Below are 144,179 nucleotides of genomic sequence, written 5' to 3' on the forward strand. Positions count from 1 at the left end.
AAAAGTAATACAGCTCTGCTCCTTGAAGTTCTCCCTTGCTCTTTGTGAAATAGCTGAGTAATGTTTTATTGATGTCACTTCCCAAAGTTTATCAACACAACTTTTAAAACTTTGCTACAATTATTTTATTAAAACAAACATCTATGTGTAAAAATCTTTATTGCACCTGTGATACCTTGGTCTTGCAACACCTAACCACATCTATTGTCTAGAGAGGAAATAAATTGCTCTGAGAGCACCATCAATATCACTTATAAATATATCAAAAAAGGTCCAAAATAGATCAGCCAAATCAACATCAGCAGAATCAGGGTAAGATTTACTGTTGTTCTGTCTTTTTTAATTGAATATTGATTACAAATCTTAAAATCCCCTTCGGTCAGTGATAGGTTTCAACAGCTCTACAAAACTGGAGGAATTCAATGTTTTGTCAGAAACCACATGGTAGATTTGTGGCTAGGTACCTTTTTTACACATGCAAGATATTGAACACCATTTAACATTTTATAATTGTACAGGAGTATAGGTCAAGTAAGAAAGAAAATCAATAATTGGCTTATTTCAGTCCAGTAGTCCCATAATTATTGTTCACTTGGTAATATACCAATTATGTGATAACGTACTACTCCCAGAATTAATAGCTTAAAGTACAGCTTGACAATACCAATGACAAAAACACATGTACTATCAGAATAATCAAGTGTGAAAGCACTTCATTATCATTAGCTTTACTTGATGCCTGAAATTAATTTTCAAATTCAACTTTTGGCCTACAAATGACATTACAGTTATATAAGGGCCTGAGATCATAGAGATTAATATGGTCCAGTACTTTTGCATGTAGGTAATTAGATCTATGAGAGTAACCAATGATAAACATGGTAGAAGCAAGACATGAAAAATTGTCATGCAAAGTCGTACAAAAATATTAAGAAAACAGTCATCAAGATGAAAGAAAGAAGGAATCCCGAGTGTGAAGGGCAGGGGGCATCAAATGAGCAAAAATACAGTGTAAACCATTATACCACAATTAAAAAGACAACTAAAAAGATTTGATCAGTTTAATTATGTGTTAGGAACAAAGAATTGCACATTTCCTTTGTATAAGAAATGAAAAGAATGTGCTTTATATATTTGCAATAATTTGAAATAACGCTAAAGAGGGAGCTAATATATTACAGATATAGAAGCAGTAATAAATGTCATCTATAATCAGATGGTTCTCTAAACAGCCTTTATTGAATCAGCTTCCTCTTTAATTCAAAATAAAGTCATAGAAGTAGACTATTTGTTGATTTATTGTCCATCTCCTTGCTATTCATCATCTTGCTTTCATTTCATGGTAATGTAATATTTATTATCGTAATCTATAGAAGGTGTTATGGAGAGTGTTAATGGTAAAATTGAAAAAAAAAGACCGAAGATAGTGACGAAATTTGGTTGCTGAAATATAGGCTGAATGTGAACATAATAGCACTTTATATTTATGTTGTGCTTTCAGTATTGAAAAACAAATCTAAGTTCTTCAAAGGAGGATTAACAGATAAAATCGGAGCAATACACTCAAGATGCTGGAGGAACTCAGCAGCCCAGCCAGCATCTATGGAAAAGAGATGCTTTTGTCCACTTTCATGCCAAGACCCTTCTGCAGGACTGGAGAGAAAAAAGAGATAAAATGGGAAACTGTACCACAGGGCACCTTGGTCAATGCAGCAGGGTTTACAGAGTTTTGAAGGAACAGAATCAGAGAGTTAGGTAGAAAGTGTAGAATTCAGTGTTTCAGCAGTTGAAGGCACAGTGATGTTGAAGGGATGTTACAATGACAGTTGACACCTGTAACAGACCATAAATTAATTTAATTAATTAAAGGTAATAAAGCAATTAAAGTTGTGAAGAACTCTTGTGGTGGAATTGCTGAGAGGGACTGCAGAGGAAGTTCATTTAATAGCCAAGCTGATAATCAAAATAAGAGATCATACCTTTCAGTGAAGAAAAACGTTTGAGTATTGTTTTAGTATGTTTGTTGTAGCTGTTTGATTATTGATCCATTGAATAGCACAACCTCAGAAGAAATTGGATGAGTAAAATGTGTATTTTTTTGAGAGTATTAAGAACTGCTATTTTTTCAGACCCATGAAGTTCGAAGTCTCAGTGGAGATACGGACAGTTAGAGTGGCAAACCATCTCATGGATATTGTGACATTTACGAACCAAACATGAATCACTGAAGGATGTTCGATAGCTGTGATGGGACATGAACGCTACCACCCCTTACAAAGTGAAACCAAGCAACACAGGTGACACAAGTCTTCACTTTCAGATGAGCTCAATCCCTTCCATGCTCACTTTGACCATCAAAGTAGAAAGGAACCTTCACAAACTACCACAGCCCCCGATGACCCTGTGATTTCAGTCTTCGAGGCTGACCTCATAGCATCCTTCAGGAGGTTGAACCCAAGGAAAGCATTCAGCACAGATGGGGTATGTGGCAGGTTACTAAAGACCTGTGCTGATCAATTGGCTGGAACGTTCACTGATATTTTTAACTTTTCACTTTGGCAGTCTGAGTTACCCATCTGCTTCAAGCATGCTTCAGTTCTACCAGTGTCTAAGAAGAACATGGTGACCTGCTTCAATGACTATCGTCTAGCAGCACTTACGTCCACTGTGATGAAGTGCTTTGAAAGTTTAGTGATGAAACATATTGACTGCAACTTTAGGAATGACTTGGATCTACTGCAATTTGTTACCAGCACTACAAGTCCACAGCGTATTGGTTCTTCACTCAATCCTGGAACATCTGGGCATCAAAGATGCATACATCAGAATTCTCCTTATTAATTACAGCTCAGCATTCAAAACCATCACACACTCAAAACTAATCAATAAGTTTCAGGACCTTGGCCTCAGTAATTCCTTGTGCAATTGGATCCTCAACTTCCTCACTTGCAGACCCCAGTCAGTTTGGGTTGGCAACAACATCTCTTCCACAGTCTCCATCAACACAGGTGCACCACAAAACTGTGTGCTTGTCTTCTGCTCTACTTGCTTTATACTTATGACTGTGGTGTTAACCACAGCTCCAATGCCATATTTAAGTTTTCTAGTGGCCAAATCAAAGGTGATGACTAAACAGCATGTACGAGAGAGATTGAAAATCTAAGCAACACACACAAAATGCTGGTGGAACACAGAAGGCCAGGCAGCATCTATAGGGAGAAGTGCTGTCGAAGTTTCGGGCCGAGACCCTTTGTCAGGACCCCTATAGATGCTGCCTGGCCTGCTGTGTTCCACCAGCATTTTGTGTGTGTTGCTTGAATTTCCAGCATCTGCAGATTTCCTCGTGTTTGCAGATTGAAAATCTGTCTGATTGGTGCCACAATAACGACTTCTCACTCAATGTTAGCAAGACCAAGGAGCTGATAATAGACTTCAGGAGAAGGAAACCAGAGTTCCATGACCCATTCCTCATTGGAGGATCAGAAGTGAAGAGGATTAGTAACTTTAAATTCCAGGGTTTATCATCTCCAAGGATATGTCCTATGAAGAAAACACAGCAGCACCTCTACTTCCCTAGAAGCTTGCAAATATTCGACATGACATATAAAACTTTACTTTATTGTCACCAAACAATTGATACCAGAACGTACAACCATCACAGTGATATTTGTTTTTGCGCTTCACGCTCCCTGAAGTACAAATCAAAGTAAATATAATAAAAAATCAAATTATAAATCATAATTAGAAAATAGAAAAGGGAAAGTAAGGTAGTGCAAGTCAGGTCCAGATATTTGGAAGGTACGGCCCAGATCTGGGTCAGGATCTGTTCAGCAGTCTTATCACATTTGGAAAGAAGCTGTTCCCAAATCTGGCCATATGAATCTTCATGCTCCTGAACCTTCTCCCGGAGGGAAGTGGGACAAAAAGTGTGTTGGCTGGGTGGGTCTTGTCCTTGATTATCCTGGCAGCACTGCTCCGACAGCGTGTGGTGTAAAGTGAGTCCAAGGATGGAAGATTGGTTTGTGTGATGTGCTGGGCTATGTTCACCATCTTCTGCAGCTTCTCCGGTCTTGGACAGGACAACTTCCATACCAGGTTGTGATGCACCCTAGAAGAATGCTTTCTACGGTGCACCTATAAAAATTAGTGAGGGTTTTAGGGGATAGGCCAAATTTCTTCAGTTTTCTCAGGAAGTAAAGGCACTGGTGTGCCTTCTTGGCAGTGGACTCTGCTTGGTTAGACCAAGTCAGGTCATTTGTGATATTCACCCCAAAGAACTTAAAGCTTTTGACCTGTTCCACCTGCGCACCACTGATGTAGATGGGGTCGTGGGGTCCGCTACTCCTTCTGAAGTCAACAACCAATTCCTTCATCTTGCTGACATTGAGGGATAGGTTATTGTCTTCGCACCATGCCACCAGGTTCTTAATTTCCTCTCTGTACTCAGACTCATCATTACCCAAAATACGGCCTACAATTGTGGTGTCATCAGCAAACTTATATATTGAGTTCGATGAAAACTTGGCTACACAATCATGGGTGTACAGTGAGTACAGCAGGGGCTGAGTACAAGCCTTGTGGGGCACCAGTGCTCAGAGTGATTGTAGAGGAGAGCTTGTCCCCTATTTTTACAGCCTGCGTCCTGTCTGTGAGGAAGTTGAAGATCCAGCTGTAGATCTGAGTGCTAAGACGCAGGTTCCGGAGCTTAGGAATCAGATTATTTGGAATGATGGTATTAGAGGCAGAGCTGTAGTCGATGAAAAGGAGCCTTACATATGCGTCTTTATTCTCCAGATGTTCTAAGGAGGAATGTAGTGCCAGAAAGATAGCCTTGACAAAACTCAATAAGTGTGTAGTGGAGAGTATATTAACTGATTATATTATGGCCTGGTATGGAAACACCAATGCCCTTGAATGGAAAACCCTACAAAAAAATAATGTATATGGCCCAGTCCGTCATGGGTAAAGCCCTTCACAACATTGAGCACATTTACATGGAGCACTGTCGCACGAAAGCGCCATCCATTAAGAAGGACTTCAACCACCCAAGCCATGTTCTCCTCTCATTGCCCCCATCAGGAAGGTGGTGCAGGAGCTTCAGGACTCACGCTACCCAGTTCAGGAATATTTATTACCCCTCAACCAGCAAGCTCTTGAATCAGTGGGGATAACTTCACCCAACTTCTCTTGCCCCAACACTGAACTGTTTCCAAAACCTATGGACTCACTTTCAAGGACTCTTCATCTCATGTTCTCAACTTTTATTGCTTCTTTCTTTCTTTCTTATTTTTTGTTTATGCTTGCACAGTTTGATGTTTTTTGCACACTGGTTGTTTGTCCACTCTGTTGGGTGCAGCCTTTCATTGATTCTATTTTGTTACTGAGTATGCCCACAAGAAAATGGTGGTTGTATATGGTTTTAGGGAGTTGTATATGGTTACATAATTAACTTAAATACTAAATTAACTGTGAACTTTGCACTTCTATATTTTGCATTACCTTAAATGCAGTTTGGGAGAATTTTATGTTGAATAAAGCTACTGGGGAATTTCTAAACAGACAACTGGAAATATGCACAGATTTTGCCAATGTTGAACTCTGCAGCATCATTTTGTTTGAAGTAATAAAAATAACAATAATAACTTTATTGATCCCAAGTGGAAAATTATTTTGTTACGGTTACAACATTTAAAACACACTTAGTAGTAATAATAATATAATAATAACTAATAATAAAGTACAAAATACTAATATACTCAATAATAATTTACAAAGGTGCAATAATGTTCAAATCTGTGCAATAATAATGTACAGAATAATAAAACAGACTACTGTACTATGATGTGTGTTCTCCTGTCACACAGAGATGAACTGTTGTATATGCTTATTGCATTTGGTAGGAAAGATTTTCTGTCATGGTCCTTGTGACAGTGGAACTGAGTGAGTCTGTTCGAAAGGGTGCTCCGCTACTTATTGAGTAGGTCATGGAGAGGATGTGCCAGATTGTTCATAACGGATAACAGTTTGTTCAGTGACCTCCTCTCCACCACTAACTTAAAAGAGTTTGTGTTGTAGCCAAGGACAGACCCAGCCTTTTTGATGAGTTTATTTGCTCCTTTTGAATCACCAGCACCGATGCTGCTGCCCCAGCATAAAGCTGCAAAGAAGACGGTACTCACTACAACAGACTGGTAAAAGATCTCTAGCATCCTGCTGCACACATTGAAGTATCTCAGCTTCCTTAGAAAATAGAGTCTGCTCATCCCCTTCTTGTAAACAGCTTTGGTATTGGTTTTCCAGTCAAGTCCTTTGTCATGGTGAACACTCGAGGATTTGTACTCCTCCACCATGGCAACTTCTCCCAAAATATATGTAGGACTCAGCACAGTCACAGTCCTCTTCCTTCTAAAATCAATTACCACTCCTTGGCTTTGGCCACATTTAGGAGCAGTTGATTCCTCCCACACCACTCCACAAACATGTCCACCAGTCCTCTGTCCTCCAATTCCTGCCCATCTCAGATACACACAACCACCGCAGAGACATCAGAGAACTTCTGCATGTGACAAGACTCAGATTTGTACTGAAAGCCTGAGGTTATAGTGTGAACAGAAAAGGAGACGGAACTACCCAGCTGTACAAACTGGAGTCTATCTGTCAGGTAGTTAGTAATCCAGAAGGTAGTGGATTTGTCTAAACCCATCCTTTGAAGCATCTTGCTCAGAAGAAGTGGCTGGATTGTATTAAAGGCACTAGAGAGAACAAAAAATATGTTTCTCACAATGCTGCCAGTATCATTAGACCATAAGATATAGGAGTAGAAGTAGGCCATTCTGCCAATCAAGTCTGCTCTGCCTTTCAATCACGGGCTGATCCAATTCTTCCAGTCATCCCTACTCCCCAGCCTTCTCCCCATACCCTTTCATGCCCTGGCTAATCAAGAGCCTAACTATCTCTGCCTTAAATGCACCCAATGTCTCGGCCTCCACAGCCACTCATGGCAACAAGCTCTACAGATTTACCACCCTCTGACTAAAATAATTTCTCCGCATCTCTATTGAAAATAGACAGCCTTCAATCCTGAAGTGCTGCCCTCTTGTCCTAGATTCCCCTACCATGGGAAATAACTTTGCTATATCTAATCTGTTCAGGCCTTTTAACATTTGGAATGTTTCCATGAGATCACCCTCATACTCCTGAACTCCAGGGAATACAACCCAAGGGCTGCTAGATGTTCCTTATATGGTAACCCTTTCATTCCTGGAATCATTCTTGTGAATCTTCTCTGAACCCTCTCTAATGTCAGTATATCCTTTCTAAAATAAAGAGCCCAGAAACTGCACACAGTACTCCGCGAGGTCTCACAAGTGCCTTATAGAGCCTCAGCATCACAACCCTGCTCTTATATTCTATACCTCCAGAAATGAATGCCAACATTGTATTTGTCTTCTTCACCATTGACTCAAACTGGAGGTTAACCTTTAGGTTATCCTATACAAGGACTCCCAAGACCCTTTGCATCTCAGTATTTTGAATTCTCTCCCCAAATAAATAATAATCTGCCTGTTTATTTCTTCCACCAAAGTGCATGTCCATATACTTTCCAACATTGTATTGCATTTGCCACATCTTTGCCCATTCCCCTGAACTATCTAAGTCTCTCTGTAGGCTCTCTGTTTCCCCAACACTACCCGCTCCTCCACCTATCTTTGTATCATCGGCAAATTTAGCCACACATCTATTAATCCCATAGTCCAAATCATTGACATACATCGTAAAAAGCAGCAGTCCCAACACCGACCCCTGTGGAACTCCACTGGTATCCGGCAGCCAGCCAGAATAGGATCCCACATTCCCACTAGTTCAGTAGTTCTATAGTTTAATTTAATGTCAGAGAAATGTACACCATATACATCCTGAAATTCTTGTCCTTCGCAGACATCCATGAAATCAAAAGATTGCCCAAAGAATGAGTGATGTTAGAACCCTAAAGCACCTCTACTCCCCCTCCCATGAACAAGCAGCAGCAAAGTAATGACTCTCCCCTCCCCAATTACTTCTGCAAAAAAAGCATCAGCACCCTCCACCTACCAAGCAAGCAACTGCAAAGCCCCCAAGAAAGATCATGATCTGCAGTACAACAAAAACTAATCAACAAAAACCACAGGCCCTAGTAAAGGGAAAAGGAGGAGTCCCCTTTCACAGTGAGAGGGGAGACAACAAAACAACATACTTTCTTCTGGTATTAAAAGTTTATTGCACCTCTTTTTTCTGAGTTCTCTGACCTGAGAATCGGCAACAAACTCCCCCCATCACTGAGGGAGAACGTGATTCACCAAGTACAGAGCCTCCGACAGGTGATCCACTGCTCCCAATATTCTGTTTTTCCCCTGAGATGCTTTAGTGGGTGGGACTGGCATTGAATCAGCCTGCCAACTGGGCCACGAGACATCGGAACCCCGAAGGTGCGCTCACCTTTTAGGCTGTGTCCCTGGGTTTTTGAAAAGTAGCCAGTCGTGAGCCCCCGGGAGCAGCTCCCACCACCACAAAGAGACAAAGTCTGAGTATAACTCCAGGTCAGAGTTTTCAACAAAAGCCCCATCCACCCTGAAAATAAAAAAATCAGCTGCTCTCTTCTATTATATCTTTGTGGGGCATTGGGAAAAGCCCCTGTTCCCTTTTTAATTGAACACTATCAATCAGAGGAGGAGGGATTGCAGGAGGAAGGGGAGGAGAAATGATAATGATAAAGAAGATCATGTATAATCCTGACACCTAATGTGAATTCAATGAAAGAACAGAACAAGTTACAGGTCCCAATAAAATATATGCAGATGTAAGAATTCTGATACAGTAAGTCACTATAGAGGAGGTTTTGACTGCACCCCCTGTGATTCTGATTATGATTGAGATCCATTCATGCCAAGTTTGATGCATCTGAACATTGGGATGATGTCTGTGTGTTGCAAAACAACTCAGCTGAAGATGGGAGATGAGAATGAGGCTGTGCTGAGCCTGGACACCATGCTCTGTACTCTGGATGCCATGCACATTTGTTTTTGCAAAAGCTTGGCAACAATCAAATCATGCAGTTCCCAAATGTTCCAGTTAATAGCTGCTATAGATACCCAGATGGAGGGGATACTGGATCCTTCTACATCTCTGCTTGAGGTTTGGACTTTGCCACACAGGACTACCTTGAAGCTCTGAAACAAACAGTGAAGCATTACTAGAGAGAAACATAAAATCCTTACTGAGCAGGGAATTTGCACTGGGAAAATGAATTTGCACAGGGAAAATGGATTGTGGCTCTCACTGACGAGTGAGATGTTATTTATGTGCAGAAGGATGTTGTCTGTTGACAAGAGACTACAACCCATAAACAGCTCACAGATACAGTATCTTCCCAGATTACAAACAGATTCTACTTTCACAAATCCAACAGTCAATTTTGTCCATAAATCAGAAAATAAGCAAAATAACTCGACGTGGTAACCATCCCTTGGTAGTACTTAATGAATGGTGTTAACATGAATATTTATTTATTGACCACCGCTGCCTAGTTACAGAGGTACACAATCAGGATGTCCTACACTCAGTGGCTGATGTTGATGGTCTTGAAGTAGCAGTTGATGTTACATTGTTTAATAGAGTATTGTTTCACAATTATCAATAGAAGTGATTACTTGAGATTCACTTAGGTGGCTAACAGCAGTGAAACTAGCAGCCTATGCTCTTAAGAGACAATGGTGCCTTTTTAGGCAGGGGGGTTGCATGTAAACAAGCTTTGTTTTCCCAAGGCTGGTTTTTGTTTAACTTTCAGGAAAGAACACTTATTAAAAATGGAGAGAGAGAAGAATCTAGCTCTGCTTTTTGTTGGAGTGAACATATACACATTCATCGAACATTTGAATTTACTAATATTTTTGGAAGGTACTTATGGATAACTATAACTCAGGCATTTGTAACTGAGGAGGGCCTGTATCCACAAGCAGAGGGATGCTTCAAATTAATGGCTTGCCATTCTCTACGAATAAAGAGACGCTGCACGTCAGTGGACAGTTCTCCAGTCTGAACAACAGGATTTCACAAGTGAGCACACAGGAACAGAGATATGGTTAATGAAAACTCATCAGTCTACTGTAAGAACACTGACAGCTCATTTTCCATTCACTTGCCTCTTCAGGATATACTGAACCTTGCTCAGGTTATGCAGAGTCACCAGTGAAGTGTGAGGACAATAAAAAAAAACAGACGATTATGATTTAGAGCACGACAGCAGGTAATTTCTGGATCTCAGCATTAAAACAATGGTCTGAATGCCAGCACATCATGACTACTTTGCCTCTAGTCTTGCACATCCTCCTGTTCCTGTAGATTGTCAGGCTGTGATTCATCTTCCTCAGACTCCAGATCTGGCTACTCTTTACTCTGTTTTTCTGGCACTAGCTCCCGACTTCAGTTGGCTGTTCTGTCTCTAATACACTATGATGAGTTCTCCACAACTCTTAGGCATAAACTGCAACCTTGCTCCCCAGGATCCATCCCACTGGTCACTGAAAATGTCGAACAATGCAAATGAAAGAGATTTGTCTGCTTCCTAAGCGCACAGCAATCCCCATGAGGAAGGTCTTGCAATGAGCCGCTACAAGCTGCATATTGAGGGAATGGAAGCCTTATTTGTTTATAACAAGGCCTAGATTATTATGATCTCATGAATGTAGTCAAATTCTGTCTGCGCCCAGTGCAAGTAAGCTGCCCTAGCTAATCCTTGTGCCCAAGATGCAACTGTCTGCAATGAATATAGATGATCTTTTTCCAATACTGAGAGTATTGAGTATTTTCCAGTATTGTAGTGGCCACTTAGAAAAATCTGTTGGTGAAGAACTTTAAGATAAATGACCTCAAATTCCACAGAGACAACAGCTGAGTTATAAAAGAGTGGCCAAAGGCCAATCACACTTCATTCTGCATAGCTCAGTGATGCCAATCATGTTAATCCTGACCTGTCAATAAATTGCTCATTACAGCTGTCTTAGTTGGATGTGGTGTCACACTGAGGACTTTTGGGAGTCAATGCTTCACAAATGGGTACGTCTGTCTCCCGGCCACCTGGGCCCTGACCCAGCTTGAGTGTCCAGCCAAGATGGTAATGGGTTGCTGCCGATGTAATTACCATGGTAATTATCGAGTGCAAATCTCATCAACTATGTATCAGAGAAGCACATTGTGTGAATTTTAGAAGATGTCTGAGCACCCTACAGTCAGCCCTGAAGCTGTTGAGTTCAAACTCCTGGACATCAGCATTTAGATTAGTCCCTTAGAACAACAAACTAGTGCAAGGTACTCCTTGTATACATTCCACAACAGGTATTGTGTGAAGGTTGAGCTCCAATTCATATTGGTATGGATGTAAATAAGCAGGGATGTGAATTATGAGGTTATGTTGAATTGACTGGCATAAATCAGGACAGGAATGTCACTACAATTTCACAATTGTGGCAATTGTACCTGGAAAAAACTTGTTCACCCAATTTGTACTGGGTAAAGTGGGAAATGGATTGCATAACACTGAGGAAAACAGTGCTACTGAATCCAATTTCTGAGCTCATATTTCATAAATCAGCCAACTGCTGACTATAAAACAAAGAAACTATGATGTATTGAGACTATTCACAATTTGTTCAGGCCTCTCAGAATTAATCATTGTTCTGAACATGTTTAATCAGATTAGCTCTAGGTAGGAGCTTCGTCATCTTTGCTGAATTGCAGATCAAACAACTTGAATGCAGCTCAAAACAACTATCATTTATCACCTAGCAAGCAATGTCTGTTTCCACCTTAGCCCTGGGTATTAATAGAATTTATAAATTAGACCTCTTTGCACCAACCAGTACTGTGAGATAAAACCTGAGAGTGATGTTTCCCTGTTCTGAAGACCAACATATTGTTCCTCAAAAACATCTGATCAGAGATTTGCTTAAGAACTTTTTTTTAGAAATGCTTGGCTAATACTTGAAACATCTGCTAAGTTGATTATTTAAGTAAACAAAAGATGCCTAAAGATTGGTTTGGGATGTCTTGGTAAATGTGTACAAGTGCTGAGCTTGTTCATTCAACTTTAGCAGGAGGAAATACTTTAGAGAGAAGGACAAGCCATCTGTGGAGGTGTTTCTGCCATGGACAACTAATAAAATATGGCCAAGAACCAATATACTGTTGATATAATCTGATCAATTTTACAAACTAACTGGTACTGAGAGATTGTGATCTCCATATTTTAACACACTCGAGTACTCTGAGAATACTAGAAACACAGTATGGATGTCAAATAACACATGCGTGAAATGGAAGAGATGCGGCTTCCCTTCCTCCACCATCAACACTGCCCTCAATCGCATCTCTCCCATTTCGCTCACGTCTGCTCTTATCCCATCACCTCTTGCCACCCTACCAGTGATAGGATTCCTCTTGTCCTGACCTACCAGTCCACCAGCCTTCGCGTCCAGCACATAATTCTCCGAAATTTCCACTACCTCCAACTTGATCCCACCACCAAATAGATCTTTCCCTCCCCCACCCCCCAGTTTCTACTTTCTGCAGGGATTGCTCCATATGTGACTCGCTTGTCCATTCGTCCTTCCCCACTGATCTCTTTTCTGGTACTTATTCTTGCAAGCTGAACAAGTGCTACACCTCCTCCCTCACTACCATTCAGAACCCCTAACAGTCCTTCCAGGTGAGGTAACACTTCATCTGTGAGTCTGTTGGGGGTCATATACTGTGTTCGGTGCTCCCAGTGTGGCCTCCTGTGTATCAGTGAGACCTGAAGTAGATTGGTAGACTGCTTTGCTGAGCATCTACGGTCCATCTGCCAGAACAAACCGGATCTTCCAGTGACCACTCATTTAAATTCCACTTTCCTTTCCCATTCCGATACGCCCATCCATGGCCTCCTCCAATGTTGTGATAAGGCCACACTTAGATTGGAGGAACAACACCTTATATTCTGTCTGGGTAGCCTCCAAACAGATGGTATGAACATCGATTTCTCAAACTTTTAGTAATGCCGCCCCCCTTCACGATTTCCCATCCCCTTCTCCCTCTCTCATGTAATCACCTTGCCTGCCCTTCGCCTCCTTCTGGTGTTCCTCCTCCCCCCCCCCCCCAACAACATTTTTCTGTCTTCCATAGCCTTCTGTCTCTTTCACCAATCAACTTCCTAGCTCTTTGCTTCATCCCTCCCCCTCCAAATTGTACCTATCACCTAGTGTTTCTCTCTCCCCTCCCCCCACCTTTCGAATCTACTCGTCAGCTTTTTTTCTCCAGTCCTGCCGAAGGGTTTCGACCCAAAATGTTGACTGTGCTTTTTTCCATAGAAGCTACCTGGGAGTCGAGTTTGTCGAGCATTTTGTGTGTGTTACTTGGATTTCCAGCACCTACAAATTTTCTACTGTTTGTGGGTGCCAAATATTTTATTTTGGCCAGAAAAATCATTGCCACAACTCATTCCTCTTGTCATAATTAAAATTATGAATCAAATAAAAGACATCAATTAAAATTACACTGCCGTTTGGCTTCCATTATAGAGCTCCACTGTAGCTTTCTGAGGACCACAGTCTGGTGCATGTATATGGGCTTACACTAAATTCTATTTTCTGCTTGATGATTCACATTCCCTTTCCAACAATGCTGCAAATTTATAGACTTTGCCTCTAGATATAAATTCCTTGCTATTTCTTAACTCATTAGATTACAACCACCAGTTTATCTGCTTTGCTATATTTCTAGTCTCCCCACTTGTTACTGGCAAACATCGGAAATCCTTTTATAGAACCTTATACTTTCAACAGAGCATTTCATCTTTAAAGTGGAGGAGCGGGTAGTGTTGAGGGAACAGAGAGCCTGCAGAGAGACTTAGACAGTTTAGGAGAATGGGCAAAGAAGTGGCAAATGAAATACAATGTTGGAAAGTGTATGGTCATGGAATTTGGTGGAAGAATTAAACGAGGCAGACTATTAGTTAGATGGGGAGAGAATTCAAAATGCAGAGATGCAAAGGGACTTGGGAGTCCTTGTGCAGGATACCCTCCAGGTTAAGTCAGTGGTGAAGAAGACAAATGCAATGTTGGCATTCATTTCTAGAGGTATAGAATATAGGAGCAGGGATGTGTTGTTGAGGCTTTATAAAGCACTCGTGAGACCGCACTTGGAGCATTGTGTGGAGTTTGGGGCTCCTTATTTTTAGAAAGGATATACTGACATTGGAGAGGGTTCAGAGAAGATTCATGAGAATTATTCCAGGAATGAAAGGGTTACCATATGAGGAACATTTGGCAGCTCTTGGGCTGTATTCCCTGGAGTTCAGAAGAATGAGGGGGATCTCATAGAAGCATTCCGAATGTTAAAAGGCCTGAACAGATTAGATATGGCAAAGTTATTTCCCATGGTAGGGGAGGCTAGGACAAGAGGCACGACTTCAGGATTGAAGGACGTCCATTTAGAACAGAGATGAAGAAAAACTACTTTAGTCAGAGGGTGGTAAATCTGTGGAATTTGTTTGCCATGAGCAGCTGTGGAGACCAAGTCATTGGGTGCATTTAAGGCAGAGATAGATAGGTTCTTGAGTAGCCAGGGCATCAAAGGGTATGAGGAGAAGGCAGGGGAGTGGGGATGACTGGAAGAATTGGATCAGCCCATGATTGAAAGGCAGAGCAGACTCAATGGGCCAAATGGCCTACTTCTTCTCCTATATCTTTTAGTCTTATGGTCTTATGTTGTTCTTTAAAACAATACATTTTACCAAGTCTTTAGTTACCCCTTACCTTTGATGATCCTCAGCACTGTGAGGTGCCCATCAGGGAGTAATGAATTCCTGTTAGCAAGGGGCTTTTAGCAATGTTATGCAGAAGCCGTGTACTTGGAAATCCTTGAAAACCTTCACCATGAGGCAAATATAATTTGGAGGTTTGTCACCTGTCAAAGCTGGAATTTTCTTGGAACTAGATTTAAATATCTGATAAACTATTATGAAGGATGTAAGTTAATCTGCACAATAATAATTATAAATATATATTTGAAATAATAAATTACTTGACAGTTATTAACATACTGAAATAATTAGACAGAAAAATTGCTGACATCTCCAGACTGGATAACATTCTGGTCTGGATGGGTATTCTGATCCTATTCAAGATCTGACTGGTGTTGACCACAGAAGTAGATTTAACACTGAAATGAGATAGAATTCTTAAAGGTTTCAAAGGTACATTTAATATCAGAGAAATGTATACAATATACATCCTGAAATGCTTTTTCTTTGCAACCATCCACGAAAACAGAGTGCCACAAAAGAATGAATGACAGTTAAATGTTAGAACCCCAAAGTCCCCCCTAGCTCCCCTCCCTCCCGCACGTAAGCAGCAGCAAAGCAATGATCCTCACTCCCTCCACCAGCAAAAGCATCGGCACCCACCACCGAGCTCCAAGTGTGCAGCAAAGCCATAGACTTGCAGTACCCCAAAGACTAGTTGTTCACCCGATACTCGACGTACCACAGGCTCTCTCTCCCTAATAAGGGAGAAAGAGGTGTCTCCGTTTCACAGCGGAGACATAACAAACAACTCGCTGGTTTACGATGTTAAAAGTCCGTTGTGGCGCTTTTTCCGAGCTCTGTGCCCGAAGATCGGGGCATACAGCCAGAGATCTTCTGACTCCTATGACACACCGATTTCTTGCCTGGACACCTAACTTCGATCCACCTGTCTCCAGAGCCACAAGATCCTGGGCCTCTGCAGGCAAGCTAAGCTCTTAGGCCATATCGTTGGCATGTCGAATATTGGCCAGTCATGAAACCCTGAGATCCGGTCCCATTCCCACAAAGAATGGGAGTCAGCGTGTAACTCCAGGTCAGGATCTTCAGAAGAACCCTGAAAGGGAAAAATAGATATATTAAATATAGAAATAGAGCTGGTTCCATAGATGCAAGCAAAGGAGTTGCCATTTAGCGCCATCATAGCTAAGCTTCTAGCAATGGCTTCACTATGGGCTTCCTACATTTCATATTTGCAAGAAACACAAAATTAAAATATTTTGTATTTGAACTTTTCCAGCAACTCAGTGTATTTTAGTAAAAGCAGCCTAACTCTTTCAGTAAAATTGTCATCAAATAGAAGCTAGGAAGATATTCATTGTCCAAATAAATGCCACATTGAAACGTTTGTTCTACTACAGATCCATAAATGTAAATAAATAAAATACATGTTCAGAGTGATCTCGACAAGCGATTTTCTCTACAAGTGGGAGATCAAAATTTCAGACATAGAATGTGAAGGGGAAGTCCATCTATCTGTTTGAACAACCAGAAAATATTCAAACAATTGTGAAGTTGACCAACTTGACCTTTCAAATTAAAAGTGGTAATATAAATATATTTTTAAAAAATCAAAAATCTGAAGGAGCTTTATTTTTGTTGCATGCTCTTTACAAGAGCAATTTGTTATTCTCCACTTGCCGCTCACAATTATACTTTCTACATACTGCCTTATATTTGCTTTCGCTTCCACATTTGTCAAAAAGATGGAATATTCTACAACCTAAACTTTTAATGCACTGCTACTATTGTCATTCTGTGATCAGCTTAGAACATAAATAGTTGGTTGCAATGGTATAAAATAATATGGGATGAAATTGGATGATGGAAATGATGGCTTTGTGACTAAGTTTGCGGATGATACAAAGATACGTGGGTTGGCAGGTAGTTTGAGGAAGTAGGGAGTGTGCAGGAGGACTTAAGATGAGAAGAATGGGCAAAGTGGGAGATGGAATACAGTGCAGGGAAATCTATGGTAGAAGGAATAAAGGCACAGACTATTTTCTAAATGGGGAACAAACTTAGACTTGAGAATTCTAGTGCAGGATTGCCTAAAGGTTGACTTGCAGGTTGTGTCAATAGTAGGAAGGAAGGCAAATGTAATGTAAGATTTGCTTCATGAGGACTAGAATATAAAAGCAACAGTGTAATGTTGAAGTTATATAAGGCATTGGTTAGACCACATTTGCAGTTTTGTGACTAGGATAGGTTTATGAGAATGATTCCAGAAATGAAAGGGTTAACATAAAATAAATGCTTGATTGCCCAATCCCCTTACTCACTGGAGTTGAGAAGAATGCGCGGCAGACCTCATTGAAACATACTGAATATTGAAAGGCTTAGATAGAGTGGGCATGGAAAGGATGTTTTCAATAGTGGGTAAGTATAGGATCAGAGGGCACAGCTTCAGAATAGAAGACTTCCCTTCAAGAACAGAGATGATGAGGAGGGTGACAAATCTGTGGAAATCATCATCAAAGGTGCCTGTGGAGGTCATGTCATTGGGTATATTTAAGTGGAGGTTGGCAGGTTCTTGATTAGCCAGAGGCACAGGGAGAAGGCGTGAGAATGGGGTTGAAATGGAATATAAATCAGCCATGATCAAATGGTGAAGCAAACTTAACAGGCTGAATGGCCTAATTCTGCTCCAATGTCTTCGGGGCTTATGGAATTTTATATCTTTAAATTCACAAAGAGGAATTTTTGCCATTATTTTCCTTAATCCAATTATTGCTAAATTAGCTGTGCTGCGAATTAAAGAAACATGTTGAAAATATCTATGATTCGATGTGCATCATTACCAATGGTAGGGATTTGTGAGCATTTCTTGCACCGTCACACTCAAGGAGTGGCTATCATGATGTATGCCCATAGCCCTGTATGTGGTAGAACAAACTTCTCAACCACCCATGCTTACCAGACTTGGTGGAGACTGCGTCTGAGGGTAACTGGGGAAAGAATTGCACGATGGGAGAAAGAGAGGAATATGGAATAGATAATTTTAAAGAACAGATGAGAATGGTGTGGATCAGAAATAATACACACAGAAGGATGGGGGAAGGATTGTGAGGTGATTTCTGAGAAAGAATTGTAGTGACTGAATTTTATGAAGAAGATACTGAGGTCAAGGGGATTGGTTGATTTTGACAGGGGATGGGAGGGCAGAATTGTTGAATTCATGATGATGGAGGAAACCAAGCAGATGATACTATGTAGATTATTTGTGGAGGGGTGCATAACGCTTTGCTGGAGTGAACATTGATAGAATTGGAGTATATAAATCATTAGAGAATAAAAGAAGGCAACTCAATGGACCAACATGTTTGCCTCAGGTAACACACAAAAATACTGAACCAACTCAGTAGCTCAGGCAGCAACTATGGATGGCACTGTACAGCTGACATTTTGGGCTGAGACCTTTCATCAGGAAGGATCATGAGTTCTGATGAAGAGTCTCGGTCTAAAATGCCAACTGTTTATTCTTTTCCATAAATGCTGCCTGACCTGCAGAGTTCCTCCAGCATTTTGTGTGTGTTACTTCAGAATTTCAGCATCTACAGAAATACTTCTACTTATGATTTACCTCAGGCATTCCTGTTGTGGCCTTGTTGGGGCTTTGCCAAGTCTTTCAGATATACTTCAGCACCTTTGCAATACCCAGAGTTGTGCACGATAGATATCAACATGGTATTAAAGTCACTGTGCATGTGTCAGATTACTGATGCAGCATGCACATACAATTGCCATCTCTTGAAAGGGAAGTGGATTGTGGTTGTAAGCAATGTTGCAAGTCAATATAGAGATCTTTGCAACATATCGAAATGCATGGCTGACCATGAGCAGGAGCCCAGGCATCACATTAGAAGTCTCGATAATCAAGATGGAGAGTGATGAGATATTTTCAACTAATGGATAGTCAGGAAGTTCTGTGCATGCCAGGGCAGTAAGGCTAGGCATTTTCTGTGCCAACTCCATTAACAACTTTGCAGATTATACCACTCTGGAGGGCCACATCTCAAATAATGATGAGTCAGAGTACAGGAAGGAGTCAGAGAGTTTAGTGACATGGTGTCATGACAACAATCTTCCCCTGAATGTCCACAAGAAAAGCTGACCATTGACTTTGGAAGGGGCAGTAGTATACAGTACATGCTCCTGTCTACATCAACAGGGTCAAGGTTCAGAGATTGAGAGCTTGAAGTCCCTTGGTATGAATATGATCATTAGTCTGTCATTGTCCAACGATAGTGATGTCTAGGGCAAGAAAGCTTACCAAACCCTTTATTCCCTCAGGAGGCTAAAGAAATTTGACATATCCCTGTTGATTCTTATTGATTATATCAATGTATTTATCAATCAAAACATCCTATCTGAACGGATAACTGCTTGGTATGTTAGCTGCTATGCACATGACAACAAGAAACCTCTGAGAGTTGAGGATATAGCTCACCACATCATAGGAACCAGCCTCCCCTCTATGGATTCTGTCTATACTTCTTGCTGCCTCAGTAAAGCAAAGAATCCACCTGCCCTGGAAATTCTCTCTTTTTTCCCTCTCCCATTGGGCAAAAGATACAAAAGCCTGAAGGCACATACCACTAGGCTCAAGGACAGCTTCTGTCTCAGTATTATTGGATACTTGAATGGACCTCTTGTGTGATAAGATGGACTCTTGGCCTTACAGTCTGCATTGTTATGATCCTGCAATTTATTCTTTATCTACATTGTACTTTTTGGTAGCCTTTACACTGAGCATTGTTATTGTTTTACTTTATTTTCCCAAAATACACCATGTAACGATTTCATGCAAGACAATCATCATGCAAGACAAGCTCTTCACTGTATATTGGTACATGTTGGGGGGGAGGGGGGAGACCTAGCAAAGGAAAGTCACAGCAGTCAGGTCTCTGGCTCTGTGGCTCAAAAGGAAAGGGGGGAGAAGAGATGAGATGAGTGATAGGGCATTTGTTCGTCAGGGGAACAGAAAGGAGGTTCTGTGGTTGAGAATGAGTTTCCTGGATGGTATGTTGCCAATTGGGTGCCAGGGTCTAGGAAATCTCAGATTGAGTCCTTAGCATTCTTAAGTGGAAGGATGAGCAACCAGAGGCCGTGGTCCATGGCATCGCTAGGAAAAGTGACGATTTACTGCAAAGTGAGTTCAGAGAGTTAGGTGTTAAGTTTAAGGACAAGAATACCAGGATTGTGATCTCAGGATTGCTACCCGTGCCATGTGCTAGTGAGGCAAGACATAGGAAGATTATATAGCTAAGAATTGTGTGTGGAAAGAAGGGCGACAGATTTTCGGATCGAGCTCACTTCCAGGGAAGGTGGGAAATGTACAGAAGAGATGGTTTGCATCCGAATTGGAGTGGGACTAATATCCCAGTGGGAAGGTTTGCTAGTGCTGCATGGGGGGTTTTAGACTAGTGTTGCAGGGGGGTGGGATCCGGAGTGCCAGAACAGATTGTGGAAGGATTATGGAGACAGATGTTGTGAAAGCTTCTGACAAAGTTGGGAATCAAAAGGCTGAGCATAGTGTGACTAATGTTCTGCCTCTGTATATTAGAATGCAGGAAGTATTGTAGCAAAAGCAGGTGAACTCAGGGCATGGATCAACACATGGAATTATGATATTGTAGACATTGGTAAGACTTGTTTGTAGGAGGGGCAGGACTGGCAGCTCAATATTCTGAAGTTCCGCTGTTTTAGACACGACAAAGTGAGGAGGGATTAAAAGGGTAGGGTGGCTTTACTAGTCAGGAAAATTATTTGAAAGTGCAGTGCTCAGTTAGGACAGATGGAGAACTCATCCAGTGAGGCTTTATAGGGGAAACTGAGGAATAAGAAAGGTCTGACCATGCTAATGGAGCTATATTATAGACCGCCCTACAATATACGGGATTTAAAGGAACAAATTTGTAGAGAGGTCACACACTGTTGCAAGAAACATAATGTTGTTATAGTAGGTGATTTTAACTTTCCACATATTGATTGGGAGTCCCATACTGCAAAAGGACTAGATGGGAGAGAGGTTGCCAAATATGCTCAGGAAAGTTCTATCAGTACATAGAATTGCCAGAATAAAAAGGTGGGGGGAGGTTTAAGAAACCTTGGTTTTCAAGGGATGTTGAGGTCCTGGTTAAGTTTTTTTTTAAAAAGTGTATAGGTAGATAGGATTACAAGGAACAAAATTGGTCCTCTGGAAGTTCAGAATGGTAACCTATGTGTGGAGCCAGAAGTGATGGGTGATATCATAAATGGACTTTTTGCATTTGTATTTACTCAGAAGATGGACACAGAGTCTACAGAAGTGAGACAAAGCAGCAGTGAGGTCTTAAACCGTATACAAATTACAGAGGAAGAGTTGTTTGCTGTCTTGAGATAAATTAAGGTGGATATCTAGTGCCTGACAAGGTGTTCCCTCAGACCCTGTGGGAGGAAAGTGCAGAAATTGCAGGGGTCCTAGCAGAGATACTTAAATCATCCTTAGTGACAGGTGAGGTATTGGAGGATTGGAGAACAACTAATATTGTCCCACTGTTTAAGAAAGGCTTTATAAATAAATCAGGGAATTGTAGGGCAGTGAGCTTGACATCAGTAATGGGAAATTTATTGAAAGGACTGGATACAGTATATGAGCATTTGAATAGATAGGCACTGATTAAGGACAATCAGCATGGCTTTGTGTGTGGTAGGTTCGTGTTTAGCCAATATAGAGTTTTTCAAGGATGTGAGCAGAAACGTTGATGAAGGCAAGTCTGTGGTTGTTACCTACATGGACCCCAGCAAGGAATTTGACAAGGTCTCACATGGCAGGCTGTATTGCAGATTGTCACTTAGCGTTCAAAATGAGGTTGCAAATAAGATTAGACATTGGATTTGTGGGAGAAGCCAGAGAGTGGTAGTAGATGGTCGCCTTTCTGACTCGAGGCCTGTGACTAGGGCTGCACCGCAGGGATTGGTGCAGATCCCTTTGTTGTTTGTCATCTATACCAATCTGGATGATAATGTGGTTAACTGGATCAGCAAATTTGTGGATGACACCAGGATTGCTGGTGTCGTGGACAGTGAGAAAGACTACCAGAACGTGCAGTAGGATCTGGTCCAATTGGCAAAATGGGCTGAAAAATAGCAGATGGAATTTATTTATTTATTGAGATACAGCAAGGAAAGGCCCTTCAAACTGTGCCAGACAACTTATAATAGTCAATTTGCCTACCAACTGGTACGTCTTTGGACTGTGTAGAGGAAACTGGAGCACTTGGAGGAAACTCACATGGTCACGAGTGATGTACGACCTCCTTACAGGCAGTGTAGGGAATTGATCCTGGGTTGCTTGTACTATAAAGCGTTATGCTAATGATTACACTACTGTGCCACCCCTGATTTAGTACAGTCATAAATCAAAGTATTGGGTGCAGGATGTTATGCTGATGTTGTATAAGAAATTGGTGAGTTCTGATCTGGAGTATTGCCTGCAGTTTTGGTGACCTACCTATAAGAAAGATGTAAATAAGTTTGAAAGAGTACAGAGAAAATTTACAAGGATGTTGCTGGAATTGGAGGACCTGAGTTGTAAGGAAAGATTCAATGTTAGGATTTTATATCTTGAAATGTAGAAGATTGAGAGGAGATTTGATAGAGATATACAAAATTATGAGGGGTATAGACAGGATAAATGCAAGAAAACTTTTCCACTGAGGTTGGGTGAAACTATAACTAAAAGTCATGGGTTAAGGGTGAAAAGTGAAAAGTTTTTTGCCTCTTCCTTGGCCTTCTCCCTGTAACCTTTGATGTCGTGTCAATCAAGAATCTATCAAACTCTGCCTTAAAAACACACAACGACCTAACCTCCACAGCTGCCTGTGGTAAGAATTTCCACAAATTCCACCATCCTCTGACGAAAGAAATTTCTCCACCTCTCTATTTTAATTGGACACCCCTCTGTTCTGAGGCTGTGCCCTCTTGTCCTAGATTCCCCCACCATGGGAAACATCCTTTCCACATCTTCTCTTTCTAGGCCTTTCAACATTCAAAAAGTTTGAATGAGATCCCCCCCTATCCTAAATTCCAGCAAGTACAGGCCCAGAGCCATCAAATGTTCCGTGAATAATAACCCTTTCATTCCCAGAATCACCTTAGTGAATTGCCTCTTGACCCTCTCCAATGGTAGCGTATCTTTTCTTAGAAGAGGAGCCTAAAACTGGTCACAATACTCAAGGTGAGACTTCACCAGTGCCTTATAAAGCCTTAGCGTCACATCCTTTCTCTTGTATTCTAGACCTCCTGAAATGAATGCTACCATTGCATCTGTCTTCCTCACCACTGAGTCTGCCTATGAGTTAACCTTTAGGGTGTTCTGCACAAGGATTCCCAAAGTCTCTTTGCATCTCAGGTTTTTGGATTTTCTTGCCATTTAGAAAATAATCTGCACATTTATTTCTACTACCAAAGCACATGACCATGCATTTTCCAATATTATATTTCATTTGTCACTATTTTGCCCTTTCTCCTAATCTGTCTAAATCCTTCTGTAGCCTACCTGTTTCCTCAACACCACCTGCCCCTCCACCAATCTTCATATCATCTGCCAACCTGGCAACAACGCCCTGTATTCCATCATCTAAATCATTGACCTACAGCATGAAAAGAAGTGGTTCTAACACTGACTCTTGTGGAACACTAGTCACTGGCTGCCAACCAGAAAATTATCCTTTTATTCCCACTTGCAGCCTCCTACCAATCAGCCAATGCTCTAACCATGTTAGTAACTTTCTACCATGGGCTCCTACCTTGGTAAGGAGCCTCGTGTGTGGCACCTTGTCAAAGGCCTTCTGAAAGTCCAAATATGCAACATCCACTGCATCCTCTTTTCTATCCTACTTGTAATCTCCTCAAAGATTTCCAACAGGTTTGTCAGGCAAGATTTTCCCTTCAGGAAACCATGCTGACTTTGTCCTATCTTGTCCTGTGTCATCAAGTACTCTACGACCTCATTCCTTAACAATTGACTCAAACATCTTTCCAGCTACTGAGATCAGGCTAACTAGTCTATAATTTCCTTTCTATTGTCTTCCTCCTTTTTCAACGAGTGAAGTGACATTTGCAATTTTCCAGTCCTCTTGCACCATGCTAAAATCCAATGTATTCTTGAGATATCATTACTAATGCCTCTATAATCCCTACGGCTACCTCTTATAGAACCCTGGGGTGCAGTTCATCTAGTTCAGGTGACTTATGTACCCTTCAGTCTTTCAGCTTTTTGAGCACCTTCTCCCTTGTAATAATAACTGCACTCACTTCTCTCCCCTCAGACTCTTCAACATCTGGCACACTGTTAGTGTCTTCCACAGTGAAGACTGATGCAAAATACTCATTTAGTTCATCTGCTATCTCCTTACCCCCCATTATTATTTCTATGGCCTCTTTTTCTAGCAGTCCAATATTCACTCTTGTCCCTCTTTTATTTTGTACTTACTTTAAAAGAGTTTACTATCCACAGTGATATTGTTTGCTAGTTTGCTTTCATATTTCATCTTTTCACTCCTAATGATTCATTTAGTTGCTCTCTATAGAGTTCTAAAAGCTTCTGAATCCTCTGTCTTCACACTATTTTTTGTTTTGTTGTATGTCCTCTCTTTTGCTATTACATTAGCTTTTGACTTCCCTTGTCAGCCACAGTTAAACTAGTTGAACTATTTTGCCATTTGAACATGTCTTTGTTTTTGGAATACATCTATCCTGCACCTTCCTCATTTTTTTCCAGAAACTCACAACATTGCTGCTCTGCTGTCATCCCTGCCAGCATCTCCTTCCAATTTACTCTGACCAACCCAACTCCTCTCTCATATGACTGTAACTTTCTTTATCCCACTGAAGTACTACTATGACAGACTTTACTTTATCCCTGTCAAATTTCAAGTTGAACTCAATCATTGGGCAAAGGGTGCGCTGAAATTGGAGAAGGTTCAAAGTAGGTTCATGGAAATGATTTCAGGTTTGAATGGCATGTCATATGAAGTGCATTTGATGGCTCCGAACCTGTATTCACTGGAATTCAGAAAAATGAGGGGTGACCTGATTGAAATGTATCGAATGGTGAAAGGTTTTGATAGAATGGATGTGAAGAGGATGTTTCCTGTGGAGGGATGTCCTTTTAGAATGGAGATGTAGTTGAGGAGGAGTTTCTTGAGACAGAGAATGGTGAATCTATGGAATTCTTCTTACACAGGCAGCGGTAGAGATTAAGTCTTTATGTCTATTTAAAGCAGAGGTTGATAGATTCTTGACTGGCCAGGGAGTGGAGGGAGAGAAAGGGGCTGAGGGGAAAATTGGATTAGTCATGATGAAATGAGGGAGCAGACTTGATCGGCCAAATAGCCTAATTCTGTTCCTTTGTGTTATGGTCTTATGGTTTTATGTTAATATAATTGTGAAATATCCTGTAATTAATTGTGTTAATGAACATAATCCATAAATTTTCTGAATAATAAAACTACCACAACCTTTCTGTTACTGCTTTAATGAGGATTACAAAGTTTTGATCCAGTATTGCAAAAAGCAATTAATGAATGTAATGATCCAATCAGCAACTACTGCCTGAAGATTTTGACCAATACAAAATATTGACTAGCATTTACTGTCCTTACCAATGTTCTTGAAAATCTGGCATCTCTTTGTGAATTCCTTCAGAAAAGCTGTTTGAATATAATTGAAGCATTGCAGTATGCAAAAGCAAAAATTAACAAGTTTTTAACAAGTATATTGTTTTAAACAATATACAGTCATAGTATATTGGTGATACAATTTATTGCAGTGTTAAAATGAAAGATCTGCTTGCATTTATAATTCATTCAATGTGTGTGTGATCACTTTGATTATATAATTTCTTTAGATGAGTTAAAAGAATGGCAAACTCATGACCCTGTTGCTATTGCAAACACAACCAATTCTGAATTTGGAAAATACAAACTTTGTAGAATGTTGCAGAAATACTGTGATTTCAAGTTTGTCCTTTCTGAGAAAGTTAAGGTTGGTTCAATTAAAATGTTCACTGATGTTGAACTATGTGTTTTGAAACAAAGTATCTGAAGAAATGTCAATTCCTATTGACATTGTTGGAGCATTTCAAGCTTCTAGTGTTGACTGTGAATATGGATTCAGTCTTATGAATTCAATCAAATGTAAATCCAGAAACAGACTAGAGGTGGAACATTTGGACAATCTAATGAGGATTTAGATGCATCTTTCATCTGGATGGGAAATTAGTCTGGTCAGTATTCAGAGATAATGGATTTGAAACAAAGACAGACAAGAAAAAGTTTATGAAGTGTGCATGATTATCTTTGCTGTACTGTGTTTCAATATACCCTTCAATTGATAAATAAAATCAAAAGTGTGTGATTTATCAAATTTCATTCCAAATACTCATAATATTCACATTACACAAACAAGCATTTAAGGGTCCGCGTAGTTTTCAGGCTGTGTAAAAACTTCCCGCTCAGAGCAATGTTTGGGCTGCGCAGATGTAAAAAACAATTAGAGAGAATGTTTCTTTCACTTGGAGAATATAGAGTCTGTGCAGGCTGTGTGAGAATACTGATAAAGTAAATGATGTTGTGAGAAAATCAAAGAGACTACATCTTTGCCTGTGTTCGTTTTCTCTCTCTCTCTCTCTCTCCCTCCCTCTCCCTCAGTTCAGTCTAGTCATGACCAACCTCTCAAAGCATTTCATAATTTTCAATAATATCTACCAGTTTCTGTTTATCCATAGCATGCTACTCTTCAAAACAAAACCAGTCAGCTGATGGAACATGATTTTCTCAACATAAAAAAACTCATAGATTTGCTTGATTATGTTTTTCTCTTCTCAAAGTCTAGTTAAGAAGTGTTTTATAAAAAATTCTAATATATTCCTTGTTTCATGTTTGAGATTGATCCATCATCAGAACTGGGAGCTGTTAGTAATAAGCAGTCTTTAAGATGCAAAGAAAGCAGAGAGAGATCAGGGTTCTGTTACGGACTTTCTAACCCAGGGGTGTCAAACTCATTTTAGGTCACGGGCCGGATTGAGCAAAATGCAGCTTCATGCGGGCCGGATCAGTCGGACGCGTGCGAACGCAGCTTTCGTTGCCTCCGTTTTTTCAGCCTGCTCTCATGTGTCTCAGTCTCTGCTATAACTACAAAGTGTTTTACTTTACAAATTCCGTTTCTTATGAAGAAGACTGCCGAATAAACACTAAAAACCCTGAAAACCTGGTACCTGAATAAACTCAGCATTAGCCATATCATACGCCATAGGCGCTTCGATTACTGGGGCCAGCTTTAATAGTAATTAGATATTATCTCGCGGGCCAAAGATAATTCCACCGCGGGCTGGATTTGGCCCGTGGGCCTTGAGTTTGACATATATGTTTAACCTATCAAAGCTTTTCTTTTTTTAAAAATGTTCTCATCACTTCCTGCCTTTTGCATCAAAAATTTTAGTTGCCTTGTATTTTTCACCAAAGGTACGACCTGAGCTGTTGAACTTTTCATAGTTCTCAAGTTTATTTGTCTTAAATCATATACATATGATTAAACCTCCATAATAACAGTATGAAACTACCCTTCACGTATTTTGGAATTAATTTGTAACCTCTTACTGAATGTCAGCAAGGCCAAGGAGCTGATTATTGAATTAGAAGGAGGTCCACGAGCCAGTCCTCATCAGAGGATCAGAAGTGGAGAGGGTCAGCAACTTTAAATTCCTTGGTGTGTTATGCCGTTGGCCCCCTCCTTTGTGAAAATCACAAGAACTCTAGTTAAGGGGGGGTCAGCTGACCCAAAAGAGAGACGTGCGGAAGACCACGTTCTCTCAAGAAGCAGACTAACGGTGACTTCGATTATCGTCTCATGGAAACCACGTGAAAAGCCCTCGGGCAAAGTGGGCTGGTTAAGAGAAGGATCGCATTACCTGCACTTGATTGATACCTGCGATCCCGTGAAGAAGTATAAAGGCGGGTCTGAGGGGAGGACCCTCAGATGCACCCAGCAGACACGAGATCGATTCCCGTGGGAGCGGGACGCCATTTTGAAGGAAGCTACGTACGCTAGATTCCGACTTTGAATCTGTGGCTAAAACCAACGAAAGACTGCTTTTAAAATAACAACGGGGAAGTGTGCTCCCCTGATTCCAAGGATTTGCTCTGCCAAGACGACGGGCAAGTGTGCATCTTTTCTAAATTATAAAGGAAAAAGCCTGCAAACTTCTGAGTGACTCTTAAGACTTCCGTTGGACTCAGTATTACCCCCCTAGACAACTGTAGAGCTTATTTCTGATTGATTATGGTTACACCGGTGTTTTAGATTGAGTTTTGACGATTTGAATATTTTGTATTAACCATACGTTTGTGCCCTTGTTGAATAAAACGTTTGAAAATAGTAGCATCCGACTCAGCTGATCCATCTATCTTTGCTGGTAAGTTACCTGGTTACGGGGTTTTCGTAACAAGTGGGGTTCTCGTCCCGGATTTGAAACCAAACGGGAGGGTCAGTGAATCGGGCTGTAAGTCCAAACTTAAATCTGGTTACGCAGGTAGCCAGACGAGAAACCAGCAAAGATGGATGTGCAGGAATTTATGAGAAACCCGACGGTAGGGGCGCCATGGAAAGCTACATAATCAGACTTAGTAAGTTTGGCGCAGGCATTAGACCTCACAGCGGTGAAGCCAGCAATGAAAAAGCAGGAAGTGCGAAGGGTCATACAACAGCATTACGTTGGGAAGAAGGTGTTTACAGCTGAGGATTTGGAAAATATTCCCGAAAGGAGATTAGTGAGTGGGACAAATCAGGCAGAGTTGGAGAAAGCAAGGCTGGAACATGAGTTTAAAATAAAGCAGCTAGAAGTAGAAGCAGCTCAGAAGGCTGCAGAGAAAGAAGCCGAGAGAGCAGAGAGGGCAAAAGAAGCCGAGAGAGCAGAGAGGGCAAGAGAAGCCGAGAGAGCAGAGAGGGCAAGAGAAGCCGAGAGAGCAGAGAGGGCAAGAGAAGCCGAGAGAGAAGCCGAGAGAGCCGAGAGGGCAAGAGAAGCCGAGAGAGCCGAGAGAGAAGCCGAGAGAGCCGAGAGGGCAAGAGAAGCCGAGAGAGCCGAGAGGGAAAGAGAACAGGTGTTCAAACTAAAGCAGCTAGAAGCAGAAGAGAAAGAGAAACAAAGGAACCATGAATTGGAGCTGGACAGGCGAAAGCAAGAGCGAAGAACTCAAGGGGGAGAGAGAGAGGAGGGGTTTGATATTAGTCGGGCGTTGAGGTTGGTCCCCCCGTTTGAGGAGATGGATGTTGATAGTTATTTCTTGCTCTTTGAAAAGGTGGCAGAGAATCAGCAGTGGCCCAGAGAGCAATGGGTGGCGTTGTTACAAAGTGTGTTACGAGGAAAAGCACAGCGGGTATATGCCGCGCTGCCCACAGAAAGGGACGGGAATTATGATCAAGTAAAGGAGGCCATTCTCCGAGGTTACGAGTTAGTACCTGAGGCGTATAGACAAAGGTTCCGAAATTTAAAAAGAGGGTGGAATCAAACGTATACCGAGCTAGCCCATGAGAAGGGTGTGCTCTTGGACCGTTGGTGCACAGCTGAAAAGGTGGCCGAGAACTATGGGCGTCTCAGGGAGCTAGTTTTGATTGAGGAATTTAAAAGTTGCGTTCCGGAAGAGATCCGAATGTATTTAAATGAGAGGACGAATCAGTCCATCTCAGAGATGGCTAGGCTCGCAGATGAATATGCCCTAACCCACAAGACAAAGTTTTCCTCGCCAAAAAGTTACCCGAGAGACCGTCGGAACGGTAGGGACAGTCCGCCGGCTAAGGGAGAAACTCCACCGGGAGCTAGCACAAAAAGTGAGGATAACAGACAGGAAACCTGGAGATCTCCTGGTTTCAACTGTTTTAATTGTGGAAAGGTGGGACATATTGCATCAAAATGCACTGCTCCGAGGAAGGAGTCGGAACGAGGGAAAGCAGCTATTTCCATAGGCTGTGTTGCGTCGATCCGAAAATCGACAAGCAGGCCCCAGACAGATGGAATACAGGAGGGGCGGGAGACATTTAGGTCCGAAGGAACCGTGGCTTTGAAGGAAGGGGATCCCCCAATTCCCGTACGAATTTGGAGAGACACGGGGGCGGAACTATCGTTAATTAGCCGTAATGTGTTAAAATTCGGCCCTCGCACGGGGGAGGTAGCCCTTAGAGGTATCGGGAACCGAACCGAGGTCGTGCCTTTGCATAGGGTCTTTCTAGATTGTGAGTTGGTGTCGGGACCAGTAGATCTGGGGGTCCTGCCGGAATTGCCAGGAGAAGGAGTGGACGTCCTTCTGGGTAACGACCTAGCGGGTGGGAAGATGGGTGCCGCCGTGAAGCTGACCACCCAGCCCGTGAGAGTTGAAGACCCTCCCTCAGAAAAAAAATTCTATCCCGCATGTGCGGTCACTCGCAGCATGTCGAAAAGGGCCGCTGAGACCGAGAGCGGGTGGAATCTGGCCAGTTTTGATTTGGCCGAAACTTTTTTACCGACTCTGTACCAACGAGAGTCCGAGGAAAGGAAAACGGAGAGTAGGGAGGAACGAGTGGGAAATAGGGAGGAGGTAGACCGGTCCTTAGCCAGAAGAGAGTTTGTACGGGAACAGAATGGTGACGAGGAGCTGGTAGCCTTGAGAGAGTCGGTTCTCTCCGAGACTGAACTGGAGGCAGAGCCAGAGGGTTATTATCTCCAGGAGGGGGTGTTGATGAGGAAGTGGAGACCCCCTGCGGTGCAGGCCGATGAGGACTGGGCGGTGCTACATCAGATAGTAGTCCCGAAAGTATATTGGGACGACATTCTTGACTTAGCCCATAAGGGACCTTTAGGCGGGCATTTGGGAATAAAGAAGACCGTGGAGCGGGTTCAGAGGGAATTCTATTGGCCCAATCTGAGGAAAGATGTTACTGAGTATTGTAAAAGATGTCATACCTGCCAGGTGGTGGGTAAGCCGAATCAAGTTATCCCTAAGGCCCCCCTCCGACCTATTCCCGCATGTGAGGAGCCTTTCTCCCGAGTCATTGTGGATTTTGTGGGACCCTTACCTAAAACTGCGAGTGGGCGGCAGTATATCATGACCCTGATGTGTGCCGCTACACGATTTCCCGAGGACGTGCCTCTGGGTAGTATTAGGACCTCTGCGGTGGTGAAGGCCCTTATCAAATTCTTTACCACCGTGAGGCTACCCAAGGAGATACAATCAGACCAGGGAAGTACATTCACGTCGAACGCATTTCGGCAGATGATGACCCAGCTCGGGGTGAGGCAGATTATGGCCTCTGCGTACCACCCGGAGTCACAGGGAGCGTTGGAAAGGTTCCACGCTACCCTAAAGACCATGCTTAAAGCTTATTGCCAGGAGAACATTCGAGACTGGGATGAGGCTTTACCCCTTTTGTTATTTGCCGTAAGGGATACAGTCCAGTGCTCCCTGGGGTTCAGTCCGTTCGAGCTGGTTTTCGGTCACAGGCCCAGGGGACCCCTAACCCTACTGAAAGAAAAATGGTCTAACCCGACCGCCCAAGTCAGTGTGGTCGACTATGTGCTGAAATTCCGGGAAAGACTGCGTCAAGTATGCGCCTTGGCAAACGAAAACCTTAAAGCCTCTCAGGAAAAAATGGGTCAGTGGTATAACAAGAGAGCGAGAGAACGAGAGTTTCACGTGGGCGACCGGGTCCTGGTCCTATTCCCGGTAGCTACTCACCCCCTGGGGGCGAGGTTTCAAGGACCATATACAGTGCGTAAGAAAATAGACTCGCTGAATTACGTGATCGAAACCCCCGACCGACGAAAGCCGACCCAGTTAGTTCACGTGAACATGATAAAAGGGTATCACGAACCGACCCCCCCGGTTGTTGGCGCGGCCATGAAAGCCGATGAAGTTGGGGGGGACGGTAAGGAGGAACCAGAACGGTTTGACAAGATAGGTATAGTCCCTACCAGATTAGAGAACTCTGTCGTATTGGCGAATCTTGCGGGTAAAGTTGGCCACTTAAAGCCTGAACAGCGGGAGCAGGTAATACAGCTCGTTAACCGGCATGCAGACTTATGCCCAGATGTTCCCCGAAGGTGTAATGGGACGCAACATGATGTGATAGCTACCTCAACCCAACCTATTAAACAAGCCCCTTATCAGATGAATCCTGAGAAAAGCCAGCTGGTAGAGAAGGAGATTGAGCATATGCTAGCTGCTGGGATAATCCGCGAATCATCATCCGCGTGGGCTTCTCCTTGCGTGGTTGTCCCAAAGCCGGACGGGACCATACGATTCTGTACCGATTATCGGAAGGTCAACCCGGTTACCCAGACCGATGCTTACCCTCTTCCCCGGGTGGATGATTGCATTGATCAACTGGGGAAGGCAAGGTACATCACAAAAATTGACTTGCTAAAGGGGTACTGGTGCGTTCCTTTAACGGACAGGGCTCGAGAGATTTCAGCCTTTGTCACCCCGTCTGGGTTGTACGAGTACAACGTTATGCCGTTTGGGATGAAAAATGCCCCAGGGACATTTCAGCGGATGATAGACGCTGTGATAAAGGGGTTAACCCACACCAAGGCTTATCTTGACGATGTGGTAGTTTGGAATGACACCTGGGAGGAGCATCTGGGGGCTGTAGAAAGTTTGTTTACCCGAATGTCGGCAGCCCACCTTACTGTAAACCTCGCCAAGAGTGAGTTTGGTCATGCCACGATCACCTATCTGGGGTATGTGGTGGGAGACGGGCAGTTGGCCCCTGTGCAGGCGAAGGTCCGGGCTATTTCCGAGGTCCCGGTACCCTCCAATAAAAGGGCCCTGAGGAGGTTTCTGGGCATGGTGGGATACTATCGGAAATTCTGTAAAAATGTTGCGGACATTGCGCTCCCCCTTACAAAATTACTGCAGAAGGAGGAAAAATTTGAGTGGGGTCATTCTTGTCAGAATGCCTTTGAAAAGTTAAAAGCCGTATTGTGCCATGACCCGGTGTTAAAAGCGCCCGATCTGTTAACCCCCTTCTCCTTGGCCACGGACGCCAGCGATGAGGCGGCAGGAGCAGTCCTATTGCAGCAAGCGGGGGATGGAGTGGAGCACCCGGTAGCATATTTCTCTCGGAAGTTCAATAGACACCAGAGGAATTACTCTACCGTGGAAAAGGAATTGTTAGCGCTTGTGTTAGCGATACAACATTTCGAAGTGTACATTTGTCCGGCGCAAAGACCCCTAGTGGTCTATACCGATCACAACCCGCTGGTATTCTTGAACAATATGAAAAACAAAAACAGAAGGTTATTAAGCTGGAGTCTGATGCTACAAGAATTTGATATTAAGATCCAGCACATAAAGGGGAGTGATAATGTGCTAGCGGATTGTTTATCCAGGTGCTGAATTAAGTATACGATGTATGGCACGGTAGGGTAAGGTATTAAAGAAAAGGGGCACTGTACTTGTTACCTGTTTAGATACTGACTTGAATGTATAACAGTAGTACTCTGTGAAGAGAAAAGCTTGTGTAGTATGTAGATTCAAAAAGAAAGAGAAAAAAAAAAAAATCCGGTGAAAACCTGTTTTTAACCGCTGGTTAAAACACATTATGGGGGGAGGTGTTATGCCGTTGGCCCCCTCCTTTGTGAAAATCACAAGAACTCTAGTTAAGGGGGGGTCAGCTGACCCAAAAGAGAGACATGCGGAAGACCACGTTCTCTCAAGAAGCAGACTAACGGTGACTTCGATTATCGTCTCATGGAAACCACGTGAAAAGCCCTCGGGCAAAGTGGGCTGGTTAAGAGAAGGATCGCATTACCTGCAACTTGATTGATACCTGCGATCCCGTGAAGAAGTATAAAGGCGGGTCTGAGGGGAGGACCCTCAGATGCACCCAGCAGACACGAGATCGATTCCCGTGGGAGCGGGACGCCATTTTGAAGGAAGCCACGTACGCTAGATTCCGACTTTGAATCTGTGGCTAAAACCAACGAAAGACTGCTTTTAAAATAACAACGGGGAAGTGTGCTCCCCTGATTCCAAGGATTTGCTCTGCCAAGACGACGGGCAAGTGTGCATCTTTTCTAAATTATAAAGGAAAAAGCCTGCAAACTTCTGAGTGACTCTTAAGACTTCCGTTGGACTCAGTATTACCCCCCTAGACAACTGTAGAGCTTATTTCTGATTGATTATGGTTACACCGGTGTTTTAGATTGAGTTTTGACGATTTGAATATTTTGTATTAACCATACGTTTGTGCCCTTGTTGAATAAAACGTTTGAAAATAGTAGCATCCGACTCAGCTGATCCATCTATCTTTGCTGGTAAGTTACCTGGTTACGGGGTTTTCGTAACAGGTGTTATCATTATTGGAGGACCTGTCCCTGGCCTTGATGAAGAAAGAATGGCAATGTCTCTTCTTCCTTTGGAATTTGCAAAGATTCCGCATGAAATCTAATACTTTGACAAACATGTATAAGTGGTGGAGAGTACATTCACTGGCTGCATCACAGCCTGATATGGAAGCACCAATACCCTTGAATGGAAAATCCTACAAGAAGCAGTGGATACAGCCCAGTCCACCAGGGGTAAAGCCCTCCCCATCACTGAGCACATCTACACGGAGCATTGTCACAGGAAAGCGGCATCCATCATCAGGGAACACCACCACCCAGGTCATGTTCTCTTCACGCTGCTGCCATTGGGTAGAAGGTATTCTGTCCCTCTCCCAGTGCCCTCCTGCTTCAAAATATCCACCATCGTTCCTGTACCTAAAAAGACCAAGGTAACATGTCAGAATGACTGGTGTCCTGTTGCACTCACCTCAATAATAGGCAAATGCTTTGAGAGGCTGGTTACATCTGCAGAATTCTACCACCCGCACTGGACCCCCTACAATTCACTTACCAACACAACCAATCGACAGATGATGCAATTGCCACAGCTCCACACACCGTCCATGCACACCTGGAGAAGAAGGATGCTTATGTAAGAATGCTGTGCTTGGAATACAGTTCAGCATTCAACATCATAGTTCCCTCCAGGCTTGATAAGAAGCTCAGAGACCTCGGCCTTCACCCTGCCTTGTGCAGCTGGATGATGGACTTCCTGTCAGATTGTCGGCAGGTGGTAAGACTGGGCTCCCTCATATCTGCCCCTCTGACCCTCAACACAGGTGCTTTCCAGGGCTGTGTACTAAGCCCCCTCCTTTACTCCCTGTATACCCGTGTTGCCACCCGCAGCTCCAATCTGCCATTTAAATTTGCTGAGGATACTACATTGATTCACCTTATCTCAGATAATAATGAGGCAGCCTACAGAGAAGAAGTCATCACCCTGACACAGTGGTGTCAAGAAATCAACCTCTCCCTCAATGTCACAAAAACAAAAGAGCTGGTTGTGGACTACAGGAGGAATGGAGACAGGCTCACCCCTATTGACATCAATGGTTCTGGGGTTGAGAGGGTGAACAGCTTTAAGTTCCTCAGCATAAACATCACCAAGGATCTCACATGGTCTGTACATACCGGCTGTGAGGTGAGAAAAACACAACAGTATCTCTTTCACCTCAGACAGTTGAAGAAGCCCAGCACATCTGTAGATGTGACCTTCCCACTATTCAGGACATTTACAGAGACAGGTGCGTAAAAATAGCCCAACGAATCATTGGGGACTTGAGTCACCCAACCACAAACTTTTCCAGCTGCTACCATCCAGGAAACGGTACCACAGTTTAAAAGCCAGGACCGGCAGGCTCCAGGACAGCTTCTTCTTCCACCAGGCCATCAAACTGATTAAGTCATGCTGATACAATTATATTTCTATGCTATATTGTCTGCCCTGTTGAACATACTATTTATTACAAATTATTTTAAATTGCACATTGCACATTCAGAAAGAGACAGAACAAAAAGATGTTTACTCATGTATCTGAAGGATATAAGAAATAAAGTCAATTCAATTCAATTCATTGGGGTTAACTTCACTAAATTTCACTTGCCCCATCACTGAAGTGTTCCCACACCCTATGGACTTGCTTTCAAGGATTCTATATCTCATGTTCTTGTTATTTATTGCTTTTTTATTTATTATTATTTATTTTTGTTTTTTTATATGCATAGTTTGTTGTCATTTGCACAATGGCTGAAAGCCCAAGTTGGTGCAGTCTTTTATTGATTCTATTATGGTTATTATTCTATTATAGATTTATTGAGCATGCCCACAATGAAATGAATCTCAGGATTGTATATGGCGACATATATGTACTTTGATAATAAATTTACTTTGAACTTTTAAATTTACTTTGTACTTTGAATTTATGTAGCCGTTGAAACCCTGCTGAAATAACAGCAGTAAGTCATTCTGTTGTACTTTTAATATAAAATTGGAAAGCAATCCTTTGCAGCAAACACAATAAAGCATCACTATATGATTTGTAACATGCCAAGTGATTATTTCTGGCATTACTCTGTTTCTTATTATATTTTTAAACCAGAAGTCGACCAAAGAGTTTCTAGTGCTTCTGTTTCACTTACACAGTGATATATATTATGAAGACAATTGTCAGAGAAAATTAAGTGACTAGCTCGAGATACCCTGAGAAGAGCACAGTAGCAGTATGTAGAAATTCTAGATTGACATGGGGGAAAATATACTTCTTCTGAAAATATCTTTCAGCTGCTCTACTTTTTCCAAAGCAGTTGGTTAGTATTTATGAAATATCCATGATATACTCAACTGTATTATTTGATCACTCGACTTTTTGACTTGGTTATGTTAATTCTGTCACTTTTCAACCTATCTTGTAAGTGCTTCTTAGTTATTGCTTAAAGAGCTTTAACTCCGTTATCCAGAGTTTACACTTTTTAGATGCTAGTGGTTTTGCATTTCTGATTTTACCTATAATTCTGCGCACGATTTTCTGTGAAAATACTTTTTTCTCAGAATTTCAAAAATGCAACTTTATAGCTTTTATGTTATTTTATAATCTTAAGTTTTTAACACAAAATTTTGCCCTAACCTGTCCCGTTGGTGATTATTTTTTTCTTTTCCCTGTCTGAGAAATGGGTAGCTGATGATGAAAATTTATGATTTGCAAGATTCAGCTATTCATCAGTCACTGCAGGACAAGAAACGAATCTTCATAGTTGATCACTTAATTTATGAATGGAACACTCCTTACAGTTTTTGCCCAAGTTAGTTAATGGAATGGTAGCTATAATTATGAATAATTATTTTACTAAAGCTGTTTACATTTCTTTACTCTTGATTCCATTGCCTACATTAGAGACAACATAAATTTTCCATCCAAGGTTTCCAAAATCCAATAATGATTAAATGATAAACAGAATGCTGTTTAGTAATGACTAGTAAACAAATATTAATCATATTTTGATAATAGAAACATAGAAAACCTACAGCACAATACAGGCCCTTTGGCCCACAAAGTTTTGCCGAACATGTCCCTACCTTAGAAATTACTAGGTTTACCTATAGCCCTCAATTTTTCTAAGTTCCGTATGTTACGAAAACCCCGTAACCAGGTAACTTACCAGCAAAGATAGATGGATCAGCTGAGTCGGATGCTACTATTTTCAACCGTTTTATTCAACAAGGGCACAAACGTATGGTTAATACAAAACATTCAGATCATCAAAACTCAATCTAAAACACCGGTGTAATAATAATCATTCAAAACACAAGCTCGATCGTCGTCTAGGGGTAATGTAGATTTTATATCGTTCACTGGATATCTAAAAGTCTTTTAGATCACGGCAGTTTCACTTAGTTGCCGGCGGAAGTGTCGCGTTGGTGCACTTTTAGTTAGAAAGACAGAGAACATGAAGCATTTACCCGACAGGTTTTCCAACCTGTAGGAGGTAGTCGGAAGTCTCGTTGGGGGAATGGACTCTCATCTGTGGCTTCCCCTGTAGCTAGGCCGTCTTCCGTGGTGAAGTCGCCAATCCCAGGCAAGGGAAGGACGCACACGAACCCCACCACCGGCTGTAGCTATTAAAACGCTGTCGCAGGATTTCTAGCGTTTCTCCTTCGTATGTTTCCTTGGTGCATCTGAGGGTCCTCCCCTCAGACCCGCCTTTATACTTCTTCACGGGATCGCAGGTGTCAATCAAGTTGCAGGTAATGCGATCTCTCTCTCAACCAGCCCACTTTGCCCGAGGGCTTTTCAGGTGGTCTCCATGAGACAATAGTCAAAGTCACTTTTATTCTGCTTCTTGGGAGAACGTGGTCTTTCGCACGTCTCTCTCTCTTGGGTCAGTTGACCCCCCTTAACTAGAGTTCTTGCGATTTTCACAAAGGAGGGGGCCAACGGCATAACACGTATACCTATCCAAAAGTCTCTTATAAGACCCTATTGTATCTGCCTCCACAACCGTTGCCGGCAGCCTGAACTTCAAAATCAATTTTGTTACAATATAGCTTGCAATTATAATAGCTTATGTACTAAGGCACATTTTAACAGGATGCACCATGAGCCTTAGCTAGGGGCAGTATACTTGGCGACATAACCAAGTTTTCAGACAGCTGGCATCAATCTTGGAACAGAGGTAAACCACCGTAAACGCTCTCCCACAAACATCGGCAGGAAATGTCCACTTTACACGATTTGTACCAGCAGGCCAACCTCCAGAGCACCAAGTAACATCAAAGGACATAAGCATTCTGCATGTTGCTCGGGATTGGAAAATGGACGTGGACTTGGAGAAAAAGCTTGTGTTTCCCCCAGACATTGCGGCTACAACACTCCGGCCAGACGTAGTCCTGTGGTCCACAACAGCCAAGCTGGCATATGTTGTGGAATTAACAGTACCATGGGAAGATGGCATTGAAGAAGCTTATGAGAGGAAAAAGTCCAAGGACTCTGAACTGGCACTGAAGCTGCTCAGAAAGGCTGGAAGACCAAGATTTTCCCTGTAGAAGAGGGATGCAGGGGATTCATTACTACATCTACGACCAGTCTATTGAAGAAAGTGGGGGTGAGGGGTGTCTCTCTCCAACAAGCAGTCAAGTCCTTGTCAAATGCAGCAGAGGAAAGCAGCAACTGGATTTAGATTAAAAGGAAAGACAACAACTGGACTGCAAGATGAATACAGGAGGGTACGGAACTGAGGGGGGTGTATCTGGGATGCCAGGTAGCACTGTTGAGCCCTCTGGAGACGTTGTGGGCTTATCAACGAAATGTCAAAGAAGGAGGGTGCCTACCTGATGACCCTGATGATGTAGCTACCCTCCTCATCACCACTCCAAGCCACTGCCAACATCGAGAGTGCCGACTTTACCATAGGGATTGAAACATCAAGTCCTAGTAACTCTGCTAATATTACTCTGGTAAAAATACTTTCTTGCCTTTGTGTTGAATTTGTCATATTGCTTGAAACTAGACAATGAACTTTTTCCATTTTTGTTATCAATATATTATAGCAAAATTCATTGCTAAATATTAGTTGTTGTGCAGATTTTGAATTTAGTTACTTTCTGACTGAATATGACGGATAAATAATTAAAATACTTTCACACTTGTGCATAGAACATGAGTACTTATATGAGGTACTAAGAAAATGAGTAAATATTCAATATGTAAAACCATTGTCTGTATCAATTGTAGATAACATTTCTTAAATGCATTGCTGGTTAATGTTTTCCACCTTGAAATGAAGGACCTTATAAATTGCAATTTCCTATGGTGACAAAAATGCCATGAAATGCATTGAAAAGGAAATCCTTTGGGATTTCAGTGGAAATTTATTCCAGTAGACCATAAAGAAGATGATTTGCAGAAACTCATGTGAATTTTCAATTGATTTGAATTCGAAAAGAGGAGATGCAATTTTCAGATATTATAGGTTAAAATCCTTCATAAATTGGCTCAGACTGGAGCAGCGTAGGAAAGATGTAAAAACCTTAGTGTGCAAAAAAAAGATGTACTTGAATGGGTTCAGGGATGCCTGGCATTAGTAACCTGGATAGACTGGCAAAGGTAATGTTGTTCCCCTTGGAATAGAGAGAACCGATCATGGTATTTATAGTTCTAGAGACTGTGTAGTCAATAAAGATAAACTGCTCCCATTGTTTGGAAGGGTGAAGAGCCAATGTGCAGTATATGGAATGAAGACGTTTGGAAAAAGAATTGAAAGTACATGAGGAAAAATCTGTTTTTATGCCATAGTGAATAGAATCTCAGATATCCTGCCAGAGTGTTAATGGAGGCAAATTCAATCACAACATTCAAACAGAAATTGACAAAAGAAAAACATCTGTAATTTCACACGAAGAGGGCAATTGAGTGTGGCCAATAAGATTGTTCTGGTATAGTGGCTTGCATGAGTTCTATGACCCAAATGGCCTACTTCTATACTCTCATGATTTTGTAATTATGTGAATTTCATTTTAGAAATAGCTGAAGCACCCATAAATGCATTAACTCCATATTATATTCTTGGGTATCAACATAAATTTAAACAAAATTATGAGTGGCATTTCTATGGATGAAAGTGCCTTGTTAATGAGAGAGGTCAGAGGAAACTCGTTCAAGCTGACAGGAAGGCAATAGCATCTCAAGTAATTGTGCGTTACAGCAGTAGTGTGCAGAAGAGCATTTTTGAAAGCATGACACATCCAACCTTGAAGTGGATGGGCTACAATAGCAGAAGACCACAAATCTACACTTAATGACCACTTTTTAGATACAGGAGGCACCTAATAAAATGGCCACTGAGTGTATTTGGCAGATTACTGGAAAAGAGTAATTGCCTCAGCAATGTCCCTTCTTGTAATATTTGATAAATAAACAGCTTGTCCTCTTTCAACAATTTCTTTTCACTCTTTGTTATGTGTCACCATTTGTAGCAAAAGTGTGTGCCACTGAATGATGTTCAATACATCTGGGTTGCAGCTGATGTGTTTGAATGACCATGGATATGTGCATGTTGTAAACTGAATCAGTGTTATATTAATGAGGTTGTGGTAAAGCATATGACTGCAGCCTATTCTTTATTCTTGAAGATTGCCTTTGAATTGTTGAGATGGTTAAACAAGCAGTAGATGTGTCTGATGGTGCAGTCAGGAAATGGCCTGTGAATGAACTCGTCATTCATTTTGGTATCTTGAGTGAGATCATTAAACTCGATAGGGAGAGTGGTGCAGTTAACAGGACTGCTGTCTCCCAGCTCCAGCAACTTTCAGCACCACTGCAGTCCAAAGCAGCTTGAACATCTCTCCTATGGCTACAAGGATTCCCTGCTGATGTTCTGATTTCTTCCTACATCCCAGAGATATGCAGAATAGTATGTTGATTAGCTCCTGTAAATTTCCATTAGAGAAGATGGGTGGTAGAACAATCTGACTCGATGGGAATGATGAGTTGGATAGGTTAAAGGGAGAATTGTTGGGGAAACGAGATTGCAATACCAGCTGGCATAGAGTTGATAAGTTGAATATCATCCTCGTTTATCATAAAGAAATAGGATAAAAATTCTCTTCACTGCATTCATTTCTGATAGCAAGCCCTCAGGCATTTCATACCACTAACTCTTGAACTTTTTTCTTGTGGGCCACTTGCTCCACTATGGATATGGAATACTGTACCCTCTCTCTACCTCTTCCACCAATGCACTCCCTAGAAAATTCAGCTTGTATTCTTGCTGTGTGCTCAAAATTTCACTGCACCAAACTTTCCTACAGATTAACTCACCTTTCATAGAAGAAGGTGGTCTTTAAACAGCACTAAGCCATATCTCCTTGATGTCAGTACTGCCCTGTGGGGGTGTGCCTTATTCTGATTGTTGACAATCGCTTCTGTAGTGATTGGTTAGTTCAGGAGCTGCGGCCTTTGGATAATTGCTGGTGTCCAGATGTAAATATCCTGGGTGTTTAAGATACCTCATGGAAGGGGCTTGCTCTCTGTGTTTAAGGCAAGATCACTGGGAAGGCATGCTTAGTGTGCACTTTTAACTTCATAGGTTTGTTGAATATCCAGATTTGTAGTGCCTGTAACTTCTGGAACATCAATGTTTGTTCAAATGTTTACTGTTTGTAAATAAATGATTAATATACCTATTCGCAGAGAGTGCTTTCTGTATTACTTGCCAGATCCACGAACCTGATTGAACATTCCAAGTATGTGCAGCAAATGAACATTACAAATAATAGGAACTGCATGCAGAAACTTTTAAAGGATTAGGGAGGGCAAATTTACAATGCTGCTTGCTGTACAGTGGATAAGTTCTTCCCCATTAACCTTATTTGTAGGCTGTCTAACAGTGAAATAGCGCAATAAAAGTATAATGTTCAATGCAGTTAGAGCCAATAAAGTAGGAGGTTCAATCAGTCAGAGCATCTTCTAATTTCTGATTTCACTTTTGTTTCTCAGACTTCAGCATGCAGTTAAATCTAGATTAAATTGAAATAAATGGACTCCTCCAGTTCTCTTCTTTCTACATAAGCAACAGTAAGTATGCTTGGTTTTATCTTCATTGTACCATTTCTGCACACTAATGAACTAAGATAATTTCATTTTCAATATATGCCATTTTCTAGCTAGTTCGCTTTAATCTTTCTGTGTTCGCTTACTTCAGTTGACACTGCATGTGGTTTTGTTACTTGGTGACTTCCATGTTCAATTCAGCCTTTATTTTTAATTTGGGTGGCTTTCTTTTCATATTTCTGAGGCAGAAAGTTCCCTTCTTTCATGAATCCCTTCTTTGGAGCATTATTGCTTTTGATTGGTGGTTTTCCATGGGATACTAAAGAAGTGGAATGCAATAGTACTTGTAAAAGAAGACACTGTATGTCTGTCAATTCAGTGACTTCATTAGAGCAATAAGGGAGGAGCTCCCCTCCGCTCCTCCATCTGAAGTGAGGCAGAAGCCCTATTTACAAATGCATTCCCAATTCTGACGTATGATGGCAGAGCAGGTATTTGAGAAATAATTGTATAACAGGTAATTGTATAACTCAATCTAAACTGTAAAATTATGCTTTGAGAGATTGGTTATGACTAGACTGAACTCCTATTTCAGCAAGGACCTGGACCCATTGCAATTTGTCTATCGCCACAATAGGTCAACAGCAGATGCAATCTCAATGGCTCTCCACATGGCCTTAGACCACCTAGACAACACAAACACCCATGTCAGGATGCTGTTCATCAACTATAGCAAAGCGTTTAATACCATCATTCCCACAATCCTGATTGAGAAGTTGCAGAACTTGGGCCTCTGTACCTCCTTCTGCAATTGGACCTTCGACTTCCTAACTGGAAGACCACAGTCTGTGCGGATTGGTGATAACATCTCCTCCTCGCTGACGATCAACACTGGCACACCTCAGAGGTGTGTGCTTAACCCACTGGTCTACTCTCTATATACACATGACTTCGTGGCTAGGCATAGCTCAAATACGAGCTGTAAATTTGCTGATGGTATGATCATTGCTGGTAGAATCTCAGGTGGTGACGAGGGGGTGTACAAGAGTGAGATATGCCAACTAGTGGAGTGGTGCCGCAGCAACAACCTGGCACTCAACATCAGTAAGATAAAAGAGCTGATTGTGGACTTCAGGAAGGGTAAGACACATACCAATCCTCACAGAGGGATCAGAAGTGGAGAGAGTGAGCAGTTTCAGATTCCTGAGTGTCAACATTTCTGAGGATCTAACCTGGTCCTGACATATTCATGTAGTTATAAAGAAGGCAAGACAGTGGCTATACTTCATTAGGAGTTTGAAGAGATTTGGCATGTCAACAAATACACTCAAAAACTTCTATAGTTGTACCGTGGAGAGCATTCAGACAGGTTGCATCACTGTCCAGTATGGAGGGGCTACTGCACAGGACCGAAAGAAGATGCAGGAGGTTGTAAATCTAGTCAGCTCCATTTTGGGTACTAGCCTACAAAGTACCCAGGACATCTTTAGGGAGCAGTGTTTCAGAAAGGTAGCATCAATTATTAAGGACCTCCAGCACCCAGGGCATGCCCTTTTCTCACTGTTACCATCAGGTAAGAGGTACAGAAGCCTGAAGGCACACATTCAGTGATTCATGAACAGCTTCTTCCCCTCTGCCATCTGACTCCTAAATGGACATTGAACCCTTGAACACTACCTCACATTTTTTAATATATAGTATTTCTGTTTTTTGCACTTAAAAAAAATCTATTCAATATATGTAAACTGTAATCTATTTATTTATTTATCTTTTCTCTTCTATACTATACATTGCATTGAACTGCTGATACTAAGTTAACACATTTCATGTCACATGCCGATGATAATAAACCTGATTCTGATTCTAGATGACCTTGAACATCCCACCATAATCCTACAAATAAATTTTCCTATAAAAAAATCCCTGCACAATCTTTACTTGTAGATATATATCCATGGCAGGGATCCTTTATAGGATAATGTATTGTGAAACCCGTGAACTTCAAAATAGTAGTACGAAATTCTTCACTTAACTAGTGAGTGTCCAAAATCTTGTTGAGACTTTCACAGAAATTAAGACATCTAAGTGGAATGTCAATGTGAATGTACTCAGGACCAATTATCTCTGATGGAAGCATAGATCGCAAATTTTGCATAAAACTACTTGCAAATATACTTTTCTGGCAAGATGGTGGTGTGACTGGTCACAGCGGCTTTTACGGAGTCAACAAAAGGTGTGACTGTTATACTTAACTGTACGTCTAATGATCGCAAGATCCTGCTGTACATTAAGAACGCTAAGGACTGCAGGTCTACACCGCCAGCGAATTGCTCGCTGACAGAGATAATGAAGGAGATGTGTAACATGCTGCTGCCTGAGTCAATGGGGGCTCACAGTCAAATTGCAAGAGGCCATCTTGGTTGCTTTTCTTGTTATAGCAGGACCCCTTTGGACATCATTATTCTGGTATGCCACAAGTTCGATTCACTGATTTATTAGATGTGGGCAGGGGTGGGATGGAACTGGCCAGCTGGAGTGAGGAGATGAAGCTGTTATGCTTCACCAGGGGCGGTGTGGCATGGTGTCCAGAACAGAGTCGGAGCTGCCCTCCCAGGATTTTGCTTGGTAGAAGACAAGCTGTATTGTGGCCACCTACAGATTTTTTAGTGGCACTCAATAGATTTGGGCCTCAGGCTGTGGGGTTGTTTGCTTTTCAGCCACCAGAGGGGAGGTATCTGAGCCATCATGCTTTATCAGGGATTGCATAGCACAGTTGTGGTGACAGAAGGTTTAAAATGGACTGAGGGCTCTGGACTATATACACATATATATTTGTCTTGTTGCATTTTTACTAATAATCTATACATGCTTTTATATGCTGTTATGATACCAGCCCCCTCCTTTGTGAGAATCGCAAGAGCCCTAGTGAAGGGGGGGGGGGTCAATGACCCAAGAGAAGAGAGAGACGTGCTGAATACCGCGTTCCACCGGGATGCAGAATAAGGCGACATTGACTATTGTCTCATGAAGACCACGTGTAAAGCCCTCGGGCAAAGTGGGCTGGTTGAGAGAGAGATTGACACCTGCGATCCCGTGAGGAAGTATAAAGGAGGGTCGGGGGGGGGGACCCCTTTAGACGCACCAAGGAGACGCGATAGTGATCCCGTCGTAGCGGGAAGCCATGTTGAAGGAAGCCACGTGCGTTAGATTCCGACTCAGGAGTCTGTGGCTGGAATCACGGAAAACTGCTTTTAACTAACAACAGGGAAGCCTGCTCCCCTGATTCCACGGCTTTGCTTCGTAAGGACCCGGGCAAGTGTTCCTTTTCTCACCAATCTCTCTCTCTCTCTCTCTCTCTCTCCAACACGGGAAACCCAGCGGTTCCCAAAAGGCTGAAGCCTGCAGACTTCTGAATGACTTTTATATTTCCAAATGGACAATATATTATCCCCTAGACAACGATAGAGCTTATTTCTGATTGATTATTACTATACCTGTGCTTTAGATTGAGTATTGACGACGTATGTTATCTAAATGTTTGTATTAACCTTACTTTTGTGCCCCTTTATAAATAAAATCATTTAAAAATGGTACCATCAGACTTCAGCGGACCTCTCTATCTTTGCTGGTAAGTGATCCAGTTACGGGATACGTAACAATGTGGGGCCTTGTCTCAAGATTTGAAACCAAATTGGGAGGGCAGTGAATTGGGTTTGTAAGTCAAAAAATTTGGATCTGGTATGCGGGTAGCCAGACGGGAAACCAGCAAAGATGGACATGGATGAATTTATGAAAAACCCGACTGTGGAGGCGCTAGAGGCGGCCACCAAATCAGACTTGTTAAATTTGGCGAAGGGATTGGACCTCACAGAAGTGAGGTCGTCCATGAAAAAGCGGGAGGTGCGAGGGGCCATAACTCGGTATTACATTGGGAAGAATGTGTTTACAGCTGAGGTATTGGAAAATATCCCTGAAAAAGTACCAGCTAGTGGGATGGATCAGCTAGAGTTGGAGAAATTAAGGTTGGAACATGAATTTAAAATAAAGCAGCTGGAAGGGGCTGAGAGAGAAAGGGAGCAGGCGTTCCACATAAAGGAGTTAGAGGTGAAACGGGACCAGGAGCTCCAACTAAAGGGGTTAGAGGTGAAAAAAGAGCAGGACCAAGCTGAAAAGCAAAGACAGCATGAAATTCAGCTAAAAGAGCTAGAAGTAGCCGAGAAAGATAAGGAACGAGCCGAGAAAGGTAAGGAACGAGCCAAGAACGAGAGGGAACGAGCCGAGAATGAGAGGGAACTAGCTGAAAAGGAAAGAGAGTATGAGGAAAAACGAGAACAGAGGGAACATGACTTGGAGATGGAGAAGTTAAAGAAAGAGCGAAGAGATCTAGGGTTAGATCGAGATGAGAGGTTTAATGTTAGTCGGGAGTTGAGGGTATTACCTCCATTCGAAGAGTCGGATGTTGATAGTTATTTCTTGCTTTTTGAAAAGGTGGCAGTAAATCAAAAGTGGCCCAAAGAGCAGTGGGTGGCGTTGTTGCAAAGTGTGTTAAAGGGGAAGGCACAACGAGCATATGCGGCATTGGCCGTTGAGGAAGGGGACGCGGAGAATTATGCCAAAGTAAAGGAGGCCATTCTCTGGAGTTACGAGCTAGTACCTGAAGCTTATAGACAAAGGTTCAGAAATTTATGGAAAGGGTGGAATCAAACATATACCGAGCTAGCCTATGAAAAGGGTGTGCTCTTGGACCATTGGTGCACCACAGAACAGGTGGACGGGGATTATGGGCGTATCAGGGAGTTATTTCTGATTGAGGAATTAAAAGGGTGTGTTCCGGAGGAGATCCGGATGTATTTGAATGAGAAGGCGAGTAATTCCATCTCAGAAATTGCTAGGTTCACAGATGAATATGCCCTAACCCACAGGATAAAGTTTCCCTTGCCAAAAGGTTACCCGAGAGACTGTCGGAACGGTAGGGAAAGTCCGCTGGCTGAGGCAGAGGTCCCGCCGGGAGCTAGTTGTAAGGTTGAGGGGGAAAGGCCAGGCGGCCCGAGATTTCCGGACTTGACCTGTTTTAATTGTGGGAAGGGAGGACATATTGCCTCTAGGTGCTTTGCTCCGAGAAAGGAGCCAGAAAAAGGGAAAGCAGCGGTCCCTATCAGGTGTGCCGTGGTAATCAGTAAATCGACGAGAGAGCCCCGGGTAGACAGAGTACGAGAAGGGTCAGAGACTTGGCTGTCACCCGGAACCGTGTCCGTGAAGGGGGGAGACCCACCCATTCCTGTCCGAATCTGGTGAGACACCGGGGCGAAACTGTCGTTGATCCGCCGTGAGATACTAGATTTCGGTCGGAGAAGGGGAATGGTCGCCGTGAAGGGGATAGGTACAAGAATAGAAATGGTGCCCCTACATCAGGTAATTATGGATTGTGAGCTGGTATCTGGACCAGTCGAAATAGGGGTGCCATCAGAATTCCCGAGAACTGACGCGGACATCCTCCTCAGAAATGATTTAGCCAGGGGACAGGTTTGGACAAGGGTGACATTGCTCAAACAGCCAGTGAGGATTGCAGCCCCACCCCTCGCATCTCCAGTCTGTACCACAGGCGCGAGCATTCACAGCCTGTTGAGAAAGGCAGCTGAGAAAGCGAGCAGTTTAAATCTGGCCAGTATTGATTTGGCCGAGACAGTCCTACCGACCCTGTACCACGAGGGTTCTGAGGGTGGTAAACCGAAGAGTAGTAAAGTGAAAGGGGTTAAGGAAGAGGAGCTAGATCTGCCCTTAGCGAAGAGAAAGGTCCTAGAGGTAGGAAATAAAGATGAGAAACGGAAAAAGCTGTTAAAAGTTCCAGATTTGGACATGGATGATCTGTCGGGGGTGGCAGCCCTGTTTGAAGAAGTTGAGAGTTATCAAGGTGTTCCCGAGAATGAGATGAAGGCAGTCCTAGATGAAAAGGATGCCATTACCTTGGAGAGGTCTGCTGGGTTGGCAGACAAGGTTATTTCAGCCCGCGGGGTTGAGTTTACTCCGGAAGGGAGTTGCCCAGAGAGGAACTGGGAGTATCAGGGGAATTTAGAATTTGAAAAGGGTACGGGTATTGAAAGCCTGGAAGTGGCAAATGTCCCGTTTGAGTGTGTCCAAGATGTGGATGCACGTGGTACTGAACCTAGTAATGGAGCTCAGAAAAAGTCTGAGGTATTTGATTCAGTTGAAAAGGGATGCAGTCCCTGTGGGTCAGATGGACTGGGCTCAGTGAAGACAGGGTTAACCCTGGTAATTGGGGGAAGGGAGGGTTCCCAGGTGTTTGTACATGAAGGGGTGGTGAACCTTAAAGTGGAACTCGACCATGGGGGGATAAGGATTATTATTGAAGGGAACGGGAAGTCTGTAGTTCCCAAATCGAAGGAAGAAATCTTAAACCTGGCAGATCGCTCACAGAATGAGCCGGGAGATAGCGGGGCCCCCCACACTATTGTTATGCCAGGGTGGGGTGTGAAGAGGCCGCATTCGAAATGCTATGTGAACAAAGAGTTCGAATTAAAAACCAATAGCCTGAAGGGTCCTGACAAAAGGGCTAGCCACCTGGGTAAAATTAAAGAATTGGGTGGAAATGGTCTAAGGGGTGTTGATAAAATGACCCTGATGAACGAGACAGGCGGGAGTTCACCACGCCAAATTACTCAAGTTCCCCACGGGGGGACTCACTGAAAAAGAGGCGACGGTTAATGGGGATGCCATTTTTAAACAGCAAAGCAGGTTGTACGGGTTTGCGCCAAAGCCTGTGAATAATAAAGACAGCCCCTTTGGAGACCTGCCGGTGAAGTGAAATGACCGAAACGATTAGTATTCGCATAAACTTTTGTAGATGCACCTAAGCTAAGATCACACCTCCTTAGTTTTGTTGCTGAAGAAAAAAAATAAATAAATAGGTGGTTATTGAATTGAAGTCTGATGCTACAAGATTTTAGTATGGTACGCGATGTTAAGATATTAAAGAAAGGGACACTGTAATCGTTAACTGTTTAGATACTGATTTGAATGTATAACAGTAGTACTCTGTGAAAAGAAAAGCTTGTGTATTGTGGTAGATTGAAAAATCCTGTAAGACTCCGTACCACTGTTTTTAACCGCTGGTAAAAAACGTTTAAGAGGGGAGGTATTATGATACCAGCCCCCTCCTTTGTGAGAATCGCAAGAGCCCTAGTGAAGTGGGGGGGGGGGGGGGGTCAATGACCCAAGAAAAGAGAGAGACGTGCTGAATAGACACAGGAAATGGGAGAGAGAGAGAGAGAGACGTGCTGAATACCGCGTTCCACCGGGATGCAGAATAAGGTGACATTGACTATTGTCTCATGAAGACCACGTGTAAAGCCCTTGGGCAAAGTGGGCTGGTTGAGAGAGAGATTGACACCTGCGATCCCGTGAGGAAATATAAAGGAGGGTCTGGGGGGGACGACCCCTTTAGACGTACCAAGGAGACACGATAGCGATCCCGTCGTAGCGGGAAGCCATTCTGAAGGAAGCCACGTGCGTTAGATTCCGACTCGGAAGTCTGTGGCTGGAATCACGGAAAACCGCTTTTAACTAACAACAGGGAAGCCTGCTCCCCTGATTCCACGGCTTTGCTTCATAAGGACCTGGGCAAGTGTTCCTTTTCTCACCAATATCTCTCTCTCTCTCTCCAACACGGGAAACCCAGCGGTTCCCAAAAGGCTGAAGCCTGCAGACTTCTGAATGACTTTTATATTTCCAAATGGACAATATATTATCCCCTAGACAACGATAGAGCTTATTTCTGATTGATTATTACTATACCTGTGCTTTAGATTGAGTATTGACGACGTATGTTATCTAAATGTTTGTATTAACCTTACTTTTGTGCCCCTTTATAAATAAAAACGTTTAAAAATGGTACCATCAGACTTCAGCGGACCTCTCTATCTTTGCTGGTAAGTGATCCAGTTACGGGATACGTAACAATGCAAAGACTGGGCCTCAAGCCAGTGATTGGCCTAGTGTGAGTCAGGTGTCATTGCAAGAAATGGGCCTCAAAGCCATAGTGTCACTTAGCGGGTGTTGGGGGCCAGTCAGAAGATGCTATTGGTGGACTAGGGGGTTTTAGACTGTATATGTACATGCATATTCTGCTATGTTGTATTTTTACTGTTCTTCTATATGGGTTTGTATATTGTATGCTTCAAACCGCAGTGTCATGGGGTCAGGGGAAGGGGGGAGGTGGGCCTCCAAACTCTTATTACGTGATTCTGAACTTGTGTATGCTTACTGGGTGTGACTATTTGTAACATGTCTTTGCACCTTGACCCCATGGTAACTCTGTTGCATCTGGCTGTATTCATAAGTATTCTTGTTTGGTTAAATTACAATTAAACTTGAATTGCACTGAATTGATTTGAATTCACAAACAGATTATCAGAGGTTAATATTCACATTGCTTGAATGAACACAAAGTATTAGATGTAGACTTTCAATTATAAACTTTTTCTATTTAAGTCACAATAATTGTACTTCATAAGAACAGAAGAACCAGGAGCAGGAGTAGGTCATTCAGCTCTTTGTGTCTGCTCTTTCTTTCAATCAGATCAAAGAGTTATAAGACCATAAGACAAAGGAGCTGAATTAGGCTATACAGCCTATTCAGTCTTCTCTATCACTCCATCATGGCTGATTCATCATCCCTCTCAACCCCATCTTTCCGCCATCTCCCCGTAACCTTTGACACCCTGATTAATCAAGAACCTATCAACCTCTTACTTAAACGTACCAAGTATCTTGGCCTGCACAGCCATCTGTGGCAACAAATTCCACAGATTCACCACCCTCTGGCTAAAGGTGTTTTTCTAATCTCTATTCTAAGTGGAAATCTGAAGCTCTGCCCTTTGGTCCTAGACTCCCCACTATAGGCAACATCCACTCCACATCCACTCTATTGAGGCCTTCCAATATTCGAAAGGTTTTAATAAGATACACCCCACCCCATCCTTCTAAACTTCAGTGAGTACTGGCCCAGAGCCATCAAACTCTCCTCATATGATAACCCTTTCATTCCCAGAATCATACACATGAACCTCTGCCACTTCTTTACCCATTTCCCCAATCTGTCTAAGACCTTCTGCAGACACCCTGCTTCCTCAACACTGCCTGCCCTTCCACCTATATTTGTATCAACCACAAACTTGGCCACAACGCCATCAATACCTTCATCCAAATCATTGACATACAATGTGAAAAGAAGTGGTTCCAACACTGACGTCTGCAGTGCACCACTAGTCACCGGCAGCCAACCAGTAAAAGCTTCCTTTATTCCCACTCCTTCCTTCCTGTCAGTTAGCCAATTTTCTATCCATGCTAGTATCTTTCCTGTAATATGATGGGCTGTTAATTTGTTAAGCAGCCTCATGTGCAGCACCTTGTCAAAGGCCTTCTGAAAATCCAAATAAAAACATCCATTGACTCTCTTTTGTCTATCGTAAGTTATTTCCACAAAGAATTCCAACAGATTTGTCAGGCATGATTTTCCCTTTAGATTTTCCTATTTTATCATGTGCCTCCAGGTACCCTGAAATCTTATCCTCAATAATAGACTCCAACATCTTTCCAGCCATGAAGTCAGGCTAAGTGGCATATGCTGTAATTTCTTTTTTTTCTGCCACCCTCCCTTCTTAAGGAGTGCAGTTACGTTTGCAATTTTACAATCCACAGGAACCATTCTAGGACCAAGTGATTCTTGAAAGATCATTACTAATGCTTCTACAATCTCTTCAGTTACCTCTTTTATAATCCTGAAATGCAATCCATCTGCTCCAAGTGATTCATCAACCTTCAGGCTTTTCAGCTTCCAAAGCATCTTTTCCTTAATAGTAGCAATGACACTCACTTCTGACCCTGACACTCTCACATTTCTGGCATTCTGCTAGTGTGTTCCACAGTGAAAACTGATGAAAAATACATTCAGTTTGCCCACCATTTCTTTGCCCCCCCCCCCATTACTACCTCTCCAGCATCATTTTCCTTTGGTCCAATATCTACTGTTTCCCCTCTTTATATAAAAACTTCTTGCATCCACTTTTATATTATTGGCTAGCCTACCTTCGTATGTCATCTTTTCTCTTTCACTGGCTTTTTTAATTGCCTTTTGTTGTTTTTTTCAAAGCTTCCCAATCTTCTACCTTCCCAGTAATTTTTGGTAAATTATATGTCCCTCTTTTGCTTTTATGAAGTCCTTGACTTCCCTTTTCAGCCACGGTTGCCTCATCCTTCCTTTAGAATACTTCTTCATCCTTGGGATGTATCATTCCTGTGCCTCCTGAGTTTTCCCCGTCATTCCTTCTAATGTCCCCTTGCACTCATCTATGGCCAGCTCCTCTTTTATGCCTCTGTAATTCCTTTTAATCTGGGTCATTTCGTGACACTCAGCCCAGAACCACCTTTCCTTAAGTGAGTTCAACTACGAGCTGCTCTAGAAAAAACATCTCGTAGACATTCTACAAATTCCCTCTTGGGATCCAGGACCAATTGGATTTTCTTAATCTACCTGTATATTGGAATCCCCCATGATTACTGCAACAGTGCCCTTTTTAAAATGCCTTTTTTATCTCCCACTATAATTCGTTGCCCACGTCCTGTCTGCATTTTGGAAGTCCGTATATATCTCCCATCAGGGTATATTCATTCTTGCAGTTTTTTAACTCTACCCACAAGGATTCTACATCTTTCAATCCTATGTCACCTCTTTCTAAGGATTTGATTTCATTTTTTACCAGTAGAGCTACCCCACCCCCTCTGGGTAACTGCCTGCCTTTTCAATACAATGTATATCTTTGGATGTTAAGCTCCTAACTATGATCTTCTCTCTGCCACAACTCGGAGATGCCCGCAATATAATACTCATCAAACTAACTATGCTAATAGATGATCCAGCTTATTGTTTTTCACAGTCTCACTTCACACTGCATCTACTTGCATACCAAGTACCCCATCCTTATCCCTTTCACTCTGGTCCCATCCCTCTGCCAAATTATTTCAAAGCCTGCCCAATAGCTCAAGCAAACCTGCCGCAAGGATATTGGTTCCAACGTTTCATTTTTTCTAACATCTCATACCTTCTGCAGAAGAAATACCAATGATCCAGAAATCCAAAACCCTGTTCCCTGCACCAGTTCTTCAGCCGCACATTCATCTGCCAAATCATCCTCTCTTTACCCTTACTGGTACGTGGCACAGGCAGCAATCCAGAGATTACTACCCTGGTGGTCCTGCTTTTCAGCTTTCTGCCTAATACCCTATATTTTCTCCTCAGAACATCATCCCTTTTCTTTCCCATATTGTTACCAATGTGCACCAGAAATTCCTGCTGCTCACTCTCCCCCTTCAGAGTGCCACGGAACTGATATGTGACATTACTGACCCTGGCACCTGGAAGGCAATATACCATCATCTGGGTGTCTTCCACATCCACAGAGTTTGCCTTCTGCTCCTCGAATTACGGAATCCCCTATCACTAATGCAATCCTCTTCTTCCCCCCTTCCCATCTGAGCCATAGAGCCAGACTCAGTACCAGAGGCTTGGTCGTGGCTGCTTCTCCCTGGTAGGTCATCCGCCCAAACAGTATCCAAAACAGTACATAGTGGAACTGCCTCAGGGGTACTCTGCACAGGATGCTTATTCCCTTTCCCTCTCCTGACAGTCACTCAGGGACCTGCCTCCTGCAAGTTAGATGTGACTACCTTCCTATCCATCATCTCCTCATTCTCCCAGATGAGCTGCAGGTCATCAAGCTGTGGCTCTGGTTCCTGACACGGGCTCTAAGGAGCTGTAACTCAACGCACTTTGTGCAAGTGACTGGAGCTCTCCCAGATTTTGCACATCTCACACAAGGAACATACCACTACTTCCGGATCCATTTTTAGTGCCTAGCTACATTATGTACTAACTGAAAAAAGAACTTTCTTGATTACCTGTACTTACTTACAATCTTTACTATGGCTTACCCAAGCCTGTTCTTCCCTAAGATTGTTGAGCCAACTCAGAAGTCCTGGGACCTCTTTAAAATTTCCCCACTCCAACGATGGCTGCTTCACTTACACCTCCTTTATTTTTATTGTCCCCATGCTGATTGCCGCCCTCTGAGAGAAAAGCTGAAATGCATCCGAGCTCTTTATAAGCCTCGCATTGCATCACCCATGAGCAACCTCTTGTGCTGATTTCAGCCGCCAACGAGAAAGCTAAAAGCTCCTGAGCTCTTTTTAAACCTTGACTGCATCACCAACAATTGACACTGATTTTAGCCCACTGTGTCATAGAAAATACAGCACTGAAGCAGGCCCATTGAGACTGTGTCAGCCATCAACCAACCATTTACCCTGTTTTATAATTCTATCCACCCCCATGCTCCCATTAACTATTGTCAGATTCTACTCCTCACCTACACATTAGGAGAAGCTTACATTGGCCAATTAACCTAATAACTTGTCCATCTGGGATGTGGGGGAAGGCCAGAACACCCAGGGATGACCCATCCAGTCAGGGTGAGTATGTGCAAATCCCACATAAATCCTGTCAGAGGTTGCGATCAAACCCCTGTTGCTGGAGCTGTAAAGCTCTCCATAAGGCTTCTTTTTTATTTTAGCATCAATTCCCTCAACTAACCCTTATCCTCTGATTTCCTTCACTTCCAGAAATCTATTGCTCTCTGTTTTGAATGTACTTGGTGTTTTAGAGAATTTTTAAAAAACAATCATTTTGGTGGAGGTGAAAATTTCTTTCATCTTAGTCCCAAGTAGCTTAATGCTCTTATTTAAGAATCCACTTATAGAGACATGATAAGACATGATTAGTGGTGAGCAATCCTGATGCCTTCCATAGGCAAGTTTTCTGCTGCTCTGTACTCCCAGGTCCATGAGAAATAATCATAATCAAGGTAATGTTTTCTGTGAAACAATATTCTGTATAATATCTCTTGCAAAAGTGGGACGTCCCCACAAAAATTGGAAAGAGAAAAAATGAAAATGATGGGGATTGAATTGTTGTCTTATTCCTTTCATCTTTCGGCCTGCTTCAAGCTTCCCATGGACTCATTTCTAGATTAATGTCCCCCGGGTGCTAATAGTGCTTACTATGCAAAATATAACAATGCTTAGTCATCGCAATAGACCAGATCTCCCATGAGAAGCAAACGATAGCTATCCAAAATTCTCAAATTGGAAAAAAATATTTATTCTATTATCTTCGTGTGAGAATCATTAGTAACATCTCTGCCAAGAAAGAAATATGTGGACAAGAGCCTCCCATTGATGAAACTAGTAGTAAACTTAATTAAGTTTTCAGTCACATTTGTTACTGCAACCCAGTAAATGAATTATTTGTGTTGAAATCCAGTAAATATGTTTGTGATAAAATATGAAGAGTCACGTTAAAGAATTATTTGGCAACTAAAGAATATATATAAAGTATTTATGAGCATATATCTGAATTATTTTAAGATAAATGAAGTACCACATGACAACACATACATTATTATTTACCTATTATAAGCAAGGAACCAAGTAAACACATAAGGTATAAGCTGAAGTTGGGACACTCTCAATCCTTCAAACTCACAATGTATGGGTATAATAAGAAATTTTAATATATCCATTATTTGTAACCCATGCTGCCATGCCATGATGTTTTTTTATGGGGGGGGGTGCTGTTTCAGAACATATTTAAATTTTGTGTTAGCATTTACCATTAAAGAAGAGAAATTGGATTATTGCCAAGCTTTAATATATTTTCACAGTACCAGCTCTGTGAATTATGCTGCATAGTTGTGCTTCAATGTATAATTCACAATTAACTAGTTCTACTTCACATATGCAGCTTAAATAAATAGAGTACTTAAGTTGTTTTATTTCATAGCTGCATACAACAACAAATGTGTGAAAGGTGAATTTATAACCATGAAACATTTCTTGGTTCTTGAAGTGTGAATCATGCAAATATTCCTGTTCTCTTGCCAACTTCATAAGAGATGTGCAATCTGACAGCCAGAAGCCATACATTGTCAGTATCTGTGAAATTTACTTTTGTTCCTACCTTCAATCATAAACCCATGTTCCAAGACTCCATCTGGTGATATCGCACAAATCAATGATTGTTGTTCAGATGTCTTTCTTGTTGCAGCCACGGTGGCTGAGTGAATTGGTTGCTTTTTTCTCTGGAAGTACTTAAATGTGTGTTGAAGAACAAAAAAAGAAAAGAAGTTTGGATAGCTAGGGAGGAGAATGAAACTGAAAAACAATATAAATATTTGTGGCACTTGTTGAATATAACAGAACAGGTTAACCAGATATATTGTTTTATGTAATAATAATAAAACAATTAATCAAGATCAATGACCTATAGCATAATCAAAATATAAATGTGCTTTGAATCAAGAGCAAACAAGAAAACAAGAACAGTCAGACATCTTAGAATAAATTTCAAGGAAAACAACTAGGCGAGCAATCAGACGACTCTAAGTAAGGTGCATTGGATTTTCTCGTCAGGGAAAAATAAAACAAAAAATAATGTTATATTTCCAGCTGGTCAAACAGTTACTGTATTACAACAGCCAGTCTGATTATAGGATATAGTGCACCTAGTTATGCCACAATTTCAGTTTATAGAATGACCATTTAGCATGTTTTCAAAACAAAAAATAGATAAAGGTTAGTTTCATTTATAATTCACCTCATAAGTCAGATGTTAAGTTGTCTCCGATGCCCATTGTGTCACATGAAGGTTGCATTATATTTAAAATACAAACAACAGAACAGGGAGCAGAAGTTGGCTTTTTGATCCTTTGAAACTGCTTGACTATTTGAAAAAGCCATTGTTGATCTGATTGTAACCTTAATTCTACATTGTCATCTACCCGCAATAGCATTTTAGACCTTTTCAAATCTCTAACAAAATTCAAGATTAATTGTCATTCTTCAATGCACAAGTGAGAGGAGAAATAAATGATTGTTACTCTTTCTCCAATGCAAGCATATATTAAAAAAACAAAACAAGTATAAAGAACACAATAAAAAGCACAATATAAATCTAAAAACAATCTTATAAAACACAATGTATAAGCAAATGTATGAGTGAGTTATGAAGCAATTGTCCAGATGCTTATTTTATAGAAACTGTAAAACTCTCCCAACTAGTGGGAGGGGGGCAGGTAATGTGGCTGGAATTTAATTGTAAGCTGTTTAATTGCCACAGCAGAGTGATTGTTAGCTACAGAAGATTTTGTGCACTAACCTTTGATGTATTCACAGAATCTGCCTCCTTTGATTCCTGAATAGGTAGCTCCTATATATATACCTCTGCCTTAAAAATAGTCAAGGACTCTACTTGCACCACCCTTTGAAAATGGACAAAATCAACATGTCTGCAAATGGGAAATCATGCTTAATAGATCTACTGGACTATATTGATAACATAACTAATAGAATAAATAAGGGAGGCCCTGTGGTGCAATTGGACTTTCAGTATGCCTTTCATAAGATTAGTGTGTAAAATTAAAATACAATGGCATTGACAGTACTATACTGGTATGGATAAGAATTGGTTGACAGATAGGAACAGAGAGTCAGAATAAATGAGTCTTTTTACAGGTGGCAGGCAGTGACTAATGGGATGCTACAAGGATCAGCGCATGTGTCCCAGCTATTTACAATATATTGTAATTGCATGGATGATGGAATTAAGCACGACATCTATAAGTTTATAGACAATGCAAAGTGTCAGATGTTGATAACAGATAGTGGGAGGAAAAGGCAGAGTGTGAGGTTTGGTTTAGTGACTTCTGAGGTAAATGGAAAGGTGCTCCAATATGATTTAAACAAATCAGATTATTGAACAAATGCACTTTATCATGCATACATCTGAGGTTATCTACTTTGATTTGAGAAATACAGACACTATTATCTGAATGCTGATTGAATTGAATTGTATTGACTTTATTTCTTACATCCTTCACATACGTGAGTAAAAATCTTTACATTACATCTGTCTGAATGGGCAATATGCAAATTTTAGTAATTTGTAATAAATAGTCTGTACAGTAATATATACAACAGAACAGTCAATATAGCTTAGAAATACAGTTGTGTCAACATGAATTAATCAGTCTGATGGCCTGGTGGGAGAAGCTGTCCCGGAGCCTCTTGGTCCTGGCTTTTATGCTGCAGTACTATTTTCTAGATGGTAGCAGCTGGAATAGATGGTGGTTGGGGTAACTTGGGTCCTCACTAATCCTTTGGGCCCTTCTTATGCAGCTGTCACTGTAAAAGTCCAGAATAGTGAGAAGTTCACATCCCACAAATGTGCTGGGCTGTCCACACCACTCTCTGCAGAGTCCTGCGATTGAGGGGGGTACAGTTCCCATACCAGGTGTTACGAATGAGGAGCAACTCTGATGGGCAGAAGGGTACAGAATCGCCAATGCCCACCCCCCCCCCTTTTTGAGAATTGCAAAATCGCTATTATTTCGGGTCTGATACCCAGGAAATGAGAGAGAGACAACGCCAGAATACACAAGGTGGAATGTCTCCTATTGACAAAGAGAGAGATTACTGCTATTGTCTCTTGGAGAAGGAATTGTGTACTGAGTACTGTACTATTCATTGAAACTCCTCAGGGGACGACCAGAGTGGTCTGGTTGAGGGATTGCATCATCCCAACCTGATTGACACCTCAGACCCCGTGAGTGAGGATAAAAGTAGGGTCTGGGGAAACACCCCTCAGACGCACCAGGAGAGACGCTACGAGACCGGTGGGGGCTGGTGTGTGTGTCCACCCTTGCCTGAGTGACGAGTCCTCTATGGAATGGTCTAGCTAAAGGACGGATACGGATCAAGATCATAAAAGGAAAGTCGGCAAGTTTTTCTCTCTCTCTCCAACAAATGCAACACAGTGATCAACAACGACTGCAGCCTGTATGAACTGACCTGAACTTTATATTTCTATCGGACAATTCATTATCCCCTAGACAACGATAGAGCTTATTTCTTATTGATTATTATTATACCCACACTTTTAGGTTTCATATTGATGACGTATATTATCTGTATATTTGCATTGATATTATTTTTGAGTATTTTTACTAATAAATACTGTTAAAAATAGTATCATCAGACTTCAAAGGATACTCCTATCTTTGCTGGTAAGATACCCAGTTACGGGGTTCGTAACACAGGCAGTGATGCAGCCAATCAGGATGCTCTCAATTGTGCCCCTGTAGAAAATCCTTAGGATTTGGGGACTCATGCCAAACTTCTTCAATCGTCTTAGATGAAAGAGGCACTGTTGTGCTTTTTTCACCGCACATCTGGAACGTACAGACCAAGTGAGGTCCTTGGTGATGTGTATACTGAGGATCTTGAAGTTGTTCACCCTCTCAACATCAGATCCATTGATGTCAATAGGGGTGAGCCTGTCTCCATTCCTCCTGTAGTCCACAACCAGCTCCTCTGTTTTTGCGACATTGAGGAAGAGGTTGTTTTCTTGACACCACTGTGTCAGGGTGATGACTTTTTCTCTGTAGGCTGCCTCATTATTATTTGAAATAAGGTCAATCAATGTAGTATCATCAGCAAACTTAATTAGCAGATTGGAGCTGTGGGTGGCGACACAGTCATGGGTATACAGAGAGTAAAGAAGAGGGTTTAGGACACAGCCCGAGAGGCTCTTGGGTTGAGAGTCAGAGGGGCAGAGGTGAGGAAGCACACTCTTACCACCTGTCGGTGATCTGACAGTAAGTCCATCATCCAGCTGCACAAGGCAGGGTGAAGGCCAAGGTCTCTGAGCTTCTAGTTAAGCCTGGAGGGAATTAAGGTGTTGAATACTGAACTGTAGTCCAAGAACAGGATTCCCAGATAAATTAAGAAAAGGAAAGGATGGGTAAAACATGGGTGTCCTTATGCACCAAATACTGAAATTAAAAGATAAAGATAATGCTGGTAAAACTCAACAGGCCAGGAAGCATCTGTGGAAAGATAAAGTGCTGCTGCTTCAGGCCCAGGAAAATTCTGATGAAATGTCCTGCACTTACTTGAGAGATGTGGCAATTCACTAGTAACTTATCTTCCACTTTTTGCTGATGTCAATGGAAAAGGTGCACTATCCTGATTAGTTTGGGTTTTAAAATTTAGATGTAACAAAACTGGATTTCTCACTTTCCTGGTGTGCTGATTATTACCTACTGCACTAATTCTCAATCAGATCCCCCAAAATAAATCATGACATTTCCATTAATAAATCAAGAAGCAGCAGAGCTTAAGATTACACCGTAAAATGAATCTCACACACTTCTCAAAAGGACCAGACTCAATCAGATACCACTTCCCAAAACTTGGTGCAGACTATCTGAGAAAGGCATCTATCGTTAAAGAACACACTCCATGGTAGCCAAGCCTCATTAGCCCAAACTAGGCCAGCTGTAAGGCAAAGAAAGGCCATGAAGGAAAGGGAAATTAATGTGTTAACAGTAAGATATTAAAAGTGACAGAGTAGTAGGTAGAAATCAGTCTAAGGCTACAGTGGGACACATGTGTAGATCAACTGGAAAGTTGGGCAAAGTAGTGGCAGATGGAATTTAATCCAAACAAGTTTTAGATTATGCACTTTAGGAAGGCAAATTCTGGTAGAGTAAATAGTAGGAACCTTAGAATCATTGATGTGCAAATAAAGGGGCTTAGTGTGCACAGTGTCATGGTTGACATAGACAAGGTGACTGAAAGAATCAATTTCTATGCTGTACATTTCTTTGATTCTATGATAAATACCAGGTTTGTAGAGAACTTCCAGGCAGATTTTAGGAAAAATGTGGCAGGAGGTGCTCCAACTATCTCTGCTCAGAATGAGAATTCCACAAATAAATTTCACATCCTCACAGATACATCAGACTGAATTATTCCCCACAAGAAAATGCTGTACTAAGCTATTTCAGTGAATTGAACAGGGATTTATTCATTGATGTGCTATGATCAGTGCAGATGGTCCTGCAAAGAGGAATGTGAGCAATCATTATGTATCATCTGGACGCTCTCTGAACTGATAATTGTTGGAGGGTGATAAATATGAAGTATGCATTCTGATTCATCTCTATTGAAAATGATTCTCTCTTTAACAGGAATCCCATTTTGCTCTACAGACACTTTAACCTTCTTCTAAACTGTGGGGATATGAGATCTGCTTGTGGCATTTCTCAGAAATCTCCTCTATCCTTTTTGTTTCTGCTGGTCTTTAGCTTGTGCCTCTTGGTGCTTCTGCTCTGCGTCTGCAAGTTGCTTGTGCTCTGGTAGCACTAGCTACTATCCTTAGATTACTAACCTGTGCAGCATTCAGCCCACATTGATGTCTCCGCAAATGATTGGCATATACTGCAATGTGCCTCTGCTCTGATTCATGAACTAGAACCACAGTTTGAATGATCAGAGACATTATTCACAAAGAACTTTGTACTTGATTGGCTCTTGCTATAGCAGTGCTCCTTCGCTGTAAGTTGGAGTTAGCAGCCAAGATAGTAGAGGGTATTCCTTGTATCCAGCATCTGTTCCTCTGGAATCTAGAGCAATAGATCCTGGAGTAGAAGGACTACTCTCTATGGAAAATGTCTGGCAGCTTTGTCTCATTCAGAATGAACATGTCACATTTGTTTCCCGGAAATATGACTTTAACCATGAGGAAAACCCTCTCATGATCCACAACCTATTGAATGCAGAGGATGTGGAAACCCTTCCCACTAGGATACTAACGAGTGCTTTTCTGGGCATGTGAGTGTAGTTAGTGGCTACCTGAATAAAATCCCAAAAACTGAGATGTCACATCTTCCCTCACAGTCAGCAAATTCACCTCTGTGCAAATACAATACATGGGTGGCTTCTCTGAGTCAGTAGTCCATTGCAAATTATAAGAGAGGGTTGCTTGGAAGGAACTTATGGGTGAAAAAACAATGTTAAAGTGACCTTAAATTTCCAGGCTGAGTGCAGAGCATGGCCATATGCTTTCTCACAGCATCTCATATTCTTATGATGACATCTTGAACTAGCTAAGCCTGGCAACAGATAGTTCATCCATGGGGTCCAGGTAGGAGCTAATATTTCTGAGTAGACTCCTCACAGATGATGTGATTTTCCATGTGATTTGAGGATCACAACTCTCCCATTCATTACCTCAAAAATGGGTTGCTGCCAGTAATGTCACCACCTAGGCACCCATTAAACAACTCTTTCATCAGTTCAATATTGGGATTAAAACAACACTCTTAGTTAACTTCAGCATACTTTTGGAACTTTGGGAAGATTTTGGGCTTTCTGCCAGGTGTAATAGTTGGGTGTGTCAGTCTTCGTAGAGAATCCTTTGAATAGCCATAACTGCAAAAGAGTCACATCATGTATTCCTGCCTGCAAGCTGCACACGAAGGCTACAGCTTATGGGAAAGTGTGATGCATGACTTATGACTGAATTGATGATGCAACTGATGCTGAAAAAACATGAGGCCTACAAGAATGCATTGCATTGAGTAGTGCCTGGGTCTGTTTTCTGGTGATCATTATGTCAGGAATGTGTTTGCCGTGAAAGCTAAGGTGTGTTATACAGAAGATAGGAACCTGTTGATCCAATTTTCAGGCTTTATTGCCTTCAACCGCCACTTTTCTCTAAGCATTCTTCAAGTTCTATTTTTCACATGTGCCTTTATATGTACAGAATCAGATCAAGTACTTGACATAGCCCAATGACTGCATTGTCACTGATGCTTTTATGATGGCTGCACTTGTGATATCACTACTGGTTGACAATTGAGATAACTGAATAGTGAACACATAGTGCTGAGAATGGTTCTACTCAGACGCAATTGTGGGTGGAGAACTATACCAATACTTCAAGACAGCTCCTCTATTGATGTAAATAAAACTTATTTTTAAAGAACTAGAGTGGTGACATGAATTTTACCATGTTGGAGATTTCAAGCAACAAACTTAATCTTACTATCTTGTTTACCTCTATCTTGGACATGGAACTGCTGAGCCTGTAATTCAATATTCAGGGATATAAAGTGATTATCTGACTTTTATATACACTGCCCAATTTTATTTTAAACTGAGTAGTCCATCTCATCACATTAGTCTCCTGCAGGCACATTAGATTAAAATTATCCCACATGGAACTTGGTTGTTAATGTACTGGCCAAATTTGTATTATAATTATTTTCATTTACTTTGATTTTTTTTTCTCATTGTGATTCAATGTTTGGTCATTCCTTACACCCGACAAGAGAGCAAGTTGAACAGATTTTCATACATCTCCACATGAAGACAGGGCAATAACATAGTAAAACGATAATGCTAATTACAACTTTTCTGGATTAATCTCAAAACACAATGTCAAAAGAGTGAACAATCTAATCTTGTGGAAAGTTTCTCTCTCTCTCTCTCTCTCTTTCTCTATCTCTCCCCCTCTTTCTCTGTCTCTCTCTCTCTATCTCTCCCCCTCTTTCCCTCTCTCTCTCTCTCTCTCTTTTTCACATGAACACAATCAAAACTTATTAGATGCACCAAACATCAAATTGTTTTATTGTGTTTAGTGAGTAAGAGGGGGAGAGGGAGAGAGATCAGGATCACAAATATATTTTAACTAGTAACCTGAATAACAATTGATTTATAGATTATTGGTTGGAACTCTCCTCCATGGATGGCATCAGGAAGGTATTGTTTATTAATTTTAGGGTATGAGGACCAGAAGCAAAAAGGTAAACCAGTGTGCAGAAGGAAACCCAAGGCTGTGAAAGCAAATTAAGTCTTTTGATAATCAACAATATTGTTACTGTTGCATCATGTGACTAACAGGAAGGTGTAAAACAGTAGAAATAAGAATTAGTAGAGATATAAAATGGGCTGGCAATTCTTTCTTATAGGCTTTAGTGTCTTCTCCCTGCCACTTTTCTCTAAACATTTTCAAATTTGGTTGTTCACATGTGCCTTTTGTATATCCAGAATCAGATTCAATACTGGAACATGTCCAGAATATTTTATTAACTTGTCAGTAATAAGTCTCTTGATAATCAATTGGTTTTAAAAGGCAAACACGAGGAAATCTGCAGATGCTGGAAATTCAAGCAACACACACAAAATGCTGGTGGAACGCAACAGGTCAGGCAGCATCTATAAGGAGAAGCGCTGTCGACGTTTCGGGCCAAGACCTTTCGTCCTGTGTGTGTTAGATAGATAGATAGATAGATAGATAGATAGATAGATAGATACTTTATTCATCCCCATGGGGAAATTCAACTTTTTTTCCAATGTCCCATACACTTGTTGTAGCAAAACTAATTACATACAATACTTAACTCAGTAAAAAATATGATATGCATCTAAATCACTATCTCAAAAAGCATTAATAATAGCTTTTAAAAAGTTCTTAAGTCCTGGCGGTTGAATTGTAAAGCCTAATGGCATTGGGGAGTATTGACCTCTTCATCCTGTCTGAGGAGCATTGCATCGATAGTAACCTGTCGCTGAAACTGCTTCTCTGTCTCTGGATGGTGCTATGTAGAGGATGTTCAGAGTTTTCCATAATTGACTATAGCCTACTCAGCGCCCTTCGCTCAGCTACCGATGTTAAACTCTCCAGTACTTTGCCCACGACAGAGCCCGCCTTCCTTACCAGTTTATTAAGACGTGAAGCGTCCCTCTTCTTTGTTGAATCAATCGTTTTGTTACTATTACATCATGTGACTACAAGAAGGTGAAAACCAATAGAAATAAGAATTTGGGGAGGTATAAAATGAGCTGACGATTCATTCTTCTCATTTTAATCATCACACAAGATCAATCCAGTGCTAGTTTTTCAAAATGTTTTTTTCTAAATTATGACAGAAACTACTGAAAAATATTTCACTTGAGCTTCCACGAACCTGCTGGACCTTTCTTTCGGAGTGCCAGAACTACAGGTTTGCAAGGTGCTGTTGGAAGATTGCAATGTATTTTGTAAAACTTCTGGCCAAACTGTGCAAATGGTAGAGGTAGTGAATGTTTGTACATGGCTGCTGCTCAAAAACCAAGGAACATTGCAGTAAGAAAGCCTGGCACTTCCCTAGGTCCCCAGCGTAGGGTTCTGGTTTGGGAACGTGCAGCTCTCTTGGTGATCGTGTTGCCGACCCATCGGGCATTGCCATCCCAGGCTGTGCGGTTTGGTCAGACTGGGTTCTCGGAAGGGACGGAGTAAGGGAAGCGGATACTCGGTCATGTACGTTCGCCACAGACAATCAAAGATAACATACATCATGGGGTTGTGTGAGGGAATGCCTCAGCATAGGAAACCGCGATGTGGGATCACCAGTCAGAGACCTGCTCTGCTTGAGGAATGAGGAAGATTTTTGACTTACTCGCTGACCTTCTTTACATTCTCGGACAGGGCACGGAGATTGTCCATGACGTCTCTGAGCAGTTGATCATGTAGGCCCAGTAGGGCACCCTGGCTGGCGAGGGCCTGTTGCAGGTCTTTTGTGTCCACTGGGTTCATTCTTGGCCACTTTGTTCTGTTACACGGAGTGACTGGGGGCGAAACCAAGTGCTGGACACAGACTCAGAGACAAGGTTGAGCAGTGCTTGCTCAGTCGCGAACGTGGAATAGATAGCCAGGAGGAATCTTGACACGGAGCTCTGATATAGAGTCTTGACACAGAGACAGGGTGTTCATGGAATAACTTGAAACTAGAGCTGAACTTAGAACTAACGGTCCTAAGTGATTGGGAAATGAAGTTGTCACATGGGAATAGACCAACGAACTAGCGACCAGTGGTTGTGACACCAGAGTTCCTATCCTGCAGTCTCTGATGGAAACCAGGTGTGAACTAGCAGCAATTGGGAATCTACCAACTGGAGTTAAGGCATAATCAAGGAGATAGGAGCAAGATGGGGACAGCCAGACAGGACCATGACAACATTAGGCCCCTTCATCTTCAGGCAATAGACAATAGATAGTAGGTGCAAGAGTAGGCCATTCAGCCCTTCTAGCCAGCACCACCATTCACTGTGATCATGGCTGATCATCTACAATCAGTACCCCATTCCTGCCCTCTCCCCATATCCCTTGACCCCGCTATCTATAAGAGCTCTATCCAACTCTCTCTTGAATGCATCCAGAGACTTGGCCTCCACTGCCTTCTGGGGCAGAGCGTTCCACATATCGACCACTCTCTGGGTGAAAAAGTTTTTCCGCATCTCTGTTCTAAATGGCCTACCCCTTATTCTTAAACTGTGGTCTCTAGTTCTGGACTCACCCATCAGCAGGAACATGCTTCCTGCCTCCAGCGTGTCCAATCCCTTAATAATCTTATATGTTTCAATCAGATCCCCTCTCATCCTTCGAAATTCCAGTGTATACAAGCCCAGTCGCTCCAATCTTTCAACATATGACAGTCCAGCCATTCCGGGATTTAACCTTGTGAATCTATGCTGCACTCCCTCAATAGCAAGAATGTCCTTCCTCAAATGTGGAGACCAAAACTGCACACAATACTCCAGGTGGGGTCTCACCAGGGCCCTGTACAGCTGCAGAAGGACCTCTTTACTCCTATACTCAATTCCTCTTGTTATAAAGGCCAGCATGCCATTAGCTTTCTTCACTGCCTGCTGTACCTGCATGCTTGCTTTCATTGACTGATGTACAAGAACACCTAGATCTCGTTGTACTTCCCCTTTTCCTAACTTGACTCCATTTAGATAGTTCAAGCAGGAATGGGAAAAAAAGGATGTTTTTGAAAGAAGATGAGAAGATTACTATGGATGCAGTAGGAAGAATTCAACAGCACTGTACAAAGAGAGGAATATTGGAATAACAGACAGACATGGAAAAAGAATCGTTTTGTCCAACAGTTCTACAATGACTGTGCTGCCATTATTGCAGTTATTTAGTTTATAATATTTTCACTTAGTAATTCGTTTGTTAGCATTTTTTAGTTAAAGTTAGGATAGTTTAAGTAAATTTGTTGTCTGTAATATATCGCGGCATGCGATGACATCACATTCGGTTTTGCCGCGTCCCTTGGGTCTACTGGCACCAGTTACGATCCAGGGAAGAGTCCTTCTCAGAGAACTTACCTCTGAGCTCTCTGACTGGGATACTCCCCTACCAGAAGACAGGCTAAGCAAGTGGGAGGCTTGGAGAGATTCACTTCAAGATCTAAAACAGCTTCATATCCGATGTAGGTACACTGCGACCTCACCCACCGAGGCAGCGCACACAGAATTGTGTGTTTTTTCCGATGCGTCTACCAAGGCCATCGGTGCTGTGGCTTACTTGAAAGTAGTCGGGAAGGATGGTCAAGTTGAAGTAGGATTTGTAACCGGTAAGGCGAAGCTCACTCCCCAGTCCGAACCGACAATTCCAAGGCTTGAACTGTGCGCAGCTGTCCTGGCTGTGGAAATAGCAGAGCTTATCCAGGACGAGCTAGACCTAGAGTTCGATGATGTCAAGTTCTACACAGATAGCAAAGTAGTGCTTGGTTATATTTATAACGAATCAAAACGCTTCTACGTGTACGTTCATAATAGAGTTCAACGTATCCGCCTGTCTTCAAAGCCCAAACAATGGCATTATGTACGTACCGAGGATAACCCTGCAGACCATGCATCGAGATCCTTACCTGCATCCCGCCTGACTCAGACATCCTGGTTCACCGGACCCCCCTTTCTGTATCAGCCACCAACGGAAAAGACTCAAATGAGCGAGACTTGCGTTCCTCATTCACATGGCCAGATCACACAAATGTTCATCCCAAAACAGTAAATGTAGGGGATGGCACAAATGTAACTTACCTCGCACTGCGGACGAATTGGCCCAGGCAAAGGACATCATCCTTAAAGCAACTCAAAGAGCAGCTTTCGCAGGGGAGTTTTCAGCTCTCCAATTTAATAAACCAATACCAAAGGACAGCACCTTGAGGAAATTCAGCCCGATCCTGAAGAACGATATCATCTGCATTGGAGGCCGGTTAATACACTCCCAACTTCCAGCTGCAGAAAAGAGTCCAGTAATCCTGCCCAAAGACAGCCATGTGTCCTTACTGCTCACTCGCCATCACCATGAACAGGTAAAGCATCAAGGCCGTCACCTGACGGAAGGAGCAATAAGGGCAGCGGGACTGTGGATCTTGGGAGGTAAAACACTGATCAATTCAGTACTTCATAAATGTGTAACCTGCAGGAAACTGCGAGGCAAGTTGGAAGCTCAACGTATGGCGGACCTCCCACCAGAACACCTCGAAGCCTGTCCTCCTTTTACATATGTGGGGCTCGACGTATTTGGTCCCTGGTCTATCACTATGAGACGTACCGGAGAGGGACAAGCAGAGAGCAAGTGGTGGGCCACTATGTTTAGCTGCATGAGTTCAAGAGCGGTACACATTGAGGTCATCGAATCTTTGGATACATCCAGCTGCATTAACGCTCTCAGGCGCTTCTTTGCGCTAAGAGGCCCTGCAAAACAGTTAAGGTCTGATTGCGGCACGAACTTTGTTGGAGCATTAAAGGAGCTGGGGATGGACAAAACGGTGCAAAAGTACCTCAGTCAGCAGGGATGCAACTGGGAGTTCAACACACCACACGCCTCTCACATGGGAGGCGCATGGGAGCGGATGATTGGTATTGCCAGAAGAATTCTTGAATTCAATGTTTCTGCAGCAATGCACCCGATTGACCCACGAGGTACTGTGCACACTAATGACAGAGGTCACGGCCATTATAAATGCACGACCACTCCTACCTGTGTCTTCTGACCCTGAAAACCCGTTCATACTCTCGCCATCAATGCTCCTTACGCAGAAGGCAGGAGCCCCCCCCTCCACCAGGGAACTTCTCTGACAAGGATTTGTACACAAAGCAATGGAGACAGGTCCAGGCTCTGGCAAATCGGTTCTGGTCTCGTTGGAGACAGGAATATCTACCTTTGTTGCAACACAGACAAAAGTGGACAGAACCCGGCAGGAATCTTCAAGTTGGAGATTTAGTCCTGCTCAGGGACAAGCAAATCACCCGCAACAGCTGGCCAATGGCCAGAATCACTGCCACATTCCCTGGTAGGGATGGACATGTCAGGAAGGTTGAGTTGAAAACTACCGACCAAGGCGATGTGAAAATTTACCAAAGGCCAGTTACAGAAGTCATTCTACTTCTACCTAATGACTGATTTAGAGACTGAAGTTTTGTATTATGTTCATTGTGACCTTACGAAGGTCAAGCGGGGAGTGTGCTGCCTTTATGGCAGTTATTTAGTTTATTATATTTTCACTTAGTAATTCGTTTGTTAGCATTTTTTAGTTAAAGTTAGGATTGTTTAAGTAAATTCGTTGTCTGTAATATATCGCGGCATGCGATGACATCACATCCGGTTTCGCCGCGTCTTGTGGGAAAATACTGGTTTGGAGAAACGGGAAGGTGGGGGCTCACATGTGCGAGTCCAGTGCAAGAAAAGTTGTCTTCTACGCATTAGAAACACAGTGAAGCAACGCTGTAAGTTCACGAGATAATCGATATGTTGAATTAAAATGTTAACACTGATTCTGTTAAAAGTAACGACAGTCAATAAGGTTTATGTTTTCATTAGTTAAAGAGTTGCGAATAGTTGTGTTGAAGTGTATTTAAAGCAGTCAATAGCGTAGATAGATTCTGACTGTATGCTGCACTTTAATGTAATGTAGTTGTTGTAGTTTACTTCTGCAAGTATTTATGATGTAAATGTGATATCAAGAAGGAAACAAATACTGTACAAATCTTGTATTGTTTTATCAACAGTTTTCACCATACGTTAATGTGGAAGAGTGAACAGTAAATGGTTAATCTTACTGCGACCTTGTTTTCATTGACTACGGTTTACCTCGGTGTTTAGTTTGGCGTTCTGTTACACCCGAGCGAGAACACTACAATGACCATAAAGCACCTACTTACATTAATCATGCATCTCATCTACACCCCCACCACTCCAGATTTTACTCTCCTTTTATTGTTTTTGTAGTGGTCAAATATCTCCCAATTCACATCTGTTAGGTGTGGTAAGAAACAGGAGCACTTGGAGAAAACCCATTTGGTCACACAGGCAGCATACATACTCCACACCTGCAGCATCTAGGATCAGGATTGAACTGGGTCTCGTGCAGTTCTAGTGGTGGAGGTCAGAGGCTGAGTACTGTGCAGTAAGTAACTCGCCCTCTGACATCCCAATACTCAATTAGAGTGTGTGTTGACATGCTCTAAACTTCTCAGCACTGGATTTGAAAAGTTTGACATTTACCAGATAATGCCCCTTAACCTGCTCTGCTTGAGGAATGAGGAAGATTTTTGAACATCCCATTCACAGTAAGGATGCCGCTAAGCACCTACTGACTATCCATCAGGGCTCACAAAGTGTAGCCGAATACTCCCTGGAGTTCCGGATACTAGCGGCCGACTCAGGATGGAATGACGAGGCACTCCAGGAAGTGTTTCGACAAGGCCTCTGTGACAGAATAAAAGACGAATTGGTGGCGAGGGATGACACAAACAGCTCGGACTCTTTGGTCTCTCTAGCCACCAGGCTAGATAACCAACTCCAAGAATGTCGGAGAGCGAAAACCGGTCGCCCCACTCCTCGGGTCACCCCCCCGGCCTGTTTTACCATCTTCAACCAGCCCTAACCGCTCTCGCCCTTCCGCTCCCAGCATAGCTCCCACTCCGACTGTTCCCAGGCGACACTCCCTTCAGTCTCCCGAACCCGGATGCAGATCCACGCTACTGCGAACTGTCACCAACAGTCCCTGTCTCTATCTGCCTTGGTGGACTCCAGTGCCGAGGGAAATTTGTTGGATGAAGACTTAGCCTCCCGGGCCAGAATTCCTTGGGAACCATTAAGTACCCCTCTGGAAGCCCGGGTGCTGGACAGAAGACCTCTGATCTGGTTCACCCACTGTATGACACCCCTGACTTAGATTCTGTCTAGAAACCATTGGGAGCAGCTACAATTTAACTAATCCATTCTCCTCAAGCCCCTATAGTTCTGTGATACCCCTGGTTGAGCCACAATAATCCCCGCATAGACAGGTATACTGGGAGGATAGCCAGCTGGAGCCCGTTTTGTCACGCTACCTGTCTGCAGTCGGCCCTATCCTCTGGGGAGGTCACCGCGACCTTGCCTGTTGTGGAACCACACCCCACCCCCCGACTTGTCCAGTGTTCCAGCGGAGTACCATGACCTGGGACAGATATTTAGTAAACAACAGGCTCTTTCCCTGCCTTGACATCAACCATACGATTGTGCTATCAACCAGTCGGTTGTATAACTTGACCCAGCCTGAGAGAGAAGCCATGGAGAAGTGCATCAGTGAGTCTCACGCGGCGGGCGTTGTTCGGCCCTCATCCTCCCCGGGGGTGCAAGGTTCTTCTTTGTGGGGAAGAAGGATGGGTCACTACGTCCTGCATCAATTACCAAGGCCTTAACAACATAACTGTTAAAAACAAGTACCAACTGCCCCTCATAAATTTGATGTTTGAACTGCTTCACAGAGTCACCATCTTCTCGAAGTTGGATCTATGAAGCGCCTACCATCTGGTCAGAATAAGGGAGGGGGACGAGTGGAAGACGGCATTTAATACCTCTCTAGGCTACTTTGAATACTTGGTCATGCTGTTTGGCCTCACCAACTGTTTTTCAAGCCTTGATTAACAATGTGCTGAGAGACTTTATTAACCGCTTGTGTTTGTCTATCTGAATGACATCCTGATCTTCTCCAGCAGTTTCCAGAACCACATTCATCATGTCCATCAAGTCCTACAGAGGCTGAGGGAGAACAAATTATTTGTGAAGGCTGAGAAGTGTGAATTCCACGTCCCCTCGGTCAGCTTCTTAGGCTACATTATCGTGGGCGGGTGAGTGAGAGCGGATCCTGAGAAGATCCGGGTGGTGGCAGAGTGGCCCAGACCCATGACCCGCAAGCAACTCCAGCGATTTCTGGGGTTAGCGAACTTCTATCGCCGGTTTATCAGCGATTACAGTTGGGTGGCAGCATCCCTTACCCGACTTACCTCACCTACAACACCTTTTCTTTGGGACTCCGAGGCTGACTCAGCATTCGCTGAACTGAAGAGGCCTTTCACGTCCACTCCCATCCTGGTCCAACTGGACCCCTCCTGTCAATCCATTGTGGAGGTCGACGCCTCTGACTCCGGGGTGGGAGTGGTCCTGTCCCAACGCTCTAGACTGATCAGAAACTTCATCCCTGTGCCTTCTTTTTTCACTGGCTGTCTCTCGCTGAATGAAATTACGACGTGGGGAACCAGGAGCGACTGGTGGTCAAACTGGCGTTGGAAGAATGGAGGCACTGACTGGAGGGGGCAGACACCCGTTTATCGTCTGGACCGGTCACAAGAACTTTGCATATATCCAAAACTCCAAATGCCTGAATTCCTGCCAGGCCTGTTGGGCATTATTTTTTGGTCGGTTCAGATTTTACACTCACCTATCATCTGGGGTCCAAGAACGGGAAACTTGACACGTTCTCCCGTCAATACAATTCTGAGGAAGATTTTTCCTGCCCAGAGACCATCCTTCTGCCACCCTGCGTAGTGGCTGCCTGGGAAATCAAAGCCATAGTACCCCAACGGGCTGAACCTGACCCCAGCAATGGACCTGCCAATCGCCTTTTTGTGCCCAATTTTGTTTGATCTCAGGTTCTCCAGTGGGGACACATGTCTCATTTCACCTGCCATCCCGGGAGTGATCGGACACTGTCTCTTCTGAAAAGACACTTTTGGTGGCCTTCCATGGATGCTGATACCCGTTCCTTTGTCTCTGCATGTTAACATAGAACATAGAAAATAGAATAGTACAGCACAGTACAGGCCTTCTGGCCCACAATGTTTTGCCGACCCTTAAACCCTGCCTCCCATATAACCTCCCACCTTAAATTCCTCCATATATCTGTCTAGTAGTCTCTTAAATTTCACTAGTGTACCTGCCTCCACCACTAACTCAGGCAGTGCATTCCATGTACCAACCGCTCTCTGAGTAAAAACCCTGTTCGAATAATTTGGTCTCCAGGTTTGTCCGGATGGTCCCGATGGAAGTCATGGATGAGGGAAGGGTCCAGGATGAAGGAGTGGGGATTCCAGGAAATTTCCTCCGGGCCGTATCCTTCCCAGTCGACCAGGTACTGGAGGCCCCTGCCCCGATGGTGCACATTCAGTAGCCGCCGGACGGTGTACGCTGGGTGGTCGTCGATGATCCGGGAGGGTGCCTTCACGAATAATTTGTTCTCCCAAAGCCTCTGTAGGACTTGATGGACATGATGAATGTGGTTCTGGAGACTGCTGGAGAAGATCAGGATGTCATTCAGATAGGCAAACACAAAGCAGTTAATAAAGTCTTGCAGCACATCGTTAATCAGGGCTTGAAAAATGGTGGGGCCATTCGTGAGGCCAAACGGCATGAGCAAGTAATCGAAGTGGCCTAGAAGGGTATTAAAACGTGTTTTGTCTGTTCCCGTGGAAAAGCCTTCCACCAGCCACCTGCTGGATTACTTCGTCCCGTACCTTTCCCTGGTCGTCCTTGGTCTCACACAGCACTGGATCTTGTCACAGGATTACCCCCTTCACGTGGGAACACTACCGTACTCACCGTGTTGGCCCAATTTCCCAAGACTGTGCACTTCGTAGCCATCCCTAAACTCCCTTCTGCTCAGGAGACTGCAGACCTTGTCGTCCGCCATGTGTTCTGCATTCACGGAATTCCTTCAGACATTATCTCCGACTGTGGCCCCCAATTCGTCTCGCAAGTCTGGAGATCCTTTTGTCAAGCCCTGGGTGCCTCAGTTAGCCTGTCGTCTGGCTTTCATCCACAGACAAATGGGCAAATGGAACGGGTGAACCACAATTTGGAGGTGGCGCTATGTTGCATAACAGCCAACAACACGTCTACCTGGAGCAACCACCTCACTGGGTAGAATTTGGCCACAACTCTCTAGTCAGCACCGCCACCAGAAGATCTCCTTTTGAATGTTCTCTTGGTTACCAACCCCGCTGTTTCCCGCACAGCAGGAAGAGGATATTGCAGTGCCTTCAGTTCAGGCTCATATTCACCAGTGCCGCAAGGTCTGGGAAGACACGCACGACCCTGCTCTGCTCAGCCGACCTCAACCAGAGGATTGCCAATCGCCATTGGACTCCTGCACCTGAGTATCGACCTGGGCAGAAGGAGTGGCTCTCATCTAAAGGTATTCCACTCAAGAACAAGCCAAGAAGCTCGCCCGTCACTTCTGGGGACCTTTCGAGATTGACAGTATTATCAGACCTACGGCGGTTCGACTCAAACTGCCTAATTCTATGCACATCCCTCCTACATTTCATGTTTCCCAGTTAAAACCGGTTTCTGGGAGCCCCTTATGCCCTCCACCCACCTGGATCATCGACGTCCACCCAGTATACATCGTCCAGCGGTTATTGGATGTCCGCCGTCGGGGCAGGGGCCTCCAGTACCTGGTCGACTGGGAAGGATACGGCCCGGAGGAACATTCCTGGATTCCTTGCTCCTTCATCCTGGACCCTTCCCTCATCAGTGACTTCCATCGGGACCATCCAGACAAGCCTGGAGGCTACCATTGATGGGGGGGGGGAGGTTACTGTCATGGTTCCATCTGGCTGTTCCCCATCTCACTCCGATCTCCTTGATTATGCCTTAATTCCAGTCATTAGATTCCCAATTGCTGCTAGTTCACTTAATTACAGCACAACTGATTTCCATCAGAGACGGCAGGGTAAGAACTCTAGCTTCACAACTACGGGTCACCAGTTCGTTGGTTAATTCCCGTGTGATAACTTCGTTTCCTGACCGTTTAGAACCGTTAGTTCTAAGTTCAGCTCTAGTTTCAAGCCTTTCCATGACCACCCCGTCTCCGTGTCAAGACTCTATATCAGAGCGCCGTGTCAATATTCCTCCTGGCTATCTATTCCACGTTCGCGACTGAGCAAGCACCTCTCAACCCTGTCTCTGAGTCTGTGTCCAGCACTTGGGTTCACTCCCAGTCGCTCCGTGTAACAAATGGAGGTTTATTAGAAGGAACTTTGATCTACCAAGCACAACAGCTTGGATTTAAGATGTAATGGAATAGCTAAGCACGATGGGCCCTTGTGTTACTGACATGGGAATCCAGGGCACTTGTACTTTAATGTGATTTTACACCATCTTCCATGTCTTGTTTCTTTTTGGCTGAGAACCATTTCTTCACCTTCCTCTTTTTTTCCCTTCTCATAGTTTCTGCTTCTGTTTTAAACCCTTTGTCAATTCTTTGATGTATTTCAAAGTGGAATGCATACAAAAACACCCATACATGGAAACAACAAATTTATGCATTATCCGTGGTCATTAACTGTCTCTGAATAATTACCTGCAGATGTTTTAAATCAAAGCCACCATACAAATAATAAAACATTTGTAGAATCATTGCAACATCGTCAAGAAATCAACCAGCAATTAATAATCATTTAAAATAATTGTGGTGATGAGTCCTTTTTGATTTTGAATGCATGTTCAGGTTTCTTAAAAAATACCTTGGCTGGAATATTTAACTTAATTTGCCAATATTTGCATCTGGTCTCCAATGCATGCTGCGTGACAATGAAATTTTCTGCTCTATATTCTGTGGCTGGAAGTTTTTCACACGTGCATTAACTGGCTCACTAGTGTGGCTGATAATTGGCTCATTCCAATTTATTGTGGTACCTTGTTTGCCTAGACTACTTACAACAGACTTGTTCAGTGTGATGCACATGATTTAGACACCAGTTTGACGCTCTAAGTGCATGAGTAATGCTCAGAAAAGGGCACCAAGCATTTCAGTTGATGGCTGAGCCTTGAGGTCATGAAAGTGTTGATAAGGCTTTCATCTGTGTTCAGCTGAGGCAAGCAAGGAGAGCTGTGCTGTTGCTATTACAGCAATGTGCAATTTTTGAGATAAATAGTCTCTTGTTATGTGTTGCTTCATATATCTTGCACGAGTAACAAGGATGTGGTGCCATATAAACTGGATGTAAAAAAAATTGTGGCTGAAACTGCATTAGATAGCTTCCATTGCCCTGATGTTCAATTTAGAAGTTCTGATTTATCCACAAGCACACTTATCTCTGAAGCATTGAAATCATGATAATTAGCTCATTTCAATTTAGTGTGGAGCCTTGTTTGCTTAGATCACCTAGAACATACTTGTTCAGTGCAATGACTTCACATTCAGCAGCAGTTGCAAAGTATTACTTAGTGCCCTCATTACTTCCTAAATTGTGTCTGCCATTTCAGCACTTCCAGAATTGATTTCATGCTTCCATCATCCTAACAAAACAATCCATGTCTTCTCAGCTTCATCTATCCATCTCTGATCACAGCCATGTTTTGGAGCACCTAAACATCAGTAATTTCAGCAGCTGCTCATATAGGTTGCTGGGGCAGCTCCTGTTAAAAATAAAGCACCATTCTGCAAGATCCCTTGTAATTTCAATGAGGAACAATTACTACTTGCCAGTAGGCAGCACCACCACATGATACATCAATCTTGGGGTTGTATCTTCTCAAAAGATCACCAAAATTCTCAGGTTCATTTAAATTTAATATTAAACCACTTATAGGTCAACCGTGCATTTATCCTAAAGGAGTAACACGCTGACATTTGCTGCTCAGTGTTTGGCATATGTTTCTATGAACTGTTCAGTTCCATCCATTTCCATAATATGTCACTTTGGCTGTTATTTGACATCAGTTTTAAAAAATGTAACATAAAAAAACTATTTAATGTTGGTTCAGATGAAATTGAAACCTCTCCTTTCTGTTCTTCCTCATTCATTAATTCGTTTGATCTCTTTCTCCTTCACCAATCCTTTTTGTATTAAATCATTCTTCAACCTCTTCCTCACTTTTGTTTCCTTGCCTCTCCAACTCTTTCATTAACCACTTCCATTCCTTCTTCATCTTTCATTAACTTTCCGTCATTGCACAACTTTCTCTCTATCTCAGCTACTTACAACCTCTCAACTCGTTTTTTCTCGCTTTCATCTTTCTCTCCCTTCTAGCACCAATCCCTTCTCCCCTCCCATTCTTTCTCCATTCAAAGAGCTATTGGTTTATTTTCTTCAGATCTCCACTGCCACTTCTCAACTCCAAAACTTCCTCAGTTTTTTTTCCTTCCTTCTGCTCCTTAATTTCTTCTGCATTACCCTTTTTCCTTTTCTGTATCTCACTTTTATATCTACATTTCCCTTATATTTTCTACCCTTCATGGTGCTATTCTTAACCCACCATACTCCCTATTCCCAATTTCCCCTCTCCTTACTGTTGATTTATTTCTTCATGTATGGTTTTATCTTCTTCCCACTATTTCTTTCTGAACTCTACACTAGCCTTTAACCTGATCTTTTAATTGGACATGTTGGAGATTTCTAGTCTTGTTATTTATTTATTTACTGAGGTACAGCCCTTTGAGCTGCACTGCTCATCAATTGCCCAGTTTAATCCTAGCCTAATTATGTGACAATTTACTATGTCCAATTAACCTACCAAATGGTCTGTCTCTGGACAGTGGGAGGAAACCAGAGCACCCAGAGGAAACCCACGCAGTTACAGGGAGAACATACAAACTCATTACAGGCAGCATCCTTGTCCGCCAAATCCCTTTCTGTGTCAAACCATTCTTTTTCATTTTTCGTCTTCTTTTTGAAAGGCAGTCAAAAATAATATGAGGAGCTTGTGATTGTGTTCCAGGTCTGAACCGAATCACCACTGTCATGCTCCACTAAGGCAGCCATTAGTTGCACCTCTCCTCTCCTACACACTGCAATCAGCTTGCACTGTACAAACCACCTTGTTCATTTGTGTGTCTTCACTGTCCTGAAGTCACCAAGTAAAAATGTGTTTTTGTAAATCTTAAGTGTCTTTCATTTGTTTTGGATTCCTGTTCAAGCTCTTTGGGTATTAAAGTATCACTGTTGCAGTGCTACCAGTTGAATTTTCTGAGCTAGTATGATGGCTTATTCTTGGTGTATCTTGGTGAAATGAATCCCTGTATGCCATAGCAGCCCTGACCCAGAAAGGACTAGAGCAAAGGTAGGATCTTATCAGATCCAACCATTTTATTTTCTCTACCAATGTAAAAGGATCCTAGCCCAGAATATTATTGCGCCATTGTTGTGCCGGTTAGTTATGTCAGAAGCAGAGCTCACACTTATGTTGGAGTGTGACTTCTCTTCCCCATAATCTCTTTGTTCTGTCCATATCTTTGAAGGTTCCTAATTTGAAATTCTCCAAAATTTTATACCTTTCATTAACCTGTGGGAAGTTTATCTATCATCTAACTGGGGGTGTACTAAGTGCACTTTCAGGATAAAACATTCTGCTTTCAGTTAACCTGCTCTGATTGCAGAGCAGAGCTATATAAATATCTATAGGAATATCAAAATGCTGGATTTGTTCAGCACGGCAAACAACATCTATGAAAAGTGAAAGATGGGTTAATTTCAGTTTGAAGGCCGAGAAGAAATCAAATGGAGATTGGGGTGGCCACTTTGTGGGCCACCTGCCTTCAGATTTCACTTCTTGTTACTTCCCACTCTGATCTTTCTTTCTGTCAGCCCCCGTACTGTTAAAACAAATCTTAACACAAGTTTGAGGAAAGACACCTCATCTTTCAGTTGGACACGCTGCAGCTTTCTGTTCTTGTTGTAACAGTGCAGGAGGCACAGGTAACTTCAGGTCATTTGATTTCTCTGCTTGTAGCAGATCTGGCCAGTTCTGCTATTTTTCATTCATCTGTAATACTGCCTCCGTTTCTGTTTCACATTAGCACATTGCCCATGGCTCTGTATTCACAGCTTTTGTGTTCCTTTGTATTTTAGATAGATAGATAGATAGATAGATAGATACTTTATTCATCCCCATGGGGAAATTCAGCATTTTTTTCCAATGTCCCATACACTTGTTGTAGCAAAAACTCATTACATACAATACAATACTTAACTCAGTAATAATATGATATGCATCTAAATCACTAGCTCAAAAAGCATTAATAATAGCTTTAAAAAGTTCTTAAGTCCTGGCAGTTGAATTGTAAAGCCTAATGGCATTGGGGAGTATTGACCTCTTCATCCTGTCTGAGGAGCATTGCATCGACAGTAACCTGTCGCTGAAACTGCTTCTCTGTCTCTGGATGGTGCTATGTAGAGGATGTTCAGGGTTTTCCATAATTGACCGTAGCCTACTCAGCGCCCTTCGCTCAGCTACCGATGTTAAACTCTCCAGTACTTTGCCCACGACAGAGCCCGCCTTCCTTATCAGCTTATTAAGACGTGAGGCGTCCTTCTTCTTAATGCTTCCTCCCCAACACGCCACCACAAAGAAGAGGGCGCTCTCAACAACTGACCTATAGAACATCTTCAGCATCTCACTGCAGACATTGAATGACGCCAACCTTCTAAGGAAGTACAGTCGACTCTGTGCCTTCCTGCACAAGGCATCTGTGTTGGCAGTCCAGTCTAGCTTCTCGTCCAACTGTACTCCCAGATACTTGTAGGTCTTAACCTGCTCCACACACTCTCCATTAATGATCACTGGCTCCATGTGAGTCCTAGATCTCCTAAAGTCCACCACCATCTCCTTGGTCTTGGTGACATTGAGACGCAGGTAGTTTGAGTTGCACCATATCACAAAGTCCTGTATCAGTTTCCTATACTCCTCCTCCTGTCCATTCCTGACACACCCCACTATGGCCGTGTCATCAGCGAACTTCTGCACATGGCAGGACTCCGAGTTATATTGGAAGTCAGATGTGTACAGGGTGAACAGGACCGGAGAGAGTACGGTTCCCTGTGGCGCTCCTGTGCTGCTGACCACTGTGTCAGACCTACAGTCTCCCAACCGCTCTAAGTACCCTCTCTAAGTACCCTCAGTAACCTTATAATTGCACCTACACCTTATTCCTATGGCAACTCTAGTCTTACCCTACCACAGATATTATCTCTATCCTGTCTTCACTGTCGACAACTTGAAACTTGTTTGTTTTCTGTCTTTTCCTGTTCTGACAAAGGTCACCAATTTGAAACATTTATTCTCCTTTTCCTTCCCAGTGCTGCCTGGCCTGCTGAGCTTTTCCAACAATTTTGTTCCTTTATATTTTCAATTGGTAGCATATTTGCTAACCTACATAAATACTATGTATTTTGGACAACTAGCATGTTTGCTATTTACCATTGTGCTTCTGGTTTAAGACAGTGCTGCTGAAGGCAGGCAACTACTTACTGGTGGTTAACAAAACAAGGAAAACAAAAAAATAATTTATTAGTAATGATTTTCCTACAAAAAAATTATGGTTAATGATACTACTGAGTTGAAGGTTGAAAGGGTAAAAGGAGAAGCCAGGGTAAGGTCAGGATATGTTTGAGGTGAAATGGAGGTGAGGCTGAGACATATTGGAAATGAAGTTAAGGCGAGTAGATTGGAGTAAAATTGAAGTAGATGAGAGGAAGGTTTGAGGCCTGTCCAGTCCACCTAAACTGAAAGTGAAGATTGATCAACCTAAACGCCAGGCTGATTTGGAAGGGTCGGGTGTGGGCTAAAACATGGTGGCAGGGTCCAGGCTCAGAGTGTATTGATGCATCAGGGCCCAGGTTTGAGAATGAGGAACGGCCCAATGTTTGGATGATTTAAGTGCTGGGCCAGATGGATTGAAAAGGCAGGGTATCGGGACTGGTGGCATGGGTGGGGCCAGTTCTGCTTGCTGCTCCGCAACATTTTCCTTGCTCTGTGCTGCCCTGAGGCTGAGGCTATGGGCGGCTTTAACAGCTCCGGGTTTCCTGCCTGTGGGCTCGGTGACGTGCTGGATTAAGGCTGAGGCTGTGGCCTGCTCCGGCTGCTCCGGACTTCATGTGAGAGGAATCACTTTCATTCTAAATGCTTGTAGTGTTCTCGCTCGGGTGTAACAGAACGCCGAACTAAACACCGAGGTAAACCATAGTCAATGAAAACAAGGTCGCAGTAAGATTAACCATTTACTGTTCACTCTTCCACATTAACATATGGTGAAAACTGTTGATAAAACAATACAAGATTGGTACAGTATTTGTTTCCTTCTTGATATCACATTTACATTGTAAATACTTGTAAAAGTAAACTACAACAACTACATTACATTAAAGTGCAGTATACAGTCAGAATCTATCTACGCCATTACTGCTTTAAGTACACTTCAACACAAACTATCCCGACTCTTTAACTAACGAAAACATAAACTTTATCAACAGTGGTTACTTTTAACGGAATCAGCATTAACATTTTGATTCAACATATCGATTATCTCATGACTTACAGCATTGCTTTCACTGTGATTTCTAATGCATACAGAGACAATTTTCTTGCGCTGGTCTCACATGTGTGAGCGCCCCCACCCTTGCGTTTATCCCAAACCGGTATTTTCCCACGAGACGCGGCGAAACTGGATGTGACGTCATCGCCTGCCGCGATATATTACAGACAACAAATTTACTTAAACAATCCTAACTTTAACTAAAAAATGCTAACACATGAATTACTAAGTGAAAATATTATAAACTAAATAACTGCCATAAAGGCAGCACAATGCTATTTGCTTACTTCTATTGCGTACACAATTAGTTTTGTTTCTCTCTGCACATTGGATGCTGATCGGTTTTTTTTATGCATTCTTTTGGGTTTCTTTGTTTTGTGGCTGCCTGTAAGGAGACAAATCCCTCAGTTGTGTAAAGTATAGATACTTGGATAAAAATATCTTTTGAACTTTATACTTTATTGCATTGGAGTGCCAAGCTATTAGTACCTGGCATATTGATGATTTCTCTGTAATCTGGAGGTTAATTTATTAAGTATATATATGAAACCTTTTCTTTCCATATAATCCAATAAATTATTATGTTTGTTATTGCATTGACCAAAATTATTCTGCTCTACTGCCTGAGGTTGTGCTTTTATAATGAATAAGAGAATATCAGCTCCAGAAAATATGACTAAAGGTGACAGTAACAGTAGCGATGATAAAGATAGTACCATTGACCTAAATAGATTTCCTTGTTTTTCAAACAAAGCTCCATAATTCATCGTTTTCTTAGTCTAACAAAGACAGAGACAACTCTTCATTTATAGGCACACAGAGTGAGAGAGAGAGAGAGAGAGAGAGAGAGAGAGCGAGCAAGAGAGAGGGAGAAAGACATTAATCCACATATGATGACCACATAGTGGAAATAAGAAAAACACGTACATGACTTATTAATTTCCAGTTCTGCATTCTGTAGACATGCGATCTAAATATTTAGATCCTAATTATCTCAAACGCATTAGAAAATATAGCATGGGTGTTGATAAGACCTTTACTTTCCAAAATTACTAATGTTTCTACTGCCTCTAAGTTTAAATGACAACTTGTAATAACACCTCTCCTCTAGACTATAATAGGAACATAAAGTCAGAAAAAGTAGGAGCAGGGGTGAGTAATAAATTTTGCTCAGAACTCAAATTGACCATGCAGTTAAATCAGTCGATCTAATACATTGATTCCAATTCCTGCTCCATCCCAAACCTTATGATTTCCTTAATTTCATGTAATCTATAAAGTCTCAATTCAAAAAAAGGCATTTTCAGAAAAAAAATAAATGTAATACTGAATTCAGAATTCTCTGGATTCTGGAACAGCAGACTGAAAGGCAGCAGATTTAACACTGCTATATAGGTAAGATGTTGGAAAAAGAGGGAACTACATTTGTTGTAGAAATGTAATCAAAACAATCATGAAAGGGACAGTAAAAAGGTACATTGAAAATCACAATGTCTGTAAAAACAGCCAGCATTTTTATATAGAACAATTGGTACTGAGCTCTATTCTCCATCAGTTCAGGTGCCTTGCCGTTCGGTGTGGGCAATCATGTCTCTCCATCCATCACGGTCCCTGACCCTCCAAATTGTAGTCGTTGCCTCCCCTGTTTCTAACCATGATGCTAATCCAGCTTTCATTCTCATTCTCTCTCTGCCTCTGCTTCTTTTTCCTTCCAGTTGTAACTAAATGTTCTAATGTTTCTCTTCACATGCTGTGTCCAAAGAATTTTGATTGCTGTTTTCTGACTTTTTTAAGTAATGTATGTTTCATTTTGTTCTCTGTAGACCTTCTTCGTTGCTTATCCTGTCCGTATATGATATGCATAGCATTCCTCTGAGAAACCACATCTCTGCTGCCTTGATTCTTTTTTTCCATTGCATTTGTGATGGTCCATCACTCGCAGCCATACGTCAATATAGGAAGAATGTAGTAGCTGAGAGTTCTAAGGCAGATGCCAATTGATATTTTCTTGTTCGTTAGGATGTTTCCCATTTTTGGAAATGCTGTTCTTGCCATTGCTCCATAGTGTACCATATTACCATATATACCAGATTACCATCCCTGCAAGGAAGTTTGAAATTCCTAGAATACATACATATAACTCCTGAACGTTCAAAGTTCAAAGTGAGTTGATTATGGAAGTACATGTATGTCGCCATGTATTACCTTCCGTTTCATTTTCTTGCAGGCATTCACAGCAGAACAAAGAAATACAGTAGAATCAATGAAAAATCTATAGACAAAGACTGATGAACAACCCATGTGCAAAAGAAGACCAACTGTGCAAATGCAAAGAACTCCAAAATAATAAATAAATCAGTCAATAACTCGATAAATAAACTAACAAACAAGTAATTAAATAATACTGAGCAAGTGAGTGGTAGAGTCCTAAATGTGGCTCCATAGGTTGTGTCAGCAATCAGATCAGTGCAGAGGTGAATGAAGTTATCCATGCTGGTTCAGGAGGCTGAAGGTTGAAGTGTAATATCTGTTCCTGAACCTGGTGGTGTGGGTCCTAAAGCTCCTGTAACTCTTTCCTGATGTCAACAGTGAGAAGAGAGCATGGTCTGGATAGTGGGGATTCCTGATAATGGATGCTAGTAGATGTGCTCAATGATGAGGAGTGTTTTTTCTTTGAAGGACCGGGCTGTGTCCATCACTTTTCACAAGGCAATCCGTCACACAGCAGATCAACATTATCAAGACCATTGTGTCCCCAAAAGATGGAATCTGTCTAGATCATTGAAATTGTCTGCAATTTCCTAGCACTTAATTTAATAAATTTCTCCACGAACCTTCATTGGGTTAGGCTTGACACAAGTTCAGTGACTCCATTTATTGCAATTGAGAACAGCAGCTGTGAGCAAGAGAGATAAATCATAGCCTATTTACAATTTTCATGTGATTGTGTTAACTTCAATATGTTTAATTATTTTTACAGGGTTTTCTGGTGCTTTAATGTTATTCATTTTTCTGTTAGGTCAGAGCCAGGATACTTTGGGGAGTTCATACAGTGAACTCACTCAAAGTGAGTAGGTAGGTGAAAGCTAATCTACTACACAGTCCCCGAAGTCAATAAGATTGATGTGTAGGGAGAACTACCCTGGTTCTATGAAGAAAAAAAATCAGCTTGAACAAATAAAGTAGAGCTTTCTTGAGGGTGGACCTAATCAGATACTATAGTTAAATGAAAGCTAGCTAAAGTAATATACCAAGTATTTTCAAAATACATTTCTTAAAATATACAAAAAATTGTTGCATAAGCAAGGTCTGAGAGGGATTGGGATTGCCAAATGCTTATTGTTGGGACCAAAACCACAATCAGAATCACTTTTTTAAAATCACTATCATATGTCATGAAATCTGTTGCTTTGCAGCAGAAATAAAGTGCAAGGCATAAAGGTCACAATAATTTACAAAAAATAAGTACATAGTGTAAAAGACAAATACGAAGTAGAGACAGGGATAAGTTGGGCTCAGTGAGTTAAAGTTTGTTTTAATGATAAGTGAAAGAGTGTCTGTTAAAGATTGCACAAAGTGTCTGCAAGGAAATAATAATATTCAGAAACCAAAATCTGAATTGCAGTAGCTGTGTATAGAATGTGGCTTTGTATGGAGCAGGTTAGAGGCTTGGAATCCTGTGGTGAGTTACCCTTCTCCAAACTCTCTGATCCCTGTCGATGACCTACAAGGCTTAAGTCAGGAGCCCACCTGCCCAGATGAGTGCACATTTAACAATACTCAAGAAATTGATACTCAATTGTACTCAATACAGGAAATTGATAGGCGGTCTGTCCATAACCATTTGCACACTCCACTGCCAATGCACAGTAGCAGGAATTTGATCCATCTACAGGATGCAGTGCACCAATTCACCAGGACTCCTTAGATAACACCATCCAAACCCACAATCTCTACAAGCTAGAAGGGCAAGGGCAGCAAAAGCATGGGAACAATATTACCTGGAAGTGACCCTCCAAGCCACACGCAGTCCCGACCTGGTAATGTATTGCCATTTCTTCACCATCACTGGGACAAAATCCTGGAACTCTCTCTCCAGAAGCATTGTGGACATACCCATCCCTCAGAACTGTAGAAGATCAAGAATGCAGTTCACCATCGCTTCGCTTTAGGTCGCATCTGAAAATTCCAGTTAGCGGACGATTTCCCTCCACGCCGCTCTGACATATTGGGGAATCATGTACTCATCAGGTTACAGCAGTGGTTTGCCTTTGCCTTCTGCTGGGTGAGTTTTAAGAGATCATCTCCCCCTTGCAGTGGATGACCAGGATGTTTACATGTCTTGTCGTGCTCTTAGCGCTCCACCAATGCCTGCTGGCCTGCCTTCTTGACCGTTGGACCATTAATCGGTCTCCTCCGGTCCATCTGCCAGGGCCAGACTTCATACACTGGGATAGGCAAATCCCCTACCTCACCGAGGGGCGAATACTCATCAACTATCCTCACCTGGTTTGGCCCGTCTGCTGAGATGGTTTACGGGGGTGTGGCTGCTGCACGTGTTACAGATACTTGGAGCCACAGGTGAGAGCTGAGCACCAGATAGGGACCAAAGAGCTGAGCGAAGGGCGCTGAGTAGGCTACGGTCAATTATGGAAAACTCTGAACATCCTCTACATAGCACCATCCAGAGACAGAGAAGCAGTTTCAGCAACAGGTTACTATCGATGCAATGCTCCTCAGACAGGATGAAGAGGTCAATACTCCCCAATGCCATTAGGCTTTACAATTCAACCGCCAGGACTTAAGAACTTTTTAAAAGCTATTATTAATGCTTTTTGAGATAGTGATTTAGATGCAAATCATATTTTTTTACTGAGTTAAGTATTGTATGTAATTAGTTTTGCTACAACAAGTGTATGGGACATTGGAAAATAGTTGAATTTCCCCATGGGGATGAAAAAAGTATCTATCTATCTATCTATCAAAGATGGACGAGCTACCTTGAAAAAGGGCCCAGCAAGCCACCCACCAGAGGTGCCACACCTTGCTAGACACCCCATTCACTCCAGGTTCACCATCACCTTTTCAAAAACATTTTGATGGGTAATTAAATGCTGCCTCAGACTGAAAAGCCCTCACACCTTAAATAAATATGTACGTAGACTATTACTTATGTTCGTAATCTTATTCTCTTTTATTTCCTCCACAATGATGACCAATGTCAAACTTTTAAGTGCAGTTATTTTTGATGCATTCTTCTTTAAAAATCATTAAGAATATTAAATTCTATGTATGGAGACAGAACAGCAAATTCCAATCAGTGGCCACTTTTTAAGAACAACTGTATACCAACTCATTAATGCAAAGATCCAATCAGCCAATCATGTGGCAGCAACTCAATGCAGATGTGGTCAAGAGGTTCAGTTCAGAAGAAACATCAGAATGAGGAAGAGATGTGATTTAAGTCACTTTGACCATGGGATGATTGTTGGTGCCAGACAGGGTGGTTAGAGTATCTCAGAAATAGCTGATCTCTGGGGATTTTCAGACAACAGACTCCAGAGTTTACAGAGAATTGTGCAAAAAACAACACACATCCAGTGAGTAGCAGTTCCGTGGGAGAAACTGACAGCAGCTATATTTCATTTGGAGTTTGAGGAGACTTGTTATGTCACCAAAGACACTTCAAATGTACCGTGGAGAGCATTCTAACTGGTTGCATCATTGTCTGGTATAGCGGGGCCTCGGCACAGGATCGGAAAAAAGCTGCGGAAAATTGTGAACTCAGCCAGCTCCATCATGGGCACTACCCATTCCAGCATAGGAGACATCTTCAGAAGGCGATGAAAGGTGGCATCAGTCGTTAAGGACCACAGTCACCAAGGATATGCCAGCTTCTCATTGCTACCATCCAGAAGGAGGAACAGGAGCCTGAAAACATGCATTCAACATTTTAGGAACAGCTTCTGCCCCTTTGCCAACAGATTTTTAAATGGACAATGAACTGTACCCGACTATTTATTTCCTTTGTGCCCTCTTATTGACTAATTATTTAATTTAACTTTTAATATAATTTCCTTGTTGTAATTTATGTATTTTTATTATTATTATGCATTGTATTGTGCTGCTGCTGTAAAACAACAAATTTCAAGAGATTTGCCAATGATATTTAACCTGATCCCGACTCTTGTCAATGAGTGAGGATAGAGGAAAATGGCCAGACAGCTTCAAGCTGACAGGAAGGTGAAAGTAACTTAAATAAGCACATATTACAACAGTGGTGTGTACAACATGCTGAACCTTGAAGTGGATGGGCTAGAGCTGCAGAGAACACACAGAGATACTGCACAAACGTATACTCAGTGACCACTTCAGGTGCAGCTGGTACCTAATAAAGTGGCCGCATGGTGTATGTGTTGCACACAAAAACAACATTTTTACAAATTGTTATAAAATTATCTTTTTGTTGTAGGCCAGCCAACAGGTAATGTAACTTAAACTATTCTGTTGCTATGATGTAACAACCTCACACCTTGCCTCGCCACACAGAAACTTAATTTTTTTTGAATTATGGGATATGCTTCATGAACATAATTATGGATTCCATCAGCTTGCTCTCAGGCAATTTATTGTTGTGATAATGTTACAGATGGCAAGTGCATGCAGATGTGTAATCCCCAGAATGCTACGTATGAAAGAAACAAAAATTTTCTTGACCCTGTTTCTGCCAGTATTCACTAAGTGGATGTAGATAAAACTGCAGGGGGGTTTAAGTTAAGCATTATGAAGTGTAGACTGGGTCTGCAAAACTGAAGAATTTTAAGGGTAGAGATTTAACTTCTTGGTGATAAAGAGTATGCTGCATTTTGTCTGAATTGTAAATGCTTATCAAAAATATTTCAAGCATATTTTTGTATTTCAGTCAAAACTCTTAATATGTTTATTGAATAAACATATTTATATGTTTATGAGGGAGATGTCGCTGTTTTGCTAAAGTACTGCACAATAATTACTTTGGGTCTTAAAGCCATTTATGTTAAGCACATAGAGAGCTAGCCTAGATAGCAGTTGCAGAGGCTGATGCCGCTTGTTAAAAAATCTGCAGCAGTCATAAACCCAAGATGTTCTGCAGAAGCTGGAGATCTAGATTAAAATACACAAAATGCTGGAGGAACTCAGCCGGTCAGCAGCATCTATTTAAAATGAAACAAAAAATGGGGCTGGGACCCTTCACACAGCATCCCAACTGCAAAGCCCATTTGTGCCTTGAGAGGTTGGGGTTGGGGATGGTGGGGTGAATATAGGTTGGGTTCGTATGGAACGTATGGAACTCGTGATTGGATTTGCAAATGTGAAAGGGTTTGTACATTTTCACATCAAAAGCTGGTGGGAATTTGCTGTGCCCTGCAATTTGGCTAAAAAGGCACACCACAAAATGGTGGAAAATGAGCTTCAAGCTTTTTGATACTACACTGAATACCTTGAAGGAGCAGGTAGGAAATAAGAATGATGAAGTTGTCTGCATGAAGTCAGGTACTCTGTCTGAAGGCAGTGAGAGGAGATAGCTGAAACAATGAGGATGAAAATGAGCAACCAGAATGCAGAGGGTTCAATAACCTTGCTGATGAATTCCCTTTGAAATGATGTTTTCCAATAATATTGTGTCCAACTAAAATTATTCATAGAGTTTACACTCATAATGCACCCCAACACTCTCTACACTACATTGGCAACTGCATTGGTGCTGCTTCCTGCACCCATGCTGATCTTGTTAATTTCATCAACTTTGCCACCAGCTTCCACCCTCCACCCTGCCCTCAAATTTACTTAGTATATATCTTAGCTTTTCTCCCCTTTCTTGATTTCTCCATCTCCATCTCTAGAGACAGGCTATCTACTGATATCATTTATAAACCTATTGAATCTCACAGTCATCTTGACTATACTTCTTACCACCCTATCACTTGTAAAAATGCTATTACCTTTTCTCAGTTTCTCTTTCTCTACCACCTCTGTTCGTAGGATGTGTCTTATCATTCCAGAAAATCTAAGATGTCCTCCTTCTTTAAAGAATGGGGATTCCCTTGATGCAGCCATTATCCACATCTTTTCCATTTCTTGCACATCTGCCATCATCCCATTATCCTGCCAACATTACAGGTATAGGGATCTTTCCACTCCCGAGCCCTCATGTTCAGCACATCATTTTCCATATCTTTCTCCACCCACAATGGAATCCTACAACCAAGAACATTTCCTCCCCCCATCCCACTCTCTGCTTTCTGCAGAAATTGCTCCCTACGTGACTGCATTGTCCACTCATCACTCCCCACCCTGCTACATCTGCACCTACACTTCCTCTTTCACAAACATTTTGGGTCCCAAAGAGTCTCTCCAGGTGAAGTGACACCACTTGCAACTCTGTTGTATCCATATGCTCTAGGTGCAGCCTTCTCAATATTGTTAAAACTGGACATAGATCGGCTGACCACTTCATTGAACAGCTTCACTATATGTGCCACTAAAGGTGGGATTTCCCAATGGCAACTCATTTCAATTTGATGTTCCATTCCCATTACAGCATGTTGCTCTATGTAGCATCCTCTAAAGTCATAGAGTCTGCAGAATAGAAACAGAACCTTCAGCCCCGCACAGAACCATTGATACGCCTAGTCCCATTGATCTGCACCTGAACCATAGCCCTCCATACCCTTCCCATCCATATACCTAACCAAATTTCATTTTAGTGTTGAAATCAATCCCACATTCAACATTTGTGCTGGCATTTCATTCCACACTCTCACCACCCCCTGAGCAAAGAAGTTCCCTTTCATGTTCCTCTTAACCATTTCACCAATAACCAAAGACATCTAGTTGCAATCTCACCCAACTTCGGTAGAAAAAGTCTGCTTGAATTTACCTTTATCAAATCTCCCTTTAACCTTCTATGTTCAAGTGAATAAAGTCCTGAACTATTCAATCTTTCCCTCTAACTCAAATCCTTAAATCTTGGCAGCATCCTTGTAAAATTTCTCTGCATTATTTCTATCTTATGTAACTTTCAAGGAATTATGGATCTGTAGTCCCAGACCCTCAGTTCTATTGCACTCCTCAAAGCCCTACTGCTCACTGTATAAGACCTCCCTAGCTTGGACCTTCAAAAGTGCAAAACTTCATACTTGTCTGCATTAAATTTCATCTTCCACTATTCAGCCCATTTTTCCAGCTGGTCCAGATCCCATTACAAGCTTTGCTAGTCTTCCTTGCTGTTAACTACAAACCAAATAATGGTGTCTTCCGCAAATTTGCTGATCCATTTTTCCACATTATCATCCTGATCATTGATCTAGATGACAAACAACAACAGAGCTAGCACTGATCCCTGCAGCAGACCATAATCACATGCCTTCAGTCAAAAAGGCCACCATCTACAACCACTGACTGAACCTTTCTGACCAACTTCCCAGGCAGGACCTTGTCAAAAGCCTTACTAAAGTCCATGTAGAATACATCCACTGCCTTGTCTTCATTACCTTTCCTGGGAACTGCCTCAGAAATTCTGAAAGATTGTTTAGACATGACTCATCATGCAGAAAGCCATGTTGACTATCCCTAATCCTTGTCTGTCCAAATACTTATATATCCAGTCCCTTAGAAAACCCACCAATAATGTTTCCTCTACTGATGTCAGGCTCACAGGCCTATAATTTCATGGTTTATTCCTAAAGCCTTTTTAAAGTAGTGGAACTAATTTAGCTATCCCCCAGTCCTCTGGCACCTTACCTGTGGCTAAAGATGTCTTAAATATACCAGGTAAGACCCCTGAAATTTCCGCACTAGCATCCCACTATTACATGAACGTGGTGGTGGACAAACCCAAGTGCAGAACATGGGCATGGAGGCAGAGTCAGGAGGCATTATTCAGATAGCAAGCATGGAGTTGGTATCCAGGAACAATGCTTGACCTAGAGCTGATAATCCTAAGATCCTTGGAACAAGGTTACTCACTCCAGAGTCAACCAACAAACTGGCAGCTCCTTGTTGTGATCACAAGGTTTTTATACTGCATTTGCTGATGGATAGCAGGTGCTTGTAGTTAGTGGAACTTGGGAATGATTGGAACTAAACGAGGTGATTGAGGCCCAATTCCTGAGGTAAAGAGCCAGGTGGGGGATTGCCAGAAGGGACCATGACACCCACTGGGTCCAAGGGAGAACCTTTTCTAGTTTGGGGGGTTTATCCGCCCTAATTTGCTTCAGGACAGCAAACACCTCCTCCTCTGTATCTGTATAAGGTTCATGAACTCACTGCTGCACTGCCTCAGATTTATAGGCATTGTGTCCGTATCTCAAGAAAATACAGATGTATAAAAAAACCATCTGAGGTCTTCCCCCCATCTTTTTTGGCTGCACGCATTGATTCATTAAAACTGTTGTCCTTGCCTTTAATTTTTGACAGGAACATACAATTTCTGAACTCTCAAAATCTCACTTTTGAAGGCCTCCCACTTACCAAGTGCATCTTTGCCAGAAAACAATCTGTCCCAGTCCACACTTCAATTGGACTTTTAGAGTCTCAATTTGAGGACTTGACCTATTCATTTTCATAAATACCTTGAAACTAATGGCATTATGATCACTGGGCACTGGGTTCAAAGGGGTTCCCAATATGGGGTCCATGGACCTGTTGGTTAATGGTAGGCGCCCATGTCATAAAAAAGTTTCCAAGCCCCTGCCCTACACAAAGTTCTGTCACCTCCGCTCTCCCATCTCCTTATAGGAGATCTAGTATCACACTCTCCCTAACTGGGAAATCTGTGTACTGATTAAGGAAACTTCCCTGAATGCATGTGACAAAATCTTTCGCATCCTGCACTTTTACAGTATGGGAATCCCAGTCAATGTGTGGGAGGTTAAAATCACCTACTATCATAACCTTAAGTTTCTTGCAATAGTCTGTGACCTGTCTACAAATTAGCTTCTCTAAATACAGCAGATTGTTGGGCGGTCTATAATATAATCTCATTAACATGGTCATACCTTTCTTCTTCCTTAGTTCTAGCCATAAAGCCTTACTAGATGAGCACTCCAGTCTGTTCTGATTAAGCGCTGCCGGGACAGTTTTTCTGACTATTAATGCCACCCCTCCCCCTTCATTTCCCCCTGCTCTATCACATCTAAAACAATTGAATCCCAGAATATTGAGCTGCCAGTCCTGCCCCTTCTCCAACTAAGTCTCACTAATGGCTACAATATCATAATTCCACAGGATGATCCATGCTCTAAGCTCATCAGCCTTTCTTACAATTCTCCTTGCATTGAAATATGTGCAGCTCAGAACATTAGACCCAATACATCCAACCTTTTGATTCATGACGTTGAATGAATCTTTCAACATCTTCTCCACAGCCACTCCTCTGTCTGTTCTCATGTTCTGGTTTGCATCCCTCTGCAACTCTAGTTTAAACCACCCCCTCACCATGCAGTACTAGAAAACCTTCCCTCTAGGATATGTTAAGGTATAAATTCTCCGTTCTGTACAGATTGCACCATTCCTGGAAGAGAATCCATTGATCCAAAAATCTGAAGACCTCCCTCCTGCACCAACTCCCTGGCCAAATGTTAAACCTTATGATCTTCCTATTTCTGTCCTCACTAGCATGTGGCATAAGTAGCAATCCTGAGATCACATCCCAGGAGATCCTACAGTTTACCTTAGCACTTAACTCCCTGAACTCACTTTGCAGAACCTCGTCATCCATCCTACCTATGTCATTTGTATTGACATGGACCATGACCTCTGGCTGCTCACACTCCTACTTAAGAATGCTATTGACTTGATCCCAGTTGTCCCTGACCCTGACAGCCAGAAGGCAACATAACATTTGGTAATCTCGTTCTCATCCACATATCTGTTGTTGAGGGGTCACAGGGGTATTCTACACTGGCTGCCCGTTCCCTTTCCTCCTCCTCATATCACCATGTTACCTGGGTCCTTGCACCTTGGGTGTAACTACCTCCCTGTATGTCCTATCTAACAACCCCTCAGCCTCTCAAATGATCTGGAGTTCATCAGTTCCAGCTCCACCTCTTGAACATGGTCTGCTAGAAGCTGCAGTGGGATATACAGCTTGTAGATTTAGTTGTTAGGGGCACTGGGGGTCTCCCTCCCTTCACATATGTCATAAGAGAAGCATTCTGGTATCCTGTCTGTCATTCCCACTGCTTGAAATATGCAATAAGAAAGAATAAATAATAATAAAAAAAGCTTTCTATGGTCTTCATCTCTCCTCACTGAAGCCTTGATGAGCCAATGTCTCAAAACCCAATGCAACACTGGTCCACTTACACAAAGGCCACTCCACTTAAACCTAACTTCTTTTTATTGGTCCTTAAGAAATGCCTAATTATTTACAATGCAATGTCTTCTTGCAAACTGTGGAGCACAAAATGTGCTGACTGCCCCTCACTCACTTCTTTTAAACTCACCCTTCCTCTACACAATCCAATGACTCCTCAGAACTGTGGCACACAAAATAAGCTGACGGCCCCGCTTGCTTCTTTTGAACACCTTCTCCCTCTAAGCAATCTGAAGTCTCACTGGGACTGTGGTGTGCAAAATGTCTGCTCTACTAGCATGGTGAGGCAGGTTAGAAAAGCAACACCTCATATTCCATCTGTGTTTCCTGCAACCTGATGGCATGAACGTCGATTTCTCTAACTTCTGACAATGTCCCCCCTCCCATTTCCTCTCTTTATCCTTTCCTCATTCTGGCTCTACTCTTGCTCCTCCTTTTCTCCTCACTTGCCCAGCAGCTCCCAAGGCATCTCTCCTCCTTCCCTTTCTCCCATAGTCCTCTGTCCTCTTCCATCAGATTCCTTTTTGATCTTCTGCCGTTTATTTCTTACACCTATCACCTCACAGCTTCTCACTTCATCCCACCCACCTTCTGCCCCAACTCGTTTCACCTGTCACCTGTCAGCTTGTATTCCTTCCCCTCCTCCCACCTTCCTATTCTGGCTTCTTCTCCCTTCCTTTCCAATCCACAACATGTATGTCTGAGGCAAATCATAAATACAAGAGATTCTGCAGATGCTGAAAATCCAGAGTAACACACTCAAAATGCAGAAAATCCAGAGTAACACACTCAAAATGCAGAAGGAACTCAGCTGGTCAGGCAGCATCTATGAAGCGGAATAAACAGTCAATGTTTCCCTCCAAGACCCATCTTCAGGACTCATGAGCATTCCTGATGAAAGGTCTTGGCCCAACATGTTGACTGTTTATTCCTCTCCATAGATGCTTCCAGATCTCTTGAGTTCATCCTGCATTTTTGTGTATTGTTTTGGATTTCCAATATCTGTGGAATAATGCATTTATTATTCACAGATTTGATGTTATCATCGTTGAAAGTGAAGTCAGACTAAATGATCACAACCTGTCCATCCAGAAGTAGGTTGACTATGTGACCACCTCCCTTCCTTTCTCTTTTTCCTTCACTTTCATCCGACCTTTCTCTTCCTCTTTTGGTTTTCATCATTCCATTCCCTCTAGTGTCCAGCTGCTTGCCATTTAGCTGAACCTGATTGAATGGGATCTTGTGAAGTTTAGGATTGACAATAACAAAAATTGAGACTTTTTTTAAATTAAATAGTTCATAGCAATTCCATAGCAATGCAGGGAGCAGATTCTCAGAGAATGCTAGTAGTCTGCTCTGCCAAATCTTGTGAAGCAACATGGCTTTTATTCCAGATATTCCAGTTACCCACATGCAGCTGAGTTGTGCATGATATTGTTATATATCAGTTAATCAATGGAAAGCCTTTATTGTTTTGTGGTTTGTGTGGAGACTTAATCAATGGTATAGCAAACTACTGCACAATGATTGCATTATAATTGCTGCCAGGATACCATAGATTGATCAGTGTAACATTCATATTGTCACACTTCATGTGGATACTCACAGAGGGAGATCCCTTCTGGTAACAATGTCATCATCATCTCATCCGATAAGCCAGCAGTCCATCAACGCTATGTTCTTGCCCGCTGCATTTGGGCAAGAGAGAGGAATTTCAATTTTCATTTTTTCAATGGTGCATTGCATTTTGGGGTATGCTCCAGACAGCTTCACCTTCAGCTTAGCTTGGGGAAGGGTGCACAACCTTAACAAACAGCAGCAAAATGGCCCTCATCTGGCTGGGAAGTAGTTGTAGCTGGACTGTGTGTAATATTTGTTTTTTTCTGCAAGGAGCTCTTTACTTAATCAGAAGTGTTTCCTGGATTTTTCTGGGCTAACTTGGTCACAGGATAGTTTTCCTGAGTAAGGCATAGTTCTGCAGATCTTCTCCTTTTGTTTTCCATTTGTTCCAGCCCATCTCTTTCCTGTTTATTTTATCTGACATTTCAATTCTGACTATGTTATATGATTACATTGCACTTCAATAGATTTGACAATTGCCCTCCTGTTCACATCTTCTTCTGCACAATAGTCCAGGTGCTGAGGGACAAGATGCTCCCTCGGCACCAAGATATCCATTCCTCCCTTCTCCCCCCTCCAGTTCAACATGTGGATGAACAACACAGGCTACCACATTCTACATCTTCTCCTTGCCCTGCACCTACCATCCACAGACCAACTACTATCATCTCGATCTTCACCGCCCCAAGCCCCCACCTTCCACCAACTCCCCAGTCATTATAGACTCACCTTCACTACTGGGCAGGTGAGAAAGGCTCTGGGGAAACTCAGACATGGCAACACATTGGGACCGATGGTGTGAACCCCAAGGTTCAGAAGGAGCGTGCTGAGCAGCTGCGTGGAGTTCTCGAAGCAATTTTCAATCTGAGCTTCAGCCTGTTCAGGGTCCTGACTGAATGGGAAACATCATGGTGTAGTCCCAGGAACCAAGAAGGGCCTACCAAAAGTCTTGAATGACTACTGTCCAGTGGCCCTGACCTCACACATCATGAAGACCCCAGAGAGGTTGGTCCTGGCTCATCTCCAACCCCTGGTTATATCAGTCTTCCATCTCCTGCAGTTTGCCCACCAGGAGCACATTGGAGTCAATGATGCTGTCATCTACCTGCTGAACAGAGCCTACTCCCATTTGGATAAGCAGGGCAGCTCTGTGAAGATCATGGTTTTTGATTTCTCAAGTCCCATACAGCCCTCATTGCTGGGGGAAAAGCTCCATTCAATGGAGCTTGGCACTTCCATTGTATCCTGGATAATGGACTACCTGACTGGCAGACCACAGAGCTTCAGAGCTCTGTGTCAGACATGGCTATAAGCAGCACTGGGACCCCACAGGGGACTGTACTGGCTCCTGTACTGTTTACCCTGTATACCTCAGATTTCAGATACAATACTGAGCCATGCCACCTGCAGAAATTCTCTGATGACTAAGTAATAGTTGGTTGTAGAAAGAGAGGACAAGATGATGAATACAGGGCCCTGGTGGTGGACTTTGTCAAATGGTGCAAGCTGAATCATCAGCAGCTCAACATCAGGAAGACAAAGGAGATGGTGATGGACTTTAGGAAGACTAAGCCTCCACTGCTCGTTACTATTGACAGGGAGAACGTGGATGTGGTGAGGACCTACAAGTACCTGGTGGTGCATCTGGATGACAGACTTGAGTGGAGCACCAACACAGAGGCTGTGTACAAGAAGGGCCAGAGTTGCTTCCACTTCCTGAGGAGACTGAGGTCCTTTGGAATATGCAGGACTCTCCTTCACATGTTCTACCAGTCTGTTATTGCCAGTAAAATCTTCTATGTGGTGGTTTACTGGGGCAATAGCATCAATATGGGTGATATCTGCAGGGTCAATAAATGGATTAGAAAGGCTGGCTCTGTTATAGGATTCAAACTGGACATACTGGAGGCTGTGGTAAAACAAAGGACCCTATAGAAAATCCTGGAAATTCTGGACATTTTTTCTCACTCTCTGCATGCCACTTTGGCTGAACAGAGGAGTACTTTTAGTAACAGACAAAGACAACTGCATTGCTTCAAAGCGCGCTATATGAGATCATTCTTACCCTTGGCCATTAGGCTCTATAATAAATCAACCTGTAGCCGGGGAGGTGATGACCCCCTCCTGTTAGTCTGTTTGAAGTAATTTATTTTTTTATTCTTTCTTACTTCTTGTCTAATATTTGTATATTTGTATATCTGTGCACTTGTAATGTTCCTGTAGCATTGTAGTTCCTGTAGCATTGTAATTTCCTTTGGGATCAATAAAGTATCTATCTACCTATCTATATATCTATCTATACAGTATATAATGTCTATTCTGGGAGGAATGATTATTGGAACACCGACATGTGAAAGCAATTGGAGTCAGCAAAATTCCTGAAGTTAACATCTACCACATCATTCCCTGTAGATTTTGCATACTCTAAACATATCTGAAAATACCAATTCTAATTTACTTGAACTACAAAGAAAGAAATCAGCAGTTAACTTCTGAATTGCGTTGGTACAGTAGAACAGGATCCTAATGCTGAATGCCTGATTCTATATAAATAATTAATATATAGCTCTCGCTGTCTTTCTGAGGTCTGTTTTGCTGTGGTTCCACTAAATCCAGAAATCTACATAGTTATTTCTCAGTGTTTGTTCTTACAAAATACCAGGCAAGCTGGCCTGTTTACTCTTTACCAGTTCTCAGGGCATAGTATTACCATCAGTCCTATCCCATTTTAGTTACCTGTAATTTACTCTCTCTGGCATACTCTTCCACTGCCCCCATTGTCCTCCTTCTCCACTACCCATCTCTATACTGGCAATGATGCACAAGTATCAATTACCCGAACAACCAGTATGTCTTTGACCTTTACCTTGCATATTCACTCTAACTTCTGCACTTGGGAAAAACAATGCAATTATTGTGAGAACATGCAAGCTCCACAAAGACAGCATGCAAGGTAAGGATGAAACCTAGATTACTGAAGCTGTACAGGAGTTGAACTTCCTCCTGTATCTTGGTACACTCGTGTTGTCTTTGATGTTGTGATTTGTCTGCTTTCCATATTTCAAACAGGCAACAACATCATGTATAATGATAAGCTTCCCAATAGCATCATAAAGCCACCTGCACTATAAATTTATGGCTATCATTAAATGCCAAATTGAAGGAAGGAAGATGTCAGTAGCAATACTAGATAATATTAAATTATTATAATATTATATGGAATATGAAACTGTATTTTTAATGTAATTGTACATATATCCCTTAATTTTCTGTGCTCTTATTCTATTTCTTCACTCAAGCAGAATGGAAAAATCTCCTGCTCAAATTTATTTCTAACAGAAAACAATTGAGTTCAGCAACTTGAACACATGGATAATGTAACTCTCTAAATTAATTATTCTGTGATGCATAAAAGTATGTTTTGACAAATTATCCAATAAAGGTTCCTTGACAACTTTTTCAAAATTGAGATATTAAATATATCAATTTCTAGTTTGGATGTAAATGCTCATTTACTGAATTGTTTATGGAAAAGTTGGTTGGTGGCATCCGTCAGTCTCGAGAGACCATGAATCTGCGCCTGGAGTTTCCAGGGTGCAGGCCTGGGCAGGGTTTTATGGGAGACTGGCAGTTGCCCAAGCTGCAAGCCTTCCCCTCTCCACACCACCGATGTTGTCCAAGGGAAGGGCACTAGGACCCATGCAGCTTGGCACCAGTAACGTCGCAGAGCAATGTGTTGTTAAGTGCCTTGCTCAAGGACACAAACGCACTGCCTCAGCTGAGGCTCGAACCAGTGACCTTCAGGTTACTAGTCTGATGCCTTGCCCACTAAGCCACACGCCAACAAAAGTAATTTACAGGATATAATGCTTATGTCTTATACATCACATTATGTGCTATTTTGCTTTTTATTGAACATACAAACTGCATAAATTTTCATTTTAAGTTCTCACTAACTGAACATTGTATCCTATTCTGCTCAATGAAATACAAGGTTTCATATGGTGGAGAAGCAGGAATTATTCTTTCAAAACAGCTTTAGTATTACAGCATATTTTTCTCTGCCTGTATTCCTTACGCACAGTTCCATCTTTTATATTTTACTTAAAGAGAAAAAAACAATAAATTGATCCAGCAGTAACTAGAAATTGACTTAAAAGTCAGCTTTTTCACATTTTAAACTTTAAAAATAATGAAAACAGAAATTAGCATAATAAATTTTTGCTAAATGCAAATCACATTAAAGTTGAACAGCTCTTGGAAAAGGATGGTGTCAAGTCTTGAGGAACAGAGTTATAGAAAAAAATTGGACAGATTAAGAGTTTATTCTTTCAAGTACAGCAGACTGGAAGGCAATTCTATAGAGGTGTATAAAATCATGAGGGGCTTAGATAATGTGAATGTACTCAGACCTTTTTCCCAGGCACAGGGAATAATAATTAGAGGTCATAGCTTTAATGAGTAGGTAAAGATATAAGAGGAAGTTGAGGGTCCACTCTTATTATGGTATGTGGGAAAAGCTGCCAGTGCAAATTGTTACAGTAGGTTTACTAATAACTTTTAAGAGACTTGCACAGGTCCATGGATAGGAATGGTTTTGAAGGATATAGGCTAAGCACTGGCGAGTGGGACTAGCTTGGGTGGGCATTTTGGTGGAAATAGACCTTTTATGCTGAAAATCTCTATCCAACCTGTATGACTCTATGCTTCCATGACATCATGTTCAGAACAATGGTAAGATGCTCAAAAATGATTTAAGGCATATTAGCATACCTGGTACTTACTGCTGGAAATAAATAATCGGTTAGATTTAGGGTGACATGACACTAGTCTCTTATTCATTATTGATACTCTTTACCTGATGTTATTGAATCTGACACTTCACTGCATGAATGTACATTTGTTACAAATTCATTCATTTTAATATATACATCAGATCATTCATTTAATCTGAGAATCAGCTGTTCTGCCAATGTTGAGCAATGAAGGAACCACCACTGTCCATCTGCATGTTGCTGCCATCCTTCTCAGGTGATTCAGAACATTACCTACATTTTCTTCTGGAGAGGTTTCTGAATGTCTTTAACCCTTTTTTTTAATGGTGGCTGGAACAATTTGTTCCAATATGGACACTAACCCAACAAAGTATTTATGAGGGTATCTTTCATTTGTTGCAATTTGCTTTCTTGAGTCATAACTCAATTTTAAAAGGCATGGCTCCACAAGAAAGCATTAGGTGGATCAATATGTGATACTTATATTCGTTCTGCAGTGGAATAGAATTACTAATGTGCCGATGAGGAAAAACTTGATACTTTGATGAAGTGTTGCATTATAAAAATGAGCCCTTATCACACCGTGGTAGGTAAACATCATAGGACAACCCCATTTACAATTTTATACGACCTGCTGTTGAATGGATGTAATATCAGGGTGCTCAACAATCTACCTGTCTCAGTTCAGAATGTGCAATCATGGCAGGATAGAATTGGAAGAAGCAAGCTACAGGCTTAAAAGTCCTCAGTATGGACAAATGGAGTTAGAAACACAGTAAAAATGAGTTATTTCTCAAATTATACAATTTTTTCCTCCAAAATATTGGATGAGTTCTGTATCCAAAGCAAATGGGCTGCAGATTTGGACTACTTGGTGTTGAGTATTTTGCTTGAAAATCATGAACACATATTCTTAATGCACTTAACAAATTCAGTGGTATATCTGTTGCATGTGCTTGTTTAAAGTATGCAAGAGTGGGTCATTTGTATTATCGATCCTGTGACATCACTGATTTAATGCCAGCTGAGCCAAACTGGGCTACAGCAATTTAGCTAATGCTTAGCATTAATTAGACATAGAAACCTTACATTAACAGTAGACGGAAGCCCCCAATCCAACTTATTGTATTTAAAGAATGAAATCGCCATGCTCATGGGGAAAAAGTGTAGAATGCGGGTTGCACATATTCAGTGACAGAGGTTGGGGGTCTAATCCGGGTTGCTGGAGCAGTGGGGCAGCAGCTCTGCTAGGGCAGGGAAATGAAGACTACATACAGTACAATGAAGCTCATACACAAAAATCAAGTGGTTTTATTTATTCACCACTGTGCTACCCAACTGAAAAATGAAAAATCATCAACTTGAACTTCTCTCTGATCTCTGTCCTTTTCTCTGTTGCCTGACTTGCTCAGTAATTTTAACTATTTCCACCACCTTTACTATTCACAAAGCCCACCACCGTCCTACAGCAGCAGCAATGTATACCATCTCCAAAATGTATTGCAGTTGGTCATCTAAGCCACTCCACCATCATGGGCTCTGAACCCTGTGATCTTCAGGAACACAGAAGCACTACCATCCTCAGATTCACCTCCAAAATAGTTGCACCAGTTGATATGTAAATATACCACTTTTCCTTTTACAGTGCTGAGTGTTATTCCTGAAACTTCTGCCCCAACAATACTCTTGGAGTACCTTCACCAAGAAGATTATATTTGTTCAAGCTGGTGGCTCACCACAACCGTTTTCAAGGTAATTAGGGATAGGCACTAACTGCTGACCTTCACAGCGATGTCCAGATGAACAAATCAAACTACTTGGTTTTCTGTGTCATTTACCAGCAGACCAGAATATTGCTCATTTACCTGTTTCAGTGCAACTTTAATAGCAATGAATAACTTTGACAAATAAACTTCCTAATGGACATATCACCAACTAGCCAGAGCATTTCTTTCTTCTACCACTAGGGAAAAGAGGCGCTGATTAAAGCAACGAGGGAGATTGAAGCATCAAAGTGAGTCATAGGGTGAGTGCTGGTGGCTTTCCTTTTGATCAGTTGCTTTGTACTGGAAAGGGGAGAACCTGACTCTGAGCCCAGATAATGTTGCCAAGGGTTTGGATGTGGACTTGGACTATAGACTTTTTTTGTTACTCTTATGGTTTATATATTCTGTGTTTTTCACCAGATCTTCTCATTTCTTTTGTCCAGAGAGGGAGATTTGGGGTTGATGTGCCTGATCCATTTTGCTCTTTTTTTTTGGAGTGGGAAGAGGGATTTGAGGTCAACGTGCCTGGTCTGTTTTTTGAGGGTTTTTTTTGCACAGGAGGGGAGATTGGTGGGGTCAACGTTCATGAACCATTTGTTCATTTTTGTGTGGGAGGAGGGATTTGGGGGGGTCAATGCGTCAGATCTGTTTTACTTGGCTTTTGTGAAGGAGGGGGGATTTGGGGGTTGATGTGTCCTGTTTTTGTTCTTTTTTGTGTGTGAAAGTGCTACATGAGGGTTGATGATCGTGCTGCCTTTCTTTTCTTTCTTGGTTTCATGGCTTGAACCAGAAAGGACAATTTTACTCAGTTTTACTCACCCCAACCTTGAACTAATCAAACTACCTATGGACTCACTTTTAAGGATTCTTCAACTTGTGTTATTGATATTTATGGCTTATTTATTTATGATTATAATTTTCTTTTTTTAATTGTTTGTCCGTCTTTGTCATGTCATGTGTGGTTTTTAATTGATTCTACTGTGTTTCTTTGTATTTACTGTGAGTGCCTGCAAGAAAATAAATTTTAGCATAGCTTAAGGCAACATATCTGTACTTTGATAATAAATTTACTTTTAACTTTGGACTTTGAAAACTGCACCAGCTTGACAAGGAAATATATAAGAATATTTCCCCCCTTTCTTGTCAGGTCAAACTCCTGAAACTTACCTGATGGCATCATGGGAGTGCCTTTACTACAATCTCTTGAAGGGGACAAGATTACTCTGGAGATTAATAATGGATAAATATTCATTGCTGTCACTGCCATCCACATGTTAAAAGTAAATTTAAGGAACAGTCCTATAGCGATTCTGTATTAGCTTCCTCCGATGTTGATCATCTGAGCATCCACATGAAAACAATTCATGAAAGGAAAATCCAACCAAACAAAATTCAAAGATTCAAAGTACATTTATTGTCAAAGGATATATAAATTATACAAGCTTGAGGTTTGTCTGCTCACAGGCAGCCTCAAAGCAAGGAAGAAAGAACTAATTTAATATAGTTGATCATAGTACTGCGCAGACGCAACAGGAGTGTTCCTGCGCAGGTCCGAAAAAGAGCTTGAAAAAACAGTGTTTTTCAATGGAAGTAGTTGATTGCAGTACTACATAGATACAACACAAGCATTCCTTCACAGGTCCAACAAAGATGTTTGATGGGAAACCCAGTCTCTATAAAAAAGCGGTATCGCTGAGTGGAGCAGTCGGTGGCTGAGTGGTCTGAGGCAGAGTAGTAAGGTCATGGCTTGACAGGGCTTCGGAAAGAGCAGGCAGAGGCAGGATAAGCAGGTAAGTTCAGTTCCTATTTAAATCCTGAGGGAATAGGGGTATGCTTACAGAGTCAATGTTCTGTTCTGGGTGTCAAACATGAGATTTCAAAGAACCCCCAACCTCCACGATGGCTACATCTGTGCCAGGTGCATCAAAGTGCTGCTCCTTAGAGACCATGTTGGAGAACTGGAGCTGCAGCTCAATGATCTTTGGCTTGTTAGGGAATGTAACGTAGTGATAGACAAGAGCTACAGGGAGGTAGTCACCCAAAGGCTGCAGGAGACAGATAAAGGGGTGACCGTCAGAACAGGGAAGGGGGAACATCAGATAGTGGAGAGCACCCCTGTGGTCATCCCCCTCACCAATAAGTGCTCCATTTTGAGTACTGTTTGGGGGGAGGGTGGGGTTGGAATGAATTACTTGGCGGAAGCAACAGTGGCTGTGCCTCTGGAACGGACTCCAGCTCTGTGGCTCAAAAGGGTAGGGAACTGAAGAGGATGGCAGCAGTAACATGGGACGCTCAAGTCAGGGGGACCGATAGGTGATTCTGAGGCGCAAAAAAGAAACTCAGATGGTACTTTGCCTCGCAGGTGCCAGGGTCAAAATGTTTCTCGATGCATCCATAATACTCTGGACATGGAGGGTGTGCAGCCAGAAGTTGTGGTATATATTGATACCAATGACATAGGAAGAAAAAGGGAGGAGGTCCTGCAAAAAGAATATAGTGAGTTAGGAAGGAAGCTGAGTAACAGGACATCAAAGGTAGTCATCTTGGGATTACTGCCCGAGCCATGCAACTGTGAGGATAGGAATAGAATGAGGTGGCAGAAAAACGCTTGGCTGAAGACTTTGAGCAAGGGGTTGGGATTCAGATTTCTGGATAATTCATACTTCTTCTAGGGTGCTTGGGACATGTACAAAAGGGACAGGTTGCCCTTAAATCCAAGGGAGACCAATACAGTATTCTTGTGGACAGATTTACTAGAGCTGTTAGGAATGGTTTAATCTAATATGGGAGGGTGATGGGAACCAGGATGATAGACCTCAGGATGAGCCAGCAGGTTTACAAGTAGATGATGGGTATAATATGAATATAAGGAATGACAAGCCAATGATTAGATACAAATGCAGACAGTGCGAAGAGTTAAATTGTATCACAGAGGCAAAATACAGAAGTGCGAAGAATGCAGGACTGTAGGTGCTGTATTTAAATACTCATAGCATATTGAGCTCATGGCGCAATTAGAGATTGGTCGATATGATGTTGTGGGCATCACTGATTTGTGCCTGAAAGAAGGCCATAGTTGGGAGCTTAATATCAAGGGATATACTTTGTATTGAACGGTGTAGGTGGTAGTGTGGCTCAGTTGGTAAGAGATGGAATTACATATTTAGAAAGAGGTGACAGAGGGCCAGAGAGTATTGAATCTTGGTGGGTGTAGTTAAGAAATTGCAATGGTAAAAAAACATTATGGGAATCATATATAGATCTCCAAATATTAGCCAAGATGTGGGGTTAACGTTGCAAAGGGAGCTGGAAGTGGTATGTAATAAGGATAATGATGCAGTTGTAATGGGGGACTTCAACATGCAAAGGGATTGGGAAAACCAGGTTGATGTCGGATGACAAGAGAAGAGATTTGTTAAATGCTGATGAGATGTCTTTTTAGAGCAGCTTGTGCTTGAGCCTACTTGAGAAAAGGCTGTCTTCGATTTGGGTGTTGTGTAATAACCCAGATCTTATTAGGGCACTTAACGGAAAGGAACCCTTAGGAGACAGTGACCATAATATGATTGAATTCATCCTGCAATTTAAGAGGGAGAAGCAAAACTCACATGTATCAGTATCGCAATGGATTAAAGGGGATTACAGAGGCATGAGAGCAGAACTTGCGCAGGTGGATTGCAGGAGGATGCTGGCAGTGATGACGGCAGAGCAAAGATAGCTGAAGTTTCTGGGAATAGTTCACAAGGCGCAGTATAGATATGTCCCACAGAGAAAGAAGTCCTCAAATAGCAGGGGTAGGCAACTGTGGCTGACAAAGGAAGTTAAGGACTGCATAAAAGCCAAGGAAAGGGCATGTAAGGAGCAAAAATGAGTGAAAAGTTGGATGATTGGGAAGCTTTTAAAATCCAACTAAAAACAGTTAAAATAGCTATAACCATATAAGAATTACAGCACGGAAACAGGCCATCTTGGCTCTTCTAGTCTGTGCAGAACACTTACTCTCACCTAGTCCCACTGGCCCGCACTCAGCCCATAACCCTCCATTCCTTTCCTGTCCATATACCTATCCAATTTTACTTTAAATGACCGAACCTGCCTCTACCACTTCTACTGGAAGCTCGTTCCACCACTCTCTGAGTAAAGAAATGCCCCCTCGTGTTACCCTTAAACTTTTGCCCCCTAAGTCTCAACTCATGTCCTCTTGTTTGAATCTCCCCTGCTCTCAATGGAAAAAGCCTATCCACATCAACTCTATCTATCCCCTCATTATTTTAAATACCTCTATCAAGTCCCCCCTCAACCTTCAACGCTCCAAAGAATAAAGACCTAACTTGTTCAACCTTTCCCTGTAACTGAGGTGCTGAAATTCAGGTAACATTCTAGTAAATCTTCTCTGTACTCTCTCTATTCTATCTTTCCTATAATTTGGTGACCAGAACTGTACACAATAATCCAAATTTGGCCTTACCAATACATTGTACAATTTTAACATTACATCCCAACTCTGATACTTAATTCTCTGATTTATAACGGCCAGCATACTAAAAGCTTTCCTCACCACCCTATCCACATGAGATTCCACCTTCAGGGAACTACGCACCATTATTCCTAGATCACTCTGTTCTACTGCATTCTTCAATGCCCTACCATTTACATTGTATGTCCTATTTGGAATATTCCTACCAAAATGTAGCACCTCACACTTATCAGCATTAAACTCCATCTGCCATCGTTCAGCCCTCTCTTCTAACTGGCCCAAATCTCTCTGCAAGCTTTGAAAACCTACTTCATTATCCACAACGCCAGCTGAGTAGGTCCGGCTATTTGCCGCTACTCCTAGTTGAGAATTCTGTCTCTTCCTGTCCAGCTAAGTGATTGCCGGCCATTTGCCGCTTCATGAGCTACTCTGTGTCAAGATAGGTATTGTCTGTTGTTCTTTGGTTTAGTCGTCTCGTTTTCCAGTTGAGTTGGTCCGGCCGTTTGCAGCTATTCAAAGTTGGGTATTCTGTCTCTTTGTGTCCCAGTCCAAGTCCAGGCTCTGTGTTCCAGTCAAGTCCAAGTCCAGGCTCCGAGCCCAAAGTCAAGTCCAAGTCTGTTTCCGTGTCAGTCTCTGTGCCTGTATCCTGCACTTAGGTCTGCTCCCTACACTCCATTGCAACAATGATATGAAGATAGATTGAAGGATAGGTAGTGCTGAGGAAGTAATGCGATTGCAGCAGGATTTACACAGAATGGAAGAATGTACAAAATAACGAGAAATGGAATACAATGTTAGGAAATGTATGATAATGCATTTTGGTAAAAGGAACAATAGTGCGGACTATTATCTAAATAGGGAGAAGGTTTAAACATCAGAGGTGCAGAGGAACTTCGGAGTCCTCATGCAAGACTAATTTACAGGTTAAGATTGTGGTAAATAAGGCAAATCCAATGTTGCCATCTGTTTTAAGAGGAATGGAATAAGGAGATAATTCTGAGTCTTTATAAGACACTAGTCAGGCTGTACTTGGAGTATTGTCAATGTTTGTGGACCCCGTATCTCAGAAAGGACATATGGTCACTGGGGAGACCCCAGAGGAAGATTACAAGGATGATTCCAGGAATGAAGGGATTAATGTATGAGGTGTGTTTGGCAGTTTGGGGCCTGTACTCACTGGAATTTAGAAGAATGCCTGGGGTTCTCAGTGAAAACTACAGTATGTTGAAAGGACTGGATAGTGTGAATGCGGAGAAGATGTTTCCAGTGGTGGGGGTATCCAGAACTAGAGCGCACAGCCTCAAAATTGAGGGAAGACCCTTCAGGGCAGAGGTAAGGAGGAATCTTTTTTTTACCCAGAGAGTAGTAAATCTGTAGAATGCTCTGCCACAGACTGCGGTGGAGGCCAAGTCCATGCATATATTTAAGGCGGAAGTTGATTGTTTCTTGATTGATCAGGGTGTCAAAGGATATGGTGAGAAGGCCGGTGTATGGGGTTGTGTGGGATCCAGAATCAGCCATGATGGAATGGTGGAGCAGACTTGATGGAATGAATAGACTAATTCTGCTCCTACGTCTGATCGTCTTATGGTTTAAAGAAAAAGACCAACAACCAATGCGCAAAGAAAGAGAAAAATACACAAATCATGCAAACAAAAGAAGCAAGCAACAGCATTCTGAACCAAATTGAGTCCTTCGATTCAAATTCCCTAAGCAGCCCAGAGCAGGCCCCAGGCAAGGTCTCAGTTCTTTATGTCAGCTGGGTAAATTGCCACAAAGCTCTCAGACACAAAGCACAGCAGATGGGACAGTCTCACAGCCTCAGCATCACAGAGGAAGGAGTGAACATCGTAGGAGAGTGAAGAAAATTGTCCCTACACCCTTCCTTTCCAGTCTAACTGGACATTGTTTATATTATCCAAACAGTGGATCTTGACTCACATTAAAACCTGGGCCCTGCTGTCAGCAAAACTGCCCAGGCCTAGATCCATGATTCATTCTGGATCTCATTGCCCAGTCTGAAACAGTTCTCGACTTCTCCAAATTGGCTCATGCTTGGATTAGTTGGATGAATATTGAAACTCCGTTGCCTTGACTTCTCCTCTCCGTCCATACCACTAAGGACAAATGAGCCTTTTGCAATACATGCTCAGTGCTATAGTCGAATATATAGATGTCTGTCCATTTGGAATGGAGGAAGCTGAACATCAGTATTCATGGCCATGTCAGCTGGCTGATTTTGTGTGACAAGTGTCTGAGCCTCCTCTGCAATATTATTTCTTTTCCTGTCACAATGGAACTCAGCCATCAGGCCTTGTTCATGTCTTCAAGTTTTTACTGCAGCTGGTTTAGCTTTCCCACATCAGAAAGGGTGGATCTCCTGCTTTGTGCAATGTTCTTCAAAATCTGCAGCTGGACATCACTCTGTTTGCTGATGTCTCAGGCATGTTTGCCACTAACGTCCAATACATCTGGTGAAATTGTCTTTCATGACAAATCTAGATTGATAATAAGATACAAAATTGACTTGTTATAGGACACAGAATGTAACAGCGGAAGGGTGATTTTCTGGTTGGAATTCTGTGACCATTGTTATCGGGGTGAACTTTTAAGAATGCTTGATATCTGGAGTGTACTGCAGAGGAGATCATGGAATTAAATACAACTACTATAAGCCATTTATTTGGACACTAAAGCAAGACAGAGGGTTACATTTCCAGTGCAGGTAAATACAACTAGTGTAGATGGACAAAAAGGTAGGCTAAAGGCCCATTTCTGTGTAATACATTGAACAATGTGTGAAGCTAATGGTACAGTTCCATGGAGAATCTGACTCTACTTGAAGTTGGCTTTGTCTGTAGAAGTTATTACACATTTTCTGACATTACATCCATATCCAGGATGCTGCAATGACTCGATCAATGAGTTCTTTCAAATATCACTTGACGATCAGCTGAGTGGCTTCCTGATCCTGCGAGCTAGAAAAATCTCTTTCTTCATTCATCTGCCTCAGAGGAATTTAAGGCTATATCAAAAATCAGCAAGCAATTTTGCTGTGGATTTCATCAATTTTATCTAATCAGGAATGATTTGCAGCAACATTTGGGGACATCTATTATCTCCCCAGGTGTGACTGATATAAAGTTGCAAATGAAATATGTAAACTAGTGTTGGGGCTAGGTGGATAAAACAATAATGTTAATTTGATGAAAACATATGGAATATTTCAGGAGCCATATTTAATGGATCAAATTAGCATATGCTGTTCGTGAACTATGATTCTGTTGTACTTTTTCCAGCAATGTTTCACATTATTGTTGTTGCTTTGTGATTTATATTTATACCACTTTGGTTGAATTTAATGTTTAATCTACCATGCCAGTCATCTATTTACTCAGCATTATTATAGACTGTAGTTTTTCTTCTAAGATTCTTACAAAATCTGGATTTATATTCCAAGGGAACATTGCTTTGTGAATCCAGAATCGGCTTGCCCACAGAAGGTGGTTGTAGATGGGACATATTCTGCATGGAGGTTGGTCACCAGTGGTGTGCCTCAGGGATCTGTTCTGGGACTCTTCGTGATTTTAATAAATGACATAGATGAGGAAGTGGAGGGATGGGTTAGTAAATTTGCTGATGACACAAAGGTTGGGGGTGTTGTGGATAGTGTGGAGGGCTGTCAGAGGTTACAGCAGGACATTGATAGGATGCAAAACTGGGCTGAGAAGTGGCAGATGGAGTTCAACCCAGATAAGTATGAGGTGGTTCATTTTGGTAGGTCAAATATGATGACAGAATATACTATTAATGATAAGACTCTTGGCAGTGTGGATGATCAGAGGGATTTTGGGGTCCAAGTCCCTAGGACACTCCAAGCTACTATGCAGGTTGACCCTGTGGTTAAGAAAGCATGTGGTGTATTGGCCTTCATTAATCGTGGGATTGAGTTTAGGAGCCAAGAGGTAATGTTTCAGCTATATAGGACCCTGGTTAGACCCCACTTGGAGTACTGTGCTCAGTTCTGGTTGCCTCACTATAGGAAGGACGTGGAAACCCTAGAAAGGGTGCAGAGGAGATTTACAAGGATGTTGCCTGGTTTGGGGAGCATGCTATGAGTGAACTCATCCTTTTTTCCTTGGAACAACAGAGGATGAGGGGTGACCTGATAGAGGTGTATAAGATGATGAGAGGCATTCATCATGTGGATAGTCAGAGGCTTTTTCCCAGGGCAGAAAATGCTAGCATGAGAAGGCACAGTTTTAAGGTGCTTGGAAGTAGGCACAGAGGAGATGTCAGGGGCAAGTTCTTTTTATATAAAACGCAGAGAGTGGTGAGTGCGTGGAATGGGCTGCCGGCGATGGTGGTGGAGGCGGATACAATAGGGTCTTTTAAGAGACGCCTGGACAAGTACGTGGAGCTCAGCAAAATAGAGGGCTAGGTAATTTCTAAGGTAAGGACATGTTTGGCACAGCTTTGTGTGCTGTAGGTTTTCTATATTGTGAACTATTTGGGATAATTTAGTCAAATACTTCTATTTAAGTTGTCATTAACTGCTGTGATCAATTTAACTTGAATTTGGCATAGCCTATGAGCTATTCTTTCAGGACATTTGATACTTCCCAAGGAGAAACAAGAAAGCTCATTAAGAAACAGAAATAGCTAGAAACAATTTGCAGGTCATTCAGCATCTGCAAAGAAAGGAACAGAGTTCATGTTTAAAATTGAAGATGCAACATTTGGCTTAAAACATCAATAATCTTCTTCCTTTTTCCATAAATACTGCTTGAACCACTGAGTATTAATTGTGATTTCTCTTTTCATTTTAGATTTTTTTTGCTCTTAGATAAAGCTGATGGTTTTGAAAGAGCGTAAGGTACTGCTAACAAATGAGACTTATTATAACTTGCAGAAAACCTTCAAGATGGAAAAATATGTGCTGAATGAAGTTTTGAACAAATATTTCAGTTTGGATCATAGAATGAAAATCATATAAAAGATAACCACACAAAGAAAAAAATGTCTACATTGAAACAATGAATTTTAATATTGAACAACATATCAATTGTCAAAATGTCAGCCAAATCAAGAATCTCAATGCCAGTAGAATTTAGAAAAAACAGGAATGAGTTTACAAAGTATACAGTATATCTGCATAATTGCTACTTACGCATTGAGGATCATGAGAGCTTTGTAAAACTCATTGAAGTATGGTACAATAATTATTCATACTCTATTCAAAACTAAATCTAATATTATTATAATACCAGCCACAGATCAAATATCAATATATATGCATATTACCTTTTTCTCATTATCTATTTTCCTCCTGTGTGGGCATGTTCAGATCTTGTGCCTTACTTTCGTTGATGTTTTTAATTTATATCTGATGTCAACTAATACAAACAGAGTCATAGAGAAGTACAGCACAGAAACAGGCCATTTGTCCCATCTAGTTCATGCTAAAACCATTTAAATTGCCTACTCCCATCAACCTGCACGGGACCATAGCCCTCCATACCTCTACTATTCATGTATCTACGAAATTTCTACTAAATGTTGAAGTCGAGCTCACAGGCTCTGTGTGTGCTGGCAGCTTATTCCACACTCACATAACCCTCCTTGTGAAGAAGCTTCCCCTCATGTTCCCCTTAAACTTTTCACCTTACTCCCTTAACCCATGACCTCTGGTTGTCATAAGGGGACAAGAGACTGGACCCAAGTGCAGGACGCAGGCACTGAAGTACTAGGGGCAGGACGGGAACAACTAAATGAGAGACAAGACGTGGAGACCATAGTGTGCGTGAGGGACGTGACGTTCAAGGTGATGCTGGGGTTCCGAGAGAGTCTTAGAGTTCAGGCAGGCAAGGCAGGATCTTAGAGTTCAGGCAGGGTCTAGGAGTTCACTGGGTGGGCTGCATAACTCCTGGACAGGGCCCAGACCTCCCAGGCAGGAACACGTGGGCCTGGGCAGGTCACAGGACACCTGGGTAGTTAGCAGGGCACAACCCGTCAACAACTAGAGCTAGGTAGGGGCAGAGACCTCTGGGCAGGCCGCATAACTCCTAGGCAGGGCCCAGACCTCCCAGGCAGGAACGTGGGGGCCTGAGTAGGTCACGGGGCACCTGGGTAGGTTGTGGGGCACAACTCATCAGCAGCGAGGGATAGGTAGGGGCAGAGGCCTCTGGGCAGGCCGCATAACTCCTAGGCAGGGCCCACACCTCTCAGGCAGGAACACGGGGACCTGAGCAGGTCGCAGGGCACAACCCATCACCAGCAAGGGATGGAAAGGGGCAGAGTCCCCTGCCAGACAATGGCAGTGCAGCCAGGCTTGTCCAACAGAGGCAAGGGATGGGAAGTGAACTAGGTCCAGGGTGACTGCCAGACTTACTCGAAGAACTTGTCTTTAACTAGGGGAACTCCAAGCCAGGGCAACTGGTGGAACAGAATGAGCAGGACAACCAGGGTAATCAGGATAGGCAAGACGACCCCCCAACTCCACTCAGTCCCAGAGCCCCCTATATACACCGCCAGCCAATGGGCATCAGGTGCACCTTGAGTCCCAACATGCCATGATGATCCACAGGTGTGACTAATTGGGCTCAAGGGCAAAAGGAGGGACAGCTACAAGACCCAGAGTCTGGAGTCCGTGGACCAGATCAAGACCCAGAATGCAGGCTCCAGACCAGACCATAACAGTATCCCCCCCCCCCCCCCCCATCAAAGGGAGCCTCCAGGTGACCGAGGAGGGTCTCCCGAGCTTGAGAAGATACGGGTGGGTGGGGGGAATGTTCAGACAATAGGGGACCCTAGGGTGGCAGGACATGACTACAGTGCCTGCATTGCTGGGTCCATGCTGGGGGGTCATTCTATCATACAGGGACAGGAGGCTGGACCCAAGTGCAGGATGCAGGCACTGAAGTACTAGGGGCAGGACAGCAACAACTAAACAAGAGACAAGATGTGGAGACCATGGTGTGCATGAAGGACGTGACGTTCAAGGTGATGCTGGGGTTCCAAGAGATTCTTGGAGTTCAGGCAGGGTCTAGGAGTTCACTAGGCAGGCCACATAACTCCTAGGCAGGGCCCAGACCTCCCAGGCAATAACACAGGGGCCTGAGCAGGTTCCAGGGCACAACGCATCAGCAGCAAGGGATGGAAAGGGGCAGAGTCCCCCACCAGGCAACAGCAGTCCAGCCAGGCTTGCCCAACAGAGGCAAGGGATAGGAAGGGAACTAGGTCCAGGGTGACTGCCAGACTTACTCAAAGAACTCATCTTTAACAAGGTGAACTCCAAGCCAGGACCACAACAAAAACAAACAAACACACATAGTCCCAGAGCCCCCTATAAACACCACCAGCCAATGGGCATCAGGTGTGCCTCCTTGAGCCCCTACAAGCAGCCACGATGATCCACAGGTGTGACTAATTGGGCTCAAGGGCAAAAGGAGGGATGGCTACAAGACCCGGAGTCCAGAGTCCGAGGACCGGATCAAGACCCGGAATGCGGGCTCCGGACCGGACCATAACACTGGTTGAAGTCTCACCCAATCTTAATAAAAACATGTTGCTTGCGTTTACCCTATCTATACCTATCATAATTTTGTAAATTTTCTCTGCACTTTTTCAAACCTGTTTACATCTTTCATGTAGGTAGGTGACCAAAACTGTACACAATACTCCAAATTAGGCCTCAACATGGTCTTATACAACTTCAATATAACATCCTATCTCCTGTAATTCAACACTTTGATTTAGAAGGTCAATGTGTCAAAAGCTTTCTTTACAAACCTATCTATATGTAACACCACATTCATGGAATTATGGACCTGTATTCCCAGATCTCTTTGTTCTACCACGTTCCTCAGTTCACTGTGTAACACTTAGCCTAGTTGGTCCTACCTCGTACTTTGCTGCATTAAATTCCATCTGCCATTCTTCAGCCCATTTTTCTGGCTGTTGTTGAGGGTGATAGGCATGGGTGCACTCAGCACTGACTCCTTAACCCCTTTCTCCTTCCTGACAGTCAGCCAGTTTCCTACGTCCTGCGCCTTAGGTTTAACTAACTCTCTATATGTCCTTACTGTCACCCTTTCAGACTCCCAAATGATCTCGAGTTCATCCAGTTCCAGCTCCAGCCTCTTGTTAGAAGCTGCAGCTGGATGCACTTCTCAGAGATGTAATCATCAGGGACACTGGAGGTCTCATTGCCTTCCCACATCCCACAAGAGGAGAATTCAACTATCCTGCCTGGTGCCTTCGCTGTCATAACTGAATAACTGTAAAGAAGGGAGGGAGAAAGAACTCTACCTCAAACTTTTCTATTTTGCTTTTTCTGACTGAAGACTCTCCTTGCTGAAGCCTCAAAACCACTCCTCTAACTCTGTCTATTTCAACAATGGCTACTGTGATGATGGCTGCTGCTCTTGCCCCTGCCTTCCTTTAATTTGTTCTTGCAGATCAGTCCTAAACATCGATCAGTCACTGGTCAGATCTCCAAACAAACTGCCACAAGTTGCTGCATTTTATACTCAGTCAGCGGAGCTGAGTGAAATTCCCTGCTCTCAAGCCTCTTAACCCCTGATTGGTCACTGGTCAGAGCTCCATGATCAAGTCTTTATGTTCCTTTCACATAGCCACCTGTATTTTATGCAGCCATGAAAGACATTCAATGTATTAGAATCTATCAATGGTCAATTGCTTTAGAATTGATTGCAAATCGAGAAAATATGCAGATACCTGAATCCAATTGAACAATGTATGAAAATGAAATTGTCATTACTCAACGTTTAAAAATTCTTCATAGGCAATTTTCTTAGTGACAAATGAAAAAGATGAGTAACTTTATTTCTTCACACATTTGAATATATATATATATAAAACTGAATGTAATATTGGGATGTAATGTTAAAATTGTACAAGGCATTGGTAAGGCCGAATTTAGAGTATTGTGTACAGTTCTGGTCACCGAATTATAGGAAAGATGTCAACAAAATAGAGAGCATACAGAGAAGATTTACAAGAATGTTACCTGGGTTTCAGCACCTAAGTTACAGGGAAAGATTGAACAAGTTAGGTCTTTATTCTTTGGAGCATAGGAGGTTGAGGGGGGACTTGATAGGGGTATTTAAACTTATGAGGGGGATAGATAGAGTTGACGTGGATAGGCTTTTTCCATTGAGAATAGGGGAGATTCAAACAAGAGGACACGAGTTGAGAGTTAGGGGGCAAAAGTTTAAGGGTAACACAAGGGGGAATTTCTTTACTCAGAGAGTGGTAGCTGTGTGGAACAAGCTTCCAGTAGTAGTGGTAGAGGCAGGTTTGGTGTTGTCATTTAAAGTAAAATTGGATAGGTATATGGACAGGAAAGGAATGGAGGGTTATGGGTTGAGTGCAGGTCAGTTGGACTAGGTGAGAGTAAGTGTTCGGCACGGACTAAAAGGGCCGAGATGGCCTGTTTCTGTGCTGTAATTGTTATATGGTTATATGGTAATATAACATTAAATAAGAGGTGCAAAGATAGAGGAGGAGAAATAGGTGATATAGTATTCATGAATTCACTCTCCATTCTGAAATCTGATGGTTAGAGGGAAGAAGCTGTTCTTAAAACAGTGAGTATGTGTCTTCAGGGTCCTCTACCTCCTCCCCAATGGTAGCAACGAGAAGGTGGATGATGGATGCTGCCTTTTTGAAGCATCGCATTTTGAAGGTGTCCTTAATGCTGGGGAGACTAGTGCCTGTGATAGAGTTGGAGTTTACAACTTGCTTTCCTGCGCAGTACCACCTTACCCCACCCCTCAAACCAGACAGTGACGCAGCTAGTTAGAACGCTCTCCATGGAACATCTGCAGAAATTTACAAGTGTCTGTTGTTATGCTGTCGGCCCCCTCCTTTGTGAGAATCTCAAGAACCCTAGTCAAGGGGGGGTCAGCTGACCCAAAAGAGGAAGAGACGTGCTGAATAGACACAGGAAAATGGGAGAGAGAAAGAGAGACCACGTTCTCCCAAGAAGCAGAATAAAGGTGACATTGACTATTGTCTCATGGAGACCACGTGAAAAGCCCTCGGGCAAAGTGGGCTGGTTGAGAGAGAGATCGCATTACCTGCAATTTGATTGACACCTGCGATCCCGTGAAGAAGTATAAAGGAGGGTCTAAGGGGGGGGAACCCTCAGACGCACCCAGGAGACACAAAGGAAGCACGATACCGATTCCCGTGGGAGCGGGAAGCCATTTTGAAGGAAGCCACGTGCATTAGATTCCAAATTTTGAATCTGTGGCTAGAACCAATGAAAGACTGCTTTTAACTAACAACGGGGAAGTCTGCTCCCCTGATTCCAAGGATTTGCTCTGCAAAGACAACGGGCAAGTGTTCATCTTTTCTAAATCATCTCTTTCTCTCTACAACGTGAAAACCCCAGCGGTTCCCGAAAGGGAAAAGCCTGCAAACTTCTGAGTGACTCTTTACATTTCAATTGGACTCAGTATTACCCCTAGACAACTATAGAGCTTATTTCTGACTGATTATTATTACACCGGTGTTTTAGATTGAGTTTTGACGATGTATATGATCTGAATGTTTTGTATTAACCATACGTTTGTGCCCTTTTTTTTGAATAAAACGTTTGAAAATAGTAGCATCCGACTCAGCTGATCCATCTATCTTTGCTGGTAAGTTACCTGGTTACGGGGTTACGTAACACTGTGCTGACATGCCAAGTCTCCTCAAACTCCTAATGAAATATAGCCGCTGTTATGCCTTCTTTGTAATTTGGATCGAAAGTTAATAAGCAGTCGTAAAAGAAGATTAATTTGCCGGGCCTATTTGATAGTTCAAGCTGTTGAACATCTGTCAATATAAAGTTCATGATGTTTTATTCGTAGAGCGTCATTTTGCTAACTTGCTTATTAATTGCTAAATTGTGTCAGTTCTCTAGTAGGTAGCTTGTCAGAGTATCGTGTGGAAACATAGCAATCTATCATAAAATGTGGAGATTGCCTTCTTGACTCAACATTCAAATTGTGCATCTTATTACATACTTCATAAGTGCAATTGACAACATTCAACATATTAGCACAGGCAAGGAAAAAAATTATGCCCTTAAAGAAATAAAACTAGAAATAAATAATTGTATGTGTTAGTATCACATAATGTAAATGACTGGTAAAAAAATATTTACATAGTGTTGCATTATGTTACTCTTTTTATAAAACTGCAATATATCCATTTTCTTCAAATTTTATTTCTCCTTAAGTCCCAAACAGGAAGTAATTTGCAGATGCTTGAAATTCAAGCAACACATACAAAGTGCTGGAGGAACTCAGACCACCTATGGGAAAGAGAAAACAGTCGCTATTTCAGGCCGAGACCTTTCATCAGGACTGGAAAAAAAGATGAAAAGTCAGAGTAAGAAGGTGGAGGGAGGGGAGGACGAAGTATGAGGTGGTAGGTGATAGGTAAAAGTGGGAGAGGGGAGGGGTAATGTAAAAGAGCTGGAAAGTTGCTAGGTAAAAGAGATAAAAGACTGGAGAAGGGGAATCTGATAGGAGAGGGTAGAAGACCATAGAATAAAGGGAGAAGGGAGGAGTACCAGAGAGAGGTGATGGGCAGGTAAAGAGATAAGGCGAGAGAGGGAAACAGGAATGGGGAATTGTGAATGGGGGGGGGTACAATTACCAGAAGTTCAACGCATTGATGCTCATGTCATTGGTTTGGAGGTTACCCTAGTGGAATATAGGTGTTGTTCCTCCAAGCTGAGTGCAGCCTCATCACGGCCATGGACTGACAAGTTGGAATGGAAATAGGAAATAGAATTGAAATGTGTGGCCATTGACAGATGCTGTTTTTTCTGGCAGATGGAATGTAGGTACTCAGCAAAGAGGTCTCCCAGTTTACGTAAGGACTCACCGATATACAGGAAGCCACAACAGGAGCACCTGATACAGTAGGTGACCCCAACAGACTCACAGGTGAAGTGTCGCCACACCTGGAAGGACTGTTTGGGGCTCTGGATAGTAGTGGGGGAGGAACTGTAGGGGCAGATGTAGCACTTGGTCTAATTGCAAGGATAAGTGCCAGGAGAGAGATCAGTGGAGAGGGATGAATGGACAAGGGAGTTGCAAAGGGAATGATCCCTGCAGAAAGTGAAAGTAGGGCAGAGGAAAATATGTGATTGATGGTGAGATCCCGTTGGAGATGGCGGAAGTTATGGAGAATTATAGCTGTAAGCGGCGCTAATGGCATGGTAGGTGAGGTCAAGTGAAACCCTATCCCTGGTGGGATGGCGGGAGGATGGGGTGAGAGCAGATGTGCATGAAATCGAAGAGATGCGGGTGAGGGCGGCATTGAAGATGGAGGGAGGAAAGCCCCTTTCTATGAAGAAGGAGGACATCTCATTAGTTCTGGAATGAAAAGCCTCATCCTGTGAGCAGATACAGCAGAGATGGAGGAACTGAGAGAGGGGTTTGCATTTTTACAAGTGACAGGGTGTGAAGATGTATAGTCCAGGTAGTTGTGAGAATCAGTGGGGTTATAAAAGATATCCATAGGTGAACTGTCTTCAGTGATAGAGACAGAGAGATTGAGAAAAGGGAGGGAAGTGTCGGAAATGGACCAGATAAATTTAAGGACGGGGTGGAAGTTGAAGGCAAAGTTGATAAAGTCGACGAGCTCAGCATGGGTACAGGAAGTGGCAGCTATGCAGTCATTGATGTAGTGTAGGAAAAGTTGGGGAGTGATACCAGTGTAGGCTTGGAACATAGACTCTTCCATGCAGTCAACAAAAATGTAGGTACAGCTGGACCCATGCGAGTGCTCATGCTTACACCTTTTTGTTTGAAAGAAGTGGGAGGAGCCAAAGGAGAAATGATTGAGAGTGACGACCAGTTCTGCTGGACAGAGGAGAGGGGTGGTGGAGGGGAACAGATTGGGTCTGCTGTCCAGAAAGAAGTGGAGAGCTTTCAGTCCCTTTTGATGGAGGTTGGAAGTGTATAGGGGCTGGTGAAAATGAAACAATCAGGACCAGGCAACTTGACGTCATTGAAAAGATCCAGATTAGTGTAAAGTGTCATAATTCAGGAAGAAAGGGACTGAGCCAAGGACTGAATAAAATAGAGTCAAGGTATGCACATATACATTTGATGTTGCAGGAACAAGCAGAAACAATGGATCTACCTGGACAGGCAGATTTGTGGATCTTGTGTAGGAGATAGAAATGGGAGGTGTGGAGTGAGGGATCTATGAGGTTGGTGACAATGGATGGGAGATCCCCAGAGATAATAAGGTCAGTGATGGTGTGGGTGAAAAACCCTAGTGGGATCCTGTTCAAGAATTAAATAAGAGGAGGTGTCTGTGAGTTGTCCTTGTGTCTGGCTGTTTTCTTGATTTATACCTATAAACACCCTTATCTGTATATTTAACATTTTATTGTTAATCTTTTTGGATAGAAGGCAGAAGAAAGGAAACTATAGGCCAGTTAGTCTGACCTCTGTAGTTGGGAAGATGTTGGAGTCTATTATTAAAAATGAGGTCTTGGAGGCACATGGTAAAATAGGCTGTAGTCAGCATGGTTTCCTCAAGGGAAAATCTTGCCTGACAAATCTGCTGGAATTCTTTGAAGAAATAACAAGCAAGATATACAAAAGAGAATTGGTTGATAATATGTGCTTGGATCTTCAGAAGACCTTTGACATGAGGCTGCTTAACAAGCTACAAGCCCATGATATTATAGGAAAGATTCTAGCATGGATAAAGCAGTGGCTGACTGGCAGGAGGCAAAGAGTGGGAATAAAGGGAATCTTTCTGACTGGCCACTAGTGACTAGTAGTGTTTCACAAGGGTCTGTGTTGGGACCGATTCTTTTTAAATTATATGTCAATGATTTGTATGATGGAATTGATAGCTTTGTTGCAAAGTTTGCAGATGATGTGAAGATAGGTGGAGGGGGAGGTAGTTTTGAGGAAGTAGAGAGACTACAGATGGTCTTAGACAGATTAGGAGAATGGGCAAAGAAGTGGCAGATGGAATACAATATCAGGAAGTGTAGGGTCATGCACATTGGTAGAAGAAATGAAAGGGTTTTCTATTTTCTAAATGGAGAGAGAAAACAAAAACTGAGATGGATAGGGACTTAGAAGTCATTGTGCAGGATATCCTAAAGGTTAATTTACAGGTTGAGTCTGTGGTGAGGAAGGTAACTGCAATGTTAGCATTCATTTTAAGAGGACTAATATATAAAAGCAAGTATGTAATGTTGAAATCTTATAAAGCACAGATGAGGCCTCAGTTGGAATATTGTGAGCAGGATTTGGCCCCTTGTATTAAAAGGAATGTGCTGAAACTGGAGTGGGTTCAAAGGAGGTTCACAAAACTGATTCCAGGATTGAATGGCTTGTCATATGAAGAACACTTGATGGCTCTGGGCCTGTATTCACTGGAATTCAGAAGAATGAGGAGTGACTTCATTGAAACGTGTTGAATGGTGAAAGGTTTTGATAGAGTGGATGTGGAGAGGATGTTTCCTAAGATGGGAGATTCCAAGACCTGAGGAAACAGCCTCAGAATAGAGGGGCTTCCTTTTTGAACAGAGATGAGGAGGAACTTCTTTAACCAGGGAGTGGTGAATCTGTGAAATTCTTTGCCTCAAGCAGCTGTGGAGACCAAGTTTTAATGTATATTTAAGGCAGAAGTTGATAGATGCTTGTTTGGTCAGGGCATGAAGGGATACGGGGAGAAGGCAGGAGATTGAGGCTGAATGGAAAAATGGATCAGCTGTGATAAAATGGTGGAGCAGACTTGATGAGCCAAATGGCTAAATTTGCTCCTATATCTTACGATCTTATATACTTTGTGCTCCCATTTTTCATGAAGTTAAAGAGTTAAAGAAAAGTACAGCACAGAAACAGGCCATTCATCACAGCTGGTACATGCTGAAACCATTTAAACTGCCTACTCCCATCAATCTGCACCATAGCCCTCCATATTGCTACCATGCATGTACCTATGCAAACTTTGATGAAACATTGAAATCAAGTTTGCATACACCACTTTTGCTAGCAGCTCATTTCACACTCTCACACCCCTCTGCGTGAATATGTTTCCCCTCGTGTTCCCCTTAAACTTTTCACCTTTTACCCTTAACCCATGATCTCAGGTTGTGGTCTCACCCAGCTCAGTGGAAAAAGCCTTACTCTATCTATACCCAGTATAATTTTGTATACCTCTATCAAATCTCCTCTAATCTTCTATGTTCTAAGAAATAAAGTCCCAACCTATTCAAACTTTCCTCATAACTCAGGTCCTCCAGACCCAGCAACATTCTTGTATTTTCTCTGTACTCTTTCAACCTTATTTACATCTCTCCTGTAGGTAGGTGACCAAAACTGCATGCAATACTTAATCAGCCCATGTCTGTTCAAATGCTTATATATCTGATCCCTTAGAATTCCTTCTGTTATGTTACTTCTGTTTAAATATACCATGGGTTAACAATGAATAATCATATTCTGGAAGAATTAGAGAACCTTTATTTACAGTAATGAACAAACATGTCGTAACCCAGCCATGTGCTGGAACATTCTAGCAATCCTCTGCATGCTCAGTGCTCTGTCCAATCACGTACTGGCATATCATTGCACATGATATCACCACATCTTCCTTTCCTTAAAAGAAAAACAATTAACAACATTAATCAAAGCAAATACATAATTCAACGAGTCTCTATCAGACTCTCTGTGGGTGTACGAACACGAGTAGACCTTCTAAGTAGTACACACAGTCCTTGTGTTTCCTTGTTAATATTTACATGTTTTGTCTCGTCTTCATCAGTTAACTGAATCTCTGAAGTTGGCTCTTTCTTGAGGTCTTTGGAATTTCTTCTTAACACTGCTCCTTCTTCTGTTTGGACCATGTATGATCTGGGTTGTACTTCTTCAAGTACTGTAGCTTCCTGTGTCCATGTGTTCATTTTGTCTTGTATCCTTACTTCATCTCCTTGGTGCAGTTCCGGTAATGGACAAGAAAGTCTATCAAAGTGTATTTTCTGCTTTGCTTTGTGTTGATCTTTCCATCTTTTCACTTGTTCACCTCCCTCTGTTCTCAGAAGGCTCTCATCTATTGGCAGATTAGATCTTAAACATCGCCACATCAAGAGCTGAGCAGGCGAAAAATCCACATTAGAAACATAGAAAATAGGTGCAGGAGTAGGCTATTCGGCCATTCAAGCCTGCACCACCATTCAGTATGATCATGGCTGATCATCCAACTCAGAACCCTCTACCTGCTTTCTCTCCATACCTCCTGATCCCTTTAGCCACAAGGGCCATATTTAACTTCCTCTTAAATATAGCCAATGAACTGGCCTCAAATGTTTCCTGTGGCAGAGAATTCCACAGAGTCACCACTCACTATGTGAAGAAGTTTTTCCTCATCTCAGTCCTAAAAAGCTTCCCCTTAAACTGTGATCCCTCGTTCTGGACTTCCCCAACATTGGAAACATTCTTCCTGCATCTAGCCTGTCCAATCCCTTTAGAATATTATACATTTCAATAAGATCCCCCCGCAATCTTCTAAATTCCAATGAGTATAAGCCTAGTCGATCCAGTCTTTCTTTATATGAAAGTCTTGCCATCCCAGGAATCAATCTGGTAAACCTTTTCTGTACTCTCTCTATGGCAAGAATGTCTTTCCTCAGATTAGGGGACCAAAACTGCACACAATATTCTAGGTGCGGTCTCACCAAGGCCTTGTACAACTGCAGTAGAACCTCCCTGCTCCTGTACTCAAATCCTTTTGCTATGAATGCCAACATACCATTTGCCTTTTTCACCGCCTGCTGTACCTGCTGTACCTTCAATGACTGGTGTACAATGACACCCAGGTCTTGTTACATCTCCCCTTTTCCTAATCGGCCACCGTTCAGATAATAATCTGTTTTCCTGTTCTTGCAACCAAAGTGGATAACCTCACATTTATCCACATTAAATTGCATCTGCCATGAATTTGCCCACTCACCTAACCTATCCAAGTCACCCTGCATCCTCTTAGCATCCTCCTCACAGCTAACACCGTCACCCAGCTTCGTGTCATCCGCAAACTTGGAGATGCTGCATTTAATTCCCTCGTCTAAATCATTAATATATATTGTAAACAACTGGGGTCACAGCACTGAGCCTCGCAGTACCCCACTAGTCACTGCCTGCCATTCTGAAAAGGTCCCGTTTACTCCCACTCTTTGCTTCCTGTCTGCCAACCAATTCTCTATCCACCTCAATACCATACCCCCAATACCGTGTGCTTTAAGTTTGCACACTAATCTCCTGTGTGGGACCTTGTCAAAAGCCTTTTGAAAATCTAAATATACCTCATCCACTGGCTCTCCCCTATCCACTCTACTAGTTACATCTTCAAAAAATTCCATAAGATTCATCAGACATGATTTTCCTTTCACAAATCCATGCTGACTTTGTCCGATGATTTCATCTCTTTCCAAATGTGCTGTTATCACATCTTTGATAACCGACTCTAGCATTTTCCCCACCACCGATGTCAGACTAACCGGTCTATAATTCCCCGGTTTCTCTCTCCCTCCTTTTTTAAAAAGTGGGGTTACATTAGCCACCCTCCAATTCTCAGGAACTAATCCAGAATCTAAGGAGTTTTGAAAAATTATCACTAATGCATCCACTATTTCTTGGGCTACATCCTTAAGCACTCTGGGATGCAAACCATCTGGCCCTGGGGATTTATCTGCCTTTAATCCCTTCAATTTACCTAACACCACTTCCCTACTAACATGTATTTCCCTCAGTTCCTCCAGCTCACTAGACCCTTGGTCCCTTACTATTTCTGGAAGATTATTTATGTCCTCCTTAGTGAAGACAGAACCAAAGTAGTTATTCAATTGGTCTGCCATGTCTTTGTTCCCTATGATCAATTCACCTGTTTCTGACTGTAAAGGACCTACATTTGTCTTGACCAATCTCTTTCTTTTCACGTATCTATAAAAGCTTTTACAGTCAGTTTTTATGTTCCCTGCCAGCTTTCTCTCATAATCTTTTTTCCCTTTCCTAATTAAGCCCTTTGTCCTCCTCTGCTGGTCTCTGAATTTCTCCCAGTCCTCAGGTGTTCCTCTTTTTTTTGCTAATTTATATGTCTCTTCTTAGGACTTGATACTGTCCCTAATTTCCCTTGTCAGCCACGAGTGCACTACCTTCCCTGGTTTATTCTTTTGCCAAACTGGGATGAACAATTGTTGTAGTTCATCCATGCGATCTTTAAATGCTTGCCATTGCATATCCACTGTCAACCCTTGAAGTATCATTTGCCAGTCTATCTTAGCTAATTCACGTCTCATACCTTCAAAGTTACCCTTCTTTAAGTTCAGAACCTTTGTTTCTGAATTAACTATGTCACTCTCCATCTTAATGAAGAATTCCACCATATTATGGTCACTCTTACCCAAGGGGCCTCGCACGACAAGATTGCTAACTAACCCTTCCTCATTGCTCAATACCCAATCTAGAATGGCCTGCACTCTAGTTGGTTCCTCGACATGTTGGTTCAGAAAACCATCCCGCATACATTCCAAGAAATCCTCTTCCTCAACACCCTTACCATTTTGATTCACCCAATCCATATGTAGATTGAAGTCACCCATTATAACTACTGTACCTTTATTGCACGCATTTCTAATTTCCTGTTTACTGCCATCCCCAACCTCACTACTACTGTTAGGTGGCCTGTACACAACTCCCACCAGCGTTTTCTGCCCCTTAGCATTATGCAGCTCTACCCATATCGATTCCACATCCTCCAGGCTAATGTCCTTCCTCTCTATTGCATTAATCTCCTCTCTAACCAGCAATGCTACCCCACCTCCTTTTCTTTCCTGTCTATCCCTCCTGAATATTGAATATCCCTGGATGTTGAGCTCTCATCCTTGGTCATCCTGGAGCCATGTCTCTGTGATCCCAACAATATCATATTCATTAATTACTATCTGCACATTCAATTCATCCACCTTGTTACAAATGCTCCTCGCATTGACACACAAAGCCTTCAGGCTTGATTTTACAACACTCTTAGCCCTTATACAATTATGTTGAAAAGTGGCTCTTTTTGCTTTTTGCCCTGGATTTGCCTGCCTGCCACTTTTACTTTTCACTTTACTACTTTTTGCTTCTATCCTCATTTTACACCCCTCTGTCTCTCTGCACTTGTTCCCATCCCCCTGCCATATTAGTATTAGTTTAAAGCCTTCTGAACAGCAGTAGCAAACGCTCCCCCTAGGACATTGGTTCCAGTCCAGCCCAGGTGCAGACTGTCCTGTTTATACTGGTACCACCTCCACCAGAACTGTTTCCAATGCCCCAGAAATTTGAATCCCTCCCCCTTGCACCATTTTTCAAGCCACGTATTCAGCTGAAATATCCTCCTATATCTACTCTGACTAGCACGTGGCACTGGTAGTAATCCAGAGATTATTACCTTTGTGGTCCTACTTTTTAGTTTATCTCCTAACTCCCTAAATTCACCTTGTAGGACCTCATCCCATTTTTTACCTATATCGTTGGTACCTATGTGCACCACGACCACTGGCTGTTCACCCTCCCATTCCAGAATGTCCTGCAGCCGCTCAGAGACATCCTTGACCGTTGCACAGGGAGGCAACATACCATCCTGGAGTCTCGTTTGCGGCCGCAGAAACGCCTATCTATTCCCCGTACAATCGAATCCCCTGTCACTATAGCTCTCCCACTCCTTTTCCTTCCCTCCTGTGCCGCAGAGCCGCCCATGGTGCAATGAACTCGGCTGCAATGAACATTCAAGTGGAGTACTTTGGTAGGCTAACAAGGCTTTATAAAAATCACTTCCACTATCTTTTGCTTTGTGCATCAGTTTCTTGACAATTCCTACCGATTTCTCAACTAATCCATTAGACTGAGGGAAAAAATGGACTAGATGTTGTAAGAACAAAACCCCATTCACAAGCAAAATGTTTCATGCATTCACTACTGAATTGTGGACCATTGTCTGTGAAAACTTCATCAGGTGCACTATGTCTTGAAAAACTGATTTCATGCATGTAATTACATTCTCTGCAGTTGTTCTGCCCAGGCAACACACTTCAGGATACAATGAGTAGTAATCTGTTATTAATAGATAGTCTTTGTTGTCAGTTACAAAATGATCAACACCTACCTTCTGATAAGGTCTCTGAGGATTCAGATGCAGATGCAGTGGCTCCTTAGCGTTGCTAGGATGGTAATTAAAACATATTTGACAAGAAGACACAAATTCTGCAATTTCTTGATTCATCCTGGGCCAAAACATCACTTCCTGTACCCTTCTCTTACATTTTTCAATACCTAGGTGGCCTTCATGAATTTTATCAAGCATTTCTTTACAGAGACTTTTAGGAGTTATAGTTCTGTTACCTTTGTACAGTATCCCATCCACAACAGAAAGTTCTGATCTGTGGTTCCAATATTCTTGTACTTCTGAGGTACAGTCATGTTTATCATCTGGCCATCCATCCATCACTTCTTGTATTACTTGACCAAGGATTTTGTCCTCCTATGACTCAAGACGCAGCAGTTCCAACTTTTTGGGAGCAACAGGTACAGTTTCTGTAACTATATCAATAAATACCTGACCATCAATAACGTTGCTGTGACTGTCTTTTGTTGTTGGATCCAGAGCTCTGGAAAGTGTGTCAACCGTGTACATGAATTTTCCAGGAGTGTATGACACATTTAACGCATATCTTTGCAATTTGATCATCATTCGCTGAATCGCAAAGGACAGTCGTTTGAAGGTTTGTTAAACGATGCAATCAAAGGCTTATGATCGGTTTCAACATCAATAGATTGCCCTGACACAAACTGATGAAATCTCTCACAAGCAAACAGAATACTGATCAATTCTTTTTCAATTTAGGCATACCTTGTTTTTGGATCAGCTAAAGAACGAGATGCATACACCACTGGTTATTACTCCTTATCATGTTTCTGGAGTAATACTGCCCCTAAACTTGCTTGAGGTGCATCACATGAGATTTTGATGGGTCTCAGCATCATAAAATTTCAATGCAGGTTCTTTTATGAGTACTTTCTTGAGATTTTACCATGCCTCCTCCTGTTCGTGGTTCCAGCTCCATTTTCATTTCTCTTTTCTGTTAGCTGTCTCAATGGAGCAAGCTGTTCTGAAAGTTTGGGTATAAATTTTCCCATATAGTTAACCATTCCCATAAACCTCTGAACATCATTTTTATACTGCAGTCTTGGCATGTTATCAATAGCAGAAACCTTCAATGGATCAGGATGCACAATCTCATTGCTGATGATATCACCCACAAATGTAAGTTCAGTCACTCCTAGTTGACATTTGTTTTTATTCAACTTCAGGTTCACCTTGCGTGTTGCCTCAAAGACTTGTCTGAGTCTGGCGTCATGCTCTTGTTTAGTCGATCCCCAAATAATAATATAATCCGTGGATGTATCTGTGCCCTCAATGTGCTCATATAACATATGAATAGTTTTATGGTACACTTCAGAAGCTGATGCAATTCCAAAAGGAAGCCTAATAAAACAGTATCTGGCAAAAAGATTGGTAAGGGTACACAATTTTGAACACGGTTCATCTAATTTGAGTTGCCAGAATCCGGAGGATGCATCTAATTTACAAAAATACTTTGCATTACCAAACAGTGACATAATTTCTTCACGAGTGGGCAATTTGAAAGGCTCTCTTTTAATGGCCCAATTCAAATCTCTAGGATCTAAACAAATCCTCAGTTTTCCATTTTTCTTATCAACAATGACAAGTGAATTGACCCATTCAGTTGGTTCATCATTTTTTTTTTATGACTCCTAGCCTTTCCATTCTGTCTAGCTCTGTTTTCAGTTGTTGACGTAATGCAAAAGGTCCTTTTCTGCATGGATGTATTATGGGTTGCACTGTGTTGTTAATTTTAATTGAGTTCTCTCCTGGAAAACAAACAAGCCCTTTGAACAAGTCTTCATACTCTTTTCATCAAGTCCCTGTATTCTGACTCTGTGTCGCTATCCAGGAGTAAAATTCTTCTCACCAAATTAAGTCTTTCACAGGCAGATAAACCCAGAATTGACTGTACATTATTTGGCACAACTACAAATGAAAGCGTGTGCACAATGTTTTTGTGTGATGCCTTTGCCACACATGTTCCTTTAACTGGAATGTCTGCACCTGAATACCCAGTCACTTTTATATTCGTCTGATGTAACTTTGGTCTTGGCTTTAAAGCATTAAACTCAGATTCTGCAAGAACATTTACTTGCGCTCCAGTATCAAGTTTAAGCAGAATATTGTTCTGATTCACTTGCAATGGAATAGTCCAGTCATTCTTACGTTGTTTATTTTCACAAAGCACATCTATATAACATTCCTCACGTTCACCTTCAAGCACAGCATTCACTTGTTTCATTTTATTTTCCTTCTTTCTACTTCTACAACAGCATGAAAAATGATTAATCTTACCGTAGTATTGCAAATTTTGCCATATGCAGGACACTGATTTGGTCAACAATCACATGACTTTTTTGTTTTAAATGCCGTCTTGCTCTCTGTCAGTGTTGTTGACGTATTATTATATTTCTTGATATATTCACACTTTTTTACAGCATTTACATTGCAGTTTTCACCAAAAAGCTCTTTAGCCTGCAACATCATGGTCTCAGAAGCTTTGCAAAGTGCCAAAACTTCTTCAAAATTTAGATCTTGCTCTCTCAACAGCCTCCGTCTCAGAGCATTGTCTCTGGTAGTGCAGTGGATCAGCGCCGGACATCGGAAGCGAAGGCTCCCAAGTTCAAACCCAGTTGGCCCCTCCTCCTTGGGCATGCTTTCCATCCGTGCCAGGTTGAGCGCCGAGATAGCCACTCGGCCTTGTAAAAAAACAACAAGGGATTAACCTGTTCACAGTGTGAACAGGTTAATCCAAAAGGTGACCAATCCTGACTCTACGTGTCAGACAAGAATGGCTGACTATCTGGTGTGACAAGCTATGAAATGAATTGTCTCAAATGCCACAAACAACTCTATCTTTAATGAGACCGTCCATGAGCAAGCCAAACTCATATGTTCTACTACGATTTCTTAACTCAGTACTGATCATATTGATTAATTGTTTCAGCAGCTCTCTGCGCACATGTGATGAATTTATTTCGCTCATGCATTAAATTACGCTTAGGTGTACAAAATACTTCAAATCTGTCCATTATTGACTTTAAATTTAAATTATCTCCATCTTCAAAGACAAAATTATTATATACCTCTAATGCGTCATTCACGATTATATGGAATAGAAGCGCAGCTTTGATTTTTTCCAATTTTACTTCATAATCGATCGCCGATAAGTACATTTCAAACTGTGTCTTGAACATCCTCCAGTTCTCATCTATATTGCCAGTCAGCTGAAGTTTTGATGGGGGTTCATTTTACCATTTACCATTCAATCCTTTTTCTTCTTTTCTTTTCCGATTATCTTCGACTCTCCCATATTATTCTTTCAGAACCACTTCTGACCACCATGTTATGTTACTTCTGTTTAAATGTACCATGGGTTAGCAATGAATAATTACATTCTGGAAGAATTAGAGAACCTTTATTTACAGTAATAAACAAACACGTCTTAACCCAGCCACGTGCTGGAACATTCTAGCAATCCTGCGCATGCTCAGTGCACTGTCCAATCATGTACTGGCACATCATTGCACGTGATATCACCATACCTTCCAAAAACTTTCCCACAACTGACATCAAAATCACTGGGCTATAATTTCCTGGTTTATGTTTACAGCCTTTCTTAAACAGCAGAACATCATTGGCTACCCTCCAAAACTCGAGCACCTCTCCTGTCACTAAGAATGATTTAAATATCTCTGCTAGATCCTGGTAATTTCTGGATTTGCCTCCCCTAAGGTCTAAGGGTACACCTTGCAGACCCAGGGGAGATATACACTCTGATTTGCCTCAAGACTGCAAACACCTCCTCCACTGTAATCTATATAGGGTCCATGAAGTTGATGCTGATTTGCCTCACTTCTATAGGCTCTGTGTCTGTCACCTGAGTAAATAGAGATGCAAAAAAATTATTTAAGATCTCCCCAATCTCTTTTTGGCTCCATACACAGATTATCATTCTGATCTTCCAGCATGTAACAAGGAACAAGTATCCTTTAGAAGAGAAAGGTATATACCGAACTTGTGGGATGTCATTACATTTGAAAAGATTTTAAAGAGGTCTGTTGTGAAACTAGAATCATATCTATTAGTTTTAGGTTAATTTACTGGGACCATAGCTGATGCTTAAGCTAGATTGTATATCTAGGTTGTGGAGAAATTTATAGTCTTCCACTGAGCTGCTGGTAGATCTCTTCTGGAGAGTAATCCTCAGGAGAAATCGTCTTTCAACTCCTCTTCCTTCATGTCTCATACAAGCTGAACCCGCAGTTATCGACTCTTCAATTTGATGCCTCCACTTCTTGGTTATCTTTTGCCTTTTTTCCACTCTCTCTGATCTGAAATGTAACACCAGCATTTCAAAAGCTCAAGATGAAGTAAACTCGATTTCCATTTTTGCTTCCTCTCAAGAGCTTGCTACATGCTGGAAAGATCAAGGGGCAAAATCTACATTCAGTTGTGAGATGCAAGTGCATTGGCTGTGTTGAACTCACTCTCCTACATATATTTCCATTATTTCTACCCCATTTAAATTCATAAGACATAAGAGAAGAATCAGACTATTGATCAAATCAAGTCTGCTTGATTCTGGTTGATTTATTTTCCCACAACATCATTCTCCTCCCTTCTCCCATAACTTTTGATTTCCTTACTAAACAAGAAGCTTTCAGCCTTCTCTTGAAACATACCCAATGATTTCATCTCCACAGATGATTTCACCCAGTGATTTGACAGCCATACTCACTCTGTCTCGGCCTTTCAATATTCGGAATGAGATGCCTCCTCATTCTTCTAAACTCTTGTGAGTACAGGTCCAGAGCTATCAAATGCCGCTTATACATTAACGTGTTCATCTCAGGATCATTCTTGAAAGTTTCCTCAGGAGCCTCTACATTGCCAGCACATCCTTTCTTACATATGTGATCTGGTGGTGTTCATAATACTCCAAATGTGGCCTGACCAATCCCTTATAAAGCTTCAGCAATACATCTTTGATTTTATATTCTAGTTCTCTCCAAATGAATGCTAACATTGCATTTGCCTTCCTTACTACCAACTCAACCTGCAAAAAAAACCTTTAGGGAATTCTTCACTACTCCCAAGACCATTTGCACCTTGATCTTTTGAGTTTGCTCCCCATTTAGAAAACAGGCTACACCTTTATTCCTTCTACCGAAGTGTATGAGCATACACTTTCCTATGCTATATTCCTTCAGGTTCATAAACTGTTATTAGTTTACAACCATTGGGCTGCTGAACCGGTGTGGACATCTTCACTCACCTCAAGAATGAACTGATTCTACAGCCTACAGACTCACTTTCAAGGACTCCTCACAACTCATGTTCTCATTTTTTAAAATTTTCACATTTTATCTTCTTTTTCACATTGGTTGCTTGTCAGCCTTTTTTATGTATAATTTTTCATGAATTCTATGGTGTTTCTTTATTTTCATGTAAGTGCCAGCAGGAAAATGTAATTTAAGTTAATATATGGTAACATATGCATACTTTGATAAAAAAAATTACTTGGACTTTGATTTCGACTTCAATCTGCTACTTCTATGCCAATTCTCTTAATCCCACAAAGTTCCTCTGCAGGACTCCCTGCTTGCTCAACACTACCTGCCCCTACATCTATCTTTCTGTTCTATGCAAACTTAGCCAGAAAGTCATAAGTTCCTTCATCCAGATAATGAATACATAATGTGAAAAGAAGCCATCCCAACACCTCTCCTGCAGTGCACCACTAATTACTCATGCTCAATCAGAAAAGGCCCTCTTCATTCCCACTCTTCATCTTCTGTCCATGTTTGTATTTTTCCTGTAATACCATGCACTCTTAGCTTGTTTAATAGCCTCATGTGTAGCATCTTGTCAAAGACTTCCCGAAGATCTGAGTAAACAATATCCACTGACTCCTTTGTCTATCCTGCCTGCTATTTTCCTCAAAGAATTGCAACAGATTTGTCAGGCAAGATCTCCCCTTAGTGAAACTATCTTGAATTCAGTCTATTTCATCATGTGCCTCCAAGGTCTTTGAAGCCTCATCCTTAATAATGGACTCTAACATCATGCCAAGCACTAGAGTCTGCATAACTGGGCTATCGGTTCCTTTTTTATGCCCCCCTCTCTTCTAAAAGAGTGATTTTCCAGTCTCTGAAACTGCTCCAGAATGTAATGATTCTTGAAAGATCACTCCTAATCTCTTTAACTACCTCTTTCAGAACCCTGGTGTGCAGTCCATCTGATCCAAGTGTCTTATCTACCTTCATACCTTTTCAGCTTTCCAAGCACCTTTTTCTTCATGATGGTGATCACACTCACTTCTGGTTTGCCACTGGTGTCTTCCACAGTGATGACTTATGCAAAATACTTGTTCAGTTCATCCACCATTTCTTTGTTCCACATTCCTATTGCTCCAGGATAATTTCCCAGCAGGCCGAGCCCACTCTTGCTTTTCTTATATATATCTGAAAAATATTTTTGGCATCCTCTTTTATATGACTAGCTAGGTTACCTTCATATTTTATCTTTTCTCTCTTTATGGCTTTTTAGTAGCCTTCTGTTGGTTTTTAAAAAGATCTCAATCCTCTAGCTTCCCAGTAATTTTTGTTTTTATGTTGTTTTTCATTTCCGTTGTCAGCCACAATTGCCTTATTTCCCTTTAGGCCACTTCTTCTTTAGGATGAACTAATCCCGCATCTTCTGAATTACCCCCAGGTTTACCAACATTCAGGAATCCTTATATATTGTCCTATCAAACTCCAAACTCTACTTTTGCTTGATCACATTTGCCAAACAGTTTTGTGTCACTTCAGCATTACTTCCATAGTACCTTTTGAAGTTTGTTTCAGATTAGCTTCTCAACACTAAACATCTGAGAAATCTGCTAACCAACCTATTATTGTCAAGTTCTCCGCATCATTTTTTACCCCATATTTAATATTCTTTGATGAATTTATTTTTAATATAAAATATTACTATTATGAATAGGATAGAAAGATGTACAGACATTTAGAGAAATTTTCTGTGATAACTAGCAAAGGTCAGTGTTGTTACTTCTCTGTGATTGGCGTTAATTTTTTTTTAAATCCTGCAAAATATGGCAGTAACTTTTAAGTGTTGCTGGCATAGCAAAAAAAAACATTTACGTGCTTGAAGAAACATACACAATGTTGACGATCACAACAAAATCAGTCTCTTGGCTTCTCCTGCTCACAATTAAAGGGGTTAGCATATGAGATATTTCAAGGGTTTGGCAATGTTTGGCAAAAGGGTTTACAGAAAGACAAGTCAGCAGAGTGTAGAGGTGTGAACATTAGTCTTTCAGTCTCCAGACCATATAGACAGTAAATGCTGTTTATGTAAAAATCACATCATTGCTGAAAATTTTTTTATTCTTATTTTACAGTTTGCTGCCCAAGTTGTTATGTATTTATACTGTATACCAAAAGAAACTGCGAAGAGTAAAACATTATTTATTGTGTTAATAACATTCAACAGCTTCCTTTGATAGCGACTGCACAAGTGCTGAAGTAAGTCTATTGCATTTGTTTAGGATCTATTTTATTCAGGTTCAGAGAACTAGTAATTAACCCTTATCAGTATAAAGTAACCAATTCCTTTGATCATGCTAAATTGAGATCTGTTTTTATACCAAGTTGAAGCTAGTTGACAAAATGAATAATGCTGCTTAATCCTGCTACATAGCAGGAGCCATGGTAGCATGGCAGTTAATGCGACACTATTACAGATTTGGGCATCAGAGTTCAGAGTTTAGTTCTGGTGCTGCCTGCAAGGAGTCTCTGTAGATCCTCCCCATGGAATGTTTGGGCTTTCCTGGGTGCTTCGGTTTCCTTGCACAGTCCAAATACCTACCAGGTAGGTTAATTTGTCATTGTGAATTGTTCCATAATTAGGTTAGGGTTAATTGGAGCTGTTTGGGGTTGCTGGGGTGGTGTGGCTCGAAGGGCTGGGGGAGCCTAGTCCATCCAGTATTGTTAAACAAATTAATAAATAAAGTAATGGACTGCTTGTACTTTATGATTGGGTCCACCAGATTGTTGGATATAAATTAGACAGAGTTGAAAAATTGGCTGAGACACTTAAATTCATTTTTTGCTTTATTTCTGGTAAAGTGATCAGTTGAGTTAGGATTCAAACACAGAAACAGGCCCAGAAATTACCTGGAAATTGGATCACATAGTGTCGTATTTCTTCTGTATGTTACATGATTTGATTTGACAGGATTAAAACTTAATTGCAAATAATGTACTATGTTTCATGTAATAATGTACAGAGGAAGCCAGACATGGAAATTGCCTGCAGAAACAGATTCACATTAGGATCCTATTTCCTGTGTTTTTCACGTGCATGCTGTGATTGCAGTGACATAGTACTAGTCCTTGGGGAGAGTTCCTTCCATTGTGCTGAAAGGTTATGTAAGATATCTATACAACAGTAGTTAGTTGACAATACACAGTTCTTGTCACCACATTGCAAGAGATATGACATTGGACTGGAAAAGGTACAGAATAGACTTACAAGCCATTTTCCAGGACTGTGATAAAATGGGAGGCTGGGGATGAACATTTTGAAATGCATGATACTAACAGGTAACATATTTTCAGATAACATTCAATTGCTTCCTTTGATAATAAATGCAGAAATGCTCCATTATAAGCACAAAGTATACAGATGCTGCAAATCCAAAGCAGCACACAAAAAATGCTGGAGGAACTCGGCAGGTTAGGCAGCATCTGTAACACAAAATAATTGAATGCGTAAGTACAGTCGGCCCTCCTTATCAGCGAGGGATTGGTTCCGGGACCCCTTGCGGATACAAAAAAACGTGGATGCTCAAGTCCCTTATTTAACCTGTCTCAGTGTGGTGGATTTTAGGACCAGCAGAACCTCGGGACCTTATTTAACCTGTCTCAGAGCGGTGCTCTTTAGGACCCAGTGGAGCTCTGAATCCGCAGTGTTTCTGTTCACGAAAATAATCACGATCACGATTGAAAATAAAATGGATATAATAAAACAATCGGGATCTCGGCCCGAAACGTCGACAGCGCTTCTCCCTATAGATGCTGGCTGGTCTGCTGTGTTCCACCAGCATTTTGTGTGTGTTATCACTGGTGCAACCAGTGTTTTTAGAAGTCACATAATTAGTTAAGTGGAGATCTGTTTTTGGAGAACTGTGTGCAGTCAAATTGTTTCAATTGAATGCTGTATCTGGAAGGTCCAACTTCTGGAGAGTCAGTATCCTGGCAAAAATCTCACCATGAAGACAAAAGAACTCCGCAAAAAGGTTATTGAAAAGCACAAGTCAGGAGATGGATACAAGAAAATTTCTACGTCACTCAATATCCTTTGGAGTACAGTTAAGTCAAACATCAAGAAATGGAAAGAATATGACAGCTATAAATCTGCCTAGAGCAAATCATCCTCAAAAACTGAATGACTGTGCAAGAAGGGGACAAATGAGGGAGGCCATCAAGAGACCTATGACAGCTCTGGAGGAGTTATAAGCTTCAGTGGCTGAGATGAGAGAGACTGCACATACAACAACTGTTGCCTGGGTGTTTCATTGGTCAGCGGTTTATGGGAGAGTGGCAAAGAGAAAGCCACTGTTGAAAAAAATTCACATTAAATCTCGGCAAGAGTTTGCCAGAAGGCATGGGGAGACCCTGAGGTCAGCTGGAAGCAAGTTCTATGACCTACTGAAACCAAAATTGAGATTTTTGGCCATCTGACTGAATGCTACATTTGGTGTAAGCCAAACACCGCACATTATCAAAAACACACCATCCCCACCGTGAAGCCTGGAAGGCTTTTGAAGGTAGAGGGTAAAATGAATGCAGAAAAATACAGGGAAATCCTGGAGAAGAACCTGATCCAGTCTGCAAGAGAACTGTGACTTGAGAAAAGATTTGTTTTCCAGCAAGGTACAATGACCCCAAGCATAAAGCTAAAGCTACATAGGAATGGCTTAAAAACAAGAGTTAATCTCCTGGAGTGGCCAAATCAGACCTCAATCCAATTGAAAGTTTGTGGCTGGATCTGAAAAGTGCTGATCATTCACAATCCCCATGCAATTTGACCAAGCCTGAGCAGTTTTTTAAAGAAGAATGGGGAAAAATTACAGTGTCCAGATTGAAAAGCTAATAGAGAGCTATCCACACAGACTCAAGTCTGTAATTGGAGCTGAAGGTGCATCTTCTAAATACTGACTTGAAGGGGGTGAGTAATTATGCAATCATTATTTTGTGATTAATAATTCTAATAAATTTGGACCAATTTGTAGAAATTTGTTTTCACTTTGATACAAAAGAGTCTTTTTCTGTAGATTAGTATCAAAAAGGTCAAATTAAATCCAATATGATTCAATGCTGTAAAACAATAAAACATGAAAACTTCTTGTGGGGGTGAAAACTTTTTAAAGGCACTCTATATACAAGATTACTCAAATATTACTTAAATATTAAATAACAACAGAACCCAATGATCCAAAAATCTGAAATCCTCCCTCCTGCACTAATTCCTTAGCCATGTGTTAGAACTTATGATTTTCCTATTTCTGGCCTGATTAGCAAATGCACAGGTAGCAATCCTGGGATCACAACCTTGATGTTTCTGTCCTTTAACTTTGCACCTAACTCCGCAAACTCACTGTGCAGGACCTCGTGACCCATCCCACTCACGTCATCAGTACCGACGTGGACCACGACCTCCGACTGCTCACCCTCAGACTTAAGAATGCCAGGGAATCAATCCGAGATCCTGAATGATCCAGAGTTCTTCCAGTTCCAGCTCCAACTTTATAACATGGTCTCTTAGAAGCTGAAGCCGGATGCACTTCTTGCAGGAGTAATCATTTGGGTCCTTGGAGTTCTCCCTTCCTTCCCCTATATCCCACAAGGGAAGCATTCCAGCATCCTGTCTGGCATCCCCACTGCTCTAAATATGCAATAAGAAAGAAGGAAATAATAAATAATAAAAATAATCAACCTATGGTCTACACATTTCCTCGCTGAAGCTTTGATAAACTGATGCCTCCTCCAGCACTGGCCCACTCACACAAGAGCCATTCCATTTTGTAAGGTCTATTTTGCTCAGAATGAAAGAACTACAAATGAATCCTTAATTATCATTATAAAGTGATCAAAGCCTCTGATCTGTTTTTATAACAAGTTCAAGGTAGCTACACAAAACTGTGAGAAGCACAGGTAAAGTAAATAAGAAACATATCCTTTAGTTGAATGATCATGAATTACAAAATTTAAGTAGGGGATATAGATAAGAGATGATGGAAACTGTTCATCTGCAAAGTGGGAAGTGTTATGTTTTGTAAATTCATAGCATTAAACTAATTCAAAGGAAGACATGGGACTCAGGGAATGTGAGTCTAACCTTGTGTTTACTTTAAACGAGATGCGCACGTATCACATGGTACCGTGATGATGTATGTAATTCATGTATTTAAACATATAATGCATAATTAATTAATTAAATGAACCAGAATGCTTAAGCAACCAATAGCTATACAAGATTACTCAAATTTTGCTTAAATATTAAATACACAACAGTAAGGATCTCTAATTCTTTGTCAAAAATATGGTAGAAGCAGAAATTTTTATCTAGATATACATTTTCAAGACCTATGACCCACAAGACTACAGACCTGGAAAATGAACATATTTGATAATGAATATATTGGATAGACCTTTATTGACCAGCACAAATTTATGGACGTAACAGCCACTACCAGTACCACAAGTTCCCATGAGTCTGTAATACTGTTACACAATTGCCAATTTGTTAAATGGGATTAGATTAAAAAATTGACCTTGCAGCTCAAATCTATCTGTTCTTGGGTCACTTTGGGCAGTTAGGAGTAGCAGAATTAAATAACTCTGCAATCTGTAATATTCTCCATCTAAACTGAGATCATTGTGAAATCAATCCAGCACAAAGAAGAATGGTTGTGATTGATTCAGTTCTAGCAAATTTCTGCAAGAGTCCCTTAGGGCAGTATTCCAGACAAAACCAACTTCAGGTGCAATTTCAAGGATGTTTCTTTGCTATAATGACAAAAAGTGGAGCAGTTTGATGATTGAACAGTGCTCAGCTCCATTCTGAATCCTTCTGGTATTAAAATAGTACTGACTTGCATGCAGCAAGATCTAGAGACTTACGAACATCGGAAAGGAAGTTCAGGAATCAGAATAAGAATCAAGTCTAATATCACTGGCATATGTCATGAAATTTCTCTTTGCAGAAGCAGTATATCACAATGCATGTTGATAAAAGTGAATTATAGTAAGTATATATATAAATATAAATATAGAGTAGTTAAATTAAATATGTAGTGCAAAAGCAGTAGTGAGGTTGTTTTCATGGGTCCGTTCAGAAAGTTGATGGCAGAGGGGAAGAAGCTGTTCCTGAGTTGTTGAGTGTGTACCTTCAGGCTCCTGCACCTCCTTCCTGATGGTAGCAATGAGAAGAGGATATGGGCAGGGGTCCTAAAGAACTACTTTCAACATTTTAAGGACAGCTTCTTCATTTTGCCATTATATTCCTGAACAGTCCATGAAACCAGAAGTTGCCTGTGACAACGAGTTCCACAGATTCACCACTCTCTGGCAAAAGAAGTTTCTCCTCACTTCCATTCTAAAAGGATGCCCTGCTATCCTGAGGCTGTGTCCTCGGGTCTTAGACTCTCCCACCTTAGGAAACACCCTCTCCACATCCAGTCTATCAAGGCCTTTCACCATTCAATAGGTTTCAATAAGGTCACCCCTCATTCTTCTGAATTCCAGTGAATACAGGCCAAGAGCTGTCAAACGCTTTTCATATGACAAACCATTCAAACCTGGAATAACTTTTGTGAACCTCCTTTGAATCCTTCCAGTTTCAGCACATCCTTTCTAAGATAAAGGGCCAAAAACTGCTCACAATATTCCAAGTGAGGCCTTATCAGTCTCTTATAAAGCCTCAACATTACATCCTTCTTTTTATATTATATTCCTCTTGAAATAAATGCTAACATCCCATTTTCCCACCTTATCACAGACTAAACCTACAAATTAATCTTTACGGGATGCTGTTCAAACACTCCCAAATACCTTTGTGCCTCAGTTTTTTGTATTTTTTCTCCATTTAGGGAAATAGTCAACCCTATCATTTTTTCTACCAAAGTGCATGGCCATACACTTCCTGGCACCGTATTTTATCTACCAGTTCTTTGCCCATTCTTCTGATCTGTCTGTCTTTCTGTAGCATCTCTACTTCTTCAAAACTACCTGACCCTTCACGTATTTTCATATTGTCTGCAAACTTTGCAACAAAGCTAACAATTCCATCGTACAAATCATTAACATTTAATGTAAAAAGAATTGGTCCCAACACAGACTGGTGTGGAACACCACTAGTCACCAGCAACCAGTCAGTAAAATCTCTCTTTATTCCCACTCTTTGCTTTCTGCCAGTCAGCCACTGCTTGAAACTATTCAAAGTCGGCTATTCAACCCATTGAGTCTGCTCCACCATTCAATCATGGGCGGATCCAATTCCTCCAGTCCTCCCCACTCCCATCCCTTCTCCTCATTTCCTTTGATGCCCTGGCTAATCAAGAACCTATCTATCTCTGCCTGAAATGCACCCAATGACTTGGCCTCCACAGCCACATATGGCAACAAATTCCACAGATTTACCACCCTCTGACTAAAGCAATTCCTCTGCATCTCTGTTCTAAGTGGACATTCTTCAATCCTGAAGTTGTGCCCTCTTGTCCTATTCTCCCCTACCATGGGAAATAACTTTGCCATAACTAATCTGTTCAGGCCTTTTAACATTTGGAATCTTTCTATGAGATTCCCACCCCCATTCTCCTGAACTCTAGGAAATACAGCCCAAGAGCTGCTGGTCGTTCCTCATATGGTAACCCTATCATTCCTGGAATTATTCTTGTGAATCTTCTCTGAACCCTCTCCAATGTCAGAATATTCTTTCCAAAATAAGGAGCCCAAAACTGCACACAAATTCTGCAGGTGTAGTCTCATGAGTGCCTTATAGAACCTCAACAGTGCATCCCTGCTCTTATTTTCGATACCTCTAGAAATGAATGTCAACATTGCATTTGCCTTCTTCACCACTGACTCAACCTGGAGGTTAATCTTTAGAGTATCCTGTACAAGGACTTCCAAGTCCCCTTGCATCTCTGCATTTTGAATTAGATGGGAGAGAATAATAGTCTGTCCATTTATTTCTTCCACCAAAGTGGCTGACCATAAAATTCCCAACATTGTATTTCATTTGCCACTTCTTTGCCAATTCCCCTAAACTATCTAAGTCTCTCTGCAGGCTCTCTGTTTCCTGAACTCTACCCGCCCTTCCACCTATCTTTGCTTTATCCATGCAGGCATCTTTCCTGTAATACCATGGGTTCAAGGCTTGTTAAGTAGCCTCATGTGTCACACCTTGTCAAAGGCCTTCTGAAAATTAAAATACACAACAACAACAGATTTCCTGTGTCTATCCTGTTTGTTATTTCTTCAAAAAATTCCAGCAGATTTGTCAGACAAGATTTTCCCTTAAGGAAACCATGCTGACTATGACATATTTTGTCATGCATCTCCAAGTACCCTGAGACCTCATCCTTAACAATTGACTCCAGCATCTTCCCAACCACTGAGGTCAGTCTGACTGGTCCATTGTTTGCTTTCTTCTGCCTCTCCTGCTCCTTGAAGAGTGGAGTGACATTTGCAATTTTCCAGTCTTCCTGATCCATTCCAGAATCCAATGATTCTTGAAATATCTTTACTAATGCCTCCACAATCTCTTCAGCCACATTCTTCAGAACCCTGGGGTGTACACAATCTGGTCCAGGTGACATATCTACCTTCAGACCTTTCAGTTTCCCAAGAACCTTCTTCTTAATAATGGTAACTTTACACACTTCATGACCCCAGACACATGGAACTTCCACCATACTGCTTGTGTCTACCAACAATGAAGACTGATGAAAAATACTTATTCAGTTCATCCACCATTTTGTTATCCACCATTACTACCTCTCCAGCATCATTTTCCAGCGGTCCAATATCCACTCTTGCCTCTCTTTTACTATTGATGTAACTGAAGAATCTTTTGCTATCCTCTTTAATATTATTGGCTCGCTTACTTTCATATTCCATTTTTATCTTCTTAATGACTCTTTAGTTGCCTTTAGTTGGTATTTAAAAGCTTCCCAATCCTCTAACTTCCAACTAATTTTTGCTCTATTATATGCCCCCTCTCTGGCATTTATGTTGGCTTTGACTTCCCTTGTTAACCACGGTTGTGTCATCTTTCCTTTAGAATATTTCTTCTTTGGGATGTAAATATCCTGTGCACTCTTTCTAGAGATTTAATTTCATTTTTTACCAATAGAACAACACTGCCCCTCTGCCTTCCTGCCCATCTATTCAATACAATGTACAAAGTTTGTATATCCTTGGACATTAAGCTCCCAGCTATAAACTTCTTTCAACCACAATTCTGTGATGCCTACAACATCATACATGCCAAATGGTTATTGTGTTACAAGTCCATCTGCCTTTTTCCAAATAGAACACCTTCAATCCTGTATTCACCCTTTTTGATTTTGTCCACTTTTTATGTTGCATCTCATCCTGCTGACTGCAACTTTGCCCTATTATCAGCCTCTCCTTGCTAGGAGTCTCACTGCACATTGCCTTTGCAGTAAAGCAACTACCTCATCTTCGGCACTATCACTCCGGTTTCCATCCCTCTGCCAAGTTAGTCTTGAGCCAACCTGCCCGCAAGGATATTGGACCCCCTTGGGTTCAGGTGTTACCCATCCCTCTTGTACAGGTCATAAATCCGAATCCCAGCCCCCTGCACCAGTTCCTCAGTCATGCATTTACCTGCCAAATCATCCTATTCTTACCCTCACTGGAATCTGGCACAGGCAGCAATCCAGAAATTACTACCCTGGAAGTCCCGTTTCTCAGTTTTCCATCTAGCTCTCTATAATCTCTCTTCAGGAACTCCTCACCTTGTCTATGTCATTGGTGCCAATATGTACCAAGACTTCTGGTTCCTCACCCTCACCCTTGAGAATGAATGGACATGATCCAAAATGTCTTTAATTCTGACACCTGGAAGGCAACATAGCATCCAGATGTCTCTATCATGCCCACAGAACCTCATCTCTGTTCCTCTCAATAATATCTAAACTGGTATACTTCTTATTTAGGGGGACGGCCACTGGCTGTGCATCCCCCCTCCTTCTCCTGACAGTCACTCAGTTGCCTGTCTCCTGCAACCTAGGGGTGACCTAGGGCAACCTCCCTGTAGCTCCTGTCTATTACCTTCTCATTCTCCCATATGCTGAATGTTATCAAGTTACAGCTCCAGTTCCTTAATAAGTTCTCTCAGGAGTTGCTGCTCAGTGCACCTGGTGCTGTTGTGTTTATCTGGGGATCCCACACAAAGTGCAAAACACTGCCCCTGAAGCCACCTAATGGTCAAGGGCAAGAATGACCTCATATAATGCTCCTTGGAGCAGCGCAGTTGTCGTAGTCTATTATTAAAACAATATAACCATGTAACCATATAACAATTACAGCACAGAAACAGGCCATCTTGGCCCTTCTAGTCCATGCTGAATGCTTACTCTCACCTAGTCCTACCAACCTGCACTCAGCCCATAACCCTCCATTCCTTTCCTGTCCATATACCTATCCAATTTTTTTTTAAATGACAATATCAAACCTGCCCCTACCACTTCTACTGGAAGCTCGTTCCACACAGCTACTACTCTCTGAGTAAAGAAGTTCCCCTCATGTTATCCCTAAACTTTTGCCCCATAACTCTCAACTCATGTCCTCTTGTTTGAATCTCCCTGAATCTCAATGGAAAAAGCCTATCAACGTCAACTCGATCTATCCCCCTCATAATTTTAAATACCTCTATTGTCCCCCCTCAACCTTCTACACTCCAAAGAATAAAGACCTGACTTGTTCAACATTTCTCTGTAATTTAGGTGCTGAAACCCAGGTAACATTCTAGTAAATCTTCTCTGTACTCTCTCTATTTTGTTGACATCTTTCCTATAATTCGGTGACCAAAACTGTACACAATACTCCAAATTTAGCCTTACCAATACATTGTACAATTTTAACATTACATCCCAACTCCGATACTCAATTCTTTGATTTATAAAGGCCAGCATACCAAAAGCTTTC

The sequence above is a fragment of the Hemitrygon akajei genome, chromosome 5 (assembly GCF_048418815.1).
Source record: "Hemitrygon akajei chromosome 5, sHemAka1.3, whole genome shotgun sequence".
NCBI lineage: Eukaryota > Metazoa > Chordata > Chondrichthyes > Myliobatiformes > Dasyatidae > Hemitrygon > Hemitrygon akajei.